We start from the raw sequence: 104607 nt of genomic DNA, 5'->3' as shown, positions 1-104607 counted from the left end.
CAAGCCCCTCCCACTTGACCTTTGGCCCACAGCTAGTTTTCGCCCCTAACCGCATCATAACAATAGCTGAAACAACAAGAGGACCAGCAGACGGACAAAACAATTCATAAAAACGTTTAACAAAACGCAAAAGTGAAATTCGCCCCATGGCCAGCAACTGACCGAACCCAGAAATGAAATTCCCAGACAAGCAGGAGAACAACAACATGGCGATGTTTGGACTTTGGGGGCTGGGCAACCCGGTATCCCGGATTGCAATCATAATGAGCAACAATTCGAATCCCCCAACCGCCAGGACCAAAGAGCGCCCATCATGCCACAGGAGCAACCACCGCCAATGTGGTCAGCAGCAAACATTGCAATTTCATTTAATAACAAAATATTTGGACAGCGCCAACAAGAGAGAGTCGCAGTTCTGATGAGTTAGGGTCACGGGCCATAGAATCCGTAGAATGCTGAGGTGGTAGCAAAGAGTTGAGGCAAATTATTACGTCTTTATGCTGAAATTATTTATGATTGCTTTGTCTAGACTTGGCGGCGTCGATGGAAGCCACACAATGCACCGGAATTCCGGTGCCTCAGCGAGTCCTTGCAATGTTAGCCGGATAATTTATGTGCCTATTGCTCATACGCCACGTGCAACGGCAGAGGTGAGCGAGCGGTGGCTTTAAAGTTTGAACTAACTTGGTTCACAAAAAATGTTACTCTTTATGCAAATGAAACTAAACTGCATGGCCCTACCAAAAAACTTTAATAACTTCCTAGCATCATATTAAATTTTTGTCATATTTTTAGCTCAGTACTTTATAAAAGTATCCACAAGCGAGAACCACCTGATTGCAGCTTTAAAAAATATCGCCGCGAAGCCAACGAAAAGAAGCGACTGCAAATTGCATTGGGGAAATTTAATTAACGTCGCATTGAATTTTAATCAAGTTCATTCAGCGAATGCGACACAACACAACGGAACACGTGACATTATTTGCATGCGAAATTAACCTGTGACAGGACACCCGCTGCCGATTTTTCACACATTATTCGATGTTGCAGGAGTGGGAGGTGTTTTTAATCAAGCTCCGCGAGGTTTTTCCTTTTCCACGCGTCAGTCTGACAGTGCGGTTCGGCTCGCCAGTTAATAGATTGGAAATGTGATATTGAATGCGACAGAACCACCAACTATTTTCGGGTATCTTTAAAGCGGCGTGGTGGAGATTGTGGCCAATATTTGCCGAACCATTTTGCATGCCAATCAGTTGCAAATTGTTTGTTCGCCAGCCGAATTTGCTCACATTAGCCACCGAAAACAGATCCACAGAGGGAATGGAATGGATTGGATTGCATTGGATTGGCATGTAATCATTTCGTTTATTACGGGTGCATGGATGCTGTTTTGGGGCATTAATTGAAATATGATTTGCAATTTTGTGTCCTGCCAGCCAATCTGCAAGTGGTTTGGGCCATCAAAATGCCAGTGATGCCAAAGCAAATTTGATCTCTGGCTGGCAATGTATGCAAAATGAATTCATGACACGTCCGCTCGCCTCACTTCCCTACTCCATGTCCAATTTTATTCATATGCTCGCCATGCAAAACTGTCCGAAAACTGTCACTGAATCTCTCGTACCCTCAAAAAAATTCTACTCCTGTGGCTGCCACCAGAGCAGAAAGTCAAAAAGTTTCTGGCTTTCGACCAATATGCAAAATATCAGGGATATGCAAAGCGCTCAAGTCAAGTCAAATCCTCCTCCTAACTCCGTGTGAAACATTTTTCGAAAACACTTGAAAACAAATTCTAAATAAAATGAACATGAGCAGTTTGTGGTAAATGGATTGTGAGGTCGAAGGGGAATTGTGTAGGCACTGAGAGAAATTTGTGAAACTATATTAATGCGCAAGATATAAATAAAAATTTTTATTTAGATGAGTTCCATAAAATATGCAATATAATCTATTTTGGCTTGTTTCATGAGTTTGCCATCATAATATTCCATTGTCATTCTGAAAACTTGTTTATAAAAATATCTTCTATAAACTTAAATTTCTCTCTGTAAGTGCGTGTAAAGTTTTGAGCTTTTGGCTGTGGCAAAATTCAATTAACTTGCCTGGGTTGATTGAAGTTTTAGCTTAGAATCTGACAGATTGCTAAAGTTGTATGTGTTACGTACATTATTCCCACCCTGCTGAGGTGAAACCATGCATAATTTTAAACACACTCTGGATTTGCAGTATTTTCCTGACTGCCTTTAGTTTTCCTTCGGCTGTAAAGCTCTTTGCAGTGCGTTATGGTTTTGCTCACCCCAAAAACTCTTGCACTCCATCACTTTTCGGTCCAGTTAACCGCTTGACATATGACCGTCATCATTTAGCGCATATATCTCCGGTGTAGCCTTTTAAGACCCGCTCTTAAAAACCATTCCAAATCACGCACTTTTGCCCGCTACTCACCCCTTTTTCAGAACTCCGGAGCAATTCTAACCCTTGAGTGGTCTCCGTTGGCAGCCCATTGACGGGGGCGTGTCAATAGCCCAGTGCTGCATTTAAATTGTCCATTCCATTTCATCAGAACGTTTACGAGAAGTGGACGATGTGCTGCAATATCTCGGATTTGATGGCAGAAACACAGTGGTTTCAAGGCAAACTTAAGGTCCATACAAAAAATAGTATAACAAACCTACAAATATTTATTATACTCTCTGATAGAACTTGCATTATTTAGTGTTATGGATTAAATGCATCGTTACTGATTTAGATCTCATATTTCTCTCGTTTTCAACCCACGGTCTCACTGCAGTCCTTGTGCTACCCTCTTGGCTCATTCCCACTCTAGTTGGCCACAAGCAAATGCACTTTCCTGGCCACGACTAATTTTATGGCCCCCATTCTCGGCAGAAACTTTGTGTGCGTCTCCGGGCTGCTCATTTCTTTATTTTAATGGTACCAGCCTGGTCGGGAACTAACTGAACGGGTCTGGACTGGCGGAGTAATTCCTCTTGGCTCTTAACTCATAATTGCCAGCTTGGCCAGCGCCGTCTCGGCCATTATGACAATTGGCAATGCACCAAAAAAAAAGAGCAGAGATCCAGAGCCAACTCCTTTGATGCGTGGCCATGAGGCCAGAAGAACAATTAAATGACAAGCCAATTTAATGAGCAGACGGGGGAGATTCCCGGCCAAGACGATGGTCTGGTCTCAGTTCGCGGCTTAATGGCCAAATTATTGTCACTTTGAAGTTGGCGCCATTAAAGGTCGGCGCTTAAAGGGTTCGACTGCAATTGAAAACCGCAATTTTACAGCTGAAATATTATGACGTTAATTTCGTGATTTCTGTTCTTAACTTTTTTGTAAATGCGATTTATTCAACTGGCGACGCGTCGCTAATTCTCCAACGAAACCAAAACCGAAAGCCACTCACGCGTGATTCGCCAAAAGCCGAGTTGAGCTTAAATTCTGACTTTAAAGCGGCTGCAAATATGGCGAAATAATAAATAATTGAGTGAGCGGTTCGGGGAGTGGCGAATGTATCTATTTGGTTGTTTTATTTACATAACACTTTGGCATTAATCGATTTATGGCGCCCTCTGGCGTTGACTTTTCGCATTTCCTCCGCACACACACAAACGCACACACACGGTTCATTGGGCCTTGTTGAAATTGTTTCAATTATACGCATTATTTACCGTGTATTTTCGGTGGCCAGCCAATTATTGCCATAGTTAATTGCATTTGGCATGCCAAAAATTTAAATTAGTTATTTAATTAAGTGGCACATTGCTGGGAGAGCAAGGCAAACTGAGTGCTTACATCCAGTGGGATGTGAAATAAGCCAGTATTTGATTAATACAATGCCTAAACGGATCCAAATTATCCAATCATCTGCTTCGTCTAGCGGTAATTTATTCAAATGATAACGACGATAACCCAACCAGCCAGCCAGCCGACAAAAAAATTGCACACAAGATTTCCACTAACCCCAAAAAAAAGGGGGCAGCCGGAAAAAATCTCGGCCATAAAGCTCGGTAAATGCTGTTAACATGGTAACTGGGATACCCGGCACACGCACACACACACACTCGGGAACAGGATACAAAAACATAGATACACACACACAAACATACTCAGAGGATAGAGGAACGTGAAGCGTTTTTAATTTGCGTATTTTAGTCACGTTCAGGTAAATCTCAATTGAATCGAATGTGACACCGGATGTGAAAATTGTGCACATTTTCCAAGCATTTTGCCACCGAGCGAGTCGGAGCAGGAAAATTGAGATGAGATGATGGCAATGGAGGGAAATGGTCATGTTGCCGTCGTTGTCATCGACGCGTTGTTGCTGCTGCCGCTTTTGCTTTGCTTTGCTTTTGCTTTTGCTCTGCTATTGCTATTCCAATTGCTGCTGTATGGAAAGCAAAGCACGGGGCACAAACAAAGATCGCATCAGTAAGCATGCTGCGAAATGTTCCCTGGCGAACAGAGGAAAACACGTCGTCAAATCTATCTTACCGATTCAGAGGCCAGTCATAGACAGCCGTGGATGAATGACGGGGTTTTTGCTTTCCCAGTGCACTTAAAAAAATTTGAGAAATTCTAAAGAAATCTTTAGCTTTAGTTACCAGTTCCCAATAGACTACTTATTGCTTGGATTTATCAATAAAATCATATCAAAAAGATACAAGATTCCTTACAAATTTTACCACAATCACAACGAATATTTTACTTAAATTTTACTAACATTTACCTTGTAAAAATCCTTGCCGTGTAAAGAGAAATCATGGCTACCGTTGTAAACAAAGCGTTTACAGGACACTGCAGACAACATTTCCTGCTGTCTCCACTCCTTGTCCACTGTCTGCATTTTGCCATTTTGAAATTCCCATTGACGTGGGCCATGGCTACTTTGTGCCCATGTCCACAGAGCTGTCCCTAATATGCCGCACCTGATTTTTATGACGAACCAAGAGTGTCTAGGATACAGAATGTGGGGCTAGAAGCAGAGTGAGATGTTACAAAAAGGTGTTAAAATGGGGACCCTTTGAGGCACGCACTTGGGTAGGATGTTGTTGACCCAGGCCAGGTGGCAAATGGAAGGATATCTACACACATACACACAACATACACATCCTGTATCTGTAGCTCGTTTTGCTTTGATGTCGAAGTGGTGTAGGTAAATATTGACTCGGCACATTAACGCCAATTTGCCTCTGGGCTGATATGTAGATTGTGCTCCTTTTGTTGCCCAGCCGAGGCATTAAAGTATTTCCTGCCCGGTATCCTGGCCAACAAAATCGAGTTAGCAACTCGCCCGACTCAACATATAATTACATTGTTATTTATTGAATTTTCGCCCCGAAAACTGCAGCAGCAACACATAAACAACATCAACTTTTGCCCGGTACCCAAAAATTGTTTAGCGACAAATTGTCACAGGCGCTGACAAGAGTTCGGACCCAGTTGCAAACTCACTTTTTGGCCAAAAAGCACAGGCAGGCAGTCAGTCAGTCAGTCAGCCAGTCAAGTTTGTGAGACAGACAAACGGCCAGACATGATGCGCTCTGCCACAAAATATTCCGCAAAGTCAACAGCGGCAACACAAAATGAGGTCAACCATGAAAATTGCACCGGCGGCAGCAATTTCTCATTTTGAGTTTAGCAGGCTGCTCTGCCGAAGAGCAACAAAAACTAAAGTACTCCATACGAAAAAAAAAATGTTGAAAAAAGAAGGAATTTCGCGATGCGGTCCACTGAGTGCCAATGTTGTTGCTGTTGCGCTTGATGTTGCTGCTGTTGCTGCTGCTGCTGCTTGTTCCTGCGGTCGATCAGTTGCTGTTGCTGCATGTTTTTGGTGTAGCTGCTGCTGCTGCTGCTGGTGTCATGTCGTTCATCAGCGTAACAATTTTTATTGCTGGTCGGACCGCAACTTTGTTGTCGATAAAATTTTAATTCGCTTTGGCTTACATCTTTTTGCACGCTCCCTTTATGCGATTTCAATTTGAGCTTTAGCAAAAGAGAGCAGACAGAAAGTTTGGGTTATAAAAACATGGTTAACCCGAAACGGATGACAGAATTTACCAAAAATTAAGTGGCCATTAAGGCACTACGATTTCACCACTATGATAACCATTTTTTATTTAATAACATCGTAATTAGTATAAATAATTTCGCCATAAATTCAGTAACTTTCAAAATGGTTTCGCCTGAGTCATAATTCATGAGAATCTCAGAGCATTTTCCATTCGTTGGGACACAATTTCACTGGAATTTATGCATGCATCCTTCGACGACCCTGCGCCAAATTGATTTATAGCGCTCAAACACGTTTCGCCAAAAAAAGAAAAAGTTGCAACCAGAAGGGGGGACAAGCGAAAAACAGCGATCACGTCCCCAATTATAAACACAACTAATTGCCCCGGCAAATGTTGCATGAAAGCGTTGCGAATTCATAATAACATGGCATACAAATTTTGTGCTAAATTGTCAACATTAGCTGGGGCAAGCAGCCACCTCAGATGCAACAAGAGGCGAAGCAGCAACATCAGCAGCAGCAGCAGCAACACTTGACACAGCAACTACATCTGACACCGCAGCAACAATGTGAGGCACAAGAAATCGCAGATTCTATGGGCCACATTTATCATGGCTACCGTTTTCAGCTCTGCACGCTTTTGACCTGCTGCACAGCAGCAACGCGCGTGCCACAAACAGCAGCAGCAACAGCAACAAGTCGCAGCAACAACGGCGGCAGCAACAACACAATGCCAACACGAAACTTCCAAGAGGTGAACTTGCTCAGTGATCTTTGATCTTATCTTGGCCAACGAGCGCAGGTAAAAGTGTTATACTGCAGATAGGTGCACTAAGAAAAAGTCTAGGCAGCAATAAATTTAATATTTTAAGCTTCACTTACCAAAACAGTTGTTTTATTTTGTACGAACCCATAACTTTCCTTCCCCGCTTGTTACTGATTAATTGAAATATCGCATAATTCAAGCTCTTTGCAGTGTTCATTAATCGCTTCCCATTCCCCAGAGCTCTTCAGATGCATAATTTGGCCACGCCCCAAACATGTTGCAAGTGCCACTATTGGGCTGTTCTCAATTCCCCCTGCACACCGTGATGCGTTACCCTTTGCTTGCCACATTTGTTGTCGCCGTTTAATGCGTTTTTAAAGTGCACGAGCCACGCCCACGGGGCGTATGAGAAACGTTTGTAGTTATTCAGTGCCGGCAATTAGCCAGCGAATGTCATAAATGAACCAACACACCACCAGGGCCACTCGCTGCTGTCAAAAACTACGCCAACTAATGACAGTGCGATTGGAGCTGAAGCTGGAATTGGACTGGGAATGGGAATTGAAATGGCTCTTTGGACGGACAACGGAAAACGAGCCATGGGATTGGATTGGGGCACTGTGGGATTGAAGCTGCGCAAGATGTAAGCGAAGTGAGGCAATTACACATGCAAATTGCCGGCCACAAGCCTCAAAACTGAAAACTCGAAGCTGGAGTCTCGCCGCGAAGTGAACACCATAAATCAGTTGTCATTGCCACATTTCAGTTTGTCTAAGCACACGTCAAATTGCACTCGTGTTGGGGGGAGGGAATGGTAACAGCGGGGGAACTTCATTAGCAGGAGAATGAAGATGGAAAACCAAGAAAAAAAGCTAGCTATCATTAACATTTTTTGTATAATTAACAGCTAAGCTTGAAGCCCACATTCTAAATCAGTTTTGATGGAAACAAACGGGCCTAAAACTAATTGGTTAAGAAGGGAAATGAAAAAATGCTTTATGTTACTGCAAGAAACTTGTGATTCTATTAAATGCTTAAGTGTTGGAAAGTAAAATGTTATCTAATGTGAAAAAAGGGTTAAGCCAAGCAACTTAACTTTAATCAGAAGTACTCTTCCTCTGACTGAACTAGTTCTGTAAACCAAAAGGCCTCCTTTGTTTCACCCATGCCACTTTCGAGCATCTCCCCCAACAACTGGTTCGTCTCCCCCGCACCTGGCTGCTCCCTTCTGCCCACCACCGGAAACCACATCTTGGCAACACACACACACTCACACCTAGAACTTCATCTGGAACTGCAGCTAGACCAGCGACATGTTGCCAGTGTCGCCCAGCAGCAGCAATTGCTGCTGACGTCGACGCGGCGACAAAAAACACGCTGCCAAGTGATGCGGCGCACAGCAGCAGCAGCAACTGGCGACTTGTGGCGCAAAAGCAACAGCAGCAGCAACAATAGCAGCAACATCAGCAGCTAGAACCCAGCTTCGTGTTCGAGTTCGGCTGCTGCTCGTGAGCTCCTCTGAAGATGTTGCTGCCACAGAGACTTGGGAGCCAACAATTCGGAGCCCCTTGTGCAATAGAAATGAAAAGGCCGTTCGCACTCGTTAAAGTGCCAACATGTCCAGTTGGCTTATCAGTCAACTCACTTTTTCCGCTTGTCATAAATTATGAGAACTGTTGCAGTTTTATGGCCGCCTTTTGTTTGCACAGCAGGCAGCGCAGGCGAACACCCACACGCACACACTCGCAGATGCACTCACACATGTGTGCACACTGAAAATGAATAATTCACTTTTATAACAGCACATTTTATTTCCATTCCAAGAAATTTAACAACTACACTGTTTTGAAATTTAAATATATTTTTGGTTGTAAAATTTAATATTTCTATGGTAGAATACAGTCAATTTATGTTATTAAGAAGGCAAATATAATGGTGCATAGAAAGTACACATTAATTTTCTTTGAAATGCTGTTGAACCATCAAGTATTTTCTCTGAGTGCTGGAATATTTAGTGCACATACGGAAGACTCACGCGTGGCCGCGACGATAACTCATCCAAGTCACGCCGTCTGCCGCGGTCTCCGGATCGGACCGTTCCGCCCGCCTGGTCTTCTGGAGTTCATCTAACAGCGGGAGGAGCCGTTCCAAAACCGCCCAGCACTTCCTGCCAATCCCTGTGGCCCAGTCCGCGTCCCTCGAAGCCCCCACCTATCTCCGCCCATCGCTTGGCAAATAATTTTCGAAATGCAGCAACGCACGCTAGAAATGAGCTCGTTCGAAATCCAAACATTTTCACTCACCTCACCTCTTTTCCCGACGATTTTTCCGCATTTTCCGCTGCCCCTGCCCGAAAAACTCCCTTCAACTTCACTTATTCATTGGTGCGTGTTGGCAAATGCCAAACATTTTTAGATGCGACTGCCAACTGAAGCTTGTAAATACTTTGGAGTTGTGCAAAAGTGGAGAAAAGATTTGCTGCCATCTCGGTTTGTATTCGCGGTATTCACTGTTGTTGTTCTTGCCGACGTTCTTCGCGGGTATTTGCTGTATGCGTCTTTTGCTAGCTGCGACTGGCATTTCAACGACTGAGTTCCAGAAACGGCTGAAAATGGGGAGTATCCAGTATGCGAGTCGGAAAAGCGCGGGGGGCAAACATTTTTAATGCATTTTTAATTAATTTTTTGCCGCGTCAATGGGCTAAGTGGGCGGATGGGGGCGTGGTTACTGGCGAAAGACAAAGTTGCCACTTTAGTTCACAGTTGAAACACTGAACTTTTTGAAAACCAGTGATTTTCCTTTAACAGCCTGCGAGGCAGAAAACAAAAGCAACTTTTCATTTTTTTTGCAGTGCATATAACATTAAGTATCTATTTTTAACTATGCCTTTAAGCTGCTACCATTAAACACTTTATTATAATTTTTCCATCAATAAGGTTGAAGCATTCTCCTAGACATTAAAAATATCTCTTCTACCTCTTCAGTTGATTACTAACCATTGATTATTAACCATCTGCAATCAAACTCATCTTAGCCCGGTTTTTTAGCACAATTTTACTGCGAACACTAAATGGCGTAGTTATGAGTAGTTGGCCAGGAATCGTTAAAATCAAGAGACCATCTGAAACTGCTCCTAACTGTCCGAGCAGCACTAACCCTAATTGAGCCATCAATTAATTAGTCGTTCGAGGCATACTTGTGTATTTGCGGGAATAGTGGAAATTATCAATTTAAGGCGGCTCCCAGAAGTGGGCATTAAAAATTATGAAGCTTGCGGCCGTAAAAAAAAACGGTTCCTAGTTCTCCCGGTCTTATCATAAAAGATAACAAACCGCTGGCGAGTCGTAAACGGGCCCACTGTGGATGCTGGAAAGTGGAACGTAGTGCTGCGAGCCCACTTGCCATCCACAAACAATGTCCGTGTGAATGGAAGGAAACTGGTTGCTGCTGCCGGCGTCGCTGTTGCTGAGTTGCTGGTGTTGCTGGTGTTGCTGCTGTGTATGTTGCCTGGCCTATTGAATGTGCATCAAAATTTATGTGGCCTTTTTTAGTCGTTTGCGTTGAGTCAGCGGAAGCGAACGTCGTCGTCGGAGTAGCAGCAGCAACGCCGCAGCAACATCGCAGCAACATCGCAGCAGCAACATTCGTCGTGTGTGCCGCCAGTTTCGGTTGAAAACTGCAAATGCAAAGAGACAGGTTGCCTGCCGGATTTAAGTTGCAGCCCATTTCGTAACAGTTAAAAAGTGTGTGTGCATAGTTTAAGCCATTGCGAAACCAGTGTTCACTAAAGTGGGAAAAAAATAGCAAACAAACCAGCGACATTTGTGGCCCGAAAAACACGTAGATTAATTGATTTATGCCTGTGACCTTTGCCCAGCACACCTGTTGCTTTCGTGCCGAAAGGAGCTGGATACGGCAGTTATATAAGGTAATTAAATAATTATGTAATCAGCTCAGTCTAAGCTGAATTAATCAACTCGTGGGCAGGCATAAAAATGCAAATTAAATTGAGGAAGCCGGAGATTGTTACACTTTGCTGGCCAGCCAGACGATGGAGAACATGTTCTGCGGTTGACTTTATTTTTCCCGTGGCGACTGTTCCTTCCTTTGGCCAAGCGTGAGAATATTCACTGGGCATTAATTAGCTGGAGAAATCGACATGAGGCCATCGGTTGTGGGACTTCTCGGCGGTGGTGTCTTGCATGTGATTGTGGCCAACTAATTGGTGGCGATCGCAAAGGAATCAAGCACGCTATTGCCTGATGTTGTGGGAGTGCGATTCAAATGGTATATGTATCTAGAGAGCCATAGAAGCAGGCATAAATCACACCCCCGCTCCTCTCGGCTGCATCCTGGCCATGTCGGCACAGCGGGGCACTAAACACTGGCCCACTCCACAGACTCATTAAGGTTTTAATTTACAAGTTTAACTCGAGATTTAAACACCGAGATTTATATGCGTGCCGCGCGAGGCAATAATCAACGGCAACAACCCGCAATCACGTACGGCAACAAACAAACGAACCCAACAGCAACATCGCAACAGCAACACTTGCAACACCAACAACATGCGCCAGTGTTCACCCACGCAGATTGCTTCAACAAACCCTCAATGAGGAGGCCTGTGTCGGAATTGTGTCGGTCGGTAATCGAATATGCAACTCATGGGGGGAAACTTAACTTTAAGACAAAACATGACAACGGCAACAGCACAGGCAACACCAGTCAAGATGAACATTTGCGCAGACAGATGGACATTAAAATCATTTAGTCTGAAAAGCAGGATGTTCACTCCAAAAGAAAATATAGCTGGGAATAAACGTACATTGGCATACACTATTTGGGAAACTCAGTACATAAGATGTGCAGTCATTAATGTTTTTCAAGATAATAAGAAGATAAGGTCTATAAATCTAGATTGAATCTAGAAAATATCTTTACCCCGAGTTAGGGTAAGCTCGCCCCAAATGGGCTTTGGCTGATGCCTGACCTAGCACAACAGCAACATTGCAGCAGCAACTGCAGCACGCACCTGCAACCTGCAACAGCCGCCAATCATTGGAGGATAAGGATGGGGATGCGGATGCGGATGCAGCGACGACAGCAACTCTCGGCCTGGACTGGAGCAACACGTGCATGTGATTTGGAAGACAAAAACCGTTCTAATTTCTCAACTGTCAGCTGAGAGAGGTCTCCACTTGTCCCCCGGCAACTTGCAACTAGCAACTTGCAACCCCAACTCGTTAGCTCGCTGTTGCCATAGCAATTATGCAGCTGGGCCTCACAAAAGAAGGTCGACATTGCTGTTTGGCTGGTGGGTTCCGGCTCTTTGGCTCTGACTCTGGCTCATGTCTTCATTTTGGACTTTTTGCAGCAAGTACACATGTTGCTGGTGTGCTCGAGCAGCAGCAACAACAGCAGCAGCAGCAACGCTCTTTGTTTATTTGTTTGCATTGGCCAGCACTTTTGGCCTTTGGCGCTGGGATGTTAACCCTAAACCTGGCTGCCTTTATTAAGCCACCGCGACCAAGTCACTTGCACTGCACCACTGCATCCGCACCGCACCGCCGCACCACCAGCAAAAACAACTGCAATCTGGGCGCTTTTTTAATAGTTTTTCGCTGCAAACACGTTTTTGCTCGAACCCTCTGGTGTTGACGTCGCCTTTGGTTCTCCATCGTTTAGACCCCCCTTTCTCCTTCTCGCCACTAATTTGCACCGCTTTAATTTTTCCTTTTTATTTGCAACACTTGTCGTTTAAATGCAGCAACAGCAACTGCAGCAGCAGCAGCAGCAAAGTGTGGCCAATAAATTAAGCGAAGCCGAAAAAAGAGACACGCCGAGCAGAAATATCATCAAAGCCCAGGTTGCTGGCGAAATTATCTATGTGTGGCTACCAGGGGTTCTCAGTCCGAAGACTCTGGGGCTCGGGTCCCCAGATCCAGGTCCCCAGTCTTCGAGACTCCAACGTTCCGTGCACAATCGCAACAAATGGCATTTTTATTGATATTTCGCTCGGTTCGCTTGGCAGCCGCATGTTGAAATATGCGCGCCACCTGTTGATTTTGTTTTTCGATTGCAGGAGGAGTAGGTGAACCTACAGCCAAACCCTCCTCTGCATCATATATATATAGAGAGAGAGATATATATACCTATATAGTGCTCGTGATTTGCGCTGCAAATTAAAAGCGAGGGCGCTGCATATAAATAGCAATTTGGACAGGCGAATTAAGGTAAACGACTGCAGATACAACAAATCTCGCGAGTACCAACGGAGGAGTTGCAAGAAAAGAACTCGGTTCGCCGGCTGTCTTGTCACATAATGGAGTGGAATTATATCAACGGCGTGACTTTAATTTTCAACAAATTAAACAGAGGTGGGCAGGAATGCCAAGCTAGCAGCAGGCAATCAAGTAACTCAAACATGAGATAAATTTAGCATAGGCAGTTAACTTAAGGATATAAAATATACTAATATTGAAGTACCCTTTCTTGGCATATAAATGAGATATATTTTCAAATGTCTAGTTTCGATTCAAATTATGCATATGTGTATTATATGCATATATTAGTTGGAAAATTGAGATGTATACATGTACATATACTTTAGCGCTGCCTATAAAACATTCTAAATTACTCCCCTTCAAAATGTTAACTATTTCCCCGAAATAGTGCATCTAAAAATTCAGGAGAACCAACGTTTCCAACCCTCGAAAACTGGAAACTTTTAACTAAGGAAACTCCGAACTAAGTAAATTCCAAGTTTATCAGCCGCTGCTTGCCCACTCGAGTAAGTAACTTTATCAGACGGCCTGCATCCAATTAAAGGTTTTTCCGAGTATTTAGTGGATTGCATTTTCGTTTGCTCCAATAAGATAAGCCGAGGAAATGCAACTTCACTACCCATAAACCCCTGACTATTGACAGAGCAACAGCGACAGGTAGAGATGTAGATAAAGCGCCTGATAAGCAGCAAATTTGACAGCCATAAAGCAAATAACAACCGACCGACGGACAGGTAGAAGATATAGCCCAGTTCGAACTTAAATTACACTGCAATCGAGTGACTGGGGGGACTATGAAAATTAATGAAACCAGTTTGGAGCATTTTTTATTGTTCGCCTGTCGTTTAATTAAAAGACAATCAAAGTCGGGACCGCAGCTGGGTAGCTGAGTATCTGGGTAGCTCTGAACAAAGGCAGCGGATGCCAAGAGTTCATCAAAATCAGGAGCAGTATCCAAGCCGACAAGATACCAACTGCAAGCCTCGTGGTCCCAGATTTCAAGATTTCCAGCTCTGCAGGCCCGAACTTTTCAAGGGGGAAGTCAGAACCTGATCCGGGATTCTTTATCGACATGTTTATGCGTTCCGTTTGCCCCCGAACGAGAAGTCCGACAAATGTATAAGTATTTACACAAAATATTTACGATTAGAGAGCTCCTCGCGGCGGGGCAACCGCAATATTGCCGCCTCTTAATGAAATGCTAACGATATTCATTGGAAAAATCACAAGCGTAACGAGCCCGGGAGGAAAACCGCAGATGCCAGATGAAAATTTTGAGTTTTTTTCAAGCTCCGTTGCTGTTGCAACAAAGGAGAATTATGTAAATGCTGGGAAATTGTTTTCGACCTCAAACCGGCAATTTTCACCCAGCATTTTCGGCAAATCAATTTCAATTGCCTCGCCTCTGCCCGTAGGCGTTTGCCATCGCAGCGATGGTGGGCGTGGCCATGACCATGGCTATGGCTTATAATAATAATTGAATAAATTGAGGCTGCAATTGAATCGAGGCCAGGATGGGCAATCTGAGCAGGTGTAAGTCGTCCAAATGGAAGCGCCTCGGTTTCGGTGTCCATAATGAAAATGCCACTTTGTTGCTGGCAACAGCCTGCGGTTATGGCCTGGCTATAAATGTAAGCCAAGCCAAAATGCAATTCGGCTTTCAGCTGCACGCCGCAATCGACGTGATCCTCAGTCGTGTATAATTAAAGCAAATGTGTTTTATGATTGGTCCCGTCGAATCAGGGTTAAGTATCCGGGCTCATTTGCATGCCGTGCAATCCGGCAATCCGGCAATCGGGCAATCTGGCAATCGGGCAATCCTGCAATTATCCCATCGCCAGTCGGAAGCGACCACACAGCGCATCTGGGCAGCTCATCAGCGGCATGCTACCAGGTTGGGATCCTCCCTTGGTAGCCTCATGACCAACGCTGTAATAACTGTAACTCTTCGTCGAAATAATGCAATTATCCAAATTGTTTTCCTTGAAATTTGTTTACATCATTTCAGCAGTTCCCTGCGCGGACAGAAAAAAAGCAAGATTGGTAAAACTCAAGAAAATCACATGTGCCCAACTGCGAAGAGATGGATACTCTATATTCTTAAATTCGTAGTGGTACAGAATAATCTTATACCCCTCTTCGTAGTTACTTATGTAAGTTGTTTAACGTGTGGATTTATTTATAAATTTTTTTGAAGAATATTAAGCGCATATCTCGCGACCCCATTGAAGAGTATTCATGTAATCCCCAGCATGGAATGCAAAGCGTTTCCCGTTAAGAGGCACTTGAAGAGCGGCTAACACACACTAGTGAACACAAGTCAACACACTCATACACACTCACACACACATTTTTTACTGTAGGGGAGAAGCTTCTGCTTTTTTACTTGAGCTCTTCTGCTGCGGCAGCTTTGCAGTTTTCCAAACCGACGCTTCAGCAACAATTTCATTATAGCGCCAACAGCAACATTATCATCATGCAACTCCATGCAACACATCATCTGCATCCATAGCACATAGCAGTAACCCCCCCTTTCCATTTCGCATCTCGTGTGGCATAATCTTCATTATCATTAAAGCGGAGCACAGGAAAGCTCTGCTAAACTGTTTAACGTTTTCCCCTTTTTAGCCGTTTGTATTTTTCGAAGCTTCCGCTTTTGCTTTTTATCCCTTTTCTGGGCTAAGTACTCAGCAGGATCTGCATATATGTGCATACATGTTTGCCATAATCCGCTTCATAAGTTGCATTTTAATTGCATTCCACGCTTTGCTTTATTTTTCTGCTCGCGCTCCGAATGAAAACCCACTTCTTCTCAGAGTGAGTTAAACACCGCACGCTGTCACTGAAAAGTAGCATTTCACGCTGCGTGGAAAATTGAGCCGGAAAAGCTCTTAACTTTCAAGTGCATCTGAAGTATTTGCCGCCGTTTCGAAGAGATCCAATCGATGGAACTCTTAGGGATCCATTTTCCCATCACTTGGCGGTCGAATTGCTTTGAACAATTTTCGGACGCCACTTTGGGGAATAGCAGATCGCATTTTCCACCAAGACTTTTCCATCTACCGTTTGCCCCAACCCTTCAAAGCGCCGCTAAATTGCCCGCTGTCAGCGTCGAGCGGCATGTCAACAACAATAATAATTGTAATAACCAACCCGGCGACGAGTATGAGCCATATATACATGGCCGACTATTAAGGCCATGTTCTGTTGGCAACAGGCTGACAGGCCAAGTTAGCAGAGGGTTCGCCAGGTGGGGCAGGTGAGGCAATCGAGGCACAAAACTTCGCTGCCAACGATTTACTTTGCGAATCGTCGTGTGGGGCGCCGTTGGCCGTGGAATCGTCTCGCTTTAAACTGGATATTGTCCGCCAAGAATAGAGCCCAAAAGTGGGCGGAACATTTCGGGGGCGGGTACTATGGGGGTGTTATATGTACGAACTGTGGGGTCATAAAATTCGAGCTTGGCGGCCAGACTGCAGGACTATTAAAAAGGAGAAGTGTAGGCTTAATTTTATGCCTAAAACATAAAATTATACGATATATAGTATTGATTAAAGTTTACTCAAGTGAATAAGTAACTAATTAACTTGAAAAGTAGATCATCTTGATCGTAATCTACCCTTCCTGAAGTATCCTTCAATGTTATGTTAATTTCCTTTAGCCCAAGAATCAGTGATCTTATAATTTGCTTCCACTTAACCCACTTAAAGCGATCAATCCGCAAGGGCACTATTCGCTGCGAGAATGAAAAGATATAGTATGGAGTCTGGTACAGAGGCAATGGACCGAAAATTGCCCGACTTGATTAGCAATTCCAATTAGAAGTTTTCTCATTTCTGACAGGCTGAGCGACAGGCATGGAATACGTTGCTCCCCCATTTTCCCTTTAAGCCCACGGCAGTCCTGCCAGCCAATCATCATTATGATGTTCATCTGGCATGCACAATAAAAATAAACAGATCATAAATAATATATGAATTCAATTCATATCTAAAAGGATTTGCGGTTAAGACGCCGCAACGCACAAATATGGCGAGGAAAACGAGTTTTCTTTGCAGAATGAGGAGGGGGGCTCTTTGAGAATCCAGCCAAGGAGATCGCGTAGATGCAACCAAAAAAAAAGAAGAAAAAAATGAAGAAAATAAAAGAAAACGAGAAAAACACGTAGAGCGACGAGGTGAACTCACTTTTTACCCCCTTGTTTCGTCTGCCGGCAATTTCCCAATGCCGGTTGCGAAATTTCTGGCCGGGCTGCGAATGTTTCATGGCCAAGTTAACAGGCGCACAGAGTCACAGAGCAGTCGGTCGAGCGATCTAGCCAAGCTGAAAGAAGAAAAAAAATATGGTAGACCGGAATGAAAACCATCATTAGGCTGTGTTTGCGGCAACATGCAACATGCAACTAGCATGCAGCAAGCAGCTAGCAGCCACCACTGAAGTTCAAGTTCAAAGCCAGCCAGCAACGAGTTATTGTTTCTCGACAAGATTCTTTCCACTTATTACACAAGTCATCAGTCGTAGTCGTCATTTTCCTTCCCAACCGATCCCAGTCCGGCACCCATCATCATCTGGGCTGTCATCTTTGACATTAGCCAGGTTCTGGGATCTGGGATCTGGCCATATCCCTCTTAGCTCTGAGCTCTTAACTCTTTTCTACTCGTCTTAACGGTCCAAATTGCAGAAGGCGTTGCCGCATCATTATCAACTGATTGTGTGCACTGAGCACCGGCTACCGTATCCTGTGCTGTCGCGGGACCCAATTTCATCTCACCGGAAAGAGACGCGGCATTCCACAAAAACAAAAATTCAAAAAAATTACAGAAGGGGACGAAATCCGGGGAGGGCCCCTCTTGACGGCACTAATTGTTAATTAATGGAATGCAGGCGTGCCTTGAGCCTGCCCCTGGCATTTTGGTCTTTTGACTTGCCTTGGAATTATTGCCACACTTTGCAGGGGCTGCAAGTCATGTTTGGGGTTCAGATAACATAATTCCCTGCTTTCTGCACGAAGAAGAGAGAATATGGTGCTTAAAATCAAGCGGAAAGAAATATAAATTAAATACAACAGGATATGCTGATGGAGCATAAAAATAAAGTTTATTTAATAATTTGTATCGAAATTTATTTATTTTTATTTACTTATCAGCTATTTGTGGCTTATATTTTTCTCTGGATACTTTTTCTTATCCCTTAAAATTTGAATACTTTCTTCCTTAAGGCTTTAAAATGAAGCTTTAAACTTATTCGGCAAATACCCAAAACAATTTAAAAAGTCATCTGTGGAACCATATCCTCCCGGCCTTCTAGGGATCCAGTTCTTTTTGTTTTTGTACAGTCACTCTGTGGAGAGAATAAAGATTCATGAAATGCAGCCAAACATATTTCATTTTCACAGTCAACGAGGCAAAAGTTTTTCAATCTCCCAGGAAAATGCATCACCTTGCCTCCGCCCACCTCGGCTTACATCGTCTGTGGCAAACTGTGTCATCAGACGGGCATAACTTTTATTGAACTGTCGCCTGGAGGGGAATTACAACTATCTTTTGGTCTCTCCACATAAACATACATATATAGTGCAGGTGGGGAGGGGGATGTCAAAGGTCGGGAAGCCCAAAGGTGACAAGTGCCGAGTCAAATGCCGCAGACATTTGTATAAATTATTACAGTTGCCCCACGGCGGCGTTCAAAGCACTTCTCGATATGCATTTCTGATTGCATACGACATTTGCATGACGCTGCCACGCCCCCTTTCGCCTTTTGACACGCCTTCCACTTTTCCACATTTCCACTTGTTGAACAGCTGACTTTGGCTTTTCTGGGATTTCGTTTTCTTGGTGTATGTGGAGTCGAAATTGGAATCGAAGTCGGACTTTGAGCGGCGAATGGTTTTCTCCCGTGGCTTTTTGGTATTTGCACGACACAATCATTAAGTAGCCATGGCCAAGTGCTGACAACCACAAGTACGGCAAAAACAAAAACAACAAATTACAAGCTCACATTGTCAGAGTTGCACTTTAGGCGACATAAATTTCATGTACGTCGCCATGACAGAGCAAACAAAAAAATACGACAAAAGGCGATCGCTTTTGGAGGAGCGAAGCCAAAGATACCCTTTCCACAAGAGCTCTATGAATTGAATGAATTCCTTGGATGGTTAATATAAAACATATTTAATTTACTTTAAGCCCTAAGGCTATTCTTCTTGGTCTTATTACTATTACTCCAAAATATGAATTAAAAACTTGTCAAATAAGTGTTAATAACTTTTGCAAGGGTATTTGAAAGAGAACCAATGGCTGCAGCACCAAAAAAAAAAACAACGGCAGCCAGGAGGTGTCAATGTACAATTGCAGCAACAACAACAATGGCATTGGCAACAAGGAGCTGGCACAACAAAGAGCCCATTGTTGTTGTTGTGCTTTTTGTTGCTGCTACTTTTGTTGCTGGTGTTGCACATGCCAAATGCGGACAGAGACACGACGCCAAGGAGCCCGCCGTTCGGACACAAAGCTCCTCATGCCTCTAAACACTTGAAAAAACAACTAAAAAAGGAAAAATATTTCATGAGCTTGTCTAAAATGTAACGTAGTTTTTATTCTGCCATCAAGTTAGGAGTTTAAATAATTTCTTAGAATATTTGTTTTTACAGTTTAAAATGCGAATCATTCGGATCATCCTTTAAAATTGTTCGATATTGGTTTCAGTGCATCTGCGCTTGGCCATCCTTTCCTTTGAGCGGCTACAAAGCATTTCTCACTGTTCTATTGACACACGCAACGCTCGTCTTGGAATGTTGCCGCCGTTGTCGCCATCACAGCGGCTTGTGTAATTACGCGAGTCGCATTAGCACAACAAATCGACCCCACAGAGCTGCATTTAATTAGTGGCTCAGCCACTGGGACAGCGACGACGACGACGACGACGGCGAGGATGGCAAACATGTCCGGCGAAATTGTTGGCATAATTCATAATTGAACTGCATTCGTGGCTGCCACACGAGCTCACATCCTCAGCCGCCTCCTTAGTGTCTTTTGGAGGCCGAACTCCGCTGGCTTTGATGGCTACATAAATTTTGTGATAGGTTGTGGCGCCCAACGTGGGGCCGTGGCTAGCGTCGGTCGTGCCTGGTATGCAATGCACCGCGGCCCCTCTTTCCCCTATTTTCTTGTAGCTCCTTAAACTGCCTATTTTATACACTTTCAGAAGGTGGTAGTATTATGCATGTTTTCACGAAAGTTGATATTCAGATAGATTCTCGATTCTGTGGGTTATGTTGGTGAGCCGATGAGTAAATGTAATTAAATAAGACCAAATAATATGTAAAGGTTTTTAACTTCAAAGCGCATAAAACTTAAAAGAGCATTTAAAACTTCGTTTCCTTTTCTTTTTGTCATTGTTAGGAGTCTTTCAAGTATTGTAGCCTCCTGTGCACTGGGCGCACCTACAACATTTGAGGTTGTATAAGCGGCAGTCCCGTTATTTCTCGCTCTTTGGAGTTGTTAACAGAGTATTCCATTACCACAATTCACATGTCGGCCCAAAAGACCACCCAGGTTATTGTTTCCGCGACTGTATCTGTATCTGTAGCTGCGACTGTGTTTTCGCCGGGTTCAAAGACTGTTGACATTCGTGGGTTATTGTTATTGCGATTGTTGCGGCAACCACATCCGTTTTAGTTGCATGTTGCAGGCCATTGATTGACGTAAGCGCTTTAAAGACTTTGTCAAACGGGGTCCATAAAGAACCTACTCCGCCGTTGACTCTGGAGTGCAATTTGCCAAAGGGATTGTGTTCTGCACCGAAAAATATGAACAAGCCAAATGGGAAACTGAGGACAGAGAACAAGCCCAAGCGGCAGACATGAGACACCAGCACTTCATATGACAATCAAACTTTGTCTGCAGGAAGCCAGCAGGGGAAAAAAAAACTATTCCGAACGATTTAACAATGAATTCTGCAACGAAATCTCCATGAAAATAGATATAAACGCAGTCAGACGCCGGGAGGAGAGTATAATGGTGGGAAGTAGCATATAACCATAATATCAATTTCAATAAACTAACAAGCAAATGTGCGAGATGTGAGCGGAAGCGGACTAACACAGTCCGGAGTATATAGGAACTTATGGAGCGCACAGAGGATGTGGATATGAAGGTTGTCATATGGCAGAGGACACACGGACAGGTGCCATAAAAGTAAATTTCAATTCCCACCGAGCGAAAGAATAACAGACTGAAGCCAAGCGTATTGAAAAGATTGAGGATATGAAAACAGACGCCAAAAGGTGTTTCAAATGTCTGCAAAATGATTGAAAAGTAGAAAAAATAAATATTTAAATAAATGTAATCAACGATCTACTAAAATATAATATGTTCATTTATTTTAATTGTTTTGGAGAAAACATACAAATCGATACCCTTATCTATTTGTACATAAAACTAACAAAGAATTAAACTTTAACGTGTGTAGCTGATCCTTAAAAAAAATTGACCAGGATAAACTTCCCCTGCAGTTGTTTCGTTGCAGAACTATTCTATGCAGTTCCAGTTTCCTTGAATAGATAAAAAGTCCTTTGCTTACCACCAGCAAGCGGCAATAAAATGGCAACTTTTTGTGAAATTTATTGAGCAAAACTTTAACTTGATTCGAGACAAGGAAACAAACACAGAACTAAGTCCCTATTCTTGTCTTTTTCTCCACGGAGTAAGTAACTTGCCGCTTGAAAGACGCACAGGAGTGTGCTATGCAAAGTGCAGTCACTCCGCAGCTTGCAGATATGTGCAGCTTATTATCCTTGTAGCTACAACATGTGGATACGTTTGCTGTATGACAAGTCAAATTAACATGTGCAACACAATCCTCACTCCGCTCGCCTTTCGCTCAAATGGAATCAGAGTTGAAGTCCTTGTTGTCATTCGACACTTTGCAAAACTTAGCTCGGGGTGACGGTAAATGTCAGCACATTTGTGACTCCTCATCCTTGGCCAAATTAATGCCCGGACAGCATGGCGTATACTTGTTAAATGCAGAGCAGCATCACAGAGCATCCAAGAACATCTCAACAACTGTCGACATTTTCGCCTGCAGCTGCAGCTTTTCTTACACCATCCATGTGATATTGCAACAACCCTTTTTGCATCCCCTTCAATGTTGCCAGTTCTTTTGTGGCACAAACCTCCATTGTTCATTGTTTAAAAGTGGGTAAAGTGGTGCAGCACAGGCCGGCCGGTTGGATAACAAAAACTGATGCAAGACGAGACCTTCGGGGCAAAGTTAAGGCCTCCTTTCGCCTATTCTTTTCAATTTCAATTTGCTCCGTTTCAACCTTAACCCACATTCGGTTTCAATTATCCGACACTCCACTGGCAACCGGAAAAACCACTGCCGAATAAGCTTTAAAAATTAATATGCTGAAAATCTTGAAACAATTTGCAAACTAATAGCAAAAGGCTTAAAATCGCATTAAAAGTTTCCCCCAAGAACTATCGGCACAAGCCAGAGGCACTCAAACACGCATATATATGTAGTTTTATATGCCGAGAGATTCAATAAGCAGCCAGTTGTGGGCACAAAGTTTGCAGTCAGAAAGGCTTAAAGCCTTTTCCAAACTGGCAGCAACTTAAAGAGGGGCAAAACTTCGGGCTGAAGGCGGAGTATTTTGCACTGCAAGAATAAGTCAAGGAATCATCAACGATGCCATTAGCATAGGGTCCAGAAGTGACCGAACTTCTGGCCCTTAGTGGTGGCAAAAAGTTTTGTGGGTTTCTTTTTCGAAAGGGGTTGCCAAGAGTTTTAACAAGCTCCTTACATTTTCTTGCCTCTTGCGGGAAAAATTGTCTTGGAAAATAACTTAATAATTAGGTGGCTTTATATATGTTCAAACTTAATTATTAAGTATTAAGTATGCCATAACTATTTTTAACTTCTTTTTTGATTTCAGATGCTTTGAATGTTTGAGGCAAGATAAATTAAGTACCAATGATCATGCAGGATATACGCCTACGTCTGGAACCACAGCACAGTAAAGCCACATTCATATCCTCCTCCTCGGCCTCATCGTCCTCATCCCAAACAGCTGAGACCACGCTGATTGAGACAGCTGAGAAGTCGCCAGCCAGGTGAGGGAAGGGAAGGGTAGGGCAGCGGAAACTCCCTTAATCTTCAACGCAAAGTATACCTCGTCCTTAATCCTCCCGCTCATTTGTTAACCGCAGTGAAGCAGCTGCTGGAGCAGTGACAACGACATCGCCGCAGCATTACTTCCATCATCATCATCCGCCGGCGCATCCGCATCCGCAGCCCCAGCCCCGCCAGCAGCCGCATCCGCATAGCCACTCGCATCCGCATTCGCAACTCCAGCGCCGCCCGGTGGAGCAGCTGCATCTGCTGCATAGCCACCACGATGTCCAGGAGCTGTCCGGACAGGAGCATCCACATCCGCATCCGCATCCCCACCATCTGCGCTCGCCCAGCTCCGAGGAGGATAATTCGCCCACAGAAATGAATAATTGCCGTCGTTTGGTGGATAAGCCGCCGCTGGTAAGTTCTGCGAGGGTTCACTGTAAGAAATAGTTGTCATATCTCAAGAAGCTGTCGAAAAAATATTAGAAAACCTTTTAGATTGTAGGACAACACTTTAAGATATATATATTAAGCAAAAGGAAACAATAATTCATAATGTATGCCCACTGATTTTTTTCAATACATAGCTTTTTCTCCTTTTTTTCCGATTCCGAACTAGTTAATATTAACTATTAGCCAAGGTATTGAATACAGAGGCGGATTTTGCGATGCCAGTCGAGGGAGCAATCATTTTTTGCTTTGTTGCCAGGCTCCTTTGTTGCCCATTTCTCATTGCTCGCAAATTACTTTGCACAGAGCATAAATCTGCTTACGCTGATGATTTGCCAGGAAACAAGAGCTGGTGGGGGAATTTGAAAGGAATTACCTATTGGAGGAGCATCGGCTGGGGATGTACTTAGTGAAAGAAATGCCAGGTAGCGGCGGAAGCGGAAAACTTCAAATCGAGACAGCATCGACGAAATGCGCAAAGCGAGGGAAATGCGGAAAATGACGGAAAATTCTTGTTGCCTAACTTAAATTCTCTATTTAGTTGATTTAATTGCACAAACCTTAAATCACTTGTTTGAAATTGCGCTGCTTGAATCGAACTCGAAAGCAATTGGGAGAGGAGTAGGCACTTCAGGTGGAAAGTGTTTTTGCCACTAAAACTGCAGCCGAAAAAGAGTTCATTAAATTAATTTGCACAAATGCAAATTTTCGAGTAACGCCACTTTGGCACGCGCCACTAACAAAGGTGCACTAGCTGCACACAACGAAAATGCAGAATAAATGGGAGGACACTGAGAGAAATATTCAAATATTACACAAAATAAAAATCCAGAAATATTTAAATGTAAAACATTTCTTGCTTTTTTTAAAAAGATTTGCCTAGATTCTAGCAACTTTATATAGTATATTTCAGATATTAAACTTTCCAGGAAATTTGTCACTGCATATATAATTAACTTGTAATGAGCAGTCCTAAATGTGTTTAACTAAAGTTTAAATTATTTGCAATTAAACTGCATTTTACTGCCAGTTAAAGTTTAGTAGCATACTTCTCACTTTTAAATGCCAATTAAATGAGCAATAACTCAATTGCCGTCCATAATCCTAAAGCGAGCATAGTTAGCTAACTAATTGCTTTCTTTTGTCGGCAGCAACTTGGACTTAAGCGCCGTTACCATTCATTCATAACTTTCTACTTAAACCATTTCATGGCAGGGCGTTGAATGCTTCCCATTTTGCCGTAGTGCAGTTTGAAGTTGGAAAACACGAGTCCTGGGGAACAATGCAGGATGCCATGGCAAATGGCAGGCAAATGGCGTTAACTTACTGACTTTATGACACATAAATCGCAGCAACAGCGCCAAATGCAACCGACAGCCACGTGTTTTTAGGCCTAGGGAAAGGACATGGAAAGGAATCCTTGCCAACAGGACAATGGAGCAACTTTTCTCTGGCGCCGCCTGAAAGTAGGCAACGTGCGAAAGTTTCGCACAGATAACAAGGCAAGAGGAAAATGCAAGAAAATCAAATGGCAGATGGGAGCACCGCTGCTGCGAATGCTGCTTAGACACGTCTATTGTGCCATTGTCTGGGAAAATACGAAAATACCTTGGAAAAGTCCAAGTCCCGCCTCCGTCCCATCTGCATTCTTTACGTTCGGGATTTTGCTCTGGCACTTCTGGAGTTCTAGTCCTTCGCCTTTTGCATTGCATAATGCGCTGGCGTTCCCTTCCGATTGCCATTAGCATAATGGGGGCATTAGGTTGGCACGATGCTCTGATTGCATACTTAACGACAGTGCCAAGTGCCGTCGATGCGCCAATTTAATTAGCTGCAATTGAAGCAACGAGCCTGAATCGAGCGCAAATCCTCAATTTAACTGGCCGCATACCGGCCAACTAAATCGGCGCTCATCTTCATAAAATCAACATAATTATCGCAAATTAAGACGAAATAAGCAAGTCCAATTCATGCTTAGGCTGCTAATTACGCAACGCAATGGGAAACAATTTAAAAGCTGCTAAATGAAAACCCAAAGGCAGTATCGCAAACTTTTCGTTCGGGCTCGAACTCATTTCAAAGTAATTTGCCGCAAAAGCCAGTGGTTGCCATAGTGGGCGTAGTGCGGCCAAGGGGGCGTGGCAAGCGCTGTTTAACATTTTATTGGTAACCAAAAATTTTACACATCAATCTCGGTTGTTTTCTGTGTGTGTGTGGGGGGGATTGAAAGTGGTGTGGCACGACGTTGTTGTGGTTCTGGCTGTGAGAGCTAAAGTGTGTTTGATGTTTGTTGGATTTTCGGGGCGGGGGAGGGAGCAGGGGGTATGCTGTGGGGGATGGCGCCACAAATCCCTGAATGAATACACACCTGCACCGATAATGCCGGTCAGGCGAGAGTTGTCCCGAATTCGCCATTATAGCAATGCAAAAACTTTGCCAAATTGGCAGACAACATGCAACATGCAAAGCGTAACACTAGCAATGAATGCACTGAAAACAAAAAGTAGTAAATGGTATTAATATTACATCACACTTTACTTAAGTTGCATAAAAATCCAAAAATAAATCAATACTAAACAATGGGGTATAAGATATAAACTTATTACTTAATTATACTTATAATAACTTTCTGTGCACTCCTATCCCTTCACAGGTGAAACGCCTTACCATGGGCATTGGACTGCTGCGGGGCACCGAGGACAGCCGCCCTCTGATGCACAGCACATGCGGCTCCTCGCTGACCTCCGGATCCGGCTGTGGGTCCACTCAGACCATCTCCGATGGCTATGTGAACGAGGCCATCTGCGAGCCGGACAAGTACGTGGCCAGCAAGTTCGGCGACTCCTGCCGCCAGTCACTGTCCGCACTGGAGAGTGCCACCCAGCGGCTGCAGGTGGAGCTGCCCGCCGCCAGCAAGAAGTATCTGAGGGAGACGTGCAGCGGTAGGTAGACTCTTATGTCACAGTTATGAAATGGCTAAGGTTATCTTTCTCCCGTTGTAAAATCCCAAATAAGAAGACTTTACTCGTTGAGTTTTTGTAAGAAACTGGTTTTATTTGGAAATATCTTCGGTTTAAATAGGTGACATGAGAATCGCATCTTAAAGTAAATGGCCTACGCAGAGGCCTAAGTAAATAGTCCCCGCCTTATCGAGGTCCCACGCTCGGGCACATCTGCCTATCTTGAGCGGCGAGGACCTTATCTGTGGTCTCCCACTAAGGGACTATTTTAGGAGGCGGGGAACGATCTCAAGTGACTGACTCATGTAGTGTGCACTTAAATTACATGTTTTTGAGCAATGCACCCATGTCGCCTTAGATAACAAAATCCTAAATATAATTTATCGCTCTCGATTCATTTACATAAGATATGAACGGAGCCCAAAATTGTAAGTCTTTAAATATATTCGTGTTCATGTGTGAACATTCTGCCAAAGGGCCAGCAAAGCTGAGATGTACATTAGTATATTAGTTGCATTTATAACAGTAGTGGACTGTATTTATTTGATATATGTTCATTTATTTTGCAACTAAGATTTCAATGGGCCTAGTTTTTCTGGCTTTTAATTTTATTGGATTACAATTATGGTTTACATTATTTTTAATTCAACAATTTGTACTCAATTAACTTATTTTAAACATTTTGCTTTTTCTATGTAGAAGTACATTTTCTATTAAACAACGATATAGTGGACTGTATATTTTTATTTGTTATATTATTTTATTGTTTATTTACTATTGATATTTATAGTACTGGCAACGGACCTGCAAAGGTTATTGCTTGCATTCTTTGTTGCACAGCACATTTCCGTATGAAATATATTATTAATACTATCATTAGTATTAAAGCAATAATTAATCCAGCATGTCCGGAAATATGATGGAAATGTAAATCTTTCAATTTTTGATGGTTCTCTTTCATAAATTTAATTTCATTATTCAATCGTTCAAATTCCTCAGTATGATTTAATATTGATAGTTTCAGCGGATCCCAAATAATCTTCGGCACTTCACTAACTTCTCCTATATAAGGAATTTCCTTTTTCCATTTATTCCTTTGCTGGAGCGTATGCAAATATTCACTTTTCCACTTAACCCAGAAATCTTTCTTCATTTTTTGGATAAGTCTCCACCTATCCAAATTTCCGATTTTTTCATCTTCCATTGGTTCGACTATTTCTAAAGGTGGTCTTCCAATTAAAAAATGACCTGGTGTTAAAACTTCTTGTTGGTCCTTCTCACTAACTATAGTGTATAATGGCCTTGAATTTAAGCATGCTTCTATTTGACATAAAAGAGTTGACATTTCTTCGTAAGTCAAAATAGTGTCGCCGATTATACGCTTTAAATGGTATTTCATTGACTTAACTCCAGCTTCCCAAATACCTCCGAAGTGAGGTCCTGCCGGGGGAATAAAATGCCAATCAATCCTGTCCTTTTCAAGCTGCGCTGCAATCGTTATATTTTCTTGTATTGCATTAAATAACTCTTGATCTAATTTTCTTGCAGCTCCTACAAAATTTGTTCCGTTGTCTGAATAGATATTGGAACATTTTCCCCGTCTAGCAATAAATCTTCTGAGTGCTGCTAAAAATGCGTCTGAAGTTAGATCGCTTACCATTTCTAAGTGTATGGCTTTGGTGGCCATGCAAACGAATACAGCAACGTATCCTTTAAATGTTTTTTGGCCACGGAGACCGTCTATTTTTATAACTCCATTTTGCAGAATGTGAGTATATACGTCTGCTCCAATGATTAGATCAATGCGACCCGGTTTATTAAAATCGGGGTCGGCTAATTTAAAGTTCTTCCATTTTTTCTGATCAACATTAATCGTGTTGACTGGAAGTGCCTTCATAAGTTTTGGGAGAATAATTGCTTCAATTTCTAAATTTTTCGGAGAATTTCTTATCGAAATAACCGCTTTGTGCTTGGAGATGCACGTTCCTGTGGAAGATACTCCACTTATTTCAGTATGAGACCGAAATTTTTTCAATTTTAGAATCTGTGCAGACTCTTCTGAAATAATTGTGCTTTGAGAGCCACTATCAATCAATGCTCTTAATTGTTCAAAGCCTCCATACCTCGACTTTACTTGAATCAAGGCCGTGGCCAACAAGGCTTGACCTGTTGTTCTACACGTATTCACTTTTTCTGGATTATGACCTGCAAAGTGAAGTAACGTGTGGTGAGGTTTACGACAAGTCGAACAAAGCTGCTCGCTTATACATTTTTTACCAAACGGATGCCTCAGACATCTTAGGCAAATCCCATTTTTTCTTACCCAGTCAGACCGTTCTGCTGGATTCATTATTTTAAATTTATGGCATTGAATTAAATAATGCCCTGGTAGTTTGCAATATGCACAATTGTCACTATAATTTTTATTCTTGTTATTATTAATCATTTTCTTTACAGGTTTTACTTCCTGTGAGAATGATGATATAGAATTGAGCCTTTGCTCTAAAAAGTCCATGACATCAGAAAGTGCCTGTATTTCTTTTGTCTTTTTAACATGGCTTTCATATAAATTGAGTGATTCTTTATTGAATTTCCGAAGAATTATGTGAGCGAAAATTGCATCCACATCTTCTGGTAATTGTGCCTTTAATTTTATAATATAAATTGACTCGTTAATCGTGTCAATAAATGTCTTTATTTGCTTATTGGATTCTAAATTTAAATTTGGCATATCCATAAGCCTATTCATATGATCTGAGAATATGTTTCTTTTATTCTCATATCGCTTGGTCAAAAACTCCCAAGTGGCTTCATAATTTTCTCCAGAGCCGAGCAGTAAATGAGTAACCACATTTCTGGCTTCTCCTTTTAATGCTGACTTTAGATAATTAAATTTGAGAGAAGGACTGAGATCCTCTCTCACATGTATGAGCTCTGTAAAGAGTTCATTAAAAAGATCCCATTCTTTGGAATCACCAAAGAAAGTGGGAATCTGTATTTTAGGCAGGGTTGGTAACTCCTCCGCCTTAACAACCGTCGACATTTCAGCTTTATTTATTGTGCCACTGAGTCGACTATTAATGGCTGTAAGAATATTTTGTTTGTCAAATTCAAGTTCGCTAATTTCTTCTTCGAATAGCGAACTCTCAAAATGACTATTCACCTGTTCAATCAGGTTATCTATTTTATGCCATAAAAATTCAATTTTATTTTTCCTTATTTTAAGGAAATCTGGACTACTGTCTATTAGTTTAGACGTATCTTCTAGATATACTCGAAATTGGCCAACATTATTTCGAAATGCCTGCTCTACTTTTAAAGCGTTGTTTTGTGCTATACCCTCTTTTTCAGGGTGACCACACATTTCAAGGTTTAATGTAGGGGGAGGGTTTGATTTAGGGACAGTGTTTGATTTAGGGAAAGTGTTTTCTACCGACTCGCCCTTAATTTTTTCATTTTTATTTTTAATTTTTTCTAACACCATCATTATTAAATCATACTGCTTCGCGTTAAAATATTCATGATCGACAACGCCGATCTTTAACAAATTGCTATGATTAGCAATGAAACATTTTTGAAGCTCATTTAATTTTAGAATTTCTACATCTGTTAATGTTGGTTTTACTTCCAACTTTCTAATTTCCAAAATAATTTCGGACTGCTTCTTAAGGAATTGAATAGTCTTTTCTGACATCATTTTGAAAATTTTTTGTAATTTCTTAATATATATAGTACGTGTATATGTATTTTATATGTATTTATATATATATGTGTGTTTGGATAAACAGAAAATTCTTGTTTTGACTTAGCTGATGTCGTTGTTGTTGCTGCTGCTGTTGCTACTGCTGTTGCTGCTTCTGCTGCTGCTGTTGTTGCTGCTTCTGCTGCTGGTAGAGGCTCCTTTGAATTTGACTTCCTTCTCTTCTTTAAGGCTCCGTCGATGTTTAAAGATGATTTTTTTTTTTTTTTGGCACGTTTTATTATTTTTGTAGTCCAGTCAGATTTTTTGTTTTTTAGCCATTTATTTCGGCATTTATGCTCTTTTGGCATATACACTGCACTCTATTTATGAGCTGATTTAATGCTATTAGAGCATTTATAAGGCACTGTTTTCAGGCACTTTTTATTTAATTTATGCTCTTATGGCATATACACTGCACTCTATTTATGAGCTGATTTAATGCTATTAGAGCATTTATAAGGCACTTTTGTTATGCACTTTTTAATTTCACAATTGCTGATGTATGGCCTCAAGCACGCCTTACCACAATTTATAATGGTACACAAAGCAACCTTTAGCTATAGACTATAAGGTGCTTGTTTTAAAACATAAAAGATTCTTTTGTATCTTTTTGCTTTTTATATTTATACTCTGTTCCTTACCTTTGGTAGGGGGAAACAAGAGTCACTTATTTTTGCTACCTTTAGCTGTAAGATGCTTAAAGGAGCTGGCCTTTCTCTGAGTTCCTTACCTTTGGTAGGGGGAAACTGCAGAGTCGATTAAAGGCTCGATTGACCAAATGTAAAATCCCAAATAAGAAGACTTTACTCGTTGAGTTTTTGTAAGAAACTGGTTTTATTTGGAAATATCTTCGGTTTAAATAGGTGACATGAGAATCGCATCTTAAAGTAAATGGCCTACGCAGAGGCCTAAGTAAATAGTCCCCGCCTTATCGAGGTCCCACGCTCGGGCACATCTGCCTATCTTGAGCGGCGAGGACCTTATCTGTGGTCTCCCACTAAGGGACTATTTTAGGAGGCGGGGAACGATCTCAAGTGACTGACTCATGTAGTGTGCACTTAAATTACATGTTTTTGAGCAATGCACCCATGTCGCCTTAGATAACAAAATCCTAAATATAATTTATCGCTCTCGATTCATTTACATAAGATATGAACGGAGCCCAAAATTGTAAGTCTTTAAATATATTCGTGTTCATGTGTGAACACCCGTGTAATTATCAGCCAACTCCAGTCCGAAAATGTTTCCCGGCCACGGTGCCCTGCGCCTGGATAATCTCAGCCTATCCGAGCAGCAGGAGCTTAAGGGGGCCGCCTGGTTTCAGGCGGGCATTCCCCGGGAAATATCCCTGGAGGTCCTGTCCCGACAGAGTCCAGGTGCGTTTCTGGTGCGCCAGAGCAGCACTAAGCCGGGCTGTTTCGCCCTTTCGCTGCGAGTGCCACCTCCTTCACCGCGAGTGGCCCACTATCTGATCCTGCGGACGCAAAGGGGCTACAAGATTAAGGTACGTCTGAGTATATTATATATAATATTCATTATATGATATAATTCAATGGTATTTATCATTCTAGGGCTTCACCAAGGAGTTCAGCTCGCTGAAGGCGCTGATCACGCACCACTCGGTGATGCCGGAACTGCTGCCCGTGCCGCTGACCCTGCCACGCCCACCTAGCACCCGATCGCAGCGATCGCAGGGCGCCTACGGCGGCGGAACCGGAAACGGGGGAGCGGACTTCGAGATGTACGGCTCGCTGAACGACTTTCGCAAAATGATGGCCGATTTGAATGTGTGACCGCTGGGCGCTCTTAATTAATTAAGTAATTATGTCACGTTGATTGAATTAAGCTGCCCGGCTTGTCACATTATCCTGTGTCCTCTGTCGCGACAGGATAACAATCTGTTTAATTTGCGTAATTGGCTGTGCTGACGACGGTTGACGTGGCTACCAATAAATAGGGTCCATGTCCATGTGTACTCGGGCCGGCAAAGGCCCACCTGTCCGACAGGTGCTGCAAAAAGTGCACAAATTTTTTATTAAAATTGATAATAAAATCAGCTACGTGGGCGGCTGCGATGGCTGTGGTTTCGCAGGGGCGTGTGTGCATACACAAATATAGGGAATACGCTCAAATCATTTTTGCGAAACTGATTAAAAAATGGCAAAAACATGCAATATGTATACGCAAACAGACATCAAGTGATTATTATTTTTCGCGTTTTTATCAATTCTGCTCGTTTTGTACGGCTAGTGCTGAGTGGCAGATGCATCAGACAGACGTACTATACATATCTGAATGGGGGCAGTCGGATTAAATGTTAATGTTTGGGCAGGGAAATCGAGGGTCGGCTGCCGGGATTTGGAGTGCGGATGCGGAATGGGCAAAGTGGATTCTTTTTGTATTTGATGCACTCACATTGCGGTGCAGTAGCTAGATAGACTTATACGGGAAGTAAATGAATAACCAATTATATTGTAACTCTATGTATTTTGTAATAAAGTTAATGGAAAATCTTTCTACATAGTATTGTTTATTTTCTGACATATAGCATGCAATATACATACAGTCACGTTGAAAATAAAGCATTGGCTTAAAGGTAGAATATTTTATAACAACAATTTGAAATAATATGAGTGGGTAAGGAAAATTTAAATTTCCCGCACCATATCGATAGCTCTACCGATAGAACCGGTCGGCAATCGGTTCGCACACTCGCTAGAGAACTGTTAACCAACAATCATAGCTTGAGTCCATGCTTCGCTCCATTATAAAAGTTATCAATATCTCTAAATAAACAAACTGTGGGTTATAGTAGGCTGAGTTTTATTATTTGTAATTGGGAAAAGTTCAAAGATAACGAAGATATATGGAAAATATATCAATAGCCGCAGAAGCAAGCCTGAAATTGGAGTGTGAACTCGCTAATAGCCAGATGCGGCGGGGAATTAGCCAAGCCCGCAACACTACACCCTGAAGGCCAGCTGCAGCCGCTTCCCGCGCATTTTTCTTCGACCCAGGTAGGTCGCATTGGGATTCGCTTGCATTTGGTGTTTTCACTCGCCTCCAAACCGCCGTAGCAACACCATCCAGACAACGTGGAATTCCCGCTGAACCAGAGACAGTCATTATTTCCATTGTGAGTATGGGCAGAACTAGGCTGCATCACCGGCGTCCCTAACCTTATATATATTTCATACACACACAAACGCACTATTTCCAGTTTCGGTGACCAAAAATTGTGAAAATATAAGCTAAAATGCCGCGCAGAAAGGCCCTGACTAATAACAACAATGCCGGCGAGACGGAGCCGCAGCCACCGAAGGCGAAGCGCGCCAGAATCGCTTTTCATCTGGAGCTGCCCAAGCGGAGGACCGTGATCGGCAACGTGCTGGTCTGCGGCAACGGCGATGTGGGCCAACTGGGTCTCGGCGAGGACATACTAGAGCGCAAGCGTCTCAGCCCGGTGGCGGGCATCCCGGATGCCGTGGACATATCAGCCGGTGGCATGCACAACCTGGTGCTGACCAAGTCAGGGGACATCTACTCATTCGGTTGCAATGACGAAGGTGCTCTGGGCCGTGACACCAGCGAGGATGGCAGCGAGTCAAAGCCGGATCTTATCGATTTGCCCGGCAAGGCTCTGTGCATTTCGGCGGGAGACTCGCATTCCGCTTGTCTGCTGGAGGATGGCCGTGTCTTCGCTTGGGGCTCGTTCCGGGACTCTCATGGCAACATGGGCCTCACCATCGATGGTAACAAGCGTACGCCCATCGATCTGATGGAGGGCACTGTCTGTTGCAGCATCGCCTCCGGCGCCGATCATTTGGTCATCCTGACCACTGCCGGAAAGGTCTTCACCGTGGGCTGCGCTGAGCAGGGACAACTCGGCCGGCTGTCGGAGCGTTCCATCTCCGGAGAGGGTAAGTCTCGGCATTAACATTTTTTGCAAAATCGGTATTAAAAAAAAAATTTAACACCCAGGTCGTCGTGGCAAACGCGACTTGCTGCGGCCCACCCAGCTCATCATCACGCGGGCCAAACCCTTTGAGGCCATCTGGGCCACCAACTACTGCACATTCATGCGCGAGTCACAGACGGAGGTCATCTGGGCCACAGGGCTTAACAACTTCAAGCAGCTGGCCCACGAGACAAAGGGCAAGGAGTTCGCACTGACGCCCATCAAGACGGAACTTAAAGATATCCGACATATTGCCGGCGGTCAGCACCATACTGTGATCCTGACAACAGACCTTAAGTGTTCCGTGGTGGGTCGTCCGGAGTACGGTCGGCTTGGACTGGGCGATGTCAAGGATGTTGTGGAGAAGCCAACGATTGTGAAGAAGCTGACCGAAAAGATTGTGTCCGTTGGATGTGGCGAAGTGTGTTCCTATGCCGTTACAATTGATGGCAAACTGTATTCCTGGGGCTCCGGCGTCAACAATCAACTGGGCGTTGGCGACGGCGATGATGAGCTCGAACCGATCGTGGTTGTCAGCAAGAACACGCAGGGCAAGCACATGCTGCTTGCATCTGGCGGTGGTCAGCACGCAATCTTTTTGGTCAAGGCGGACAAACAGGACCAGAAGGAGAATGTTCCAGTGAAGGCATCTGGCAGCAGCAGTAAAAAAGACAAGACCCCGCCGCAGGATAATGCCGACAAGGAAGCCGAGAATGTAGACAAGCAGGAGCAGAAGGAAAACTTGCCGGCGAAGGCGTCAACCAGCAGCAAAAAAAACAAGACGCCGCCGCAGGATAATGCCGACAAGGAAGCCGAGAATGTAGATAAGCAGGAGCAGAAGGAAAACTTGCCGGCGAAGGCGTCAAACAGCAGCAAAAAGATTAAGACGCCGCCGCAGGATGATGCCGCCGAGAAGGTCGAAGAGGAGTCTGCTCAGGAACCGACTCCCAAGAAGGCCAAGAAGCCGGCTGCCAAGCGGGGCGGTAAAAAGACATAAGATTGAGTATAAATACGCTGACTTTCCTACTTTGTTTTTGGTAACATTAAGTTACAAACCCTTACGCTTACCCTACTGTTAAGGAAGGTTTACTCATTGCCCAGATTCGTAAGATAGATCGGAAATTTTGCTAATTGTACGTTATGATCTACGAACTGAATCCTGTTAAGTTCTTTTTATTTTGATAAATAGATGCCCTTATATCTTACAAGTCTGCCTAAAGACGAAAACTTCTTTATTAATCCAACTAAATGTTTATTATATATATTCGTTCGCAATACGAAGCCGTAGTAAATTTGTATTTGAACGCAAAAGGAAACTAAATGAGATTTATTTACAAACTAATTAACTTGATTATATCATTCACAAAGACATACATCCTACTCACAGTGTATTCTAAATTCTTGGCTCAGACGGGGGCAAATGGCAGATTACCGGCAAAAAGCTAAAAAAGATGGGAGTAAGCACGAGACACCATTTACTCAATAATATCAGGAAACACGAAATTGTTACTCTTATCGTAGGTCTTAAGATTTATACAAAAATATGTATTTGCTTGGGGTGGTTCGATTTGCAAGGGAGGAAAACATCTTAAAATTACCTTTGAAAGCAAAGGTGTCTAAAAAATGCGCAGAACCCGGGAATAATTTAAGGATGCAAGCCATTGAAGTATGTAAGAAGGCTTTAATATTTGTAGTTCATACCTGACAAGGGTCATTATGGATTATTACGTGTACAGAGGTGAACAAATTGCATTTTTTGGACAAATCGAACCACCCTGGCTTGCACAGTTGAGGGTTTTGGCTTCACTACGAGTAGTAACACGGCTGACGATTGCCTCTGCCTGAGTCGACTGTGGCTAGGGAGGTGGTTATGGTAGTGGTGGTGGAGTTTCCGCCGTAGTTGCTGCCCAGGTAGAAGCTCACGAACAAGATGCCGCACAGCAGCGATAGCGAAAGAACGACGCGCACCATCTTCCTTGCGAATGCGATGAGTCCTAGCAAATGGCCGCCGGCAGCAACGCCGCCCAGCTGCCGATCACCAGTGCCCTGACAGCTGAGGCACAGCTGCAGATGCGCTTGGATCAGTGCCTCCAGGCATTCGCCATCGTATTGGTCCATGGTATCGGCACAGTTCAGCCCCAGATTCATCAAATCAACAGCACAGGCACAGTTCTCCAGATCTGGATAGTCGCAGTCGTCTTCGTTATTGTTGTGGTTATCGCGAGCGGCAATGTCTAGCTCCTGCCTGGTCAGATTACACGGGCTAAGTAAATATTATTTGCGCTTGGCGCACGAATACGCCGTTGCCTTGGGACAGGTAGAGGCGTGCTGGCCGAGCTGCTGGTACATCAGAAAGCCGAAGCCGGCAAACAACAGGAACAACAGCGCCAGCGTCACATATTGCAGGTTCTGGGTGAATGCCAACTGGCGCTCCATTGCCGTAGCTGGATCTACTCCCTAGTATGCCAAATGATTACAATATAAGTATGCACTCGCTTTTACATGGCTAGGATATACTTACAGCACCGGACTTCTTGCTGCAATCCACGCTGGCCTTACTGGACTTGCTTGCGCAATCTAGCTGCCCTTTTGACTTGTTCTCATCGAAGCGGCAGACCAGTCGATGCTGCTCCACATCCGTAGATGTGGGGGATTTGCTCCGCCACAGCTCGGTCACATCGGCGCCACTGCATTCACCGCCTGGCGCGACCATGGCCATCACCAGGAACTTGTCCTTGCTGTCGTCACTTAGCTTGTGCTCCGACTTCAGCCATATGTTGATGGTAGCCTCCTGGTTGGGCTGGATGATGCCGCAACGGGGTCGCACACGGAACTTCTCCGGCGATGTGGTTTGGATCTGCAAGGTTTCGGATTGAAGGATTAGTCTGGTATATGAAGTATGCGTATAGATTTCACCCACCTTGTACGTCACTGCCGAGGTGGCAATAGACTTGATGCTCATCGTGGCCTCCGCATTCTTGGAATTGAAGTTGACAAAATCCTTGGGATTAATATGCAACATGCCTGATCAAGGAAAGCCCGCTTGGTATTAATTGGCAGATTTTTTCAAATTTCAAATTTGGTTGGGACCAAAAAATTTTGTTTATATGAGTATAACGAACTAAAATAAGGCGACTTGGTGCTACGATATGTAATAGTCTATTTGTGACATAATGAGCAGTGCAGATAAATGGAAAGTCGATTTTAAATTGGGACCTATGCGTGTTCCAAACTTTTTTAAATGAGTTAAGGCCTTATTTCTTACCCTCGGATGTAGTGTGCATCTTGTTGATGTTGGTCTCCTTTAGCACCACGGGAGCGGAATCGACAAAGGTGACCTGCCGATGAAAGAGAACTCGTTGAAATGACCGTCTTTTGGTTGCTGGATAGGAGGGTTTTGGTGCAGCCCCTTCTCATCAGACCCCATCGAACGTGCTTTTCTGTGTCATTTTCAGAAGGGCCGCCCCACCACTCTTGGCACCCTTGAGCTGGCATTATTGGCGAAGGTTCCACTCGAACTGGAGGTCGCCGGGTGAATTGGTTTCATTTGGTCTTCAGCCGGATGTCGGTTATTCTGTGCGGGACTACTGGCACATCACTGTGCATTGGTTTTATCTGCCCTCCGGATGCAATCGGACACTCACGTAACTGAAACGCCCTGCCTCCGACATTGGTCACATTCGCCAGTCTCCACACACAGTTTATATCCTTAATCTGCCTCAAGATCTAAGACATATAGACAAAGCCGGACTTTAGGGTTCTTGTGCTCTTTGCATCCACCAAAACATAAAACAGCTGGCAACCCTGAAACTGTGGATTTCCTGGCGTGGCTTTAGGGATTTTGGCAAACGCGTTAGTAAATTCGTATATATTCAACTGTTTTTTAACGCCGTTTTAAATCAGTATGAATCAGTTGGTTTTAAAAAAAATAGTTGAGTTACTCACAAAAACAATACCTAAATCGTATTAAAAATAATTGATTCTACGGATAAAGTTCTAATTTTACAGTATTCTAATTATATCTGTATAAGTAAGCTATACGAATTTTCAAATTTTAACTTGCCCTTTAAGCCGGTCTTAATGGGCGTAGCCATTTTACTAGTTCTTTTCCACCGATTCGATTTCCAGATACAAACTCCAACTGGCACCTAAAACAATTCATTCTCCTTAACGAAAACTGAACAAACAACACAGTTCTCAATTTCAGCACCGAACAAAAGAAAGTATGCAGGGTGAAGTAATCGTCTTGAATGGCAAGTCAAATTCGATCCGACTCGGATTTGTTGTGCTTTTGCTTGACTTCCACGTAACGCACACATGATCATCATGACGGCCAGTAAACTTCCATTATGATTCTTCGAATAAACTCAAATACTGTGGGGTTTTCAATGGTTTATAGATGATTTATTGATTCTAATAAATGACAGATTTCTTAAGCGCAATTCAATGAGCATGAAACAAAAAACATTCTACACGAACACACTCACACACACATACCCTGGGCATTTTGTTGTTGTTGCTCAAACTTTGAGTAGTGAATATCAATTGGTACGATAACAATGCAGTTTCCACTTATGCTTCCTCCTCTGTTAATAACAATTACAGATTGCAAATGTCCATGACGATTAGCACAAGTTGAGGACAGAAACGAACGTAAAATGCGTTTGCTTTGCGGGTTTTTGTGACTAGTTCGCGCAAAAGTGAAAATACTACTGAATTAAAAGCACACCCAAAAGCTCGCTCCCTCTCTGCTGTCTCGCTCACACTCGATCAGCTTCTTCCAGCTGTTGTTGCTGCCGCTTCCGTCTGGCGTAAAATGAACTGCAACTGTAAATGAAATGAAAGTGCCGTTGAAATGAGAGAAAGAGAGAATGAGAGAGAGTGCATTATAAACGATGACGTCGCGTGGGTGTGATAACAGCGTGTGGGTGTGTGTTAGCGTGGGTGCGAAAGAAATGGCTGATAATATCCGCTCTGGGAGTCATTTACACATACCGTACACGTACGACACAAATACGCACACATAGAACCGGCCATAATCCCTCTGACAATGTGTGTTCTACTTTTTTCGGGTCAACGCTTCGGGGCCTCGAGAACTGACCATTAGCCACTGACCCCAGCCAGAAACCGAAAGTTTAGCAATATGTCAAATAAAAGACTATAAATAGCTGCTACAATGTTCTGCCCACAAAAGCGTACGTGCACTGAGAAAAAAGTAAAGTTAGCATTTAATTTTCTATATATGATTCTTAAAAGTTTCGTAAAATTCATTCCATTGTAAATTTTAAATTGAAGATTTCTTGATTTGAAATTCAAATTTTGAATATGCAGCTGCGCCTAAAAGAGTGCTATACTTTTCTCAAGATGTATAATAAACCTGGAAGGTTGAAACTAAATATCACATTTTAATCTAGCTTGCAAGCAAAGCAAAAAATGGCTAATTCGTTATATACTTCGAATTTGTAGCTAACCCCAAATATTTCCCCCAGTGTACGAGTTAGACCATCGCTGGGCTAAGCTTAGTGGTCAGTTGGGGACAGGCAACTCACGCAGGACACGCAAACAGCGCACCCTAAATCAATACGTCCCAAGAATGTGAATCAATTATGGCAGAGAGCGCTGTACGGCGGTTCGCGTGCGGTTTGGGAAAAAGCAATTAGGCGACCGAGGGACCGACTTCTTCCGGGTGCAGCCGTGTCACAAGGACACTCCCAACCGCCGATTCGCGCTCGAGATTTGGTCCCTTGTGGGTGGTGTAGTCGTACAAGCTGTGTCTATATCCCCCACTCAGCCCACTAACTTACCTTTTTGTCGAATTGTTCATCATCGCCGGCATTGGCAGCCACCGGTTTGGAAGTAACCTTTTTGGCCTCCGGCACAAAGCTAAATTCGTAGTTATCCTCGCCACCCCAGCTGGCCAGGCAGTTATCCTTGGTAATGTACTGGTTGATGTCCTTTTTCGATATCATTTTTAAAATCTCAACCGCCTTGGGTGGCAGCAGCGCCTTGATGACCTTAAAAGCAGCTAGTAAAAAAACCAACAAAAGGTCATGGTCATGGTTAATGTTCAAAGTGGAAAAAGAGCTCCAAAGATGACAATTACCATTTAGAACCCAGGCCAGTTCAAATACCAAGATGTAGTTCAAGGTATTGGGATAGTACTGCTTAAACGTCTCCACAATGCGTTTCACAAAGTCCAGATCCATGGTGGCCAAGCCCGTGCCCGCCATGTCGAAGAATATGGTCAACTGGGTCAGATGCTGCTCCCTCTGAGTCCTCTCCACCCAGTACACCACAATGCGAATCAGTTCATCCAGATTCTTGGACTTACTGTGCAGCTTAACGCGGAATATCAACAGCGGCTTGCCGTCCACATCATTGTTGTGCACAAACACGGATCCCTCCTTCAAATACTCCTGGTTCAACTGGCTCTCCTCGAGATCGTTGGCTCCGTATGACTGACGCCAGGTACAGGTTTCCCACAGCTTGGTAAAGGAAGCCTCCATGTCGAGATCATGCATTTCCAGAAACCTCTGAAGCCACAGATGATCGTTGCGAATGCGATCAATATCGGTCGGGTGGAAAGGTGCTACCAGCGCAAACCATGTAAAACAATAAAATGATTATTGGAATCTTATCTGTACTTATAAATAGTTATTGAAGATAATGTAGCTAATACCGTTTGTAACAATGCTCTTATCTCAGCTCATTAAATGTTTAACCCATGCAATTTTGTTTCTAATCTCTGAACACATAAGAGGCTAATATAAATTTGGACAAGATAAGAAGACGATCGTTTGCATAAAGTTAAAGAAATAAACAATTGAAACTCTAATCTATTAAACCATTCAGAAGTGCTTAATCTTTGACTGCTGTTACTTAACCTTTTGCCGCTGACTGACAGGCGTACGGAAGTCCATACCCAATTCTATATTAAGCACTTTGGTAAGCTATAGCTCAGGTCTCAAGTTCAAAGCTTTCGCTTGAGTGCACTTGGAACAGAAAAGTCGTTGGGAAAGGCGGGGCTGTTTGAATTATTCACCTACTAATTGGAGAATTTGCACTACAAATAAGACAGGTTGAATGAATCATATAAACAAACTATTAACCGAACGCAGCTATATATCTGGTAATTACGGAATAAAAACTGCCAGCTCTCATAAACCTAAGCGCACACAATTTATTAGCGCCGCTAGTCAACGAACGTTGCACTTTGTATCCATCGAGTGCTTGGGATTATCTCACCTGCCGGGGGGGTTGAGGCATATTTGCGATTGAACCTATCGCGAAGCTCCTCGATTTGCTGTGGGGTCGTCTCCTTGACCTTGATGCCCATGCTGCCAGCTAGTTTTCGCACTCGTTCGCTACCAAACTTGTGGCAAGACTAAGCGTTCAAGTTGAATTCCAATCGGTAATGCGGTGCTCCTCCTATCGCTTGGCGCCTAATCAGAAATCCACTTTCACTGCGATTAGATTGGCTTAACGGGGAGCACAGGTGAAGGTACAAAAGGTGGAGGTACTACAGCGGGAACTACTGAGCGCTATCCAAGTGCGTTCCACGAGCGTGTGCGGCAAACTGAACAGCCACTAACGGTGCTGCCAGCTATCCGGCTATCCACGATCGTATATCGCCGCGATCGTTAGCAGTCGGCCGGCGTGCGGCTCGAATGTGGAGCACCTGGTTCTGCGCGGTACTATAATGGGCCTCCGAAAAGGGCAACCCACACACCCACCACCCACCTCCCACCCGCGAAGTGCTGCAATGGATCGTGATCGTGTGGGTGGTATGCCACCTGCATTGCAATTAGCTCGAGTGGAAGTACTATGGAGTGCTTTCAAAGCTCACCGCTGGAGTAGTAAAAACAAGCGTGCAATATGGTCAATAAATATCGTATTATTATTTACACTATAATACAAAGTTGTTGGGCAAGTTTTAGGCGAATTTGTAAACGTAGTCATCATTACCGCCCCAGATTTTCAGGCAGTTATCCTTGTCCACATACTGATCGATATCCTTTTTGGTGGTCACCTTAAGGATCTTCAGTGCTTCGGGTGGCAAGAAGGTCTTAACCAATTTAAAGGCAGCTAAACACAAAAAAAACCTTTCTAATATACCGAACTTCATAGATACCACAATGTTTACATACCATCTAGCAGAAAAGGCAAATCATGCACCAGAATATAGTTTGGCACATAGGGATACTTGGTCTCGAACACTCCGATGATACTCTTGATGAAGCCCAGGTCCAAGTTGCTCAGACCGGCGCCAGTCATGTCCATGAATATGGTAATCTTGTCCAGGTTACTTTCCCGCTGCAGTCGCTCAATCCAGAAGACAAGGATGCGCAGGAGGTCCTGCTGATTGCGGCTCTTCGAGTGTTTCTTGATGGTAAGGATCAGCAGGGGTTTTCCGTCCTTATCCTTGTTGTGCACAAAGATGGAGCCATCGTTCAGAAACTCCTGATTAAGGTTCGCCTCGGTGATGTCATAAACTCCAAAGCTCTTCCGCCACGCGAGGTTGTCCCACAACCTCGTGATGCACTTCTCCACATCGAAGTCATAGACCTGCAGAAGCTTGGTGATCCAAAGGTCACTGTCCGTAATTCGCTTTAGATCGTTGGGATGGAATGGTTCTATTTCGGGATCGTATATGTATACCAGATTAGATGCGATTCTTTCGGCTGCACTAGCTTACCTGCTGGTGGCTGTTTCTCCAGTCTCTGCAGAATGCTAGTCTTGACTTGGCTTATCTGCTCTGGAGTCGGATCCTGATCGGAAGGCATGTTGCTGCTTGGCTTTGCGTGAACCAATTGAAATGTCTTCTGCAGTGAGCTTCAAATTTATGCCAATTTCTTATCTATTTGAAAACAATTTTCGTGGACAAGCTCTGGGGGGTAGTTTTCCTTATCTGGGAGCGGAGTGTCTGGCCTGCGAGCGGGCTAATCAGCGACTGACAGCCAGCACAGCCCCAAACGCTCGTCGTTACGCTCGCCGAGAGCGTTTTCATTTGTTCTCCAATTGTGCTCTGCTTTCCAGACGATCATGTAAATGACTCAATGCGGGTGGTGGGGGCACTGGAAGGGGAAACCGCATGCCGCCCGTTCTTTAATCAATATTGGAGCCCGCAGAACAGCACGGGGAGGGGGGGATGACAAAAAGTAGGGGGCCCCGTCAATTGCGATAAGCGCAACAAACGGGGAAACTGGCAATGCTTATGAGGTTTGTGCAGGCGACTCTTCGGGAACTTGGTTTTTATGATTCTCGCTGCGGTTTTCTTTGCGATATATGACGTATCCACTGACTTGCTGTATCTATGTATCTCGCACTTAGCTGTGGAAATTCTGTGCGGCTTATCTCGATTCGATGTGGGAAGCTAAGTCTACTGGGATCAATTATTCCCCTTCAATTGACAGTCGCTGATTGCGGTGGCTGTAATTGATATCAAAGAGCAACGGTTATTGTATAATAACAGTAATTTATTTTCGTTTAATTAGATTGCATTATATGTATTTCTAAGCAAAAATAGCTCACATTTTAATCTTATCAACCTTATGAGCTTTAATTTATTAGCCAGCTAGTGGGATTAAAGGTGTACTAAGCTATAATACCCAAAATTTTACTGAATATGCAGTTTATTAAAGACCGTAATTCAAAATATAAACATTTTGTTTAGTAGTTAGCAAGTCTTAGCAAAAATGCGCATTTGTTTTAGTCAAATATAAATAGTAATTGTAAGTTTTATTATATTTCACTAAATGCACAACAGTTGCTTGCTTACAGACTTTTTTAATGGGCATTACCAATTATGAAGAAGTTGTTATATCATTGAAGAGTTGCGCTGAGTTCGATTTTTTAAAATATATAGTGTGTTCGAAAAATCAATACATTCTCTTTAATAAATATTTTTTTAATTTATAAATTGCCCATTTAATAAAATCGAATCATGTGCAATATGAATATGTGTTGCGCCTTTGTTGTTGTTTTATTGTTGACATTGAAAAGAGATGAGAGGCAACAGCTAACAATAACAAAAACCGAAGCCATTTTTACATATTGAAAGCTCGATTCCTCGTATCCGAAACCCCCGCCATGTGGACCACCATCCCGAGCCAAATCGAAATCCAAGAACTTTCGCTGCCTGTTCTCTTCTGGCCCAGTTGTGATGTTTACGTGAAAACGTGCGTTTCAAGTGCGACCACGTCCTCGCCATTTGTCCGGATGCGGATGCAGTGCAGCCAGTTGTGAGATCCCCCCAAATCCCGAGATGAAGTTCGCCGAGCACCTGACGGCCCACATAACGCCCGAGTGGCGAAAGCAGTACATTAACTATGAGGTGAGTGCCGAAAATCGCCGTTCGAAGGTGCGGAAAAATATGTATCCGTGAGATACACGGACGAGTGTGCTTTTCCCGCTGTCACTCTGCCAGCTGTGACGTCACGTGCCCCATCAGCTGTGGCATCCAACTGTCAAACGGTGGAGCTTTCAACGCGCATGCGCCCTGTTGAGCGGCATTCTGTGTTTTGCTCTCCTCGGACGTAAACAAATAGGAAGGGCTGTGGTGAGGTGGGGTGACGAAAGAACGAGGAAGTGAAAACACACGATACGATGAGCAGGAGATGTATAGATACAGTGGGGGCCAAAAGTATAGGTCCTTTGTTTAAGGGATATATAAAAATATATTGGAATTAGATATGAATTTTATATATATCATAAATTATAAATAAATTTTATTAAAATATTTCTAATCCTTTTTTAGGAGATGAAAGCCATGCTGTATGCAGCCATCGAACAATCGCCCTCCGCAGAACTCGTGGAGCGCGAGATGGTGACGCGATACTTTGCCAAATTCGATGAGGAGTTCTTCCACTACTGCGACAAGGAGCTGGCCAAGATCAACACATTCTACTCGGAGAAGATGGCCGAGGCGACACGCAAATATGGCAGTCTGCGCAGCGAATTGACCGAAGCCCTGGAAATGGGTCACCCAAAGAAACTGCCCGCGTGGAAGAGACGGACGCCGCTGGGCAAGAAGAATGTACCGGCGCGCAAGATACAGGATCTCAAGTTGGCATTTAGTGAATTTTATCTGGGGCTGATACTGCTCCAGAACTATCAGAACCTCAACTTCACGGGTTTCCGTAAGATACTTAAGAAGCACGACAAGTTGCTGAGCGTCGACTATGGTGCACGTTGGCGCACGGATCACGTGGAGGCAGCCCACTTTTACACCAACAAGGACATTGATCGGCTGATCCAGGAGACGGAGCAGGCTGTTACCCAGGACATCGAGGGAGGAGATCGTCAGAGGGCAATGAAGCGGTTAAGGGTACCACCACTGGGCGAGCAGCAGAGTCCTTGGACCACCTTCAAGGTGGGTCTCTTTTCCGGCGCCTTTGTGGTGCTCTTCATTACGGTTGTGATCGCTGCCATGTTCTACGGATTCGGCGAGAATTGGCGGGCCGGAATGAGGATGTTCCGCGCTCCATTCCTCATCATCGAATGCCTCTTCCTTTGGGGCGTCAATGTCTACGGCTGGAGGTCGTCCGGTGTGAACCACGTCCTCATCTTTGAGTTGGATCCACGAAATCACCTGTCCGAGCAGAACATCATGGAGGTGGCATCCGTGTTTGGAGTCATCTGGGCCTGCTGTGTCCTGAGCTACATCTTTTGCGATCCCCTGGGCATCCCACAGTACGCAGCTCCGCTTTGCCTCTACACATTGATGGCTGCCTTTTTGCTGAATCCCACGAAGACGTTCCATCATGAGGCCCGGTTTTGGGCCATACGGATCCTCATCCGGGTCATCATGGCTCCGTTCTGCTTTGTAAACTTTGCCGATTTCTGGCTGGCCGACCAGCTGAACAGCATGGTGCCAGCTTTTCTGGATATTCCCTTTCTAATATGCTTCTTTGGTCGAAGTCCCACATGGCACAAGGCTGGCAAGGGTAAGTAGCACTGGGTTTTCAATTTGAAGTAAAAGTAGGGGAAAAATCAAAGATTTCCATTCCTTTTTATGTGCATTCAATAAAAGTTCGCAATGCTATTCATTTTACTTGAGACCAGCTCGTCGGTTTGGTCCTTTCCCCAATTCTATTTAATAACTTTTCGCTTTTGAAATCAGCTTGCAAGTGGTGAAAGTGAAAAACGACCAAAAACCCAACAGCATTGTTGAATTGCAAATTCATGCTGAATGGTTTAATTATAGACTACAAAGTGTTTAATTTACCATCATTGTTTTGCTTGTGCAACAGCTGCCAGCCACTGTGTGGAGTACGTGTCTCTGCTGCATCCCATTGTTGCCATACTGCCCGCCTACTTCCGGTTCGCCCAGTGCATCCGCAGATACCGCGACACAAAGGAGTCATTTCCGCATCTGGTCAACGCCGCGAAGTATGCAACGTCCTTCTTTGTGGTTATATTTGCCCACAAATATCACACGACCACCGGTAAGTGGATTCATTATACGGAGCGTGAGTTCATTAGGGCACACTTACGTCATCGCAATTGCAAATATATATGAACACATATATACATTATTTGTGCTATTTACGGTCCAGTGCCAATTAGTGCCGAAAATTCATGTAGATTGTATTTTGGCGGCATCGCACGTGCATCCCTATTTCATTCAGCCCACTGTCTTCTCATCTCCAGACACCTACCCGCTGTCCAAGGAGAATCCCTGGTTCTACTGCTGGATTACGGCGGCCATCTTCTCTTCCTGCTACGCCTACACATGGGACATCAAAATGGACTGGGGTCTGTTCGACTCGAAGGCGGGCGACAATCGATTCTTGCGTGAGGAAATCGTTTATTCATCGACGGTGAGTCCGGTTGGGTGGAGTTTTGTTTTGGCTTTTTTTTTCCTCCCATTTGGGGTCAGAGTAGGGGCAGTCCCCACAAATAATGGCCACGATAAATATTTGGGCAAACGGCACGTAAAACAATCTTTCAAAGCGTTCATTATCTCTCTTCTTGTCGGTGGCCAGTGGTTCTATTACTTCGGCATAATTGAGGATTTAATACTGCGCTTCAGCTGGACCCTGTCCATGAGTCTAATTGAGGCTGGCTACATTGAGGGCGATGTCATGATGACCATTCTCAGTCCCCTGGAGGTATTCCGTCGCTTCATTTGGAATTACTTTCGGTTGGAGAACGAGCATCTAAACAACGTGGGCAAGTTCAGGGCTGTCAGGGATATATCGGTCGCTCCAATGGATTGCTCGGATCAGGTGAGTCTGGTTGCCAAGCACCATGTGATATTATTGGATTTATTTGAATAGGATTTTGATTTTTACATAAGTTAAAACGCTTAGTTTAAAGCTTACTGAGGTTATCAAATCATAGCGAAATTAAATTCAGATTTAAGCAGTAAGCTCTACTTTAGCATTTGAATTTAACTCCACAATATCTTTCTCTTAAATTTCAGACCACGATTTTGCGCATGATGGACGAAACTGATGGTGTGTTGAATCGAAGGCGTGGAAAAGCCGCTGGCGGCAAATCCGCAACCAAGAAGAACAAACAGGAGCAGCGACTGCTCCTTCAAGGGGAATCCATTGAGGATCTTTGCTCGTAGTTGGGTAACCCAATAAACATCTAACTCTCTGTGTGCACAAATTTTACGTTTATGGCAATAAAGCACTTCAGTTGCATTTGCGGACACTGAATAAATGGTCCTGGTTCCAAATCCATTGATTTCGCATCTGTGAGCAAGAAAGTTTGAGCAACACCATTTCTCGGGGTCATTTGTATACCATATGTATGTGGGGGGTGGTGAAGGCGATTGATGACGAGCACTAGTTCAATTTTCGTGACAGTTGAACAATAAACTTTGGGTAAACTTCGGTTCCATTTGGGTGTGCCATTTTGGGTGCCTAAAAATACATTTACGCCGGAACCATGTTATTCGATGGATTGTTGTGGTAGTCATAGCAAATTTACGAAAACGCTACCATGCGAAATTATTGCTGACATTACAATGCATGCGTGATATGTTTTGATGATGTATTCGAAACAGGAAAAATGGATGACCACCAATGAGAAAGAATCAGTCTTCTAATTTATTTTATTTTTTTGGGTTCAGCTTGTTTTCCGGGAATTTTATATGAATATTTCCTAGATATTAAAAGAATTTCTTTATTTTGCATAATAGATTTACAGGAAAGTTCGGTCGGTGGTGGCTGCTGTTGACAAACAAATTTGATGTATTTCACCGTGAATTTCCGTGGGGAGTTGAAAAGGTTTCGTTCACAGCAGCTGTGTATTGATTGATTGATGGATTTTTTTTTTCATACTTCCCCGCTTCCTCTCACTGTAATTATTGAATAAAACTTTGAAGGGTATTTGCGCCCTGCTGATTACATTCTTATCAAAAGTCCTTCATGTTGATAGTTCATTGTTGGGGGTAACGTACAAAATAATTGGATAAATTTAAAGCTTTTTGGTAGTGGACCTGACCGCTAAGAATTTCATGCGCTCATCTGGCATCGTAAACCACTTTTTTGCGGTCCTTCTGAAATAAATGGTAATACTAAATGATTCTTTAATTTAACATGTGCTCAATTTAATAACGCAAACGAAAACTTACCAAGTCTTGGCGAGAGAAAGTTACACAAATAGTTTCGGCAAACTTTTGTGTTTCTTGTAGTCACAAAGTTTTGGTAGTTCTTGGAACTTTTTCACTTCTTATAAATATTCCTGGCAGTGTTGTAAGTATTTAATTGATTTAATATTTTAACAACTGTTAACTTAACTTCCGCTTCCGGAAAATTTGGTTGACAAGCGAATGCAAATAACTGTCAAGCGAATGTACAAAGTCCCTTTCTCATTTTTAACTTCGCCAACTGTTGTGTGTTCCATTTGAAAGCGGATTATGTTCAACATCACCGTTGCTTATTTGGGCAACGCAGAGTTCAATTCGAATTGCACTTCCAACCATTTTATACATTTTTGAAACTTGTTTCCCTTTGGAACAACATTTTGATGTGGTTTTGTTGCCGGGCAACACTCCCGTAGCAAGGCATCGGCCATTAGGAACCGTTTATGACTCCCAGATAGGCATTTCCTTTTTGGACTGTCACATCGATGGGAATCTCTTATGGGAGTGTGCTTATTTTTGAAGTCCTGCGATAAGGAGACCCTTTTCCGGGAGTGTTTTTATTAGCCCGCGGCTGCTGAAGGCCATCCGTGTGGGCGTGAGCCCGTACTTAGCGACATTTAATTTGGCAGACGAGATAAAACCATTGATAACATTGTTGATGTATTTAAGTTGTACCTTGCGGTTGCAGCTTTTAAGCAGATGAATTTCCCAAAAGTGCTTACGTTTTGGGAAATCATAAAAAAGAAAAGGTCGGAGCTTTTGCTTTTCCTTAAAGCCTTTCACTTTCGCTTGAGCGACAAACATCAGCGTTTACTCACACATATCAAAGTTGTGGTGACACCTTTTATCCCAACCCAAACCTACTTTGTTGGTTATTTTTTTTCGGTTCCCTTCCTTTACTGCTGTCAAAGCAGATTTTCTTTGATTTGACAGGGGGGCCAGGCCAACTTAGGCTCCCGAAAACTGATGGCAAACACACGCTTTGCACACAACAACAGCCGATGTTCACTCATACGGATGGCCCACCGTGCGTATACGTGTTATTGTGTTGACATTTTCGGCATGGCCTTGCATTTGCCCATGCTGTTGAAGTCCCTGATTGCAATTGTTTTGTTTAGATTACTCTGGCTTACTTACTGCGTATACTTGTGCAATTGCCCTGTGCATCGGTGTTAGTTGATGTTTGTCAAGCTGAAACATCTGCGCTCCGGGGCTGATAAATGAATAAACATTCCGCTAGAGATTGAAGTGACAATGGCTGAAAAGCTATGCATTTGGGATATTCAAATGGCCAAGGATGAAGAGATTGAAAGGACTGAGCTGGTTGTGCGGCACGTGCGAAATTATTAAGCCAGTGCGAATTAAAACTTATCTGAATGTATCGATTTCGGAGTACCATTTTAAATGTTGCCTATAAATGACGGTCTGTTGCCAATTAGACGCACGTATGACTGGCTCGTTGCAGAAAATATATTTCTAATGATGACCTGAAATAGAATTCTTTGATTGTCGACGCGTGTGTCGAGAGATATCGGGGTCATTAAAACAGCACCTGCGGCACTGTGCCACTCAAATGGTCCCACGCGGCGTATACGTCATTTGACTGTGGATTAAAACCAACACAGCAGGTTGAAAGTGAACAACATTTCACCATTTCACCATCCATACTTCAGTCCCGGAAACATCCCTTATTTTAAGAGAGACACTGATTGAACAAATGTTTACATCGAAAGTTAATTAATTAATTTAAAGCTTGTGGCAGCGATTGATAGGAAGTTGCCGGGAATTGCCAATTAATATGCTAATCGAATACCGCACGGCTCTTGATTAACCATAAAAAGCATTTTGACGGCCTGCCAACCGCGAACGTCCTTTTGGCAAAAAGTGCGTGGCCTTTAATTTAGGTTGCCCAATTTAATGTCAGCCAAGTGTATGGATAACCCCAAAGAGGCCAAATAAATCTTGTTTGCCAATGCCATTCTGGACCATCTGAGTGGGATGTGCTGAGTAATACGATGCGGAAGGGAAGCCAAAGGCCTTTGGGCCCATTCGTTGGCCACCATTGATTGATGGCCAAGTTGCTTGCCGAGGAAAAAGCTATTTATAATATGTTTATTATTTATCATGCATGCTAATGCCAATATATACGAGTGTGCATAAACTGGCACACGGATATACAGCCGTTTATTGGTCCTGCTTGTTTGCTTATGAAATTTGATTGAAACTAATGGACGCCGATGCCGAATGATATCAGCAAATGCCACCCAAAGGACACGTAAAAGCCATTCGAATATGGGAAATAAGTCAAGCCAAGGTTTCCAGCATCCAATTCGCCGGGTAGAAGATAATATGGATAAAGGACTTTTCTTCGCCCCGTTTCATAACCAATTTTAAGTCCTTAAAGCCCATTGCGAAGCCTGAACTAAATAAGCTTATTTCTTATGCTCACGCGCCGTGGAAATTCCATTTGAGTGCATATCAATTGTCAACCCTGCTTAAGCTCAAGCACTTCGAGTCGATTTATCATTTATAGAAATTTTCCTTCCAAGCGAAGGCATTTCTCCGTTTTCCACTTTAGAGGAGGTGAACTTCAGTTCGCCAAGAATGTCAAGTGGCACTCGCGTTGTCAGTCAAAAGTTTTGACAGCCAAATTCATGGGCAAACACCAGAGTCGACAAAATAAACATAACTAAAATTCAGTATTGGCGCTATTCTAATGAAAGATCAACAAACCGCAGTGGTTGCCCCAGTTAAAGTTTGTTGTTGGGAAGCAAGATATTAATATTATTAGTTGCGCAAAAGCTCATCCAGAAATAGTTTAAAAATAATAGACTTCAGTTGCAAAAACTTGAGAAGCCATTAGCATAATTGTTTTTGTGGGCTTTATTTCGTAATGTTGGGTTATCCAAAAACAACTTTTTTTTAGGTTCTTACTCTATTAGTACTAATTGAATTAAATGCGCAAAATGCCTAGCTAATTGAGCTGAGTTCTAAAGCTCCGGATTTTACTATCGCAAAAGTGTAGTCATTTTGCGTACATTTTCATATTTATTGCTGAAATATTAATCTCTTTATACCCGACTTCCCTTTGGGGATTTATTTACCCGCGAATCGTTGTCATGGAAACTATTTGGCTGCGGTCTATCCCTCTTACGAATTTTGGGTATATTGGCACTTTTTGGTAAGAAATTAAAAATTATGAAATAAATTTTAAAATAAATAAATTACAAATTTATAGCAAGAAGCCAAATATTTACACCCTCCAAGAAATGTGTAAAGGGTATCCAAATTGCTAGACATTTTTTTTTTTTTTTTGATTTTTGTTTATATTGTGCAGAATGGCAAGTATTTTCAATTAAAAATTCTCGTAAAATGTAACCGGAAAACAAGGTGGCCAGCAAATAAATTGAATTTTGTACGATCTTAAAGAGCAGAACTTAAGGTTAAGGGTTGCGCTATGGAATAACGAATCATTTACAAAAGGATTCTATTTTGTTTTCTTATGAATAAGTCCTCAAGCCTTTTGTATGCTAATATTGTGCCTTCTGAAAAAGGTCAGAATTTTTTTTTTGTTTTGAAGCACGCGGTTTTTGCTTTGAAGTAGACCAAAATAAGGAGCTCAATTAAAAATGGCTTAATTCTCTTGGGAGGCGGAGTAACGTGGGCTTTTTTCTTTTACATATGCTACAGCTGCCTAATTTCCACCAAATCCCGTGCATGTATTTTAACACTGAGGTGTCACCGAAGCCCACATCTTTTTCTTTTTGGAGTCACAAGATTGATGTGTGGGCCTTGTTCCACATAATTTACTTGCACGATTTATTGCTGACAAACGGCTTCCCGCTAATGCGACTCGCTTCTGCCGGCTTATATCCTAATTATTTTGGTTTCAATATGTTGAAATCCCTCAAAGGCGGAACAAGTCTGCTTGTGACAACGGCCAAGAGGCTTTCCATACTCGAAGTTCTGAAAGCTGTTTATAGTTTACACTTGGCAGAATTCGCTTATTATTAGAAGTCATTTGTGGGCCCCAAATGACCGTTAAGCGCTTGTACTTATGGCTTGTCTCGAGGGAATTAAGTTCCAGCACAAATATAACTTGCTGGGCAGAATAAGTTTTATGTTTCAATTAAAGTTCCTGTAGACTAGGCCAAGGAATTTCGTTTTCATCATTTAATATTCATTAAGATGCTTACATCTTTTATGGCATCTCCTTGGAGCGAAAATTAGCTTCATTTCAATGCTAATTTTCTAATTGAATGCATGTAGCCACGTATCCATAAGCGAGTATGAAGAGCTTAAAGCGAACACACGTACATAAATCTACATAAATTTCCTGCCAACTGACGTTCATATCGACCCTTTCCCCGGCCACGCTGCGTATACGCAATAAAGCGAGTGACAAACTGGCTGCCATTCTCGTCAAGCGTCAAGTTTCCCAAAAAAAACTCCTGTTTACTTTCTGCCTTTTAAATTACAACGCTCATACATAAGAGCCTTCCCCAGTTGTCATATGCTATAAATCAAGTGAAAGTCCAGAAAGTCTGCGAAAGGCAGCAAAGTCCCTCGGTCTCAAGTTGTCTGAAATCTGTCAATATTCTTAAAGTGAAGGGTAGAAGTTATAAGCTGCCTGAAAATTTAACATTTAATTTAATCCAAGATGCTCAATCTCCTGAGCTTGACACACACAAGTTTCGGTTGGCCATTGTGTGGGGTAACTTGGGTCGAGATGCACGCTCAGAAAAGTTGGACACCCATTGTTACACTTCCGGTTTCCTGTTGTTTCTGTGGTGGTGGTATTGCAGTGATGGCTGTCAAAACTTAGCCTTTTTCCAGGGTTTTCAGTCGCATCAAACATGCATGTATTTCGCATGCTCGAATTTGCCAGCAAGTTCAATGGCCACCAGTGCTCGCCAGTCACTCCAAGTGTCCAAAGTTGCGGACGCTGGGCGAGACAGGAATTTCATTTGATTTCACTGATGCTGATGCTTTAATTGAATTTTCACTTAAGCAGTCGGGACACTTGGCAAATATTGCCACCGCCCGCCGCACTCAAGCGCTAATGGAAAACTCATTATCCTGGTATCGGGAGTCTGGGAAAGCAGTCATCTTAGCAATTAGATAGAAAGCGTGCGCGTTTCGGCCTTGTGAAAGTGAGCTTATTGGCAATTGTGAGTGTGTGTTTGGAGCAATAATCCCGGGATATGGCATTGTGGTGTATGGTACAAGTATTTATCCCTTAAGTGCCCCACAATGGCAACTTTAAAGAGCCAACTGCGGTCTATTGATAATGCCAAAAGTAATTCCAGGGATTTGCAACGCGAGTGCTGCATTTGTTTCCCATCAAAAATGCCAGTGATTCCAAGCACGAAATAATCCACAGGACTTATTTCACTTTGTGTGCATAAAAATGAACGCGTCCTTCCACATCGCCTTTTCCATCAAACATTTCGTTTCACCTAAAAAAGTGTAATTACAATTGCGCTCCATGGTTTCTGAATTGATTTCATTCAAGGCGGAAAAAGGCTGCCAAGCAGAAAGATTGCAATTACAAATATTTGCTTTATGGCTGCAGTTCTTATCTATCTTTCTGCCTTGTATTTGTCTAAGAATTTGAGGCAACAATAACACTAAATAGAAAGCAATGAAAAAGCATTTAAACTCTTAATCAATTATGTTTGCAGAGGAATTTCCTCGGAAACTTGATATAAATCTAACAGACTTTACACTGCATTCCACCACTTAAGAATCCATTAGGCTTTTGTTTTTTCCGACTCTGTAGCTTTTGACCAGTGTCCGGACATTTTTGGCCTTGTGGGGTTTCAAGAAGCATGCCACTGAAATGTGTGGAATCCCGCTGCCCGTGGCAATGTCAATATTGGGCGACTTTTCACAAAACTAATAACAGTTGTGCTCACTCTCAGAGTGGGAGTTTCCACAGCGTCCAGGACCGTGTGTACACATACCTTGTAAACATAAATTCGTGATGACTTACTCATAAAAATCTTTAAAATAATACAAAATTTAAGCAATTTAAGCAATTGCTTTTTTAGGACTTTGAATTGTTGCAAATTGAAGTGCATTAGTTTCTGTCAGTGTTTCGGTGGCACTGGCACATTACATCCCGGAAGTTGGACCACAGTTTGCGGATTGTGTGGCTTCTCCGGCAGGGACTCTTTGTCATCGACAGCTGGCGGACAGGAAACCGAGTTTGGGACCCTAAACCGCTCATCCGCTTCAAGGCAGCGAACCGGTGTCATATATCCCTGCATCTCCACCTGGGGGTTTAATTAACAGGGCCAATTTAGCCCGGTGATTAAGTGCCATTTAATGACGCTCCTGCTTTGCTCCGATGACGTCGGTAGGTCTGCAAAGGACTCGTGCTAGCCGTTGTAATGGATTGCAGTGGAAACAATCTTTTTTTTTGTCATTCCAGTGACTTTAATAGGAGCTTAACAGCGTAATTTAAATAATATTAGGCGGACATTAAAACCTGTTAACCCGAGCTCAATCTCGTCGCCTTCATGGGCGGGTCAGCATTTTTCAAAAGCTAATTACGTTTTAAAAGTCCATTTTACCCTCGTGCCTTGTTGTTTTAGGGTTATTTTGACCTGCGGCTGTCTGACCGGCTGAAGCTCGAGCATTTGAATAATTATTTCAAAAAGTCTGCCTCCGGGGTCACTCCGCCAGTTGCTGAATAGTTTGACTTGGCAAAGCACTCGAGCTCGAACGGAGCGCATATCCTGTTGCCATTGTCAAGCACCGGATTTTACTCAAGGAGTACAGGCAAGCCTAACTAACTTGCACAAACTACTTATGTGCCCTTTAAGGCATAGTTAAGACAATACTCATTCAAATATGGTTGAAAATAACATAATCAGAACACCTTAAGATATACATTCTCCTAGAAACCTTTCTGCTAGTTTAACAATGCTTCAAGTTAAGTTATCATTTTCAATATACCGAGTATATATTTCAGTACTGACAATGAAGGGCATTTGTCACATCCCTGAAGCCTATTTGCATCCCCCAATTAGATACAGTAGCTTCGTTTCCATGGAGCAGGCACGTCAACTATAAGCGCATTTTTGTCAAAGTCTGTTATATGCCTGCTGAAAATCTCATTTCCCTTTATTCAGCCCTTTCGGATCAAATAATTTGTAAAAATATCGTATAGCTCTGCTGGAATGTGTATTCGAGAAGAAACGCGTAACATTGGCTTAGTGATGAGTTGCATCAATGGCAATGAGCTGGGCTGGAAGCCAGAGTGAAAATTGGTATGCGGCCGAGATCCTCTTCAGTTGGCTGCTCCGCCAGGTGGTCTAGATGGATATGAGCCATGTTATGTTAATTAGGAACTACATGGCCAAGAACGCCCATGGTCGTACCTGTTCGGGACTGCTGCTCCTCCTCCTCGGTGATGGTTGAGAAGTTGGTTAGCCGCTGCGAAGTTATTAGCGGGCTGGCTGCTCCGAGCATACGTCGCCGCTTGCCATTTCCGCTTCCGGTCTCCAGCTGCTGCAGCAGATTACTGTGCTGCTGTTGTTGCTGCTGCGCCTGCTGCAGTTGCTGCTGGTGTACTTTGGTTAGCTTCTCCGCTGCTGTGAAGACCACAATAGGCTTGGGTTTGACGGAGGCACACGGTGTTCAGGTGGGGAGGGGGAGGGCAAGTAAGCATACTTGGGAGTGGCACAACACATTCACCGAATACCTACCGATGCCGCCGAGGCCGCCAGTCGCATCTCCGCCCGCTGCGAGCGGAACGTCTGGTACTGCGAGATGACGCACAGCAGACAGTAGAGCTGGAAATGGGAATGGGATATTACGGGTTAGTAAGATATTTAAACATCATGTATCATAGTTGTGGTTGCTTCTACTCACATTGAGGCACAGTAGGAAGAAATCCATGGTGAAGATGAAACCGACAATCGGATCGAACTTGACGCGGCGGGATAGGGCCAAGTGGACCAAGTGGCAGACCTCGATGAGCAGATCGACCAGCATGAAACTAATCCAGGGTATCAGCAGATGTCTCTTGTTCTGTAATTTCATCCAGAATTGAGGCTGTGCCGACCGCATGGCGTTGAAGTGGACAGAGTAGCGCACTCACCTGCTGGAGGCCCAATATGAGCAGAACCGAGGATAGCACCATCAGCATGGAGCAAAGGAGCAACAAAATGTTGAATATCACAGTCACTGCAAGAGGCATAAATCACACGTAATTGAGTCGCTCGCAAGGAACAAGTGGCTGTTGTGTCCTTCCGTACTAGGATATCCTTCGGTATGCTCACCTACAGTCACATCGCCCTTCTCCAGCAAACTTTCACCCAGCGGCTGAGCACGGTTACCCAGCAGAAAGTCCTGTTCCTCGATTAGGTAGAACAAAAACATCAGCGTCGAGAAGCCAAAGTAAACCTGTATGGGGAAAAGTGTGCAAAAATAATAGAAGGGAACATCCGAGGGTAAAAGTAAATTGCGGCACACGCTTCTTATTTACACGGAAAAGCCCCAAAAGTGTCCCCTTCGCCGTTTCCCAAAAATGTTTCTTCAAATGAAAATTGAAGCCAGTAATTGCCGATGAAGTATGCAGCAGCTCAACGCGGTAATATGTTTGCTTCGGTATGTATTTCACTTAGTTAAGCTGTTAATCATTCTAATTTACGGGGTTTCGACAGCATTCAATAAAGTAAAAGTAATCTAACGAGCACGGAAATGTTTGTAATGAGACAAGCAATTTTTGCGTGGCATGTAGTGAAACTTAATGCTCGAAAAAGACTCAACTTGTTGCTGGGGTTTTTATACTTCATTTTTTAAAGAAAACATTCTTCTGCAATACATATAAAATAGATTAAATGGGTTAAGTGCAAGGGTTTTTACAATTTTTTTGAAACACTTGTAAAAGTTACATTTATCACACATAGGTGTACAACTGAGTTATAAAGGTACGTTTAGACTGATTTTGCTTTAAAAGTTTGAAGAGGCCAATAGCCTTCGTTCAACTGCTTGCCAAATGGATAAAAAAGTTCGAGGGAATTTTGATATATTTACCCATGCTCCAGGCCACAACTTCTTATCTCCACAAATTATTCATATTTGAGGAGCAACCTACCAACGTGTAGATGGCACAGGCAAAGCTGCCACTCCGCACATCCTTCCAAAAGCAACAAGACTCCAGGATGGCCATCTTTCAGTAGCTCACGCCTCCTCGCGGATGAGCATTCCAAGCACGCTGACACAAGAAGGATTTTATTTTCTTCACTTAGGGAACGGCAGCCGCCACTTTCACTTGACTTTCTTCACTTTCACCCGCTGGGATACCACTTTATTTCGTTTCCCGCCAAACGGTTAATTTGCTTGCTTTACTTGTTTTTCTTTAGACAAGTTTTTATTTGGCACTCGGCAGATAAATATCTAGAATTTCTCGTTGGTTGCTGATTGCGAAACACTGGCACATAATTTCATACACAAGACGCGCAGATTTATGACACTGATTTATGTGGCATGACCGGGCAAAGTTACGCGGACCGCAGTGTGGGATCCCAAAATGCCAGGACGCGAAGATCCGAGGAGAACCGGCGCCATTGAAAGTCGCATCGGGACTGGCTAAGTAAGTAGTCCTTATGCGAAGGCGAAATGCTTTCAATTTCGAAATGTACTTGCACACACGTTTTATGAATGAAAGTTCGAAAGTGGGATTGTGCGGCCCACGCATGCGCCATCTGCAGGCGAACAACGGCAACAGGTGTTAGGAATGCTTAAATCCTTGCATTCTAGCTGCGGCTAACCGAATTTTCATGCAATTAACCACAAACTGTGTTGGCTTAGCCAATACCGCAAATTACTGCTATGGATTAGTTCTCTATTGGATTTGCCGAGCCTTTAATTAACGTGGAAAACGCTCTGCAGGCGGTCTTTGAATGAGCAAACTGCCATGGAGGAAGTGGTGGCGTCGAGGAGTCGGGTTGAGTTCCATGACAATGCCCATTTCTTGCTCCAGTTGCTGCCAGCCAAACGGAAATGAAAGGAAAAGTAGCTTATGCAGTGAAATGGAAAATCACCAAGTCATCCGTAGAAAAGAATGGCACAAGAATTTAACAAGTCACAGCCGATTAAATAGTTTTAAGAGGAATTAATGTTCCCGCGATGATGTGATTTTGCCATGTATACAAAAGACTCAATTTTTTTGTTTAGCAAATAATGCCACTTTAATACCCTGTTTATAACATTCTAATTTTCGGGAAATATTTTAAACATGAAGCTACGATTTATTAGTCAGATTTTCAATTTTTCCCTGTGCTTCAATATGGCAGATGACGAAAAGGGAAATGCATCGACGGAAGATGATGACAAGCCGAAAAAGAGGGAACAAAGGGATCAGGGGCAACAGTCAAAGCTGAAGAAGATGTAGGTAGCGATGCTATAACTGGGTATAAGCTAATGTCTTATCCAAGCAGAAAGTATTACATTGAGCCGGATAAAGTGGACATTGGAATACAGGCGGGTGATTCGTTGGAGAAGGTCAAAGTGACCTACGTGGAGCCAGATGACGAAGAATCCTCGCATGGCTTCTTTTGGGGAAAGAAGAGATCGGAAACATCATTACCGCGTCGATCGTGGGAAACGGATGACTATATAGATTTCGATGATCTCCTGCCGATGATCGGCCAGTTTGGCCGTTTCCAGATTAGGCTGTTCCTGTTCATGATACCCTTCTGCTTCATCACCGCCTTCGTGTATCTGGGCCAGATATTCATGTGCCTGACCCCAACGAAGTACTACTGTTATGTGCCGGAACTTTTACATACGCCCGTGGAGCTGCGCAAGGACTTGTCCATTCCAAAGGAGAAGGATGGATCTTACAGTCGCTGCCGGATGTACAATACCAATTACACGAAGATCCACTTTGCGGAGAATCCGAGAGCCTATATCAACACTTCACTGCCCACGATTCCCTGCAAGAAAGGCTATGTTTTCGAGCACGAGGGCAGAGCATTCGAATCGGCCACCATGGAGTTTGGCTGGCTGTGCGATGACGACAAGTACGCCACCTATGCCCAGATCATCTTCTTCCTGGGTTCCATTTTGGGCGGACTTGGCTATGGCCACTTTGCGGATCACTGTGGCCGTGTGGCGGCGGTGGTCAGTAGCTGCTTCCTTGCTCTGTTGGGAAGCCTGGCCACCTCGATGTCCACGGACTTCTTCAGCTTTGCAATATCGAGATTTTTAGTTGGTGCCTCCTACGATACCTGCTTTACGATGGTATACATTTTGGGTAAAAAAGTGCACATACCATGTGTACCATGTGATATGTTTCCTTTGCAATCATTAACACCTCGTTTTTTTAAGTGCTCGAGTATGTGGGTCCCAAGTACCGGACACTGGTGGCCAATCTATCCCTGGCCCTGTTCTACTCCCCCTTCACGATGGTGATGCCGTGGATAGCGCTTTCAGCCGGAAATTGGAGGAGATTTTCCTCATTTGCATCCTTGCCCATTGTGCTTGCCATGTTTTCCTTTTGTCTGCTACCGGAATCTGCACGGTGGGTATCCAAATTGACGCAACTTTAAACCGAGAGCTCCCATTCAGGCATTTTTCGATCACAGATGGCTGGTATCGGTGGGTGAGATCGACAAGGCCATGGAGATATTGAAAAATGTGATTGAGGTAAACAAGAAGCATGTGTCCAAGGAGATACTTGATCTCTTCGAGGCGAGCTGCACGCAGTTCTACAAGGAGGAGCTCGATGGACGCGATTTTACAGTGCTTTCCATATTCAAGAGGAAGCGGATGGCCCGTTATATGATCCTGATGATTTTCATCTGGATGTCCATTTCTTTGGTTTACGATGGACATGTTCGTGCGGCCAGTGTCCTGGACAGTGAGAATATCTTTCTGTTCTTTACCATCGCCTGTGCCACTGAGTTGCCGGGTAATATCCTGGTGATCCTTACTCTGGATCGCGCTGGACGTCGATGGTGCTCTTTTTTTTACACTTCGTTGAGTGGAGTGTTTAGCCTGTTAGGGGCCAGCTTTCAGAATCGCGCCAATATGAGGATGTCAGCGTTAGCTGGAAGATTCTTTTCCAACATCTGCTATAATATAGGACTGCAGTGGGCCGCTGAAATACTGCCCACTGTGGTGAGGGCTCAGGGAGTGGCCTTCATCCACACGATGGGCTTTGTGGCGATGTTGATGTCCCCGCCAGTGGTCTATCTTTCCAAAAAGTCCCTTTCCAGCACGCTGATCGTTTTGGGAGCCCTGGGTATCTTCGGTGGACTGCTGGCCCTGTTTCTACCGGAAACGCTGAACCACGAACTTCCGGAAACACTCAGTGATGGCGCCCAATTTGGGAAGAATCAAAGGATTTGGCACATGCCCTGCTGTGGCCCAGGATCAAGAAAATCCCATCCCAGGCACAACTGGCACCAGGGCTCGAGCTTAAGGACCCTATCCAAGGACGAGTTCCGCTCCAGCAAAATGCATCGCAAGACGAAATATAGGTTTGAGTCCCACCCGAGTCCATCATCGAGTGATTACAAGGGCACCGAGGAGAAGGAAATCCGAACGTATAAATATGGAAACGGCTCAAAGTGGCCAGAAGATAAGAGCTGAGGTTATCTTTAAGTTACCTCCCTGTTTTATAAAATACTTTTCTAATTAAAGTTTGCATTCGATTTTTTTTAAATTAAACAAAAATTAAGAATCATTTCTTACCCGTGACTCTAAAAAAGTACACATTTATTCAAATACAAAGATTTCTACCATTCTGAGAAAGTGAAACTTTTCTTCCATTTGTCGAACCCTTATTAATTAATTGCTAACTTTCGTGACGAATGCTTTAGTTACGGGGAAATTCTGTGAAGTTTTTCCTATAAGCCAGAGTCTAAATCATTCGCTATTGCCAGTCTCAACGGGAAGGCATTTTCCAAATGCTCGGAAGGATTGCGTTGTTCTTAACCATAATTTATGTGGTGTTTAAAGCAATGTTTTTGCGTTGGGTTGTTGAAAAGCCCCCCTTTAAATTCGACGACGATGAGGAACACTTTAATGCTACTTTGGCGAAACTACTAAAGCCTCGATTTGTGGGAAGCAAAGGGCATGCCGAGGTTCAAGATTTCATCGAGACGGAGCTAAAACGTTTGGATTTCATCACATTAAGGAATGACTTCCAACAAGGAGTCAATATTACCAATTTGGTAGGCTTTTGGAATATGAGGGCTAAGTTTTATCTGATGCTATCCTGTCACTACGACAGCAAAAAGCCAGAGAATGGAACCACCGATGAGTTCCTTGCAGCCACAGAAGGCGCTGTATCGTGTGCCATTCTTCTTAACGTGGCCAAAACATTAAGACAATTTTTAATCGATAGGTGGTCTGAAAAAAGGTCCGTGGGACTGGCTGTAAGTAAGTCATAAGCTCGTTGCTACTGTGTTATTATAAAATAGGTCTTTAAAGTTCATCTTCTTCGACGGGCACAATTCCTTAAGCTCAGATCCCTATGACGAAAATGAACTTATGGGCGCAACACACTTTATGGATGAAGAATTTATACCTTTGGAAAACATGGTAACAAATCAAATCGCATAATCTTTACTTGTAGCTTATATAAATCTTTAACTAGGCTGTTGCAGTAACTCTCAGCTATATTGGCGCGCCAAATCAAACCTTTTTGAGCTACTTTGAAGTTACCAATGATTTGCACAACCTGATTGCTGACATCGAACAGGATCTCAGAAAATCCGGACAACTCGACGACTGTCATGTGTTGTTCCAAAAGAAAACACACTACGACAGAGATCTGCTTGACGACCATATTGTATTCGACGAACAAGGTAATATCATAGTTAATTTTACACTACTATTTTATAAAGGGTATTTGTTCGCCTACAGATGTGCCAGTGATTCATGTGAGTCCACAAGAATTTCCAAATTTCATTTATACGCCAGCGGACAACGTCGAGAATCTACACTATCCTACCATTCGAAATATGATCAAAATTATTCGCTGTTTTGTGCATGATTTCTATGAAAAGTGGCAGTACTTTATGAAATGGCGACAAACTTATGCAATAAATTATGATTTTTATGATGACTAAATTCAATTAGATTACATTTTTTAAATAACATAGTATTAAAAAGTGACTAATTCCCAAAATGTATATTTTATATCTAACATAAGTTTCGAATGAAAACTTTAGTTTGGTATGAGACATTTTAAACTTAGTGCTCATTCTAGACTTTAAGTGTATAGTCACTACTTAAACGTGCACTAATGTAATTAAGGTAATTATCGTTATCAGCATCAATTAGTCGCCTCACTTTTCCCCAACGAACGCGGCTTTAAAGCTTTTTGCATCTACCGCAACATCAACATGATTTACTCTTAAAAACTCTCTTGAACGAAGGTTCAAAGCTTTCGAAGTGAGTTTGCCGCCAAAGAGGCAGCGGAAAACGAAAACAAAAGCCATCAGCATCGAAACCACAACACAAACTACGGTAAAGATCGATTTTTCAGCCGCCGATCGGGCTTTAGTGCGTCGCCGAGCTCCGAAGCGTATAGATGGGGATCGGTTCCGTAGTTTTTGCCGCCGCTGGCCTGCTGCTCCTCCTCCTCCCGCCGTCGCAGCAGCAAGCGCCAACGGGAAACGTAAGTCCCCCAGCATTGTGACTCACTTGGGAAACCGGGGATTGTTAGGTTAACCAGAAAGACCCATCTATATTCCAGATTGGATCCCAGTGGCGCGACGATGAGGTCCATTTCAACCGCACCCTGGACTCCATTTTGGTGCCACGCGTCGTTGGCAGTCGGGGGCATCAGCAGGTGGGTGATAAAGCTTCAATTGTATTTCTTTGCGTTTTAAAATTAACATTGCAAACAGGTGCGCGAGTACCTGGTCCAATCGCTGAACGGCCTTGGCTTCCAAACGGAAGTGGATGAGTTCAAGCAGAGAGTTCCAGTTTTCGGCGAGCTCACGTTCGCCAATGTTGTGGGCACAATCAATCCCCAGGCTCAGAACTTCCTCGCTCTGGCCTGCCACTACGACAGCAAGTACTTCCCTAATGATCCCGGCTTCGTGGGCGCCACTGACTCCGCCGTGCCCTGTGCCATTCTGCTGAACACCGCCAAGACCTTGGGCGCGTATCTGCAGAAAGAGTTTCGCAATCGAAGCGATGTGGGACTTATGGTAAGTTGCTTACTTAGCGCCCATTATCAAAGACCTTGGTGGCTCAATAAACTTTCCATGAACTCCAGTTATAAAAAACCTGAGCGAAAACAAGTTGCATGTTTGGTATTCAAATCTCCATTTGAAATTAGGCATACAAAATAAGTATTACATTGAAAAAGTGGATTTATGCTAATAAGATCTAGTAGAATGTTTCCTATAGTTATTGAAAATCCAACCTTATCCACCAGCTCATATTCTTCGATGGCGAGGAGGCCTTTAAGGAGTGGACCGATGCGGACTCCGTATACGGCTCAAAGCATCTGGCCGCAAAGTTGGCTAGCAAACGCAGTGGTTCCCAGGCGCAACTAGCTCCACGCAATATAGATCGAATTGTAAGTCAATGACCTTTGCGAGAATTATCAGCTTTCTAAAATTGTATCAATAACAGGAAGTGCTGGTGCTGCTGGATCTTATTGGGGCGCGGAATCCCAAGTTCTCCAGTTTTTATGAAAACACCGACGGACTGCACTCCAGTCTCGTGCAGATTGAGAAATCTCTGCGCACTGCCGGCCAGCTGGAGGGCAATAACAATATGTTTTTAAGTCGTGTCAGCGGTGGTCTAGTCGACGATGATCATCGACCGTTTTTAGATGAGAGTAAGTTTGATGTCCGTGTTGTGTATCTATAATCACAGCCGTTTTCCATACAGATGTTCCTGTGCTGCATTTGGTAGCCACTCCTTTCCCAGACGTCTGGCACACGCCTCGGGACAATGCCGCCAATCTGCACTGGCCTTCCATACGCAATTTCAACCGTGTTTTTCGTAATTTCGTTTATCAATACCTTAAGCGGCACACGTCACCAGTGAATTTGCGTTTTTACCGAACATAGTTTATGTTTTGTCTTATGGCTAAGATTTATTAAGCATAAGTGTAAAGTGTTTTTCGTTAATTAAAGTGTCCTAAGGCATGTGTAATTCTTCCTAGCGACGTTTGCGACCGGCTTGCGCCTTCTTGCCCGGAGCCCTTTCACCACGATTGCCCTTGGACTTCTTGCCCACAGCCTTGCGACTTCCCTTGCCCTTGGGCTTCTTGCCGCCCTTCCTGCCTGGTTCATTCTCAGCCTCTGCTTCACGCCTGTTGAGGAAATAAAGGTTTAAGCTTTAGACTACGCTCATTAAACGATTAAAGTTAAACTTACGCCAAGCGATTGTCGCGCTTCTCCATCGATACCGCCTTGCTCACGTCCAGTTTCGGCTTCTTGTTCAGCACGCTCTTGATGAGATCCAGGTTGGCCTCCTTCTCGGGCGTTTGTGTGATATGCGACTGCTTCCGTTTGCCGCCAGGAATCAGCTCTTTAATGCCCAGACCACGTGCCTCCTTCTCCTTGGGCAGTTTGTTTTGGAATTTGCCGACTGAGGCCGTGGAGGATTTGGCCACAGTGACGGCCGTTAACAGCTGGCTGGAGGAGGCAGCCTCGGGTCCCAAGTAACCGCTGCGTGGCATGTCAATCTTCTTGGCGCGCACAATGTTCTTCATCCGCTGGATCTCATTCTTGGCCACCTTCTCGTTGCGCAGGTCGATCTTCTTCTGAAACATGTCCGTATTGGGATCGGCGTTCTGTGGCACCTCCAGCACCCAATCCTTGGCCTTTTCGGCCTCGGCACGCTTGAAACCATATGTGGGCACCCATTTCTAAAAAGATTCAAGGTTTAGATTGTGACTTGACAAGATTAAGGAGCAGAAACTTGCATCCATGGTCTCATCGTAGGTCTTCTTTTCCTTCTTCTTCTTGCTGATGCCCTTCTCCTTGGCGAACTTCTCCCATTTGGTGAGCGGACGCGGACCTGGTGGTTTCCGGAGGCGGGGCAGTACCGTCGTGGGTTCCGGCAGCTTGGCCACAATGCTCTCGTCCACCCGTTCGGTGGGCAGCTCCCAAATGGCATTGACCAGGAGTTGGGTGTTCTCCCGTGTCAGTGCGGTCAGGTACTCCTCTTTGTTGGCCCTAAAACCAATAGAGATTGTGAAAAATCCGTATTCCACGCTAGAATCTGCCGCTTACCTCAATTCCCGGTCATCGAAATCGTTGGGATCTGTGATCAGCAGGCTGCCAACGTCAAGTCGGCATTCCAAATGCTTTTCTACTGTGATCGGCTTGTATTTGTCCAATTCCTTTTGGTGTTTGGCCAGAACTTCCTTAACAACATCCATTTTGAGGGAATTAGCGTATAAACAGCAAAATTCAATTCCACGTGCTGACCACTGTGACCATGCACTAGATTTAGCGAATATACTTAAAAATACCATATAATTATACCAAACTCGCACCGAAGACTCGAACCTTGCAGGGAAGCTTGGCTATATACTTATCGGTCTATCGGCGCCATTTCAAAATAAGTTTTAAAATTAATTTTTTAAAGATCCTCGTTTATTTCACGATCTCTACAACGTAACGTCCAGCGCTTTTCCGCCTCATCTAACGTTTGTGGCATCTTAATTCCCCTGGTCTCCGGCAGAAACAAGATTATCGAAGCGCCTATCACGGACACTAATGTGATAATAAACATGGGCAACGGAGGATAGTAGCGGTGGGTGCTAAGTACAAGAGGTGAGGTTAGGGCACCCATCTGACCCATAATGTTGATGATAGCCAGTCCCTGGCCGCGCAGCACGGTTGGCAGTATCTCAGAGGCCCACTGTTGACCCACATTGTAGGCCATTGTGGCGAAAAATCTGGCTGCAATCGCTGCCGTTGATGCATCCCAATGTCCTTTTAGAAGGCCAACGAAGAGACTGGACGTTGCACACAATAGCATGACAGCCGACATAACGGGCTTGCGACCAATTCGATCTAGCAAAAGCATTGGCACGATTCCAGCAGGAATTTCAACGAGCGAGGAAAGGGAAAAGGTTATAAAAACATCGGTGTCCAGGATTTCGACGACCCGAACATGGGCATCGTACGCTAGGGCCACAACCATCCAAGTGACGATCAAAATCATAAGGACGACGAACCTGGGAATGGTCTTAAAGAGATCCAGGCTGGTGTATTGCTTTCCCAATTGCTCGTTCGCAAATTTAAGTTCAAAGCATTCCCGCATCTCGGACCAAACCTCTTCGGAAATGGTTTTTCCATTGGCTTTGGCCGCTTCTTTCAGCACTTCCATACACCGGTCCAATTTACCCACCGACATGAGCCAACTGCAGTGGGAAATAAAGTTTAGATAGCTTAAAGACCTAAAGTATTCATTAAATTACCTTGGTGACTCTGGAGCCAGCAAGCTGGTCAATATCATTAATACCATAGGCAGGGCAACGACCATGGCATAGTGCCTCCAATTACTGATGACATAGGCCAGCCAGGGAAGCAAGCAGGCGCCCAAGGTGAAGGAGAATGTGAGGGCTAAGTTCCCCACCAATGTGCGATACTTGATGCCCACATTCTCCAAAGCTGTTGAAAATAATGTGATGATATTTAGATTTATGATTGATGTTCATACACTCTGCAAGACTCACTTAGAATATAAATGGGAACGAAGCAGTAGTTCATTGACAGTCCAGCCACAAATCGACTGGCAGCAAAGCAGGGAAAGCCCTTGCAGACTACACTCACGCAACCGCCGATCATGGAGCAGGAGTTGGCCATGAATAGGGCAGGCAGGCGACCGGAATGATCGGTGATGAATCCAAAGCACAGGCAACCCACAATGCAGCCCACAAAGTAGACAACGACACTATATGTACCGAAATCCCTTTTGTCGCACACCCAATTGTACTCGGTGGCGATGGACTCGTAGGGCACCTCCTTGCGATCATAAATCCAACCATTGTTGCAGGGAATCTGGCTCCTTGTCTGATTCGCATCGTTTGTCTTATTTGAGTCGTATGGCTCATTGTACATAAAACAATTCTCGAAACTGCCATCCTGCTTTTTGGGAATTCCCCGATTCTTTTGTTCACTTTCCGGCAGTCCCTCCAGTTCTCGTACTCTGCACCAGTGATTCTTTGGCAACAGTATCATGAATATCTGACCAAAGTAGGTGAATGCGAACAGAAAGGCGGCGGGCATCATCCAAAACAGCAGTCGCTTCTGAAAGGGACCAAAGTCCCCAATGAAAAGCAAGAAGTTCTCATACTTTTCACAATCTCTGGGGGGCATTTCGACATTTAACCTTATAAATATGAACAAAACAAAAGCCAACTTCTTTGAAGACCTCTTGTTGAACCCCAAATACTTTAAATGTTTTATTTTGAGTTAACCATTCAAAAATTCGCTTTTTGAACTCCGCATATTTCCCGCCATTTATCGATTACTTTCTAGGCCTTCCATTTTAGCTCCATGTTCGGCTGGTCACACAAATGCAAATACAAATACAAATAGATATCGATAATTGACAACTTCCATCTCTAATTTGCGCGCGAAAAACTTTTAATAACAATGGATGTGGATTTACTGCCGCTGAGAAAGCGAATAACAAACACCTTCAAGCTATGTGGATTCCTGATCCGCTCGGAGAACAGTTCCTACCTGGCGGAGCAGCTGCTGCCCTTCGACGCGGCGGAACGGGACAAATGGCTGACGGTGATTACCGAGAATCTCCAGAGCCAAAAGCTTTTGACGCCTCATGTGGAGCGGGCCGCCCTGGAGAAGGCCATCAATGAACTCAACCGGGTGGGATTGGATGAAGGCGAGACGGTCTTTGCCCTGATCGATGCCTTTACGGTGCCCCGTTTTCGGTACAACCAGCGGATCAAGAAATTCGAACTGGACACACAGCCGCGTCAGTTGCTGACCGCTCCGCGCATGAAATCGGACTACATGCAGCAACGATATGCCATGTTACTACAGAAAACTTTGCGACATGACCTCTTTGCACCCGCCGTTATCCAGGATGGCGTGGGAGCCGAGGCACAGGCCAAGAAATTTAAGCTCCAGTTCGCGGAGAACCTGCTGGCCACATCGGCTATGAAGGAGGCAGTTGTTTTGGGACTACTTACCCAACTAAAGGAGGGCAAGTTTTATGTCGAGGATCCCACGGGTTGCGTTCAGTTAGATCTCACTGGAGCCCGTTTCCATGCCGGCTTCTTCTGCGAGGGCTGCTTTGTTTTAGCCGAGGGCAACTATAACAACGGTGTACTCAAGGGTAAGTATCCCAAGGTAGTTAATAACTACATATTAAGAGTTTCTTATGTGTTCTCAGTTGACGGCCTGGGATTCCCACCCGCGGAACCGGCAACCAGCAGTCGAGCGTTTTTCGGCACCGCCAACACTTGGGGCGGTGAGTCTGCTAAGCTGCTGAAGTACTCAGCCGGACTACAGGAACTGGAGCGTACCAACACGGAGACAACCATTGTTTTTCTTTCCGACGTTCGGTTGGATCTGCCGGTTGTCATGGACAAGCTGCGCCAGTTGTTCGTGGGCTATGATTCCTGCCCGCCGCAGGCTATAGTGCTCATGGGTCCCTTCACGGCCAGCACAAGGAATCATCATGAGCTGAGGCATCACCTGGATGCATTGGGTGGCTTGGCAGCTGGCTGCGAGCAGCTGAAAAAGCAAACGGATCTGATACTCGTTCCCTCTTCGGAAGATCCCACGGCACCTAATATTCTGCCTCGTGCTCCAATTCCCGAATGCCTGGCAGCAGGCCTGCTGAAGGCCTGGCCACGCACCCAGTTGGCCACTAATCCGTGTCGCCTGCAGTACTGCACCCAGCAGATTGTGGTCTGCCGTCTGGACTTAATGGCCAAGTTTTGTCGCAACACCTTGCATTTTCCCGAAGACACGTCTCAGATCGAGCAGCATTTTGCCAGAACGATTGTGTGCCAGGGTCATTTGGTGCCCATTCATCCGATTGCCATGCCAGTGCATTGGGACTACGATCCTGCTCTGTGGTTGTATCCACTGCCGGATCTGATAGTCATGGGCGATTCGTGTCAGAGCTTTAGCAGCAGTCAACATGGCTGCACTGTTCTCAATACCGGCTCCTTTGTCAAGTCCAAGTTCGCCTTCAAAGTGTATATACCAGCGACGCGAACGATTGAGGACTCGGAGATACCGGACGAAATGGAGTAGTTATGATATAGTTAACCTTAACGTAAGTTTGAATAATTATTTAATTACATATGTTGGTTACTCTTTGGATTTCGGGCTATTTGGGCAAATTTTCTTTATTTTAAACGACTAGAAGCCTATATTTAGAAAAAATCCCATTCATCCAACGATTTGAATATAAACTTGTTTCGGGAGCTTAGCTTACTGCGGCCTCACATGTTGCTTGGCCCGACAGCTCGCCCAATTTTTCGGCACCCAGTGCGTGTGGCTGTTCCCTCGTGATAAGCGACCCAGCATCATCATCACCGTCGTCAGTCATCATATGCGCACAGCATGTGTTCCACAATCGTCTCCTGGCTGTGCGGCTGACGCGCCTCGCAATCTGCTTTTTACGGCGACCGGGGGTTGTCTATTACTTTTCATGACTTAAAGCCGATTTGGAAAAATATTGTTACTATGCCCGATGCCGGCCACTTAGGGTCGTGGAAATTCAATTTCCCAGGCTGGCGCGCAACTCCTCCGCAGCTGAAACGGCAATTTTGATAATGCGTTTGACCTGAGGACATCGATGGCCTCCATTTGCTTTCACATGACCAGTTGCCGAATCGTTTTTTAAGACATCATTAGCCGGGTCGGATGTGGAAGTGGGGAGGTTTTTTTTCCCTGTCGAACGGCTCGAAGCGTTTTGCTCTCCTATTGATTTATGATTTATGAGTGCAACTTGGCTAGTTGTATGCCGCACGTCCCTGGGATCAATTTCCAAAATGTGTCCACCATGAGTGTCAATTCGATTTGGTGGGCGTGGTCAGCCTTGGGTGCTAACTATATTTTTTTATCCCTCCGAGTGTTGAACATTTATATTCCTCTGTATTCATGGTTTCTCCCCAGCTCCTCAATGCAGAAAGGCAGATTCAAAATGCTTGCTGTGCGACAACAATCTTGCTTCTGCTTCATTTAACTGGTACATTGGAAACTTTTGAAATTTAAATATTGTTTTGCGGTTGCTCTGAAACTTGGCCGCAATAACATAAAAAAACATTTTATCTGTTATGGTCATCGGTTTTTATGGCACCCTCCCCGCAAAGTTGACACCATTTAATTTGGAGCTCAGTTTGATCCCCGCCCACCAGACTTTGGGACTCGATTAAAGCAATCGCTGATGCGGAATCCGGGAACCTGTGTCTTGGCCATCAATCACTCGACCAGCTGCGTCCCCAAGTGGGCCGGGTCCAATCAAGGATCAAAGCAACTGGCCATCGTATCCCACCTTAGGTTATCCTTTTGCACACACACATGCCTGGCAATCAAACGGCGATGCACTCATGTGCATGTCCTGTGGTTATTTGACAATTGTTAACCCGTCTCTGGGCTTTGTTCGACTGATTCCTCGGTGTTGCCAAGTGGCCATATGCCAAGCGTCCCCTGGAAATCCATCCGGTAATCCTCGACTTGGTGGTGTGATTTTGATTTGGCTAAATATTCCATACTGGGGTGGCTTCAATCGCTCTTCGCTGATACCCTTTCGATGGAGTATGGAAATACTTGTGTGATTTTCCTGTTACAAGCATTTGTATTTACAAGCTAGCTTTTCAAATAAATAAAACATCAATCTAAAACTACGCAAAGGGCATGTACAATTTCCGTAATTGTAAAACTTATTTATACTGATATTAGCAGGAAATCATTAAACCAAACTTGTATTTGATGTCATGTTTGTAAAAATCCGAGAGGAGTTTACTCCATGTCTAAGAGCATTTCGATTTATTACTTCGTACGTAACGTGCATATATAATACCATTTTAAAAACCCTTTGTGGGCATGAATATGGCAATATTTTTAGCGCATATGGTCAAAGGTTTTGCGTGGCTTTTGCTTTGAAACCACAACGTCAACTGGAAAATCAAAAGCTCGCCTTTGTTTATGAACCCATTCTTTTGTTTGCAACCATTGATACTTGGAGGGTTTATTAACTTTTTACGAACTCAACAATGAGCTGCATCCTTATAGCTGCTGACGGCATTCAAAATTTGATAGGGTTATCATCAACATTGTGTGCAGTCCTAAAACACGCGGCAAAGTGCACTTAGGGGAATGAGTAAACGAAGCTGAAACTACGTATATAAATCCGCTCCATAAACTCCACTGTGAATATGACAACAATGTATCAATGTATCAACTTAAGCCCCGGACGGTCGAAGGTCCGGAGTCCGGACGTGTGCCGACATTTACGCCTCAATTATCAGCCGCAGAGCAAACACTGGGGGTCACCACTCGCCATCGCAAGGAGGCGATAATTTGCTGGCCATAAGCTGCTCCCACACATGGTGTAGTAGTAGTAGGCCTTGGACCACCCAGCGTGTCCGGCCATTCAATTCAATCCCAAGCGATCTGATCCAAGTCGACCTGGTACCGGAGTAGCAAGTGACACGTGGCGACCATTAATTTACGCGTTGGCTTTATCTGCGATTTGCTTGCGCATTCTCAGCCAGTCCGGGGATACATCCACTGACTTCGGTCATCCTGGCCACGTGCCAGAGTTGGCAAATCAAATGTTTTTATTATTTAAAGCGACAAACGGCGACGCCGTTTTATTGTCTTCCTTAAGCCGATAACAACAACTGTCTGCCTGTTTGCCGGTGGAAGTTGGTGGCAGGACAAATTACAAGGCAGCCGCATCCTGACCGCCATTGTCCTCGGATTGGATAACGAATTGCACCTTGGGGACACCGCGGCTGCTTGCTCCCTTTGTGTCTTAATGAAGCAACTGGCATGTGATAAATTTTAATTGATTTCGTTTGCGTCTCTGCGGCTTTTGTCCTGGCCACTTGGCCGCCGGATAAGGATCCGCGGCTAAGCGCGGCTCATTAGCCAACGATAATGCATCTAGATAACGCCGTGATGTTTGACATAATTGAATTTGCTTAAGCTAAGCTCTGCTGCTAATGATTCTAATAATGTTTTTCTCAAACAAATGCCACTCACCTGGCAGGACTTGGATTTTAAAAACTGGTCATTGAGAGTTCCTAAACTCTGAATATGTTATATAAATGAAGGAAAATCATTTATCTTCTATGAAAAGTATTGAAAGTATTCTTTCAAGATTTTTATTTCGAAATTTCCTTTGGAATTACCCCTCCCTGTTCCTTTTGGGATTTCTTATTTTTTCATATATGGATAAATGAATTTTTTTGTTTCGAATTTTGCTTGGGATTTACTTTAACAACTTATTTAGAATTTATACTCTTTAATATTGGCTTCACTATCTAAGCCTTTTTTTTTTGTTTTTTCTTTGACATTTTTCGGTTACATATTTCAAATTGATTGCATTTAAATTAAAACTCAGCATAAATCACCTGAGTGGGCAGGACTCTCCTTCGCTCGACAGGACTCAGTGGCCATTGGACAGTAAGACAAAAGCCCCAATTCTGCAGCCGTGTCAGCACAATGGCACAGGCGACATAAGCCGATTTCAGGGATATCTCTGGCCCGGCTCCACTTTCCACTTCCCAGTGCCCCCCGAAAATGGTTCGAATATTATCATCAACGCACAAGTGGCTTGTACTTGTCACACACCGTAACCCAAGCCCATTTCCCTCCCCCTGGTGAACAGGGCAAAATATTTTCATTGTGCTTCAGCAGATTTTTCGCCACGAGAGAAGGGGGTTGGAAAAATGGGTAGCTGGAACTCGAAATGCGATTACCTGCGCTTGCCTATTTGCAGCTTGTTGTACGCTCCTCCGAATTTGGAGTGGGAACTGCTCGTCCTGCCCTGAATGCTAATCGACTTTTGATTGTGTGTTTTGTGTGGAGGAAGCGGGATGAGGAGGCTGGCACAAAAAGGTTCAAATGTTCGGGCCATAAATAGGAATTTATGCGAGATTGTTTTTTTTTTTCATTTTGAACGGACCACCGAGATTTATCGACAAGGGTGGTATATGTGTGTCCAGTGCGCTGATTGAATTTCGGATGGGATTTTTGGTCTGGGATGCGATGTGCCGGGACGGCACAGGTGACATATTCCTGTCGGCCGAATGACAAGTGTTAACGCCTGTTTTGTTTATTATTTTCACCCCCTTCCCTCCCCTCGGTGACAGCGTTGCCGCACTGAATCTCTATTGTAATTGCTAAAAAACTTAAGCTGCGTAAAATCCCAAGTTTCAATTTAACGCTCTCATGATTTCTTGTTGGGATTTCCTGGACATGTGAGTTTGACAAGTGCAGCTTGCACTGGCAGCTCTATCTTATCTGGCCTTTTTGTTGATTGAAAAAGCATCCGCCATCCGCTGGCGCTCCCATTTGACACTAAGCAGATGCGCTTGAGAATGCTCCATGTGGCCACTATGGGACTCTGGACTCCCGCCGACTCTCATGCTCTCTTTCGAAATTCGAGCTCTGCAAAGAGTATCCCGGGAAATAAAAGTGGAGCATGCGCCTTGGCGTTCAGGGGGCGGGTTTCGCCGAAGCGCCAATGGCAAACGGCAAAATGGAGTCGCCACAGCGTTGTTGGAGCGGGACAGGAAATTGATTGGGGGGGCAGAAGAGACCGGGGAGCACGGAGAACGGGCGCCCTGCACATGATTGCACATATGTGCCGGCTGCGATTGCTGGCCAAGATTGCGAGTGGAAAAGGGAGCGGTTGCCAAAATACAAAAAAAAAAAAAAAATGGCGACGCTATCGCTTGCAGGCAACATACGTGTGTACTCGCAACAACATGTGTGATGTGTGCCCCGCCGTATGGAAGCCCCTTGCTCTGCGGATCCTCCCGCTCCTCCGACGCCACGGACTCCTCGCTGCCCTCCAGGCTCGCCCATATGTAAGTTTCTACATACAATGCGGCGTAAATAAACAGACTGCCACCACAAAAGCGACTTCCTTGGTCCTTGGTCCTTCTTCTTTATTCGCTCTAAGCATTTTGTTTTATTATTATTGAGCTTGCTGGTTTTGGGCTCGTGGATTTCGGTTATGGCCAATGCCGGAAGTGTCGTTTAAGCCCCATATCGGTGAATGGCCCATCAAGCTGATAGAGCTGCCTATCAATAGTTGGCTGGCGGGCAAACTAAACCTCTTCCTTTGAGCCTCAGCTTGATTTATGTTGTGTTGTCTAGATGATTGATGGGTTTCCTCTTACTTGGCTCTCACTTTTTCTGTCCACAAGCGAGATTTACTCGTGCAAGTTGTTTGCTTGACAGCTTACAAATTTTAACAGTAGTAGGGTTTGATTTTCACAAAAAGTTTTAGAATGTTCTTAAAGAAAAGAAATCAATCTAAATTGTAAAAATGGGATGGGAACCTGCATTCTAAAACATTGTATATAATAAGTTTAATTTTTAGTAAATGCTACTCTTCCTTTCTACTTACCGATCTCATGGTTTTTCCCTTAATTTTTCGTAGAACAATGAGCACGTTTTGGTAATTATTCATACTGATTACAAGGCAGAACTCGTAAAACTTTACGCTCGAGTCTTATCTACTTTTTGGCTTTCCCTGGCGTTTTTTATCTGTGTCGAGATTTAAACGCATTTTCCGTGACTTTTCCGCGCGAAAGTCGTCTGTATCAATTAGGGAGTTCGAGGTGGGACCACGTACTTCCACCGAAATCCAAAACCAAGGCTGCACAGCAGCCTTCCTGCCCCCCAAAAGAAGTGGCCCAGTCAAGCATAAATGATTTCAACAATATTTCACTTAAAAGATTCAAATCGCGCGAGAAGCGGGAAAGAGACAACACTGCGTATAAAGCATAACAAGGGAAAATATAAATACGCATACGACAAGTGCGCCCAGTAAAGGGGGGAAAAGGAAAAGCGTGCTGGGATGGGAAACGCACGCGACAGAAGGAAACGGATACGCTCGAAGAGCTCGCAAACAGATTCAAAATTTCCAACCACATATGACAATGCTCCACAGAGCATCGCCCCTCCGTGCTCCTATACGTACCGCAGCCCCCTGCCCCGCATTGCAACCCATTTGGGGATCCTCTCGTGGCATCGCGGGCAAAAAAAATTCAAATTTACTCCAAGTAGTGGGTCAGAAGGGCGGAGTGGCCAACTAACTGTCGCGCTTTTTTCGCATTTCCATGCTTTCAGCGGAAGTTCCAAGCCCGCGATGTGGTGAAGGGCTAACAACTGGAGACGGGTCTGTATTGTCGTCCTTATGCCAAGGGTCGTCAAGCGCGAACATTTGCATAATCAAATAATAAAAATTTGCATAATTTTATTTTTTACGATACGCATGCCACACTCTTTTACTGCCGCTCTCCCCACTTTTTCCGCCCTACGAAAGTATAGAAAAACACAACTTTCAAGTTTCAATTTGTGTTTTGTCTGGGGAAAGACATTATAGCCACCGTTATCTGGCCAACTCCACCTCCGTCCATAGATCTTGCCATTCCAGTTCTATAAACACAAAATGGTGTCAATATTTATTGGCGAACCTGTTTCTTATCTACGACTGCGACGCGCTATTTAAAATTTAACTATTAACTGCGAAAAGTTTGTCTATAGGATGTTAGGAAAATTTCTCTTCTTAAAAAATATTTTATATCGAGCTGCATGCTAAACTTGAACAAAAACCCTCCCATATTCTTATTATTAAATTCTCCATATATTCAACAAAATTAAAAAGTTATGAATAAGTTTTCTAAAACTGAACCATAACTTCCACTATTTTGGCCCACCCTCGATCTACATGATGTTGTTTTGCTGTTGTATTTTTTGCAACATACCTTGTGTTGCTAAAGTCGCAAGCAAAATATTTAGCATGTCAAATGACATATTTGCTGCTTGCCACAATTTTTTTTCGGAATGCGAAGAAGACCGCGATTTGGCCAAGGATGTAAGTGTCTTACTTGGCTTCTCCCACTGGTTTTTGCTCCCATTGCCGCGTTTTTACCTGGCATATGTGTGCCTCGGTCGCCTGTATCGCTGCCATTTTTGCCGTTTTGTGCTTCATTTATCACTTGGCGGCGGGATTTCCATATACTCAGCATATTTGCGATGATATATGGCTGCCATGGCGCTTAACCCGGCCAGAGATCGCTGGGAACGTTTATCCCCGGGCAGTGTGTCACTTGACTCGATGACAAGCAACCCCACGGAGCCATCGCCCATTCCACACATGGTGTAATTTAGATAAGTGGCCATTCTTCATTTTAATGCTCATAATTTCATAATGTGTACACCCATATGCAGCCCCATCCACTTCCATTCCCGGGTTATATTCCAAATTAAAATCGTGCATTAAGAGCTGGGAGCAAACAACATGGTCAGCGTCGTGCGTTGGCCATGCCATTTATTTTATTTGGCGAGAATTTGTGTTTTTGCTACCTTGCCACGGAAACAAATGGTATAGGGGTTCCTCTTTCTGCTTCTTTTCGGGGCTCCAACTCACATGAATATGGAGCAGGCGAGTGGAGTGGTCGCGAATGTTGAATATGTGTTTTTCCACGTTGTTTCTCTGATTTACGAGCCATAAAAGTTAACTTAATTAAATGGTTTTTGGCGTTCGCTGAATATTTATGGTGCCAGGATTTCAATGTGTCGCAGAAAGTTATGGGAAATGTAAAGATAGATATGTATATTTTTACAGCTCCTAATATAAACATTTGTGGTGCTACCTATTCAATCACATTTCCTATTTAAGATAAATTTACACATAAGCAAAATGTCTATTCATTAAGATAATATTTAATTATAACCATGTCTATATATAGGGTTGGTTTTCGTGTTATTTTCATCCCTGAGCAACCAATGTGTATTTTATTGAAACTAACAAGTGTTGAAATCACAAATGCGTATTTCCAGTCACTTAAACTTGTCTGCATTTCGAATGCCTTTCATGCTTCAGTAAACCGATGAAAAAATTACACAAAAATGAATCCCGATGAGTTACAACCAAGTAAAAGTGATGGAGAACAACACTTAAAGTCAGCTTAAATGGCGACCGCAGAAACATTCACTCGTAAATCAATTAGCACCCACAACTAGTAACCAAAACCAACCACTGCACCCAACCAAGTGGGGATCTCCTGTTGCCCTGCGGCTATTCGGAAAATTAACTACCTGCTAAGTTAATTGAGCAAACAACGCTCGCAGGAATCGCAGGACTCGCAGGATCCGCTGCCATAAAAGTTGTGCAGCGGTCCAACTAAAAAGTCAGGCGCTGCGGCTTACAACTATTAATTATGCGGCCCAAAGTTATGACAGCAGAAAACAGCCGCAGAACTCGAGTAGCGAAACTAAAAACTGCCAACTGCCAGCGAGCGAAGGGAAGCGCACATCATAAATTACGGCCAGGACACGGCCATGGATTGCAAGGATGTGCCCAGCACCAGCACCAGCTCCTGCTCCAGCTCCAGCTCCAACTCCTGGATATATATGTATGTGCGGTAAGCCGCCGCCTGTCTTTTGGCCATGGCAAACAGCTTCCATGCATCCAAAAATATTCGAAAATTTCAATGGACCAGGAGGTGGAGCTGGAGCTGCAACTGGATCCTCCTGGCACAAAGGTATCCTGCCACGGCACAAAATGGCCACCGCAGAGCGCACAAAAAGTGTCATGGCGCATGAAAAACTTCCTGCAACGGCAGTGGCTTGGCCAAAAGGCCTTCAGCCTTCAGCCAGTCCTGTCCTGTCCGTGGCCAAAACAATGGCTGAGCTCCTCCGCAGTTTCGGCAAATGAAAGTCGCATTGTCAGGCTCAATGTTTCCGGCCGGCTCATGGATGTCCTCGCACCGAGTTCCAGCCTCATCCTCATCCTCGTGCTCATTCTTGTTCGCAAGCTCTCCAGCTCTTCAGTCTGAGTCTCCGTTCCCTGGCTGTGGATGTGGCCTGAAACAAAGCGCATCCGTTTGGCGAAAATTGAAATGACAAAGTTCAAAGTTTAAGCGGCTTGGCTGTCAGTTTTTCAGGGGCTCTTATAGTGCCGCGTTCAGTGCACAGAGAATATATCCAAACTTTCTGCTATGATTCCTTCGATTGTTAAGTTCAAGTTTTCTATCAATTTGTGTGGCAATTTATGTTAAGCTCAAGATTAGTATTTGTATTTTCAACGATTAAAACTTGCAATTGTGTTGAACAATTTTTGTTTGGTTCATCGTAACTCGTATGCTCTTCAACTTGCCTTAATTTTTCTCCGTGTGGCAGGGAATTAAGTGGCCCAAACCACAGGGCTAATCAGAAGGCAAACACTCAAACCCCATCGATTGCACTGGGTGCTGTGGAAATTAAAAACGACCGGGAGCAAGTGGAAATTAAATTGCCTGCAGTTAAAAAACACTTTGCCCAGCCACCAGTCGCAGTACCAACAATGTAATAAAAGTCATCTCCTGACACGCCCACTCCACGCGCCCCGTCGGCGATGTTCCCAATCCCAGCAGCTCCAGCACGGCATTTGCATACTTTTAAGCGCAGATGAGCAGAAATCACTCATACGCACGGGGGGCCATTAATGGGGGGTTGACGATGGGGCGGAGCCAAGGCCCACGGCTCAGGGCTCAGGCTCAATCCAGCTGTCGGATTTTCTTGCTCCCGCTATTATGACGGCATTTGCATTGTGTTTAAACGTATTTGAACACGATTTTCAGTCAAGGGGATTGGATGAGTTGGCTAAGTTGGGGGAAACCGAAATGAGCAGGCAATTTATTTACGGTCAAATTGCGAGGTTAGGCAAGGCAAACAAAGCGGCGCAGGTCGCTGCGCAATGGGATCCACCCGGATCTGCCATTGTGGGCGTAAAAATGTGATAAATATGAAATGTGATTATGGCTGCTATTATGTAGCACCCAGCCAGGATGATGATGAGGCTTATTATGGAGTTGCCTTCGTCCTGGCGAATCTGCGGTTGCCCTTGGCGTCGTTTTGAGTGAGTGGCTGCCATGGAACTGTCTGTCTTGCCATCCTGTCTTGCCATCCTGGATGTGGTAAATGAAATGGGGAAATGTGATTTTGACGATGTGTTCGCTTTACGGCAATGGAAGTTCATATGGGTGGCGCTTGTTTGTTTTCGAGGGCGTCGGAAGTTGTAATTGTTTTTTAAAGGAAGCTTGAATTGCTCATTGGGGAAATGCAGGAAATAAATCAAGACGAGTGACTATAAACGGGATATCTAGGAATGGGCGTTAAAATAAAACTTGAATTGTCTTCAACTTTTTTTTCCTCTGGCAGGGTTTGGCAGAAAGAACTGAGCTATAGATGTCTGTAAAATTCAAAGAAATATTCGTGGTAACATGAAAATTATTATTATTAGAATCTTAGATTAGATTTTTAGATTTGCATACGTTATTACTTCCATATCAATATTATTGATAATAAGCTTTAATCTTAAGCGTTGCTCCTTACAGTGCTGTTTAGGCTTACCACCTTGTACCCCGAGTCCTTTTATCTCTTCACCTTAATGCTCCACACCAATTTGCTTACATTAACTTTCCCAGCAATTGTTTTCCATCCCCCACTCCAGCCATGTGAAAGAAGCTAGGAAAATGTCTTTATCAAGTGGCAAGCAGCGAACACAAAGCCATAAAATGCTAATCCCATCATGGGAACAATGAGCAGAGCGGATCGGAGCAGAGCGTTTGCCGTTTAGCGATGCCATCAATTGATACATCAGTCGATAAGGCAGGAAGACGTCCTGTGTGAATCCTGGCTGGCTGCTTGGCTTCTGTGGCACGGGGCTAACAGGATTTGGCCACGCTAAATCAACGCAATTCGATGTGGCTCATTTGAGTGCAGCAACGAGCCAAGAAAATCGCTGGGGGAGCAGCCACCACCCGAGGAATTCGTTGCGCTTTGTAGGAATTTGCTACGCTACAAATTCGAGGCTCATGGGAACTGAATTCCGGAGGGTTGGCAAGTGTGGAAATATTGAAATTCGAAATACATTTTTGCCAAAAACTGCACTAGTACTCCGCGATGATGGGTTATCCTGCAAGCTCGTCGTATTCGTCGCGCCGTCTGAACGAACGACTGCCTTTTGGGCGCAGGACAACCCCGAAGTATCCTTTCATCTTGTTACCATTTCGGTTCCCAGCTCATTAGCGTCGGCGTCGCAGTTTTTGTGGCCGCATCTAATTGCTGCATGCGGCCAAAATGAATCCTGCTGAATCGCAACTACAGGATTCACTGCCTCACTGCACTAACAAGTTGAACATATTCTTCGCTCCACTAACATGGCGTATGTTACTTTTGGTACCCGCGAAAATCTGGTGCTTTTTCTGGTCCTGGGACCCTATGTTTTCGCTCTACCTCACAATCGAAATAATGGGTTGTCCGGCCAGGAATTCTAAGAACTCCATATGCTGCCAAATCAAGATATCTTTGCCTTCTAGAAACCCTGGTTTGGGATTCTTTTTACAAAAATTAATTGAATTTTAAGAACGGTAGTCTTTTGGGATTTCTTAATATAAGTTCACAAAAAAGTATTCCATCGAAAGAATAGGCAGCTCCTTGGATTTTGTTAGCTTTTCAAAAATATTGATTGCAATAATTCTTAAGTTTATACCCTTCGTTTGCTTAATTAAAACTTGATTCAGTTTCATAACATGATTTTAAAATACTTCAGATCTTGACTCGAGCCATAAGTACGCTTGAGTTTAACAACCCAGATCCCATTTACCCTAATTTTATTAATAATACGTCATGATTATTGAATTGGCATAACAATTAGATTTTTATTGAAACATTCAGCCACACATTGAATGCTAATATAAGCATATTTGCAACTTAACCGTAATGTCTTACAATGATGAAACTGAAGATCCTTTCGTGTCCTTCGATATGAAAGATAATTAATTGAGATACAGGGAGATCCAGTTACATGTTTAAGATACAAATTGCACTACATTTAAAGCTAAGGGGAAATTAAATCGGAGCGTGGGGGAAACTAAAGTTAATATCACAATCGAAAATGGGCAACGGGTTTTGTTTTTTGGGAGTTGACTTTATGACTTAAAAATATCCGAAGAAATGCTTCGATCATTTGGGCATGCCACCCATTCGGCGACCTGGCGGTGTGCCGCCGACCACATTGATGATCTCGTTGTCACCGGCAGAGGAGGATGAGTCCTCCAGCTGCGGCTGGTGATCACTGGCTTTGTCCTGGTGGGCGGTCATGTGTCGCGTTAGATGGTGTCGCTCCCTAAAAGTCTCCTGGCAGACGGGACATCGGAGTTTCTCCTCCCGCTTGCGTCGATTCGGATCGCAGGCCACCTCGCTTTTGTGATGGGATCGCATGTGATACACTAGATCACTGGTCATCCGGAAACTTATGTTGCACTTGGCGCACACATTCTGAGCGGTCAGTGTAAAAGTGGATGCCAATGTGGGTGGAATCAAAGTGGAGAGAATGGCTGCTGCAGCGGGATTCTGGAGAGGTTGGGATACCGCAAATGGATGTGGTGGCGGAGCAAATCCGGGATAAGCATGCAGGAACTCCGACGGTGGACCCGGTGGTGAGTTTGCCTGCATAGAAGGTCCTCCACCATTGGGATTTCCCGGTCCCGGTGGACGCGTGTACAACAACTGCTGCTTGAGGCGCTGCTGTGCCTGCAGAGCCTGCATGGGATTCACCGCCTGGAAGGCTCCGTTGAACTGATACTCCGGTCGGAAGTTGTGGTACACAATGGGATTTGCTGGCAGGGGATTGGGATTCTGGCCACCGCTATTGGTTCTCGGTGGAGGTGTAACCAATGGTGGACTTATCGAGTGACAGCTCAGCTGATCGGGACTCAAGGGCGGAGCTCCCACATCCACCGGTGACTCCAAACGTGAAGTTGTCGATGGTGAGGATGATGAAGTGGACAGCGACGAGGAGGCCACTTTGGTAAAAGCGCTGCGCATGGGCGGTGGTGGTGAAGAAGTTGACGGTGCCTCGGGAGAATCCACCAGGGGTATAACCACACTGGGATCATCATAAACGCGCGGCGAACGGATGCTGATCTGTGGATACCGCTGGCGTGCCTCCAACAGACTGATGTACTCCAGTGCCGCCGGCGAAGGTGGTTGCGAAGAAGCTCCTCGAGGAGACAAATCTGTGGGATAGTGGCTCATCTGCTGCTGCTGTTGCTGCTGCTGCTGTTGGTGGTGGTGATGGTGCAGTGCCTCCTGGAGGCGAGCCTGCTTCTCGGCCTGCTTTTGCTTGATCCGCTCATCGGGCATCATGAGGAAGGCCACATCAAAGGCGCGTTTAAGAGTGGTCTTTCCACCGGCTGGCGATGTGGGTGTCTCATTGTTGTTATTGTGATTAGTGGTTTGATTCTGCTGCGGTGACTGTTGCGGTGATGTGGAGATCCTAAGCTCGGCGTGCTGAGGCGGCGTGGTGCGACGCTGGCCAGGATTCGCGTGCGACGGCATGCTATCCATGAGCAGATTCATTTTCACTTCAATACACTTTTCGACTTTCACTTGGCTCTGGTGGGGACTTTGTGTCTTTGGTTCTATGTAGTTCCTTGCGATTCGAAATTCCACTTTCGACTGCTGGCCGCCCGCAATCTGTTCCTCTTTAAGTACCCGCTGCCACAACCACCGCGTCCAGTTGGAATTCTCGTATTCTCATATTGTCCCATTCAATTGGGAAAAAGCAACTCTCCGCACTCGCGGCACTTGGCCCATCTGTCCTGATTCTGCTCGGAGTCTGTTCAGATTCAGGTCCTGCAGAGAGCACCACCCTTATGTTCCTGTTCTTGCTCTTTCACTCCCACTTGTCCTCTCTTTTTCCAGCGGTCTTCCCTCTCTTTCTCTGGCCCACTCTCCGTCTCTCCAGTGTTCCATCTGCTTTGCCAGTTGGCGAACATATTCTGTGGTTTTATTGTGCGAGTCCTGGCCAGGACGACTCCTGGTTGGCTGGCATCCACGGACAGGTTGGCTTGCTCGAAAACCTTGTTGTGCTGTATGCATTGGTACTATGGGCTTCACATTCATGTCCCTTTATGTAGGGTTTTTATTTTATTTCAACAACCTAATTTATTAAGCTTAAAACAATGGTCATCTATATAAAAAGTAACTTTTGTTTATTCAAAAGAGTTGAATTTCTATAAGTAGTTGCTATTAATCAATTTGCTTAAGCACTTAAACTTAATTAAGTGGTTTTAAAATATTTTCCATTAAATATAACTTTTTTGCCTGGTTTCCATTTAGATTTTTGCCGAAACATTTTATTTATCTGCACGAATTTCCCAGTTTCGCCCACTGTGCACTCATTTCTTTCCAAAAGGAGGCGGTGCTTGATCCTGACCGCTCTCTCTCGCTGGTGCTCTCTCTCTTACGCTTTGCCTCTCACACCCACCCCGAAAATATGGCAGGACCTGCCCTCTCTGTCTGTCTCTATTCCCATCTCTGTCGGCGGTGATGTCCTTGTTGCAAGTGTTTCCGAACAGGTTGTTTTTGTCGATTTTTTAGCAGCGCCAGCGAGATTGTGTGAATATGTGGCCATGTTTTGTGCTGCTGTATTTGTTGCGTTTGTTGCTGTTGGCTTGGATTTTGAGTATATGCTGCGCGTAGCTTTTACATATTGCCAAACACAACCACACATACATGCTCACGAATTGGGGTTCCCCCGTTTTGTAGGCGACTGTTGAGCGTCGAAATCTTTCAACGTACCGAAATATTTATTTGTCAGTTAAGTTGGCGCTATGTGGAAAAAGTGGCAAATGCCCAGTAAATATGCACATGCAACAATAGCAAATTGTGCAATGCCTTCCGTTCGTTTTCCGTCTCGTTCTGATCCCCCGTTTATTTCCCTTTTTTGTCCGGCTAGACCCTAGGTCCTGGCAGACCGGATGCGAGGATGTGGCCATTGCCAGGACAAAATATGTGTCTGTTATGGTCAGTCGTGAACAAGGTTTGCAGCTATGGGGTGTATGTATATTTTATTTAAATTTTCGACTCTTTTGTTGCACTTTTTGCTTGCAGCCATGTGGCTGCAGCAGCGGCAATTTAATGTTTGCATATTTTCAGGTGCTAATTGTTCCACTTGCCATATGAGTTGCATTTTTAATTAATATTTATAGCCACCAGCCGAGTGTGCGTGAGTGTGTGTGTATGGGTGCGTTTGAGTATCTGTGTGCTGTAGCCTATAATTCGCATGGCCGCCATGTTGGCTGTCGACGAAATTAATATTAAACACATGATTGCCTTCCAACATGGCCATTTCATTAAAAATATTGTTTAGTTTGTATTTAATTAATTGCCGATCGAACAATCCAATCCTGATGGGAATTTAAATTGATAAATAAAATGGGATGTTCAAATGTGTGATGCAGCTGATGCTTAAAGTTAATGGAAAATCATTTTAAAATATATAAGAATTAATTGGCTTACCATAGCCCATTAAATGCTGAAATCTGAGTAAGTTTATCTATATCTGATCAGTTATCTTATCTTTTATCAGACCAATTTCCTCAATATATTACGTATTGTCACATCTCACCAGAAATTACCCCCATTTCAATTGGACTCTCTCACATATGTGACACGTGTGCATAATTGAAGTCAAGTGAAAATCCCGAACACATTTTCAATCCATTGGAGTAAATATTTTCTGCGGAAACTAATGAAAATCTCCGATATACAAATCGAGCACAAAATTTCCACTAAACCCAAAGGCTTATCTACCCCTGCTGATCTCGCTCTATTGCTAACTAGAAGATTTTGGCTTGTCACTGAGCCAGGGGATGGAACTTTAGGTGGGTTGGTTGTTTGGTTTAGCGCCTGTCGATACATCAAACTGCCAAGTGACAAAGTGATTCCCCCGTTGTCAGGCCGGGACAAAGCGCAAAAAGGCGTGAAATTGCCTTTGTGTGATTAAGTCGAGACCGGAGGAAATGCGAGCAAAAGCGAGGAAATGTCCCAGGAAGCAAATTAAAAACTAAGATGGCAATCTCTCGACTCAAGTTTTGATACAGCTACGTGCTCCTTATGCCCGGGCATGGCATCCTCGCCGGGTTTCAATTATCCCTGGTAAGATAGCAAAATGTAAATGCTAATTGCTTCAAGTTTAGCGCAGAGCTAGCTACGTTTATTCCGGAGACAGCAGACACCTTTTCCGTGGAGATTGTGGCCTCGGCTGATGTTAATGTGCTGCCTGTCTCCCGTAATCTTTGTGTTTTGTGTGGAAATCCTGGAGAAAACAGCTTCTTGCTGCCTGGAGATCTAAGCGCACTAAGTGCACAGAAAAGTAAAATAGTTGAACTTCTGCATGTTAACTTCCAAGTCCAAACAAAAAGAGATACATAATATTGCTAGTTGTAACCATGAGGGTTGTTTAGCAAATTACGTCTGTACCTTTAATTGTGTTTTATAACATATTCAAATTATATTCACATATTATTTCATAGTGTTAAACAGATACCATCGGGTATCACATGAACGGGTTTTAAGATTTGATATGCGATAAGTTTTATCATAATCTTTAAAGCTTTTTGCTCAGTGGATTATGTTGTGCTGGCGCAGTGGAAGTTTCCATTGAGTTTTACCATACAGATTGCATCCTGCAAGAATCCTGCACTTGCCAACCCTCAGGACTCGCAGTGTCCCCAGAGTACGCAGTAAACTAAAACTCGAGTCCTGTTCCGGATCCAATCAAGTGCTTTTCGCGCATTAAATAAAAATTCGAATTGGATTTCACGTGAGCAGGACGAGAACCTAATTGTATGAGGGTTGGAGGACTTTGTTCCTTGGAGGGCTGCATCTAAATCCGAATCTCGAACTGGAACTGGAGTATTTTGGAGGGTAGTTGTCAGCTTCGACAGCCCCTGTTGCTGTTTGTTTAAATACCGTGAATAACATGTGGTTTTTTCGAAGCATATGGCAAGGACTTTGTCACTATTAAGGTGCCTTCTGGCCCTGGCTCGTCCTCCAGTTTGCCAAATCCTCCAATTAGACTGTCATTCATTTAAACGGATTAAAAATGCGCGAACGAGGGTCGCACTCTTCGTTCTAACAAGGCCCGAGGACCAGTGGTGGTGGTGGTGGATCTTGTGGTTGCTCCCAGTTTAGTCTTAGTCGGATTAGAGCCCTTGTTTTGGTTAACAAATCGGCTGATGACGATGTCTATTCCGATTCCGATTCCAGCCCTGTTTGCTGTGCGTCGAGTTGGTCCAATCAGTTCGAGACGCACATTCGCCTGCAATCAAATCAAGCCACAAAAACATTTTCTGCTGTCATATGCAAAACGCCAACGATGCCACAAATGCACCTGAATGGGTGGATGATGGTTGGCTGGGACTTTATCTAAAATGCTTACGCTTGAGAAGCTTTCAATCGAATGCGGCATAAATATTTATGTGCCCCGATGTGGCAATATTTTCCGCAGCTGAAACTCACAATTCGAACTCGTAGAACACAAACGGAACTCGCAACAGTTGCCAAGTGTTGCACGTGGTTGCTGGATAGCCATAATGTCAAGAGCTCTTCAAGTGGGCCAGAAGAGTCGTCAGCAAGCCGGAACAGGAACACCCACTTTAGACTCTTGAATTTTACAGGGTATATTCGAGAACTTTATGGAACTATATTATGATTATATTTTAGTTTTAATATTATATATGTGTTTTGTATTATTTACCTTTTGGGAAACACATTTTTGTAAATATTTAGAAGCTTAAGTCAAGATTGTTATGTAATAAAATGCATATTTTTATTCTTATTTAGATTTCTTAAATATTTATGTAAATATTTTTTAGTTCAATATTTTGTTCCCATTCCTTTTAATAACTCTTAAGGGGAATTTCATCTTCGGTCCTTAAAATTCCAGTACCACTTGTATAACATATTCATAGGAAAAACATGCAACATTTGGCAGATTCTACGGCTTGGGTCGGATGTGCAGCGTATGCTCAGCGAAGTTGCACAAATGAAGCGACCACCAAGTCACCACCGGCGAACACCGTCATTACCACCAGTTGCCACCATCTCGGAGTATGGAGTACAGAGTACGAGGTAACCCTCATCCACATACAACTGGATGGGATGACCCGCATTTAAAGTTGCTCAATACGTTTTCTGGTGCCATAAATTGTGACCCTGCCCAGCAAACTGAACCTGTTTCTCTGTCTGTTTGTCCAAGTGACAGGGCGGAATCGGGTTGCTAAATCAGATCTAATCAGCTCGGAATGCAGAGTGCTCGGTGGTTCTGGTGCGGCACAGTTCCAATTGCCGGAAGAACCACTGTGAGCGGTTCGAAAACGATGAAAACTACCCTTTAATTGAAGGGTCGCTAGTTATGCGCTGGGCAGCAACGAAATCACACTCGCGCTGAGCAAACATCTGTGCGATTTCGACAATGGTAACAAGGACTCTCCGAGGTCCTTCGAGGTCCCAGCCCCCGTTCGTCGTTTAAAAAGTGTTTAGTTTATGGTCCATTGATGGCTTTGTTAACTCGCCGAACAGTGCACTCCCAATCGCAACCACTCCTCCCTCTCGAATCCCAAAATCCCGCACATTCGCAACCCCGTCCGGACGACACCTTACGTTTTTCGACGTTTACGATCTGTCCGGGGCGTTTGTCCGGGGGGTTCTCCGTCTGCCTTTAATTATGCTGAAAACCACAAAATGCTGTTAGTGCAGCATTTTTCGTTTCCAATTTGATAAAAATGCTGACATATGCGCGTAGAAATGCGCTGCGCCGCGGGATTCTCGAGTTCCCAAGTTGCGATTTACGAGGTTTCCCGGCTTTCAGTTCCCCCGAGTGTCCTTCGCTCTTTGACTCTCTGATTGGAACTGGTCCATAGTTGGGCGATAACCATCGCCGCCGGCTGCTGGTGCCGCACAGCCCGACAGACTGACAAGTGAGTCGTCGATCTAATGTGGCATCAGCATATGCTGGTCCCTTTGGGCATAGATACCCATCCAGCCGTGCTTCGATCAGTTGCGGTTGCCGCTAAATTCCCAATTGACTTTGTTTTAGATTGATCTGTGCCATGGATTTGAATCTGCGACGAGTTTAAATGCCATTAATATGATAGGAATCTTTGAAAGATCTTCATTTAGATCAGCTGGCTTGAACCCTTAAAGATATATATGTACATAGGTTAAGTGGATATATATAGTTCAAAAGAATTTTAAGTATGGTGTTTTATGACTGAGTCTAAACAGATCATAGATAAACTTAGACTAACACCCATATATGTATATTTATAATTGTCTCTGCAAGCTAGGAAACTGGTTTTAACTTATTAACAATGCTTTTTTCAATTTCTTTAAGTTACTGACTGAATTTTTGTAGGCCTGCTCAATGCTTTTTTTTCTTCCTTTCCATCTATAATTTTTGTGCTCATCGAATTTTCATAACATTAGTTTTCCCTGCCGCCAATTCGACTGCATTATCATATGTAATGACTTCGTTTCTTTGATTTCGCTTGCCTGCGCTTCTAGTTCAAACACTTTGAACAAATATTTTACTTTGCTCAGCTTTTTTTTTATTATTGTATTTGGCCCGTACCCAACCAAATACCTACCTTCAATTTGCTGTTGATTTTCAAAATCGAATCTTGAATTAATCATGCGGAATAAATTTACTCTACATTTACTTTTGAAGTCTGCCTTAAACGAGAAGTAATTGTGGAAAGAAGTAAGAGGAATAAGAATGGTATCCATTCGCGATATTTCCGCTGCGGCTAATTGAATTAAAATTGCGATTTCATTTTTAGCGATTGCTTCATGCGTATAAATAATATTCCTATTCCAATTCCAATCGCATCGAAAAACCAAAATCGAATGCGAAAACAGCGAAATTTATGACAGGCAGGCAAGATTTACGCTTGTGGCTTCAGTTTCAGTCGGAGAGTTCAATAACTTTTCGGGGTGGATTAGAGCATAATTCCATTGTCATGGTAATTTATGAGCTTAGTTCCCATTGTTGTCGCTGTTAGAGCCGATGCTGTTGTTGTTGTCATTGTTGTTGTTGCAACTCATCCAGCTTTGCAGATTTTTGCAACATTAGCGCGGAATTATGGCATCCATTACGAAAGATTCTCCCATATGTGCTTGGGTCCTATAAAAGCATTCGAACATTCCTCATATGTCGAAATGTTGACGCTGCAAATGGGCATTGGCAATTACGTTAAGCGTTTCGCCAAATCTTCTTTTAAAAGTCCTTTTAAACTGGGTCACACTTTTCAATTTTCAATTGGGCGCTAAGTGGTTGATTCGTTTTTGGTAGCGGACCAATGCTGTGTGCTTAGTGGTTACTGATTACATATGCGCATATTTTAATAGACCACAGTTTTTCCCACATGGGGTTGCTTGCAAGTAAGTAGGGGTAAGTAAGGGCAAGAGAAAAGTTTCATTTCTGGTGTAGATCTAACGAACAAATGAGTAGAAGAGGTACTAGTTTAGATTTTATTGTGTATGCTTACTTCACATTCCTATTCTCATAAATATATGGCCGAAAATAGTTCATACTACTAGTTATTGTTATAATTATTTATAAAGTGTTCTTTCACAGCCGATCTGTTGGTTTTTCTGTTACCACATCCCACAATTTGATCTACAATTAAAGCTCCACCGTTTAGCTGCTTAAACTTGGCAGTTATGCGCTTCCTTACGAAGTCCACTACATCCTGGGCTTCCAGTTGGGTACCCGGTTTCTTGACCACCGATGCTGCTGCTTCATCTCCATTTACCGGATCCCAAATGCCAAACACACAAGCCTCGAGCACATTCGGCATTTCGGCGATGACATTCTCAATCTCACTGGGATAATACATTATGTTCTGATACTTCAGCATATCCTTTAGGCGATCGATAACAAATAGATATCCATCCTCATCCACATAGCCCAGGTCCCCTGTGTGAATCCAGTTCTCAGAGTCTTGAATTTTCCTGGTTTCATCGGGATTTTGGTAGTAACCCAACCATTTTTGACCATTGTTGAAGCATATCTCTCCCACGACATTGGGTCCTTGAGCTTCACCCTGCTCGTCTAATATCTTAATTTGTATACCCCTAATCGGACGACCCACTGAATTGGGTTTCTCATCGAAATTTACGTTAACGCTGCCCGCACTGTTGAGCTCAGTTAGGCCGTAGCAAAAATTTAGGCAATCGTGGCTAAGACGGCTACGAACTTTACGCTGAACTTCTAGAGAACAGCTTGATCCTCCAAAAAACACGTATTTTAATGAAGATAGATCAGCCGATTGGAACTCTGGGCTGTTGGCAAACATGGCTAGGTAGGAGCTACTTAAAAGCACCATCGAGATCCTATACTTTCCAATGGCGCGACAAAATAGACCAGGATTAAAGTCACAGTCCGCAATAATACTAGTGGTACTGAACACACCAGAGATGATGGCCATCAGAAGACCCGAGAACCAGTCCAGGGTGCTCGACGTATACTGAATATTGGAGTTATTAATTGCCCTGAAGTGTAGTTGTTTAAAAAAATGGAATAAAAGTATTTAACTATACTTACATGTAGTCCACAATGATCTTGTGACTATTGCTGATGGTAACTGCCTTTGGAAAACCGGAGGTGCCGGAAGAACTGAGAATGGCCAGAGTGTGATCGATGCCATCTTTGAGACGAACTGGTTGAAAGTTCTGCATCACTGGAGTGGTCAGAACCTCCTGGATCCTCACTGATCCCCTCGGATGATTCCGCATGGTGACTATCGTTACCTGAAGGTCCTTGGTTGCTGACTTAACCTTTTCGTACTCATCACCATCGCAGAAAATCAAACGGGGTTTCGTGAGTCCAAAAAGTTTAGCGATGCATGCCTCTTCGTAGGCATTGTGAAGGGCGTGGAAGGGGGTTCCGTTGAAGAAACATGCATATGCCACAGCTGATAAGTGAGTCGTGTGTCTGCCCATGACACCCACTATATCCGTTTGCCCCAAGCCCATATTCCTCATATAACTTGCCACACGCATCGCATTCATATGAAGTTCTTCACGGGTCAGTACAGTGTCCTCCGTGATCGAGATCTGGTGGTTCAATGCAAATGCATATATTTATCTGATATTGAGAGAAGAGAAACTTACCTGGGCAATGAGCTTCGGATGGTTTACCATTTCCCCAAAGATAATCTCTCCGATGGACAGATCTGGCGAGAATAAGCTCTGTGCTTTACGACCACTCCAGATCTTGAGTTTATCATCATAAGTGCACGTCGCGTTCAACAGTTTTTGTTTTACTTCCATTTCACGTATTATAAAAAAATCCTGAATAGATCAGTAGTTATTAAGTAAATTATACGATTATAACCCCTCGTATCAACAATGCTATTTTATAGCAATAATGTACATACTAACGGCAGATCAGCTGTATTTACTATTTTGTAATCGATATGTGTTTCGGTATTATTTTACTCAGTGAATAAGACAAAATGCGTTATATGGCGAAACTCTAAAAAAGCTTACGATAAATACAACAAATACAAATACAATACAAATAGAAATACAAATACAATACAAATACAAATGCAACAGCATAAACATTACAATAATTAAATATTAAAAACTAATTCTTGTCCATTATTCTTAAAAACTCAGCTTTTGTGGCCGCTCTGTTTGGTTTTCTATTGCCACTCTGAATAATGTGATCCACAATTAAAGCTCCTCCATTCAACTGCTTAAATTTGGCAGGTATACGTTTCCTTACATGCTCCACCACATCCTGGGCCTCCAGTTGGGTTCCTGGTTTCTTGACCACTGAAGCGGCTGCCTTATCTCCATTAACTGGATCCCAAATGCCAAAGACACAAGCCTCCACAACATTTGGCATTTCGGCGATGACACTTTCAATCTCGCTGGGGTAATACATGATGGTCTGATACTTGAGCATATCCTTCAAGCGATCTATTATGAACAGATATCCATCCTCGTCCATGTAGCCCAGGTCTCCGGTGTGAAACCAGTTCCCCGAGTCCTGCATCTTCTTCGTTTCTTCCGCACTCTTGTAGTAACCAGACCACTTTTGACCATTATTAAAGCATATCTCGCCCACGACATTGGGTCCCTGTGCTTCCCCCAGCTCGTTGACTATCTTAATTTGAATACCTCTAACCGGACGACCCACTGAATTGGGTTTCTCATCGAAGTTGAAGTTTAGGCATCCGGTGCTGTTCAACTCGGTTAGTGTATAACTGAAATTTACACAATCGTTGCTTAGACGGCTGCGAATTTTGTTCTGGGCTTCCAGTGAGCAGTTTGATCCGCCGTAAAAGAAATACTTCACGGATGATAGGTCCGCCGCATAGAATTCCGGGCAATTGGACAGCATCGCCAATTGCGAGGAACTTACGAACACCATCGATATTTTGTACTTCTCAATTAGGCCACACAAATTGGCAGGATCAAAGTCACAGTCTTCTATTATACTAGTCAAGCTAAACACGGCTGCATTGATGGTCATCGTGATGCCTGATGCCCAATCTAAGGTGTTTGGGTTATACTGAATAATCGAGCTATCCACGGGTCTGAAAAGAAGAAATTAGATGGGTGTATAAAATTAAGGTAGTTATATTTACAGAAAACTCCCAATAATCTGGTGACTATTGCTAATGGTGACTGCCTTTGGAAGGCCGGAGGTTCCCGAAGAGCTCAGAATGGCCAGTAGTTGATCAGTGCCGTCTTTCAGACGCACTGGCCGGAAGTTCGTATCCACGGGAGTGGTTAAAATATCCTGGATTCTAAGTGTTCCTACCGGGTGATTGCGCATGGTTACAATTTGTACCTGAAGGCCTTTGGTGGCTGCTTGAACTTTCTCAAACTCATCTCCATCACAGAAGATTAAGCGTGGCTTGGTTATTCCGAACAGTCTCTCGATGGCAGATTGTTCGTATTCGGTGTGTAGAGCATGATAAGGTGTTCCATTAAAGAAACAGGCATAGGCCAGAGCAGTCAAGTGGGTGGTCAACCTGCCGACGACTCCCACAAAGTCACCTTGTTCCAGGCCCAGTTTACGCATATAACTGGCCACCTTCATCGCGTTTGTATGAATATCTTTCCAGGTCAGCTCAGTGTTTTCTGTAACTGAAATCTAAAGGTTTTGTTTCGATGAATATAAATATTGCTTCTGGCAAATTTGTTAAATACCTGGGCAGTGAGCATAGGATTGCGCTCCATTTGTTGAAAGATAATCTCTCCGATGGACAAATCTGGGGAGAATAAACTGCGCTTTTCGCCACCACTCCAGATTTTTAAGTTTTCATCATAGGTGTTTCTTGTCTTAAAGGGTGATTTTCCTGCTTGCAATTCACCCATTTTGTATATTACGTTAAGAATTAAAATGAAGGCTTATAATTTATATAACTGTCTTTGGATCTAAGTTCTTTGATGCTCACGCAATACCATAAAAACGAAAGTGATAGGCGTAAGATCTCTAATTTAAAGCTTCAAGTAAGGTCTCACTAACTAACATATTATATCGATATTTCACCAAGAAAAAGATACTAAAAGTTTTGTTCATAAGTGAATTTATTTCATCTACCAATCAATTATTCCCTCACTGTTGCCATACTAATCATATTTACTATTTATGTTTACTTAAGCTATGATTAATTGCCAAGACTGTTTTCATGACCGCTGATAATCCGATTTTGAGATTGCATCCCATAGCAAAATACTCAAAAAGATGTCGAAAAGTGTTTCAGCAAATGGTCAACTGGGCCAGCTGGAATCTCCACCACCACCAACAACAAAAATATTATGATAATGGGCAGCCGTCAAAGAGAGGATTATGGGTTTGGGAAAACAAGTGGATTAAGGGGTTGACAATTGGGGGAATGTGCTGTCAGGAATTTGGCTTTTGCGTTTTGCATTTGTTTTTACGATTATGACCGACATGGATGGATCGGAATCGAAATCGTTCAGTTCTGCTCTGTCCCATTATGATGCGCTATTTTGAGTGAGCCTGTCCCCCGCAAACAAAGCGAACTAATAAGTAAAATGTGTTTTTCAAACATTGATTTCGGCCAGTGCCTGGGGTGGGTGGTGTTTTGGATAACACATACACCCCCTTTTCGAGTCGACAACATTTGTCATACGGCCAAGACAGCCTCAACAGTTGTTGGCGATTATCATTTTGACAGTTGCTTCTCGCTTCGCTTTTGTTTCAGTTCCCTTGGCTGCGTTTTGGGCCTTGATTTATGCATTTTTAAGCGGTTCACTTATTGTTTCTGCGCACAAATATGGCCAAGTATCTCGGTATCTGCGAGATACAAAGCCCTGGGCAGCCCTTGCCGCGTAATTTGTTGATTTATTGCAAGGCTGCCACTGCAGGCATCTTCATTAAGAAGCACTAGCTTCCGTTTTTTATCCGGCCACGCCCGCCGCCTTGCAGCGCCCATGATTCGCTTTCATTATCATTATCCTGGCGGCATTGTCCTTAGCCTCGTTTGTCATGCTCGGTGCGTCTGCTTAAGTTTTCGCACGCTCCAACGCCTCGGCTTCCTTGGCGCAGCCTTCAAGATGTGGAAATTGAATTGAAAACGTGCTGAAGCGTTAAATGCTCTTGTGTCAACTGCTTCCAATCCCCGAACCTCCTCGCCCCAAATGTCCTTCTGTCCATCACATTTCGTCCTGTGTGTGTTTGTGTGGCGACATATGAGAATTTGTAACCTCAGCACAAGCTGGTCCGAAGTGGCGGCTGCGTCGGCCGTTCTCCACTCGCCCCCCAAAAAGTTGCCGGCCAAGTGGCAAGTGGCAAGCAAGCGGGCCATAATTAATTCTAAATTGCATCCGCAAAGGATTGCCAAGTTTCGCTGGCCAAAACTTATCGTACCTTCTGCAAGTGTGTGGCTTAAGGGATTTCCGGAAATCTGCTTTTCAATATTGCCTTTCTCTTTAAGAGATACGTTACTGTTGAGAAGCAAGAAAATGCTTACCCAATTGTTTATTGTAATTTATTTTTGATCATAAAAATTATTTTCTTTATATAAATAGCTTAAAAGTATGCTACATAATTTCGTTTTAATAAGTTCTATATTTGGCCGCTAATGATGATGGCGTTATTCTATTTTGTACTAAAAACATATTGGCGACATCTAGCGAGCATTGTGTGAACTTGCAGCCGATACGAAACGCCATCTGCTGGTCGGGCTGAGTTTCATAGCTATTAAACTATGTCAGTCAGAAACGTCTACAACAAATATGCAGGCAAGTCTGTAGTCAAGCTGTCTAAGGCGTCTGTCTAGAAAGCTGGTGGTTGCGGTTCGATCCCAACTTTGGTCGACACATTTAGTTTTTTTTTTTGATAGTTGTTTTATATAAATAAAATATTGTTTTATAATTAACTTCATTTATATAAATCCATATATGGACACATTGACTCTAAAAAAGACTTAAACTAAATACACATTACTAAAGTCTAAGATTCATTTATGACTACTCCTAAAAAACTAAAAAGAAATTAAAATCTTCGAAAAAAGATTCCTAAGCTCTCTTCCCCCTCTACATTGAATAGTATTGTTTTCGGTTCTGCGCCAGCTGCAAGAAACTTCAAACATACATATACATATGGATATCAACCTGTCTTTATGGCAACTTGGGTGTTTATGTTGCTGGCGGGAAGGGAAAATGTCGCCAAAGGATGGGGACACGGGCCACGGGACTGGGACAAGGCGACAGGAAACAAATAGACAAAATGCAAACTTTATTTTTAGTAGTTTTTGGCGCCGCGGTTCCTGTAAGTTGGCTAGAAATACGCAGACCATCGCACAAACGCAGCATCGCCTGTTATCCTTGCGGATGATAATGATAATGATGATGATGATGTTGTATCCTTGCCGCGCCGGGCGACAGTTTCAGTGATTTTTCTCTGCACTTTGGCTATGCTGGCATTTTTATGTGGCTGGAAAGAATGGATTGCATGGCTAAATGGAAGTGTCTTGGCAAAATATTTGCATCTGCCTCGATGGACAAATTTGCGTATTTATGAAAAGAACAGATTGAAATTGTGCCCCTGCCATCGTCGCCTTGTATCTTTGTCACTTGTCGTGTTCTTGTCGCTTTTAAATTGAATTTTCAGTGCACTTTGTGGCGCAATTAAAGCGGTCACATTGCTTACTTGCTGCTCTTCTTTACGAGCTGTCCTGTAAATATGCAGTAAATATACTTGGCTCACAGCCAGCCAGGCGACGATGTCCTGCGAATTGTCCTTTGGCTGCCCGCCACTGGTCACTGCGCCATGACCACCGCTCTTCACTCTTCGAATGCGAATTGCAAAAGCCTGTCAACGGCTCGCTGAATAGATTGCATTGTCTGCCAAGTTATAGATGCAGTGAAATGTCCTTTTGCGTGCTGCGTGGGTGCGGTCCATGCAACGATTTTTCACCAGTATAACATGTCTTTGGAGTTCACTGACTTGGAAAATGAGCAGCGACACGTCGGCCTCAGATAGGTAAATGTGGTTTTACAAGCAAGTTACTTCATCAGAATGCATGGGAAATTTATTCAGTAATGCAGTAATATATTGCAAAGCAATCAACTTACTAAAGAATTATGCTTATAGTAAATCCGCGAAAGAAGCTTTAGTGAGTTTTTTTAGTGGGTTTTTAGAACTAGACGAGTTTGCACTCATCCAGGTTCATATTAAATACGTCTTAATTTCTCTAAGCTTCCCTTTTCCATCTTCAGATTAATCACTTCCCTTAAACAATTTGACAAACAACCTGCCTGTCCAAATTTGTAAAAAACCCATGACCGCCCCACTGACCAGCTCTCGTATTCCCTTAACCCGGCCAAAAGTAATATCGAGTATAAACCTTTTATCTGTGAAGGCATCGCGATGCCGCCTCCTGCCCCCTGTCCCCAGCCTCCTGCCCATCAAGTGGGCGTGCCCTGGGCGGGCCATAAACAACCTCTCACGGCCTCTGCTCCGCGTCGGTTCCCAGTAAGCAACAATCCGCGGCTAATCGCCAGGCTACTACTACTTGAAGAAGCTGCCGCCGCGGATGGCTGGCTGGCTTGGCTGATGCTGATGGTGATGATGGTCGGAAACAAAGTCAGAGGTTAAGCACGTGCGCATCACTGTGGGCATAGGGCACCGAGCACTGGGCATCGGGCATCCTGGCCATCATCTGAGTTCGGCTTGGGCCCGGTTTCTTGGTTCCTTGGCTTCTTGGCTCCTTGGCTGCTTGGATGCCTGAGCGTTACCGCCTCCTCTCGCTGCTTTATGAGCTGCTCCTTCTCGTTCGTTTTGGCTCCGCTTTGGGCCAATTATAACCTTGGCCTGCTGCCGCCATATCTCACATTTTTTAGTACGTGGCCGGGTCGGCAATGATGAAGATGATCATTTCTTTTGCTCTTGCTCTTGCCCTGGCTCTTTGGCCGGGGTACATATCTGTCTGGTTGGGGCCGAAAAAGCGTTGGCCTGGCGCTTGGCAAAATTTATAAACGCGCACAGCGAACACCTCGCCACACGTTGGGGCGTCTCTACTTCGATGTTGGCCCTCCTTTAACCCGCTTGCCCCCAACTTCGCGGCTTCTTGGCCAACTCAACGACCTGGTAATTTATGATTAATGTTGGGCAGTCGCTGTCGTCGAAGATGTTGCTGTTGCTGTTGTTGTTGCCCTTATTGTTATTGCTTTTTTGGGGCAAAATCGGAGCGTACCATTTTGGGCAACCCTCCTGTTGTGTCTTATTACGATTGGGCGATTGGCATGCCAGAAAGTTACTTGTATGCAAGTCAACACTTTGAAAAAAGGAGCGAAAAATATCCTTTCGTCCATAAAATCTTGTTTATATGAAATTTATTGTAACAATCGAATTTGGTGGGGAATATGCATTCTTGGAATACGATTTTAATGCGAAAAAATTGGCTCTTTAGTAAAGTTAATATACCAGAAACTTTTTCAGTGCAAGATAGCATTTAAATTATAGGGAGCTTCCCCCTTTTTAGGTAGGCGTTATTGGGTAAATGTAGTTTCCAGTGTATTTGTGGGCGGCAGGAGCAGCTACCCAGAGGTGAACTCATGTCAACGCTTGGCTGATTTCGCCGGCCATTTCAGTTGTATTTCTTTTACCATTTATTTTTTTTTTTTTGGTTTTAACAGGCCGGGGTGGGATGGATAAAATGCACTTCCTGCTGGCGGCCACGTCGGTGCCGAGGAGCTTAATTAAAGAGCGGCGGTGCTCATTTGACTGGGCCCGAGAGGCTTCCTGGAAATCAAAGAAACAAACTCGCTAAATATTTCAGTTAACGCTTTGGTGGTCTTGGCCTATAATTTGCTGCTGTTGCTGCTTCTGCTGCTGCTGCTGCTGGGATAGACATCATTCGCATCTGATGCCGACGCTGACGGGTTTTGTATAAACAAGTCGAAGTCAGCTCTCAATCATAAATGAATCATGCGCAAATTATATGGCCAAGACTGGACGGCGGACCGATCTGATCTGGAGTCCGAACGATGGATATATTGGGACCGAGGGACAGATGGCAGGACACGCAGATCGCAGCTTGCAGCTTTTGCTGGCGCTGCTTAATAAACAATCATCAGCAACAACAACATTGGCAGTGGGATCAAGTTGAAGTTGAAGTTGAAGATGAAGATGAGTGGTTGGTTAACAACAACGCCAACGCCAACGGACGCGTCGGTCGGCCATGTGATAATGATGATTTCACAACCAATTAAGCGTTGAAAGCCAAACACCGCCAGCAGAAATTTGAGGTTAATCCTTTAGCTGCTGCAATTTTCGGGGCCAGCGAAACGTGAGCAGCACCAAGGCACTGGCACACCATGGAACACCAGCCACAACTACACACCGATGAAGATCTGAGATGGCGATGGCGATGGAGATGGCGTTGATGTTGATGCAGGCGGCTTCAATCAGCAGAAACTGCGGCGTCTGTCGGCTTGTTAAGTGGAGTGTTGGAGTTTGTCGGGTCGGCAAACGCCACGGGAAATTATGGTGGCCAAACTTCCCAGACCGCAACTAATTTAACCAAAGTGCGAATTGGAGGAGTCGTCGTCGTCGTCGTCGCAATCGGAATCGCAGCGAGTTGTTGCACAGTCGCATTCGCAGTTGGAGCTGATGTTGAGCCGAAAGCGAAGCGAAATGGCCAGAAAAACCAAAAACAGACCGCAACAAAGCAGCCGCGAGTCTGAGGATGTGGATATGGATGTGAATGTGGGACCTGGGATCTGAGACCTAAAGCCCGGTACGGACCACCCCTTGCTCCCCGATCTTGTTAGGAGGCCCTGAGAATTATGAGCGTCTGCCCAAGCTGCGAATTTGTGAAGCGTGATGAGCGCATGGCTATGGGATCTGGGATCTGGTGTGGTATCTGGGATCCCAGCTGGAAGGGCCGTATCACAGCCAGGCTTTACTGTATGTGCAACACGCGATCTTCACGTTGGCCAGCAAACAGGCAGCACTTGAAATTAACTCATAAAATATACATTATCATAGTTGAAACCGCGACTCTTGCTGTGACTGCCATCTGTGCGGACTGTTTCATGTTGTGTCTGCCTGCAGTCTGGTTATAAGTCTGCAGATCTGGATGGGATCTACTTGGATCGACTGGTGGCTGTTAGCTGTTAGCTGCGAGCATGTCGTGTTCTAGTCTGCCTTTTTGGCGCATTCGTGTGGCACCTGTCGCTGCCACCGCTGATTGGCCCCGGCCAGCACCGATCATCATCAGCTGGTGGTACTGGTACTGGTACAACTACCTACTACCTTGCCAATTGCCTTAACAGATTTGTGTGCAATTAGCCAGGCAGTCGCCATGGGAGCACCACATCTGCTGCCCAGGGAGCGGGCACAGGGGGGAAGGAAAACGGAGTTGGGGCGAACGGAGACTTGGAACTCGGCAAATGACATGCCGGCCAAGTGCAGTCGAGCATAATGGCAAATAAAGATCGGGCGGACCGATAGTTCAGCCAGGCGGTGCCCATAAACTTGCAACTGATTTTGACGCCCCAAAAGAGGAATCCCGGGAGCAGGGGCAACATGAAATGGAGAGTAACTCCAGGCAGGGGGAGTTAAAAGTAGGAGTCGTAGAAATTTTATTAACTCGTACTCGCTGAATGCTCAATTTTCAATTTAAAGTTGCCCAGTAAAGTAATAAAATCTTGCAAAGAATATACAAACTTTTATTACAATACTTTTTATAGTTATTTTTTAGTTTATGCATCGTTAAGGATTAGTGAATCTTGATTTGAAGTCTTTCCAAAAATTCCACAAAAGAGTTTGCATCAATTTTGTAGCATACTTTTCAGAAATTGATCTTCCTATAATCTTTCTAGATAAATTGGCATAACATGTGGATTTGCATTGGAGTCTTGCCTCTTCCCATTTATTTGGCGACTGTGGGAACCTGAACAAATTTGGCTGGCACCGCCAACCCTTTTGTTTTCCTCCCCCGACGACAGTCGTCCCTTTCGCTCACGTCTACGTGTAGCGCACTTATGCACAATTATGGCTTTATTGTCTAAACTTGGGCACATCTATTTAAAGCCATGCTCGGCGGCAGCAGCCAACTGCGATCGCATCCATAGAGCGTTTCATTTTCGGTTTGGCCTTTAATGCGCCGCCATCGCCGCCTGCACAGCTCCTGTCCGTCCCGCTCCTCCTGCTCCTCCAGGTCCTCGTCCTCCTGCCCGCCCACCAGGCACCATGCAATTCGTCCGTCTGTGTTGGCTTCATTGTTTTCTTGGCGGCCCTTCGTCATCGTCAGCAGCTCCGGTCTGTACACTGAGAATAAATATACTACATCTATAAATCTAACTTATTAAAACATACAACATAATTGATTAAAGAAAAGTCTCCCTTACAAATTCCTAGAAAAATAATAAAATTTATTTTAATGAATCCTGTGAAATTCTTAACTGAATTTTAAAATATCTTTGTGCTTGCTCAAAACATTAGTTGGTAAAATAACATCTATACATAGTACATATCATATTTCAGATCCCAATTTAATGTGGTAAAATGTTCCATTTCAAGGGATATAGTTTCAAATTTTATTCCCAGTGTAGTCTGCTTCCCAAGGCTTCGTTGGCTGTGACTGTTTCGGTTTCTGTTTCTGCAAATGCTCCCAAGTTCCAAGCTGCAGCTCCCAGTGGCAACTTCCAAGCAGCGACTCCGACTCCCGGACGAATTAACTTGTTTTGGTATAAACGGCGGCTATTTTGTAAGTTCATAAAGGATAAATTGCCAATTTTGGGATTTGAACTGGCCAACGTTTTGCGTGTCTGTCCCTGGCGCGTCTCTCCCCCATTACCATTCCCATAGCCATAGCCATACCCATGCCCAGGACCCAAGACCATCCCAATACCCATACCCATATCCATCCCATCATTGGGCCTGCCCCATTCGTCGGTGCTATATTGAGTTTTCAATCTTTTGTTGACTTGATGTGGCCACCGATCGACTGGCAGTCGGAGTTCGAGTACGAGTACGATCAGTCCGTGTTTGCGTGGAGTCTTCAGGGAAAACTGGCAGCCAACCTTGAGTTGCTTATTTAAGGCAGTTCGTCAATTTCAGCCGTCTGAGCCCAAGTCTGAATCTGAGTTTTAGCCCGACTGCAGAGACAATGGCCGGGCCGAAAGCCCAGCAAATCGCTAGCCACTGTGGCGGGGCAGTCTGTCCGGGACTGTGGCGGCGCAAAATGAAACAAAACCAATTAAAAATGTTTCGTTGCACCCAAAAACGAAGATTCGCTGGCCCGCTGGTAGGAGGGGGTTTTGGAGGCGGCGGGAGGTGCAGCAGGGTGAAGCTTATGCACTGAGAAAAATTCAGCAATTTGGGGTGGATTTTTTAATATAAGGTAAAGTCTGGTCGTTGAAATCCAATAATTTTTCCGAAAGTACTTAAGAATATTAATATTTATCAAGTTTCCCAAATTCAAGAAAGTTGTTTTCCCTTTTGTTATATCGTCGTGCTAATTTCAGTACTTCATTGGTTTCCGGAGCACTTCTACATATTAAAGTCCAAGTTTTTCTCTCAGTGCCCGGCTGTTGCTGTGACTGTGACTGGGACTGCGCTGGTGGCACTGCCAGAGGAGTATCTGTTTCTGTGGCCACTGAGCGCCACTGGGTGAGTTCTACGTGGAGTGGCCACTGCTGTTGATTGTCTTGCAGATATGCAAGTTCAGGAGGCAAACTCGGGAGGAGAGGCAGGGCAGGGCAGGGCAACGGGAGGTGGGGAAGGGATGGGAAAGGGGTGGTGGCTCAACGCCGGCGCACTACCTACACGGTGGCAGGCTAACAAAAAGCGACAACAACTACATTTTTTGGTCTCAGCCTGCTGGGGCAGCAACACACACCGCACACACACATACACACACCAAGTAAGAGACATTCTTCGGGGTCTCAGGTCTTCATTTTTAATGAAATTCTTAACAAGGCGCACAAAATGCAGCGACGTCGACGTCGACCGCACCGCGTTGTCCAACTAACTAACCAAATCGCAGTCGCAGCAAGTTAAGTGAAGTGACCGCCCGCCTGCCCCTTTTTGGGGCACAAAGGATGGAGGCTGCGCGCTGGAAGCTAAGAAACTGAAAACTGGGAGCTTGGGGAGCTGCAATTGGGTCCGCAACGCGCATCCATGAGAAGGCGACCGCACACCGCGATTTTGGCCAACGCCGCCGCCGCCGCCGCTGCTCTCATTGGAATTCATTAAAAATTCAGCAGTGTGTGTGAGTCGTCTGCCCAAAAAGCCGGTTAAAAGCCATGGCCCAGCAGCATCCGAGAACAGCACGAGAAATACAAAAAAAAAAATAAAAACATTGTCCATGGAATGAGAGCAGTTCGAAAAATTTACGAAATTAGTTCACAAGCTGGCGAGGATCGGGGGCGAACGGGGAGCTGGCTAACTTGGAGGCCCAGAGCATACCAGCGCCACTTTAATTTAGTCATCAGGTGATTTTTCGCGAGCTTCAAGTGAAATCTTTAACGTGACGTTGGAGATTGTTATGTGATCTTGGTTGCGAGCAGCTCTCCCCAGCGAAGGGGATCCAGGGAAAAGGCATCGGGAATCCGAGGATCCGGGGCTCCGAACCACTGGACACCGGGACAGGGTCTGAATAGTCAGCGCGTGTGTGGGCAATTGGGCTCCCAGCTTGACTGTGTGGCTGATTTGCCTGGGCGATCGAGGGAAAGAGAAATGAAACTCGAGTTCTTACTTCAATACACATATGTATGTGTATATATAAAGACAATGACTTGAAGAATTTCGAGCGATTTAACGAGATTTTCTCACAGCTTTAACATATAATAGCATAGATTATCATTCTGAAAATGGAATTCTATAACATTGTTTGATATCATTAAACAAATTCGAAGTTTACATTAATGTTACAATTATTTCCATTTAAATGGACTGCGTTCACTTTTTTTCTAATCTGAATAATCGCAACACAATTATTCAAAGTCCGCACTTTATATCTCCCGTTTTTCTGCTCAGTCAATACATTCTCAAATTTAGACTTACCGAATCGCTCAATAATTGCACTGGCATTCGACAAATTCAAATAATTTCCAAGACAAACGTCAGAATCGGCTTATAACCCGTACGATCTTGAAGCCTATGGCCAAGTTGGCGACATTTCTTGAGCCAGAA

The 104607-nt window shown here is 44.0% G+C and overlaps 15 protein-coding genes across 24 annotated transcripts; 7 read left to right on the top strand and 8 right to left on the bottom strand.

Moving 5' to 3' along the window:
• The first annotated feature begins 10255 nt into the window (after window positions 1-10255).
• Window positions 10256-32866, top strand: LOC6736943. 3 transcript variants are annotated; one of them, XM_016170123.3, is made up of 6 exons: window positions 10256-10713; window positions 23010-23187; window positions 23284-23608; window positions 26295-26583; window positions 31567-31847; window positions 31915-32866. In XM_016170123.3, the coding sequence occupies exons 2-6, from the start codon at window positions 23048-23050 to the stop codon at window positions 32134-32136; spliced, it is 1257 nt and encodes a 418-aa protein (XP_016030590.1). In that variant the 5' UTR covers window positions 10256-10713; window positions 23010-23047; the 3' UTR covers window positions 32137-32866. The 3 variants fall into 3 exon arrangements, with proteins under 3 accessions (XP_016030590.1, XP_039150206.1, XP_044779025.1); XM_039294272.2 differs by lacking the exons at window positions 10256-10713; window positions 23010-23187; window positions 23284-23608 and adding an exon at window positions 25007-25143; XM_044923090.1 differs by lacking the exons at window positions 10256-10713; window positions 23010-23187; window positions 23284-23608 and adding an exon at window positions 25789-25807.
• Window positions 32867-33194: 328 nt separating this feature from the next.
• On the top strand, window positions 33195-35643 carry LOC6736942 (regulator of chromosome condensation). Of its 2 annotated transcripts, XM_016170125.3 has the most exons (4): window positions 33195-33360; window positions 33421-33479; window positions 33564-34263; window positions 34325-35643. In XM_016170125.3, the coding sequence occupies exons 3-4, from the start codon at window positions 33600-33602 to the stop codon at window positions 35296-35298; spliced, it is 1638 nt and encodes a 545-aa protein (XP_016030589.1). In that variant the 5' UTR covers window positions 33195-33360; window positions 33421-33479; window positions 33564-33599; the 3' UTR covers window positions 35299-35643. The 2 variants fall into 2 exon arrangements, with proteins under 2 accessions (XP_016030589.1, XP_016030588.1); XM_016170124.3 differs by having other exon boundaries at window positions 33195-33479.
• Window positions 35644-35759: 116 nt separating this feature from the next.
• Window positions 35760-42054, bottom strand: LOC6736941 (motile sperm domain-containing protein 2). Of its 4 annotated transcripts, XM_016170921.3 has the most exons (7): window positions 41547-41906; window positions 40405-40890; window positions 40106-40326; window positions 37567-37639; window positions 37222-37325; window positions 36823-37158; window positions 35760-36758 (listed from the first exon to the last, which is right to left on the bottom strand). In XM_016170921.3, exons 1-7 carry the CDS (start codon window positions 41635-41637, stop codon window positions 36576-36578), a joined length of 1494 nt encoding a protein of 497 aa, XP_016030587.2. In that variant the 5' UTR covers window positions 41638-41906; the 3' UTR covers window positions 35760-36575. The 4 variants fall into 4 exon arrangements, with proteins under 4 accessions (XP_016030587.2, XP_044779024.1, XP_044779023.1 ...); XM_044923089.1 differs by lacking the exons at window positions 40106-40326; window positions 40405-40890; window positions 41547-41906 and adding an exon at window positions 38799-39017; XM_044923088.1 differs by lacking the exons at window positions 40106-40326; window positions 40405-40890; window positions 41547-41906 and adding an exon at window positions 37946-38106.
• A 121-nt stretch (window positions 42055-42175) lies between these two features.
• Window positions 42176-43651, bottom strand: LOC6736939 (motile sperm domain-containing protein 2). Its single transcript, XM_002083750.4, has 3 exons — window positions 42997-43651; window positions 42449-42934; window positions 42176-42386 (listed from the first exon to the last, which is right to left on the bottom strand). Exons 1-3 carry the CDS (start codon window positions 43082-43084, stop codon window positions 42235-42237), a joined length of 726 nt encoding a protein of 241 aa, XP_002083786.1. The 5' UTR covers window positions 43085-43651; the 3' UTR covers window positions 42176-42234.
• Window positions 43652-44434: 783 nt separating this feature from the next.
• On the top strand, window positions 44435-47988 carry LOC6736938 (xenotropic and polytropic retrovirus receptor 1). The gene is made up of 6 exons (XM_002083749.4): window positions 44435-44634; window positions 45058-46246; window positions 46553-46747; window positions 46953-47122; window positions 47288-47530; window positions 47728-47988. The coding sequence occupies exons 1-6, from the start codon at window positions 44566-44568 to the stop codon at window positions 47875-47877; spliced, it is 2016 nt and encodes a 671-aa protein (XP_002083785.1). The 5' UTR covers window positions 44435-44565; the 3' UTR covers window positions 47878-47988.
• Window positions 47989-48423: 435 nt separating this feature from the next.
• LOC6736936 lies at window positions 48424-58521 on the bottom strand. 3 transcript variants are annotated; one of them, XM_002083747.4, is made up of 8 exons: window positions 58010-58521; window positions 57192-57315; window positions 57011-57096; window positions 56782-56940; window positions 56616-56702; window positions 56289-56520; window positions 48889-56222; window positions 48424-48831 (listed from the first exon to the last, which is right to left on the bottom strand). In XM_002083747.4, the coding sequence occupies exons 1-7, from the start codon at window positions 58082-58084 to the stop codon at window positions 56137-56139; spliced, it is 849 nt and encodes a 282-aa protein (XP_002083783.1). In that variant the 5' UTR covers window positions 58085-58521; the 3' UTR covers window positions 48424-48831; window positions 48889-56136. The 3 variants fall into 3 exon arrangements, with proteins under 3 accessions (XP_002083783.1, XP_044779026.1, XP_039150207.1); XM_044923091.1 differs by having other exon boundaries at window positions 48424-48813; XM_039294273.2 differs by lacking the exons at window positions 48424-48831; window positions 48889-56222 and having other exon boundaries at window positions 56347-56501.
• Window positions 58522-59111: 590 nt separating this feature from the next.
• On the top strand, window positions 59112-61584 carry LOC6736935 (beta-alanine transporter). Of its 2 annotated transcripts, XM_002083746.4 has the most exons (4): window positions 59112-59304; window positions 59355-60172; window positions 60247-60439; window positions 60504-61581. In XM_002083746.4, the coding sequence occupies exons 1-4, from the start codon at window positions 59153-59155 to the stop codon at window positions 61510-61512; spliced, it is 2172 nt and encodes a 723-aa protein (XP_002083782.2). In that variant the 5' UTR covers window positions 59112-59152; the 3' UTR covers window positions 61513-61581. The 2 variants fall into 2 exon arrangements, with proteins under 2 accessions (XP_002083782.2, XP_044779021.1); XM_044923086.1 differs by lacking the exon at window positions 59112-59304 and having other exon boundaries at window positions 60036-60159; window positions 60504-61584.
• A 200-nt stretch (window positions 61585-61784) lies between these two features.
• Window positions 61785-63002, top strand: LOC6736934 (glutaminyl-peptide cyclotransferase). The gene is made up of 4 exons (XM_016170128.3): window positions 61785-62300; window positions 62356-62466; window positions 62522-62732; window positions 62791-63002. Exons 1-4 carry the CDS (start codon window positions 61830-61832, stop codon window positions 62994-62996), a joined length of 999 nt encoding a protein of 332 aa, XP_016030583.1. The 5' UTR covers window positions 61785-61829; the 3' UTR covers window positions 62997-63002.
• Window positions 63003-63388: 386 nt separating this feature from the next.
• On the top strand, window positions 63389-65043 carry LOC6736933 (glutaminyl-peptide cyclotransferase). The gene is made up of 6 exons (XM_002083744.3): window positions 63389-63547; window positions 63626-63721; window positions 63780-64085; window positions 64316-64459; window positions 64516-64723; window positions 64777-65043. Exons 1-6 carry the CDS (start codon window positions 63461-63463, stop codon window positions 64956-64958), a joined length of 1023 nt encoding a protein of 340 aa, XP_002083780.1. The 5' UTR covers window positions 63389-63460; the 3' UTR covers window positions 64959-65043.
• Window positions 64959-66368, bottom strand: LOC6736932 (ribosome biogenesis regulatory protein homolog). Its single transcript, XM_002083743.4, has 4 exons — window positions 66129-66368; window positions 65819-66071; window positions 65268-65761; window positions 64959-65203 (listed from the first exon to the last, which is right to left on the bottom strand). Exons 1-4 carry the CDS (start codon window positions 66275-66277, stop codon window positions 65050-65052), a joined length of 1050 nt encoding a protein of 349 aa, XP_002083779.1. The 5' UTR covers window positions 66278-66368; the 3' UTR covers window positions 64959-65049.
• A 43-nt stretch (window positions 66369-66411) lies between these two features.
• LOC6736931 (solute carrier family 22 member 13) lies at window positions 66412-68258 on the bottom strand. The gene is made up of 3 exons (XM_002083742.4): window positions 67583-68258; window positions 67325-67517; window positions 66412-67267 (listed from the first exon to the last, which is right to left on the bottom strand). The coding sequence occupies exons 1-3, from the start codon at window positions 68223-68225 to the stop codon at window positions 66481-66483; spliced, it is 1623 nt and encodes a 540-aa protein (XP_002083778.1). The 5' UTR covers window positions 68226-68258; the 3' UTR covers window positions 66412-66480.
• A 154-nt stretch (window positions 68259-68412) lies between these two features.
• LOC6736930 (DNA polymerase epsilon subunit 2) lies at window positions 68413-70161 on the top strand. Its single transcript, XM_016170131.3, has 2 exons — window positions 68413-69210; window positions 69268-70161. Exons 1-2 carry the CDS (start codon window positions 68505-68507, stop codon window positions 70137-70139), a joined length of 1578 nt encoding a protein of 525 aa, XP_016030582.1. The 5' UTR covers window positions 68413-68504; the 3' UTR covers window positions 70140-70161.
• An 11588-nt stretch (window positions 70162-81749) lies between these two features.
• On the bottom strand, window positions 81750-83992 carry LOC6736927 (protein transport protein SEC31). The gene has a single exon (XM_002083738.4). It carries the CDS (start codon window positions 83481-83483, stop codon window positions 82086-82088), a length of 1398 nt encoding a protein of 465 aa, XP_002083774.1. The 5' UTR covers window positions 83484-83992; the 3' UTR covers window positions 81750-82085.
• Window positions 83993-90420: 6428 nt separating this feature from the next.
• LOC6736926 (luciferin 4-monooxygenase) lies at window positions 90421-92428 on the bottom strand. Its single transcript, XM_039293848.1, has 4 exons — window positions 92354-92428; window positions 92088-92267; window positions 91519-92030; window positions 90421-91466 (listed from the first exon to the last, which is right to left on the bottom strand). The coding sequence occupies exons 2-4, from the start codon at window positions 92244-92246 to the stop codon at window positions 90509-90511; spliced, it is 1629 nt and encodes a 542-aa protein (XP_039149782.1). The 5' UTR covers window positions 92247-92267; window positions 92354-92428; the 3' UTR covers window positions 90421-90508.
• LOC6736925 (4-coumarate--CoA ligase 1) lies at window positions 92394-94443 on the bottom strand. The gene is made up of 3 exons (XM_002083736.4): window positions 94143-94443; window positions 93575-94086; window positions 92394-93523 (listed from the first exon to the last, which is right to left on the bottom strand). The coding sequence occupies exons 1-3, from the start codon at window positions 94308-94310 to the stop codon at window positions 92566-92568; spliced, it is 1638 nt and encodes a 545-aa protein (XP_002083772.1). The 5' UTR covers window positions 94311-94443; the 3' UTR covers window positions 92394-92565.
• Window positions 94444-104607: the final 10164 nt, after the last annotated feature.

Source organism: Drosophila simulans, chromosome 3L (assembly GCF_016746395.2).
Source record: "Drosophila simulans strain w501 chromosome 3L, Prin_Dsim_3.1, whole genome shotgun sequence".
NCBI classification, from domain to species: Eukaryota; Metazoa; Arthropoda; class Insecta; order Diptera; family Drosophilidae; genus Drosophila; species Drosophila simulans.
This window is presented reverse-complemented; position numbering and strand designations above follow the sequence as displayed.

Excerpts from the sequence above, each read along its gene's own strand:
- LOC6736926 (XM_039293848.1), bottom strand. The coding sequence starts at position 92,246 with ATGGAAGTAAAACAAAAACTGTTGAACGCGACGTGCACTTATGATGAT. Across the intron at positions 92,031-92,087 it reads ATCCGAAGCTCATTGCCCAG|ATCTCGATCACGGAGGACAC; the intron begins GTAAGTTTCTCT and ends TTGAACCACCAG. Across the intron at positions 91,467-91,518 it reads AAGATCATTGTGGACTACAT|GGCAATTAATAACTCCAATA; the intron begins GTAAGTATAGTT and ends ACTACACTTCAG.
- LOC6736931 (XM_002083742.4), bottom strand. The coding sequence starts at position 68,225 with ATGCCCCCCAGAGATTGTGAAAAGTATGAGAACTTCTTGCTTTTCATT. Across the intron at positions 67,518-67,582 it reads CGTTCCCATTTATATTCTAA|CTTTGGAGAATGTGGGCATC; the intron begins GTGAGTCTTGCA and ends TATTTTCAACAG. Across the intron at positions 67,268-67,324 it reads CTGGCTCCAGAGTCACCAAG|TTGGCTCATGTCGGTGGGTA; the intron begins GTAATTTAATGA and ends TTCCCACTGCAG.
- LOC6736939 (XM_002083750.4), bottom strand. The coding sequence starts at position 43,084 with ATGCCTTCCGATCAGGATCCGACTCCAGAGCAGATAAGCCAAGTCAAG. Across the intron at positions 42,935-42,996 it reads GGAGAAACAGCCACCAGCAG|AACCATTCCATCCCAACGAT; the intron begins GTAAGCTAGTGC and ends ATCCCGAAATAG. Across the intron at positions 42,387-42,448 it reads TTTGCCTTTTCTGCTAGATG|CTGCCTTTAAATTGGTTAAG; the intron begins GTATGTAAACAT and ends TTTTGTGTTTAG.
- LOC6736925 (XM_002083736.4), bottom strand. The coding sequence starts at position 94,310 with ATGGGTGAATTGCAAGCAGGAAAATCACCCTTTAAGACAAGAAACACC. Across the intron at positions 94,087-94,142 it reads ATCCTATGCTCACTGCCCAG|ATTTCAGTTACAGAAAACAC; the intron begins GTATTTAACAAA and ends CAAAACCTTTAG. Across the intron at positions 93,524-93,574 it reads CAGATTATTGGGAGTTTTCT|ACCCGTGGATAGCTCGATTA; the intron begins GTAAATATAACT and ends TCTTCTTTTCAG.
- LOC6736936 (XM_002083747.4), bottom strand. The coding sequence starts at position 58,084 with ATGGCCATCCTGGAGTCTTGTTGCTTTTGGAAGGATGTGCGGAGTGGC. Across the intron at positions 57,316-58,009 it reads CCTGTGCCATCTACACGTTG|GTTTACTTTGGCTTCTCGAC; the intron begins GTAGGTTGCTCC and ends TTCCCCATACAG. Across the intron at positions 57,097-57,191 it reads GAAGGGCGATGTGACTGTAG|TGACTGTGATATTCAACATT; the intron begins GTGAGCATACCG and ends TGCCTCTTGCAG.
- LOC6736932 (XM_002083743.4), bottom strand. The coding sequence starts at position 66,277 with ATGGATGTTGTTAAGGAAGTTCTGGCCAAACACCAAAAGGAATTGGAC. Across the intron at positions 66,072-66,128 it reads TTCGATGACCGGGAATTGAG|GGCCAACAAAGAGGAGTACC; the intron begins GTAAGCGGCAGA and ends TATTGGTTTTAG. Across the intron at positions 65,762-65,818 it reads CCTACGATGAGACCATGGAT|AAATGGGTGCCCACATATGG; the intron begins GCAAGTTTCTGC and ends GAATCTTTTTAG.
- LOC6736942 (XM_016170125.3), top strand. The coding sequence starts at position 33,600 with ATGCCGCGCAGAAAGGCCCTGACTAATAACAACAATGCCGGCGAGACG. Across the intron at positions 34,264-34,324 it reads GCGTTCCATCTCCGGAGAGG|GTCGTCGTGGCAAACGCGAC; the intron begins GTAAGTCTCGGC and ends TTTAACACCCAG.
- LOC6736933 (XM_002083744.3), top strand. The coding sequence starts at position 63,461 with ATGGGGATCGGTTCCGTAGTTTTTGCCGCCGCTGGCCTGCTGCTCCTC. Across the intron at positions 63,722-63,779 it reads GCAGTCGGGGGCATCAGCAG|GTGCGCGAGTACCTGGTCCA; the intron begins GTGGGTGATAAA and ends CATTGCAAACAG. Across the intron at positions 64,086-64,315 it reads GAAGCGATGTGGGACTTATG|CTCATATTCTTCGATGGCGA; the intron begins GTAAGTTGCTTA and ends CTTATCCACCAG.
- LOC6736930 (XM_016170131.3), top strand. The coding sequence starts at position 68,505 with ATGGATGTGGATTTACTGCCGCTGAGAAAGCGAATAACAAACACCTTC. Across the intron at positions 69,211-69,267 it reads TAACAACGGTGTACTCAAGG|TTGACGGCCTGGGATTCCCA; the intron begins GTAAGTATCCCA and ends ATGTGTTCTCAG.
- LOC6736935 (XM_002083746.4), top strand. The coding sequence starts at position 59,153 with ATGAAGCTACGATTTATTAGTCAGATTTTCAATTTTTCCCTGTGCTTC. Across the intron at positions 59,305-59,354 it reads CAGTCAAAGCTGAAGAAGAT|AAAGTATTACATTGAGCCGG; the intron begins GTAGGTAGCGAT and ends TTATCCAAGCAG. Across the intron at positions 60,440-60,503 it reads CTGCTACCGGAATCTGCACG|ATGGCTGGTATCGGTGGGTG; the intron begins GTGGGTATCCAA and ends TTTCGATCACAG.
- LOC6736941 (XM_016170921.3), bottom strand. The coding sequence starts at position 41,637 with ATGGGCATCAAGGTCAAGGAGACGACCCCACAGCAAATCGAGGAGCTT. Across the intron at positions 40,327-40,404 it reads ACTGGCCTGGGTTCTAAATG|CTGCTTTTAAGGTCATCAAG; the intron begins GTAATTGTCATC and ends TTTTTTTACTAG. Across the intron at positions 37,326-37,566 it reads GATGCACACTACATCCGAGG|GCATGTTGCATATTAATCCC; the intron begins GTAAGAAATAAG and ends TTCCTTGATCAG.
- LOC6736934 (XM_016170128.3), top strand. The coding sequence starts at position 61,830 with ATGCTCGGAAGGATTGCGTTGTTCTTAACCATAATTTATGTGGTGTTT. Across the intron at positions 62,467-62,521 it reads TTATACCTTTGGAAAACATG|GCTGTTGCAGTAACTCTCAG; the intron begins GTAACAAATCAA and ends ATCTTTAACTAG. Across the intron at positions 62,733-62,790 it reads TATTGTATTCGACGAACAAG|ATGTGCCAGTGATTCATGTG; the intron begins GTAATATCATAG and ends GTTCGCCTACAG.
- LOC6736943 (XM_016170123.3), top strand. The coding sequence starts at position 23,048 with ATGATCATGCAGGATATACGCCTACGTCTGGAACCACAGCACAGTAAA. Across the intron at positions 23,609-26,294 it reads TGGTGGATAAGCCGCCGCTG|GTGAAACGCCTTACCATGGG; the intron begins GTAAGTTCTGCG and ends ATCCCTTCACAG. Across the intron at positions 26,584-31,566 it reads TCTGAGGGAGACGTGCAGCG|CCAACTCCAGTCCGAAAATG; the intron begins GTAGGTAGACTC and ends TGTAATTATCAG.
- LOC6736927 (XM_002083738.4), bottom strand. The coding sequence starts at position 83,483 with ATGAATCTGCTCATGGATAGCATGCCGTCGCACGCGAATCCTGGCCAG.
- LOC6736938 (XM_002083749.4), top strand. The coding sequence starts at position 44,566 with ATGAAGTTCGCCGAGCACCTGACGGCCCACATAACGCCCGAGTGGCGA. Across the intron at positions 46,748-46,952 it reads CAAATATCACACGACCACCG|ACACCTACCCGCTGTCCAAG; the intron begins GTAAGTGGATTC and ends TCTCATCTCCAG. Across the intron at positions 47,531-47,727 it reads CAATGGATTGCTCGGATCAG|ACCACGATTTTGCGCATGAT; the intron begins GTGAGTCTGGTT and ends CTTAAATTTCAG.